Source organism: Scardinius erythrophthalmus (assembly GCF_964197995.2).
Source record: "Scardinius erythrophthalmus genome assembly, chromosome: 23".
Lineage (NCBI taxonomy): Eukaryota > Metazoa > Chordata > Actinopteri > Cypriniformes > Leuciscidae > Scardinius > Scardinius erythrophthalmus.
This window is the reverse complement of record NC_138243.1, coordinates 17,744,979-17,884,938: the sequence shown is the minus strand read 5'-3', so window position 1 is coordinate 17,884,938 and position 139,960 is coordinate 17,744,979. Positions and strand designations below refer to the sequence as shown.

General features: G+C 37.6%; 5 protein-coding genes across 6 annotated transcripts in view; 2 read left to right on the top strand and 3 right to left on the bottom strand.

Annotated features, from left to right (window-relative positions):
• Positions 1 to 5,598, top strand: part of auts2a (activator of transcription and developmental regulator AUTS2 a) — a 44,958-nt gene extending 39,360 nt beyond the window's left edge. The window contains exons 11-14 of the mRNA XM_081353895.1: positions 53 to 133; positions 603 to 686; positions 2,559 to 2,808; positions 3,035 to 5,598. Coding sequence (XP_081210021.1) covers positions 53 to 133; positions 603 to 686; positions 2,559 to 2,808; positions 3,035 to 4,253 — 1,634 coding nt within the window. The 3' untranslated portion in view covers positions 4,254 to 5,598. The remainder of the gene's footprint in view (positions 1 to 52; positions 134 to 602; positions 687 to 2,558; positions 2,809 to 3,034) is intronic.
• A 24,268-nt stretch (positions 5,599 to 29,866) lies between these two features.
• Positions 29,867 to 86,119, bottom strand: cxadr (CXADR Ig-like cell adhesion molecule). Its single transcript, XM_081354163.1, has 7 exons — positions 85,852 to 86,119; positions 44,822 to 44,991; positions 36,394 to 36,598; positions 32,423 to 32,578; positions 32,181 to 32,303; positions 31,836 to 31,974; positions 29,867 to 30,378 (listed from the first exon to the last, which is right to left on the bottom strand). The coding sequence occupies exons 1-7, from the start codon at positions 85,901 to 85,903 to the stop codon at positions 30,105 to 30,107; spliced, it is 1,119 nt and encodes a 372-aa protein (XP_081210289.1). The 5' UTR covers positions 85,904 to 86,119; the 3' UTR covers positions 29,867 to 30,104.
• Positions 86,120 to 87,806: 1,687 nt separating this feature from the next.
• ehd1b (EH-domain containing 1b) lies at positions 87,807 to 107,937 on the bottom strand. The gene is made up of 5 exons (XM_081354661.1): positions 107,152 to 107,937; positions 102,998 to 103,095; positions 91,015 to 91,427; positions 89,430 to 89,594; positions 87,807 to 89,216 (listed from the first exon to the last, which is right to left on the bottom strand). The coding sequence occupies exons 1-5, from the start codon at positions 107,550 to 107,552 to the stop codon at positions 88,695 to 88,697; spliced, it is 1,599 nt and encodes a 532-aa protein (XP_081210787.1). The 5' UTR covers positions 107,553 to 107,937; the 3' UTR covers positions 87,807 to 88,694.
• Positions 107,938 to 113,413: 5,476 nt separating this feature from the next.
• Positions 113,414 to 120,606, bottom strand: wdr74 (WD repeat domain 74). 2 transcript variants are annotated; one of them, XR_014029246.1, is made up of 11 exons: positions 120,388 to 120,606; positions 120,115 to 120,221; positions 119,902 to 120,026; positions 119,722 to 119,785; positions 118,352 to 118,495; positions 118,152 to 118,253; positions 116,499 to 116,655; positions 116,118 to 116,260; positions 115,852 to 115,905; positions 115,317 to 115,713; positions 114,003 to 115,234 (listed from the first exon to the last, which is right to left on the bottom strand). XR_014029246.1 is itself a non-coding variant. In XM_081353734.1 (10 exons), the coding sequence occupies exons 1-10, from the start codon at positions 120,446 to 120,448 to the stop codon at positions 115,531 to 115,533; spliced, it is 1,140 nt and encodes a 379-aa protein (XP_081209860.1). In that variant the 5' UTR covers positions 120,449 to 120,606; the 3' UTR covers positions 113,414 to 115,530. The 2 variants fall into 2 exon arrangements, 1 of the variants encoding a protein (XP_081209860.1); XM_081353734.1 differs by having other exon boundaries at positions 113,414 to 115,713.
• Positions 120,607 to 123,475: 2,869 nt separating this feature from the next.
• cnih2 (cornichon family AMPA receptor auxiliary protein 2) lies at positions 123,476 to 133,111 on the top strand. The gene is made up of 8 exons (XM_081353516.1): positions 123,476 to 123,624; positions 123,949 to 124,103; positions 124,801 to 125,476; positions 127,430 to 127,498; positions 127,703 to 127,750; positions 128,479 to 128,591; positions 128,670 to 128,813; positions 131,208 to 133,111. The coding sequence occupies exons 3-8, from the start codon at positions 125,396 to 125,398 to the stop codon at positions 131,233 to 131,235; spliced, it is 483 nt and encodes a 160-aa protein (XP_081209642.1). The 5' UTR covers positions 123,476 to 123,624; positions 123,949 to 124,103; positions 124,801 to 125,395; the 3' UTR covers positions 131,236 to 133,111.
• Positions 133,112 to 139,960: the final 6,849 nt, after the last annotated feature.

Sequence of the window (139,960 nt, the reverse complement as noted above, 5' to 3'; positions counted from 1 at the left end):
TTGCTTTAAGAGTGGAATAAATTTCATTGTTGTCTGTCTGTCTTTGTTTCAGGGTCCACGCATCCCTCAGCTGCACCTTTCGGACACCATCCACATCATCCTAGCAACTTTCTTACCCCAGCACCCCACTTAGGTAAGCTAACAAGAGTACACATGCACGTTCACACTCCTCCACTAGGTGTCACTGTGCAGTCAATTACGGACTGAAATGTGTATATTCTAAGGCAGGGGTGTCCAGTCCTGCTCCTGGAGGGCCAAAGTCCTGCAGAGTTTAGCTCCAACATGCCTCAACACTTGCCTGAAAGCTTCTAATTATCCTGAAGACCTTGATAAGTTGGTTCAGGTGTGTTTTATTAGGATTGGAGCTAAACTCTACAGGATTGGACAACCCTGGACTAAGGGTTGCTGAACACTTCTTTGAAAGTCAGTGCATAGTGCTAAAACGTGTTGATATATCTGTTCATTTGTGAACTAAGGACTCGGTTAAAAGCTGGTTCATTGTGAAAAGTTAACATTCTATAGTGAAACAAGCTGTAGTTCATTGGTAAATCACACAATCATTTGTTCATTGATTGATTCTTTATTCCTGTTTTGATTGTCAGAGCCCTTCAGCAGACCGCCTTCATTTGGAGGTCTGGCCTCATTAAGCACTGCAGCTTTTGGTGGGCTGGGAAACCCAGCACTCAGTGAGTGTCAATTAGTCAAATTGTTGTTTATTAGAAATTTCATCTTCAGTCAACTTTTTATCATCTCATTATTACACGGCTCTGTGGAATACTTGATTCTGATTGGTCAATCGCGCCATCAAGCAGTATGTTATCCCCCAATAACAACCGGAAAACACTGATAACACAGGCTCATCCGGGTAACTGAAGTCAGCATTTTATGCTCGTTAGGAACTATTTTTCCTCGTTGAAGTTATGCATTTGGAGAGCTAATAAAATATTAAAACTCAAATCCATATTTTGCGTACAGTTATTTAATTGTCATCTGGTATCGCAGACTCACTCTCTCTTGTTTCATCCAAATGCAGCTGCTGCTGTTTTGCTAAGATTGTTTTGTACACTGTAATGGTTTATAAGATAACAAACAGGTACGATTTTAACACTAGAACCGCCAAGGGTCGTTGTATCCCTAAAACCACGAGCGGGTCAAATTTACCCATGCCACATGACTTCTGTTTTGATATGGCTAAAAAATATATTATGTGACTGTATTATGCCACTGTCTTTACAAAGTAATGTCTAAAGTCATTAAATTATTGTTTTTTTGTCATCAATTATCTTTTTGTCCTGTGGTTTTATGTTCAAGGCTATTTTAAGCAGTCTACACTAATCACTTTTCTTAACGGTGAATATAGGCTAAACCAGCCTGCAGTGACAACGAGAATTAGAAGGAAATAAATACATATTTGGGTGTCGTAATATTATAATAAAATGTCATTAATCACATATTAAGATAACCCATCTTATTTAAATGACTAAAATACCCTAGACAAAAATTAGCAATAATAATTCACCGCACTGCTGTCAATTACATCAACTACAAATTCAAGCACACAGTTTCAACTAATTAATTATTAATTTGTTTAGTTATATCATTTATAATTTAAACAGAACAACACCAATAAACTTTGGGTAATCATAAAAATATCATCATAGATCGGAATTTTTTTTCAGGAAATGGGCAGACTTCAACACAGTAGCGAACAATACACAATAAAAATTGCAAAACAAAAATGTATAAATACTCCAAAGTTTGAACATTTATGAGTAGGCTAAAACATCTTCATTTGAACATGTGTTGTGTGACTGTTTACAGTGTAAACTGTAAACACAGCGTGAAAATAAAGGCATTATATAGGTAAATTTGACCTGCTGGCGGTTTTAGGTATAAATGCCCCGTTTTTAATCCGGTTTTATCATTTACAATCCCCTGTTGTTAAAAATTGTTTAAACAATTTTATTAAAAGTTAATGACTGGGAGACTTGGATATTTTATTGAAAATCTACATTTGAAAAACAGCCATGGGTAAATTTTACCCCGTGGCGGCTGTAGTGTTAAAACCCCTTCATCTCAAATCAATATCTCTTGTCCCCATAAATATTTATGTGGTGAAATACCGTGTAATAAGTGGTATGACTGTATTGTATCCCTAAAATGTCCATCTAGTTTGAACTTTCCGCTTGCTAGCAGCTGCTTTCTCCGTGGAAGCTTTTCGTTTGCGTTTAAAGAGCTAATAAAATATTTCGACTCGGATCAATATTTCATGTCTAATTATTTACTTATGTGGCAAGTAGCCATGTAATAAAGTAGGATTATGTGCATCCAGCCGGCTGTTATCACAGAGTAAACCCCTTCCTGATCACCCTGCCTGGGTTTATTCTGCAATAACAACCGGCTGGATGTACATTATCCCTTACTTAACACAACTAATTGTAGGTTAAAAGGTCATTACAACTGTAATTATCTGATATCAAAGATTCAAAGATTACTATTTGCATGAAATAGAGATCAAAATAAATAAAATTTCACCATGTTGTTTTTCCATCTCCCAGCACCCAACTCTGTATTTGGTCACAAAGATGCACCCAGTGCACAACAGCACTTCAGCGGACCCCACGAGCCATGGAACAGACTCCACCGCACTCCGCCGTCCTTCCCCACCCCACCTCCCTGGCTCAAACCAGGAGACTCAGAACGCAGCGCATCAGTCAGCTCACATGAGAGAGAACGAGAAAGGGACAGGGAAAGAGAACGTGACCTGGACAAGAGGGATTCATCAGTCAATAAGGATGATAAAGAACGGTGTGTAGAGCTGTGTGAATGATATTAACACAAGAATCATGTAATATTATTTGTCAAAGCTAGGAAGAGTTTTTCTTCAAGTATGTTTTACAACCAGCTGGTCATTATTGCAGAATAAACAGGAGGTGAGCGGAGGTCTTGTGTCACCCTGAAGAGAGGTTTATTGTACATTAATGAACAGCAGACTGTTGATTATCCAAACAATAATGGTCCATTTCACCTCTAGGGAACCTGCTGAGAAGAGGCACCAGAATCACCAATCCCCGATTCCTGTTAACCCTCTCACTCTGTTGGGTCACACTCGGTCATCTGAGCCCTCCCGGAACCACATCTCTTCCAGCGAGTCTCGGGACAAGGACAAGCCCAAAGATCGCGAGAGAGAACGAGAGCACTCAGACTGGAAAGACTCCAACACAGATGAGCACAAGGGGAAGGAGAATCACCACAGTGACAAGGACATTTCCGTCATCCACGATGGCCGAGTTTCTGAAGACAAGCTGGCCAATCGGGTTACAGCGTCACCCTACATGCGGCCAGGCGGCGCAGATCGGGTGAACGGCGGGTTGACTCGAGATGTTCTGGAGAAGAAGGCTGAGATCACCTATGAGAAGAAAAACAGTGAGGTGAAGGTGAAAGAAGAGAGGAAAGAGGAACAGGACGGTCCCACGGAAAGAACACCAGAGCAAAGATCCACGCCACAAGCACCTCATCCTCCCGCTGCTCTCCACCCTCCATCTTCAATGCCGTTACCCATGGGCATGGCCAGCATGCATCCCATAAACAGTATCAGTAGTCTGGAGAGGACTCGTATGGTGGCCCCCTTTATGGGTATCAGTCCCATCCCAGGGGCGGAGAGGTTTCCCTATCCCACCTTTCATTGGGATCCCATGAGGGACCCTTACCGGGGACTCGACATCCACCGGAGGGATCCATTAGCTCGGGATCTGCTACTACGGAATGACCCTCTGCACCGGTTAGCAGCGCCGCGGCTGTATGATGCAGAGCGCTCATACCGAGACCGTGAGCCTCATGACTTTAACCGAGACCACCCTCACGGACTGACCTTGGAACAGCGGCGGGAACAAGAGCGGGCACACCTAGAAGAGAGGGAACGTCTGCACATGCTCCGAGAGGACTATGAGCAGGGACGTCTGCACCCCATGCATCACCCCGCTTTAGATGGGCATCTCCCTCACCCTGGTCTCATGGCCCCCGGACTTCCCAGCATGCACTACCCCCGTGTTAGCCCCTCCTCTGCTGTGGCTGCTGCCGCCCAGAATGGAATCCTCAACAAACCCCCCCCCACCGCATCACTCAGTGCCCCGCCCCCTCTTATCCCAACGCTGGGAGCACGTTCCACGTCTCCCAGACGGACTACCCCACTTGGCACTGACATTAGAGACAGACCCCCTTCACACACACACAAAGACATCGAGGCACGGTGAGACCCCCTGATGAACTATAATGGAACTCAGAAGCAAGCACTTGAGGCTGTATTATATCGGTGTATAGATTGTGCATTACTGATTTTTGTGTGTGTTGCGTTTTTGTTTTTGTACAAAAGACTGAGATTTTTTCATGCTCTTTTATCCTGTTCGCTCCTGCGTTGGTGTGTATTCTTAAACATATACAGTACACTGATCGTTGAGCAAGTGGACAAATGGTAGATCTCCATCATGGAAAAGATGATTTTGGAATGTACAGGTACCTCAATACATTGACAAAAGGCAAAACTATGTAGATATGTGCAAAGTCTGTGTTTTCTCCCCTTGAGGGAAAACAATGTAAGGTACAAATATGCAAATGGGTGTTATGAAAGCTTTACTTTGAAATGCTGTACATAGTGGGCAGTGATCAAAAGGAGAGTGAGTGCACAGGCTCTGGTTTTAGTTTAATGCTGCATATTAATGGTTTTGAAGGATCATATTGTCCAAGAGACCACATCCCTTCTTTCAACTATGCAACTCATGCGTGGGCTCTCTCTGTATCACGTTTTCTCTCTCCTAGAGGACTACCAGTCTCTACTGAACCCTCACATTCTCCTTTCAAAGCAACAGTACATGCTTACACATGACTTACAAGATTGTTCTTAGATGGGGATTTCAGCAATGAGTATTACTCACACTGAAGCTCAATCTGACAAGCATATTCCCTAACTCTTGATCCAAAAACAAGCTTTTGTTCGTCAAGATAGAAAGAAAAATAAATAATAATAAAAATCTGTGTTGACAATCCTTACAAATACACAAATGTTTCAGGAACCTAACAAAACCTAAATTCGCTGAATTACCTCAAAATCAGAAGACTGTGCAAACATGACAACACAACCCTTCATGTCACCAGATGTTTGAGTACAGAAAGCAGGACAATTCCCTATTGGTCTAACTGTGTATTAAAATATTATGTATCTACACAATGATAAAGTGAGTTGTAAGCTATGGAAGTTTGTTTTTAATGAGCAGAGATCTATTTTAGTAGTCCATGGGAGGGATAGTTGTGCGCTTTTAAACTCTGTGGAATTCAGATGTTGTGCAGTGCTTTTTTTTTTTTTCTTTTTTTTTTTTTTTCTCTACTTTTTTGTTTTCTTAAAATCAAACAATAAAATGTCCACTGAAGCAGTAGTGGGTAGTCAATACGTATTGCAAAGAGATTGTAAGAAATTTTTGCTGTTTATCATGTACGTAAAAAAATGAAGTCCTTTCTAGATCATGTACAAAAAAAGGGTGAGGCGACAGCATGCTCCTCAGTTAAACTTGTGTTATGTAAATTGTGCCATGTTATTAAAAAATGTGAACTAATTTTGTCCTAAAGTTTATGTTTCTCAATACTTCCCATCATAAAAACTGCACATACATGAAAGGTTGAGATTTAAGAACTGTTATACTTATAATCAATACACCTAAGCCAAATCTGATAGCAGAATTTAGAGCAAGCACTAGTTATTACTGTTGCTTTATGTTTAGGATTATAAGCACTTTTACTTTTCTGAACCAATTGATTGGCTGCTCAAGAAGCTACTTTTGCCTGAAGAAAAATATATATAGGCCTACATGTTTTCGTTCCTTTGTGTGCATTTGGCTACCTACCAACACAAGGAAACTGTAAAAAGCATTTTATACACAGCACAAGGAACGAGCATGAGAGCGTTTCTGCACTGAACCATAGGCGTAATTTGCGGGTGGGACGGGTGGGACATGTCCCCACCACTTTTTGCTAAGGTCGATATTTTCCCCACCACTTTTGAAACATCTCGCGGCACGAATGTACCAATACAAATAAATAAAACATCTCCAGTTAACTAGCAGAGCATTCATTTAGTTCGTTTGTAAGAGGCGATCTACCGCTGAAATGTGTTGTTTTTGAAATCAAGTGGTCAAAGACAGTGCTCGTTGCCGCTGCGATCAGTGGCGCGGATACTGTGTTCTCTTGTGGCTCGCGCACAGTCTTCACTCGGACGCGCGCTTCAATCCGTTGTGGAGATCTCTATTCGTTCCGGTGAAATTACCAAACAAAATGCATACAAACGTATGCTTGCCTGATATACAACCACTGATAAACATAATCGGTTTTAATGAGAAGAGAAAAAAAAAACCTATACGAGTGTGGATTAGAACCCACAACCTCTGACACGCTTGGCAAAAATTCTACCACTGGACCATTTCAATATACACATTTATATTATGGATTTACTCACACCAACATATCAAACCTCATTAAACGACAAATTAAACCCATGCACTATTTCAATCGATTGCTGGACATCGTAATGTTATTGTACATACATCGATTTATGATTCAGCATTCATAACCCCCCCGTTAAAAAAAAAATAAACCGTCCCACCCACTTTTTAAAACAAAGTTACGCCACTGCTGACTGAACACTGCGATGAGTTTAACAACACTTGCAGCGCTGATTACAGTTTATTGGCCAGATTTACTAACAGCTTGAGCCAGTGCAAACCCTCTTTTGATGTAAAACAAAAAACTATTGTCAGGATTTACTGTAGACACGCAGTGAAAATTTAGAAAAGGCGTGGACAGTTATTTTTGTGGCTGACCTTGTTGTAACATGCATTTGTAGGAGTTTTCCTTTCAGAGGCTAAATTTATGGGAGGAGACTATTTAAATAAATCACGCATGGTGATTTAAGGCTTTCTTAAGGCTGATTAAAGGATTGCGCTTATCAATTCACTGGTGTTTGCGCCATTATTTATCGCCCATAAAAAACGTCTTAAATCAGACGCTAATTTGCGCTGCTCTTGGTAGATTGCGTTGGTCATTATGGAAATGATCCGGCTGCATCTGTGTTCTTTAATTTGCGTGTCGGGAGTAGATCACGCGCAGAACTTTACACTCCCATCAGTGCTTTTTTGGAATAATTTGCCCTGTTCAGTAAATCTGGCCCTATCTATATCTAGACCTGAGTGAGCGTACGTGTTTCAGGTTTTTATGGACATATTTCATTTACTCTTTAACATCTGTAAATGATGAAATTAAAACGTAAACATGTTAAAGTTGTAGCCTACTATAAAATAAAATATTTTTTATTGAATAGGCCTACTCAATTTCTGTCTCAGGAAAGTCTCAAAAACACACACACACACACAAATCCAAGGCGATTCACACGTGAATGACGATTTGCACATTCACATTCAAGGATAAACTCATACATTTTAAACATTTAATGGTTTTTGTGCACAGTTGTATATCTACAAATTGTGTTTTGCATTTGTGAAATGTATTTTATGAATATAGAATTTTATTTTGCGCATGTGAATTGCTTTTTGTGAATATCTTTTTTTTTCACGCACGTGAAATTTTTGTGTGTGTAGCCTACGTGAATTAGGTTTCATGCATGTGAAATTGTCTACGCATATGTAAATCATGTTTTTTGGTGAATTATAATTAAGACAAATCCGCTTCCATATTAAGGCTGCTAAGTCTAAATATCTATCTGAGGTCATTGGTGCGCTCTAAAAAAAAAAACCACTGGGTTAAAAATAATGCAATGGCTGGGCTGATGACAGAACAACCCATGACAGAACAACCCAATGACAGAACACATGTTGGGTTAATTTTACCCAGCAAATTGGGTTAATTTAACCCAGAATAATTTATTTGTTTATTCATTATCTACTATAGTACTAGCATTTATTTTTACTTCATATATGAATTAATGTTTACGAATTAACTTAAATCCTCTAAACTTTAAAAAAAATATATACTCCACAAAACCACTGGTTTGCATAATTCCTTTATTTTAAATTATATTTTACATACTTTTAATACACTGCCTACATTTAAGCTCGTTTAACAAATATTAGAAGTAAAAAAAAAATAACATAGAAGTAATTCAAGTGTAATTGATCAGTCTCTGTTGTCCCGTTTCCACCGTAACTGCGCTGGATCTCGAGCCGGAGCTTGTGTCATGTTCAGTGATGGGAATAACGGCGTTATAAATAAACGGCGTTACTAACAGCGCTATTTTTTTTCAGTAACGAGTAATCAAACGAATTACTGTTTTCCCCGTTACTGACATTAAAATGTGGCGTTATAATTGAGTAGCCTGGATGCCAGCCGAACTTAGCCCCGCCCACAACATTTTTAGGTCGGAAAGTTCGGTCTGGACTTGATCCGTTGTGGAGCTATTATGCCCGAACCAGAGCTGTTCGGACCAATCAAATTGTCAGGGCGTAATCATTCACGTCACCAACGAGAGCTTGGGTTGAATTTGTTACAACAAAGATGACTGCGCTGGAAAAATGAAATTTCACACTTACAAATAAGTCAAGTCAAGTATAGCCTATTTGTATAGCGCTTTTCACAATACAGATTGTATCAAAGCAGCTTCACAGTATTAAATCAAAATAACACAACAAGGTTTGTTTCTAGTGGAAAAAACGTCCACGTTTGGTAAGGCTGATCAATAGTATTATTGATTGATTGATTCAATTAAATTAAATATCCCCAACTGAGCAAGCCAAAGGCAACAGTGGCAAGGAACCGAAAAACTCCATCAAGTGACCTAATGGTGACCTAAAACTCCATCAAGTGACCTAATGGTGACCTAAAACCAGTGGTGTAGTCTAGTTTTTGTAGTGAGTATACTGTAATTTTAATTTTATTTTGGTGGGTTGTAGGCATTTGAGTTTCTGTGTGTTTTAATAAACTATTATTATTATTATTATTATTATTATTATTATTATTATTATTATTAGGCCTGAAGTATACTTTACTGTGCAATAGTAATATATTTCTGTTATAATTTCTTCAAGTTATACCGAACTATTATTTGGACAGGTTGTCGTAAAGACATAATGTTTCTGTGTGTATCTTTTTAGCGCAATTTTCCAACGGACAAAATTGCGATTGTTAACTCATGATTTCTGTTCTGTCTGTGCGCACCAATCTTGCACTTCTATCTCCTCCTCAACCAGACCACCTAGAGACTTCGGGTTTTCGGCATTATGTTAAGGAAGGTCTAATCTCAGGAACGCACACAAAAAAACATAAAAAGATTTACTATCTCTTAGTGTTGTGATCCCATGACGTCAGAAAATTGCGCTAAAACACTCACTGAGTTTTTATTACTTGTTTTACAGTCTATGGTATGAAACGAATGAATGACGATAGTTTTATCAAATGAAATGGTGAAATTCTCATCAAGTTACTCTAATAGCAGCTCTGCGATGAAATGCACATGTGTAGCCTACATCATGTCTCAATACAGTGAAACGCTGAAAACACCACGAGCGTGAGTCACGTGTGCTTCTGTGTGTGTGTGTGTGTGTGTGTGTGTGTGTGTGTGTGTGTGTGTAACAGTTAGTGGAGCACACATTGAGCACTCATTCCCAGAGACGCGTAGAACAATTGCAGTCTCTTTTAGCTTTAATATTCATAGACACTAGTCCATATCGAGATTTGATTCATTGTACAGCCCTACTTTTGATTTATTCATTCAAAAATAGCCAAATTCCATGACGTTTCGTGACTGGATTCCACGATTCGATCCGTCGCTTCGCAAACACAGACAGGGTGAATTTATGAATGAAAGTGTGAAAGTTCTGACACAAAACGAAGTTGATACGTATCCTCGCGCTTTTTTTAAGTGGGTATACGCAAATCCTTGGCCGTTTCTAGTGGGTATACGGCGTAAACCTGCGTATCACGTAGACTACACCACTGCCTAAAACTCCATCAGGTGACCTAATGGAGAAAAAAAAAACCTTGGGAGAACCCAGGCTCAGTCGGGGGCCAGTTCTCCTCTGGTGTTTATGAACTAGAGGCCGGATTTAACTGTAAGATTAAAAATATTATATGAATGCCTGGCTGAAGAGATGCGTCTTTAATCTAGTTTTAAACTGGGAGAGCGAGTCTGAGCAACGAACAGTATCAGGAAGGCTATTCCAGAGTTTTGGAGCTAAATGTGAAAATGCTCTCCTTCCTTTGGTGGATCTGGATATCCTAGGTATGACCAAAAGCCTAGAATTTAGTGATCTTAAAGAGCACGATGGATTATAGGGCGATAGAAGATTCGTTAAATAGACTGGAGCTAAGCCGTTTAGGGCTTTATAAGTCAGTAGCAATACCTTGTAATTAATACAGAACTTTATAGGTAACCAATGTAGTGACGATAAAATCTGTGTTATATGATCATATTTTCTTGATCTAGTAAGAACTCTAGCGGCGGCATTTTGGACTAACTGTAGCTTGTTTATTGAGGATGCAGGACAACCGGCTAATAAAGCATTACAGTAATCTAGTCTCGAGGTCATGAATGCATGAACTAACTTTTCTGCATCAGAAACTGATAGCATGTTACGTAGCTTAGCAATGTTTCTAAGGTGGAAAAAGGCTGTTTTTGAAACATATGAAATATGATTTTCAAAAGACAGGTTGCAGTCTAGTATAACACCCAGGTCTTTTACTGTAGAGGATAAAGTAACAGGACATCCTACTATGTTAAAGTTGTATTGTGAGAGGTTTTGTGGGCGGTTTTTTGAACCGATAAGTAGTACCTCTGTCTTGTCTGGATTTAATAAAAGAAAATTACGCGTCATCCAATCTTTTTTATCTTTAACACACTCTGTCAATTTGGATAATTTAGCATTTTCATCTGGCCGTGATGAAATATATATTTGAGTGTCATCAGCATAACAATGGAAACTAATTCCATGTTTCCTTATAATATTTCCAAGTGGCAGCATATATATTGAGAATAATAGAGGGCCTAACACAGATCCCTGCGGCACTCCATAGTTTACTGAAGTTATGATCGATTTTTCTCCATTTAAATAGACAAAATGGTAGCGGTCAGATAGGTATGATTTGAACCAGCTTAATGCTTGTCCTTGAACACCAGCATAATTTTGTAGTCGATCTAAGAGTATTGTGTGATCTATAGTATCGAACGCAGCACTAAGATCAAGTAAAACTAGTATTGAGATACAGCCTTGGTCAGAAGCTAAAAGTAAATCATTTGTGATTTTAACGAGCGCAGTTTCAGTGCTATGGTGCGGCCTGAATCCAGACTGAAACTTTTCATAGATGTCATTTTCTTGTAAGAAAGAGCCTAGTTGAGCGGACACCACTTTTTCTAATATTTTAGACATAAATTTGGAAGATTTGAAATGGGTCTATAGTAGAGCCCGACCGATATATCGGCAGGCCGATATTATCGGCCGATATTAGGCATTTTCAAAACTATCGGTATCGGCATTTATAACGGCCGATAAATTAATATTTCAAAAATAAAATAAAAACAGACGAAACACCCTTCAACCATGTTATGAGTGTTGCCGTTGTATAGTTTGTCCACCAGAGGGCACTCTACACCGTCCCTGTTGGCAACACTCGTGTATAACGTGCCACACATTCAGCAACCTGTTGATCCAGCCAGAGTCGGGCAGAGAGAACCGCGAGTGAGATCAGCGGTGAAGTGTGTTCATGGTGAGTTGGTCACGACTCACGAGACATACATTGCTTGAATAACAATTAACCCTCTGATGGTCCTCGGTCATTTCTGACCGAATAATTTTCTGCTTTGAAATTTAAAAAATCACAGCTTCATCGGAAGGCTATGAAACTTGGTGACTTTTCTGGGATTAGGTATGTGAATACAAAAAAAAATTGAGGTCATGATCCGAGCATGCTAAGTGGTCGTAAAAAAAATAGTCACACTCGTGGTCTTCGGTCAAAAATGACCGACCCATAGGAAATGAATGGGAAATTTACAAAAACACAAAAATTCTCTGAATTTTTGTCTGTACAATCTACAAATCGGACACGATTCTAAAAAAAAGTACACCGCAGTAAAGGGGTGACACTCTACAACATCAAGAGTGCAAAAAATTCACACCCACCCACACACACACACATACAAACACACGTTTATACACATACACACCAATAAATTCAGATTACAAAAATCTGTTTTGAATTTTTAAAAATCACAGCTTCATCAGAATGTTACGAAACTTGGTGACTTTTCTGGCATTAGGTATGTGAACACACAAAAAAATTTAGTTCATGATCCGAGCATGCTAAGTGGTCGTAAAAAAATTAGTTATGATTTTGGTCTTCGGTCAAAATTACCCCCATAGGAAATGAATGGGAAATTGACAAAAACACAAAAATTCTCTAAAAATCAGCCACGATGCAGAAAAAAAATGCTCAGCAATGAAGGGGTGAAGCTCTAAAACATCAAGAGTGAAAAACATAACATAATTAATAATTATAATTAATATATGTATATATAATTAATATAATAATTATTAAAATTATTAAAATAATAATTAATAAAATGTTATAAACCTTGGCAAAAAGTATTATTTGAGAATTTCTAAAAAAATACATTCAATCCACATCTTAAAAGTAAGTAATTTGGTCCAAAAACAACTAGAATTCACAAACATCTCCATTTAGAGCTATACAGGCATCTAGTGGTAAACCCATGCAATAACATGTTTTATTTAATTTTATGATTAATAAATTGATGATTTTTTTTTTATTTTATTTTTTTTCTGAAAGCCTAGTCTCTATTTTACCCGAAAATACTGCATAGAATTTTTTTTTTTTTTTTTTTTTTTTTTTTTTAAAAACATTATTTTCAATGGCAAAAAATGGACTATAAATATTGCATAAATATTAATAAGTTCAATCAAATTGTCTCAAAATTCTAAATTAAAAAGAATAAATATTATAGAACAAAAATAAATTGCATTGGTTTTTACTGGGATGGAGGAAGTTTCATTTTTAGGTGTCCGGTCATTTATGACCGGGAAGGCCCCCAGTGTGACTGCTAAACGAAGACCATCAGAGGGTTAAAAGAACATTCCTATCAGTTCTCTTAACTCAAATAAGGATGACAAATTTCGTGACTCATGTCCAGTTTTGCTGCGGTTAAATAAGCCGAGAGTGAAGCGTAACAACGCGACGTAGGCTATATTCACATAAAATGTTAACACTGCAGTTCACAAAAGTTCATAAAGTGCATGTGCTTTAATGCTTTGTCGGTTAAACATTTAATTTTAAATGCTGATGCGCTGTTCTAACGTGTGCGTTTCTCAGCGCGTACATGTGAAGCTCACATGCACTAAAAGCCTTTCTACCAGCGCCTGGATACTGGACTAAGTTATCTTTCGAGTATTATTGTGCTAATACTGTTAAATACACACAAGATTTACATAAACAATGTCGGTTGTCCGCTTGTCAAATGCGTGTACATTAGACGTGTCGTGCTCAGCTCTTAAACAGACAGTAGCAATTGTAAACACATTGCCGCTTGTCCTTAAATGGATAGTTCACCCAATAATAAAAATGATCTCATTATTTACAGGCACTCTAATGTTGTTCCAACTGTATTAATTTCCTTCTAATATTTTTCTAATATTAATAGTTTGAAGAATGTGGGTAACCAAACAGTAGCTGGTCCCCATTGACTTCCAAAGGAGAAAAATATACTATGGAAGTCATTGGGGTACATCAACTGTTTGGTTACCCACATTCATCCAAATAACTTATTTTCAACAGAAGAAAATTTGAATTTGAATTTGTTGTCAATTTGAATGTGAAATTGTTGTTTTTGTTCAAAGGACTAAACGTTTAGTCTTAAAAAAAATCTTAAGTTTGTATTTTTATACATTTTATTTATCAGAACTTTAATATATTTTGATGTTCCTCTGTTCTGTTGTGACAATACAAGAAACAAGTTTCTTTTTAAAATGCATTATCATATTATTTTAGTTAAAACTCATAAATAACTACAAATAACTAATGTTAGGGAAATTTGTTAATGTTTTGTTGCGCGTTTCTGAAAAAAAAATATATATATATCGTCCGATATATCGGAATATCGGATTTTAAAACCAACAAATATTTGTACCGGTATCAGCCTTCAAAGTCCTTTATCAGTCGGGCTCTAGTACCCATCAAAAGTTTGTACACACCAATTGTAAAGTGTGTCCAAACTTACTGTACTATAATACACATAAATAATATTGCTACTGTATTATAATATACACATAAATAATATCGGCCGATATATCGGTATCTGGCTTTTTTTTATCGGTATCGGCATCGGCGCCCAAAAATCCATATCGGTCGGGCTCTAGTCTATAGTTTGCTAGATTATGTGGGTCTAATTGTGGTTTCTTAATGAGTGGTTTTATAACTGCCAGTTTAAATGTTCTTGGAACATGACCTAAAGATAAAGATGAGTTAATAATATTGAGGAGAGGCTCTTCCACTATAGGTAACACTTCTTTCAGTAGTTTAGTTGGTATAGGATCTAATAAACATGTTGTTGTTTTAGATGAAGTGATAAGTTTATTTAACTCTTTTTGTTCTATAGTTGTAAAGCACTGTAATTGTTCTTGCGGGGTGATAATTGAGGCTGAATTATAAGGCGCGATTGAAGATTGAACGTTTACAATTGTGGTTCTGATGCTTTCTATTTTCTCAGTGAAGAAGTTTATGAAATCATTACTACTAAACTGTAACGGGATATTTTGTTCAAGTGACGTCTGTTTATTTGTTAGTCTAGCCACGGTGTTAAAAAAAAACCTTGGATTGTTTTGGTTGTTTTCTATTAGTTTGTGGAGGTGCTCAGCCCTGGCCGCTTTTAGGGCCTTTTTATAACGTGACATACTGTCTTTCCATGCGATTCTAAAGACCTCTAAATTAGTTTGTTTCCATTTACGCTCTAAATTACGGGTTTCTCTCTTTAGAACATGCATAGTATTGTTGTACCATGGTGCTTTACTTTTCTCTCTGACCTTTTTTTTAATCTAATGGGTGCAACAATATCCAATGTTCTAGAGAGAATGGTGCTCATAGTGCTAGTTAGTTCCTCTAGTTCATCTGTTTGTTTGGGTTCAGGCAGCAGCTGAGACAGATCAGATAAGCAATTTGAGAAATTATCTATGGTGGACGGAAGGATTGTTCTGCCTGGTCGATAACGGTCAACAAAATGATGCCTGGTCAAGGCATCAGACGTTTCGCATCACGCAAAAAGACCGACGCGACACTCGTTTAGGTGGCTTACATGTTGCTTTGCATAAAATGAAACGATATAGGCTACAGCACAATAAAGAATTATAGATCAAATAAAATGTATACAAACCTGTATTTTACCGAAGACATGCACCAATTTGATGGAGCTGCACTGCTCTCTCCTGAAGAGGTCGCAAAAAACCTGCGATAATTCAAAATAAAATCAACAACAGTGTGAAAATCAACATAGACATAATATCCTTTTCTCTGTCATTGGCTCTGTAATCAATCCCTATGTTAACATCTTTCCTGAAGCTTCAGTTTCTCTATGTGAACAATTCACCACATTTTTTAGAAAATTGTTTATTTAAGATCAAAGCTGACCTGTTAGACTGTGCTCAACCAGAGAGCTTAAGATGTCCAGTTCTGTGGTGTGAATTTTGAGCCCATTTTATTTCAAACTTGTAAAGGTATTACTGAACATCTGAGACCATCGTCCTGTCCTCAAGATATTGTTCCATCTAGATTCCTAAAAACAAATCTTTGACAATTTTGGCCCTGCCCTTTTATCTATCATAAATAATAGTCTTAGTACCGGAATAGTCCCTAACTTAATAAAACTTTCTTCACTGCTAACGAGGTCCAATGTTGATTCTACTAACTTTACTAATTTTAGACCCATATCTAATCTGCCATTTAAAAAAAAAATTCTTGAAAAAGTTGTGCTAACCCAGCTACAGTCTCATCTGAAGTCAAACAGTATTTTTGAAAAGTTTTAAATCTCACCACAGCACTGAATCTGCTCTTTTAAAAGTCTTAAATTACATTTTATTGGAAACAGATGAAAGGAATACTGTTGCTTTGGTGCTTTTAGATTTAAGCTCCGCTTTTGATGTGGTTGACCACAATATTCTTATTTCCAGGTTGGGCAGTTGTGTTGGACTGTTTTTAAATAGTTTTGTTCTTTTTTTTTTTTTTTTTTGGCAAACAAAAAAGTTCAATGTTTCTATTGGCCAATATAGGCTACTCCCCATGTCCTCTTGCATGTGGTGTAGGCTACCCCATGGATCAATTCTTGCTCCGATTCTATTTTCATTATATATGTTACCTATGGTGAAAATACAATTACAGATATCAAGAATTATAGTTTTTACTAGTTGAAATTCAATTGCTGATGTTAAGAATGAGCATTTTAACTAGTGAAAATAGTATTACAGATATCTAGAAATGTAATTTTTACAGGTAAGAATAGCTATGGTAATGAGTTTATGAATATTAATGAGAACTGGATTTCCCATACTCCTCTTTTAGCGCCAATATAGGGCAAAAATGGAGGAAGAACATCCAGTCAGAGAAACGCCTCCTTTATTTATTTATTTATTAGTTTGTTTGTTTTTGTTTTGTCAGTTTCCACAAATCCCTTCACTTGACTGGGATGTTCTCTTTTATTCTGGATGGCAAGGGCAGTGACTGTAACATCGAGCGTAGTTTGCAGTATTAAACACGTATTTATACCGATTTCATCAGGCTCCAAAAATTCTTCAAAAAGAACACAAACAGACGGACGGACACCACCGTCTCTGGCACGGACACCACAGTCTCCGGAACGGACACCAAAGTCTCTAGCACGGACACCATCGTCTCCGGCATGGACATCGGCACGGACACCACCGTCTCTGGCACGGACACCACAGTCTCCGGAACGGACACCAAAGTCTCCAGCACGGACACCATCGTCTCCGGCATGGACATCGGCACGGACACCACCGTCTCTGGCACGGACACCACCATCTCCGGCACGGACACCACAGTCTCCGGAACGGACACCAAAGTCTCCAGCACAGACACCATCGTCTCCGGCACGGACACTACTATCTCCGGAAAGGACACTACCATCTCTGGCACTGACACCAATGCCTCCGGCACTGACACCACCGTCTCCGGCACGGACACCAATGTCTCCAGAAAGGACACCAATGGCTCTGGCAAGGATACCACCGTCTCCAGCATGGACAAGTGCATGGACACCACCGTCTCCGGCACGGACAACACCGTCTCCGGAAGGGCACCACCGTCTCCGGCACGGACACCAAAGTCTCCGGAACATACACAAACGTCTCCGGCACGGACACCACTGTCTCTGGCATGGACACCACCGTCTCCGGAAAGGACATCAACGTCTCCGGCACATCTCTGCCGTCTCCGGCACGGACACCAAAATCTCCGGAACAGACACAAACGTCTCCGGCACGGACACCACTGTCTCCGGAACAGATATAAACGTCTCCGGCACGGACACCAACGTCTCCAAAACGGAAACCTTCGTTTCCGGCAAAGACACCACCATCTCCAGCACAGACACCAAAGTCTCCGGAACATTGATCTTGGCAATCTCTCTTCTTATATTACTTGCGGAAAAAAACAAAAAACTTGTTGTTCATTTTGAGCGCGAGCGCTCATCAGCAGCAGAGCTTTGCTTATAAGAAAATATTTCTATAGTGATTACTAATTTTAAATTGTAATTTTGACATATTTCTGAAATGTGTCTTACTACTGACAGTACCTGCGTAGTAGAAGATTAGGACCCCCAAATAACTAAATTCACCACTCCTAGTGACGTTACAGTCCCTCTTCATATCTCAATAAGAAAAGAAAAAAAAAGGCAAAAAAGAACAATTTTAATGATATAGTTTATATATACAGTTAAATAACACTTTTTTATATAAAAAAACAACAACTAAATTTTATTACAGATTGCAAAAATAATCAATTTTCCACACCATGTCTTTACCCAGATACACTTTGATAAACAACATAGGCCTAATAATGATTTATATTTTAGAGCATACGTCCTTCGACCGTGCATGTCATTATGTCATTCCATAAACAGAAAGGTAAAGATTGAATTAATTAATTTGAAAGCATTTAAAGCGACCCTAGAGATAGCTTTTTATTACTCAATGAGTAAGATATTTTATTGAACTGACGGATAGCCATGCCACCTGCTCAGGTGACATTTCTATATTTCAGTGTGAGCACACGTGCCTCGAACTACATTCACCCACGCAGTGGCAGAACCTAAGCACAACCAAGCAACTCGCAAGACGCATGCATTTTTATTTTTTTAACCGCTAGAGGGCCAAATTGTGTTTTAGGTTTTAATAGTATGGCTTTCAAAAACTACTACTGCTTCTACTACTCATACTCCGCTTATTTTTCACCCAAAAATAACAATTCTATCATCATTTACTCACCCTCAAGTTGTTCCTACCTGTATGAATATCTGTCTTCTGCTGAACACAAAGGAAGATATTTGAAAGATTATGGGTAATCAAACAGTTGATGGACCCCAATGATTTTTTTTGGATATACTATGCATACTATGGAAGTCGATGAGGCCCGTGATCAACTGTTTGGTTACCGACATTCTTCAAAATTTCTGTAGCCTATTATGTTCAGCAAAAGAAACGCTTTTTTTCCCAATCCGCTTTGAGCACCTGTCACCACTAGATGGCAGCAACGCTCCTTCGTTAAATCTGAACACGTCATTGATAGTTCTGGCAACATAACCAGCTAGAGCAGGTATATAGAGGAACAGGTGCAGCGGAGGGAGAGAAAAAAGAAAAGAAAAAAAAGGTGCAACGGAAGGCGTGGTACACACACAGCTCTTACATCGACTCATCGTGCTCGCTCTGTCATCTGAGAAGGTTCATGAGCCGGTCAGTCTGGTTAATGAGTCACCCACAGTCATGCAAACAATGAATGCCGTCAAACAGGAAAAACCCTTAAAGACCAAAACACGAGAGAGACAGTGAGGAGGAAATATTAATCTCTGTGAATTCGAACGAAACAGACCAAACACTGTGATCCTGATTCATACTACATCCGTGTTCCACCACAAATTGCGTAACATCTTATTTGCATTAATTTCAGTAATTTATAGGGTTACAATTCTAATCCATGAGATGCAGCAGCAAATAAAACTGCATTTCAAGCACTGAGTGACACATGAAAGAACCATCAATCAAGCACTGAATAACATCTTCAGTTCCTCCGGCTGCACTGCAAATCTAAAACATCCTCTGTTAAGATGCTAAAAAATCTCCGGAGTGCATTAATGCAACCATGAAGAGGATTAGTTACAAATAATCTCATATGCATCCAAAACACATTCATGCACTCAAAATCCTTGTCTATTTCTGGTTACACATAGGCTACTTCTCATTGTTCAATATTCCAGTTAAATCTATTGTGTAAGGATGAATGAAAGAGACAAAGAAATATAATCTTAAAAATGTACTGCCTCCAAACCCCTTTTGCAAGAACATTTATATTAAAATTATTAAGGTAATTGAACACCTACAGAATAACATTCCTATAGGAAAGAAAGAGTTCCTCAAAGGAATTGAAGCTTTGTTCTGTGCACCAGCCACATGTCCTTGATTCCTGTGAACAGACTGAAATAAGCCAGAGATTCTTCTGTGGTACACACAGCACTGATAAGACAAAAACAGCTGCTTTAGCTCCAAACAAGCAAGATTCTACAATTCAACAGTATAAATAACATGTTCACAGTGCGATGTCATATTTATGACATGCACTGAAATACCACATTTGAACTGTTTTAAACTCATGCTATGGATTCTGTTATCAAAGAGAGCGTGACCTTCTCTTCAGTCTGACTGCATTAATATTAATGCATGTTGAGCTTATCAGAGTGAAACTCATCTATTCGAAACATACCAGAACTGCATGATGTGTCAAGATAAGGGAATTTATTTCTTTTTCTTTTTTCAAAAGTCAATTTCTGATGCATTTCATGGATCAGTCTGGGGTGTGATTATACTTGAAAAAGCTCAAACATGACTAAATGCGAAAGAGTAAAAGAAAGAGCTCGTCTTCACTGCAGGGGCATCACATTTCAGGTTCAGTCCGCAGCGCCATCGTCAGAAATAGATGACATGGGGTTTGCATTTGTTGATAGATTGTTATGGTATCTGCATGCAGTTCTTTGTCTTAAATGCAGTATTATAATGTGATGTGGGAGCAATACAAGACGGTCTCCCATTCACAGTAAAGTTTTCACCCCTCATCACATATGAACACCCATGAAGACATACGTTTGAAAATGAAATTTTTTAATTAAAATGTGTGTTATTGTGGATGTGGTATTAGATTAGCATTCTGCACAAAAATAGTTCAAGACCTAATCACACTGTAAATGATTGGTTGGTTTAACTTAAAGTAAGTAGCCTAACCTTTCTGTAAAGCTGCTTTAAAAACGATAATATTGTGAAAAGCGCTATACAACTATACAAAATAGAAAACAAAAAGGGAATGGTTTAATATAGAGGGCAGATTATTGCCAATCTAGACAATTACAGTAATGTAAGGTTTGTCTATATTCTAAATGAATTAATTTGATCGGGTTAAAATGGTTTGAAATAAAATCAATATTCAGGGGTTGACTTGATAGGCAGTGTAGAGTGATAAAGTTGAAATCTTTTTTAAAGTCCCTAGTGAACTAACATTTATACAAATGTATTGTATACAAATTTATACAAAAGGTGAAATAATCTGCTATTTTAATAGACTTATTGGCCTTGATGTAGTTAATGAGTGTCTGCAGGGGTCCACTGACATATTCCTGTTCCTGTTTTTTTTTTTTTTTTTTACAATAAAAGGATTGTGCCAAACAACTTAATACATTTTCTCCTGATGAATTGAATCCTTAATAAATCCTGTCAAATAAGCATCACATCAATTCAAATATTTACAGCACACTTTCTTTGTACAACCATCGGTGGTATATTTGATAGCATCATGTTCTGAAGACCCTCAAACCATCCAAGCTAGACCACATCAACCGAACCGTTCTACCAATTATCAGCCCGTCTCTTACCGTCTGACCCCTGGATTGTCTCTCAGAGCCGTTATACCCACATAGAGGCACAAGCCCGATCAGACCGCAGTTATCTCCCATCACACAGACTCTTTGAGCCCTGGAGGCCCACTTACACAGGACATGATGTGTGGGCCCTCGGGGAAGACTCAATCTCTGTTAGAGACAGAGACACTAATTGCCTAACTGGATTTAGCCTCCGGTGTGAAATGTCTCCAGAGGGGAATTGGAGAAGGATAGAGACATAAAGAGGGATGGAGAAACAAAAGAGCAAGAGGTGAGAAATGGCTCTACACAGCTAATTCAGTGGTCCTGACCTCTGCTCTCCTCTGGGAGATCTCATACCACACATATATCCCAGATACACAGCAGACACGGCAGCGGTAATGGAGATGACCCCAATATGGCCACAAGAGAGGAAAAAGTACAACCCTCTAACACCCACAACGAAACATTACCTGCTTGTTGAAGCCTCTGCTAAACGTCTATGTGTGCTGATTGCTTGTAATGGAATCCAGCGGTGCTTCAGACACATGGCAAAATTCATTGCATCTAAAGCTCAGGGTTAAAAAAAACACCAATTGTGAGTAAATATTGGCGCCTGGTGAGTAAATAAAACATTCTAGCCTTGAACTGTATTAAGAGCTGCAGAATAATACATGGTTTAAAGGGATACTTCACCTCTGGGAAGATGAATGTGTATTTAAAATAGGTAATTTAAGTAGAAGAAATGTGAAGAAATTTTTGAATTTGGAGCTTTCTAGACTGAGAAAAGCCAGAAAATGTATTTTTGGCTTATGTGGATGAAAGACAACAACTCCCAGAATGCACTTGCTTCGCTGCCTTAGGGGGCCACGCCTACCGGTAAGAGTGCGCAGTTGTAAACAACAAAGCTAGCCTACGTGATGAGTTTGCGAGGGATTTAGAGATCGTCCAAAATGTCCGGGATTCGGCTTTTGCGTTCTACAGTCGCCATTCATTCATCATGTTTACTGTGGCGAGCAGGACGAGGCTGACGGCCGCGGGAGAACAGCGCGAGGCCGGTGGCGTCATTACTGAGACGCGCCGGGTCTCGCATCTCTCACGGAGGAGCGGGAATTTTTCTTAGCAATGGTAAAACGCACATCAACCGATCACTTGTTTAGCGTTCATGTAAACACTACATTCAAATTCACCAATCGGAATGAATTCAGTTAGATTGAAAGGTGTGCATGTAAACAATGAATGGCGACCGCAGAAAGCAAAAGCTGAATCCCGGACATTTTGAACGATCTCGCCCGCCGGACAAGTCCGGGAAAAGGAGGATGGTTACTTACTCAGCTTTCTCCTACTATTCAGCTTTCTCCACAGAACAAGAGCATGCTAGCTTAGCTTCCAAAGAAAGACGGCTGACACTGTGTACATTCTGAGTGAGATCCCACCCTGTATGGGCAGGTTGAAAACATGCGGGACAGCCCCTACTACTGGCTGTAGTCTTTGGCCTCTGGCCAGAAAATCCTCCGATGACGCAAAATGACGATTTTTGCGTCATCGGAGGATTTTTTCCAGACAAAAAATACGAAAAATAAAACATTTCTTTTACGAAAAATATTTGTTGACAACCTTTTTCCCCATGACTAAGACGAAATGAAGATATTTAATTTCTGACATTTCAAACACTGTGGCTATGGGGCTGTTTACACGACACCATTTTCAACTAAAAGCGTAAAACCTTGTATGCATCTTGGCCGTTCAGTAACACGACAACGGAGTTTGGGTGCCTAAAGCTAAAAACGCAAACTTTTGAAAACAGGTTTTGAAGTGCAAGTTTTTGAAAACGGTCTCCGTGTAAAAAACAAAAACGAATCCATGAAAACGATGACGTCATGCACATGCGTATTACATGTTCATCGCATCTAATGGCCTGGCAGCAGAATGCAGCGTTTTTTTGTCGTTTTCAAGGATCCGTGTGAATGTGGATCGTTTTGACAATGGTAAGTTAACGTCTGTACGTGCAAAACTTAAATGAAAAACTTCTCCGTTGCTGTGTAATCGTACCCAATACATACATGAAATAATGTTGACGAAAAAAGATGAGAGTAAAATAAAGACTGAAAAATAAAAATGTTTTTAGCCTCTATGAGCTTTTAATGCTTGGGGTTGAGACTCGAAGGCTAACTAAATGGAAAGTAAAATTGAGGACACGGACAACTGATTTGACATTAAAAGACACACATTAGAAGTCTTCCCTATGGTCACGTAATTTTGTATCCATGTATATGGTCTGTATTTTGTCGAGTGCCAGCCATTAACTCCAATTACAGTTTGAGCTTTCACAGTTTTCTGACATACAAAGCCAGAATCATTACAGATGTCTTTGGACTAGACTGCAGTCAGACTCAAACTTGGTCACACCTATAAGGCAACAGAAGCCATACACTTTTGTTGAATTGTTGACCAATAGGCCTACATTCAACAATTATTTACAAAAGATATATTTCTAAAATGGATAGTTCTAATTGGATGATGAGCCACATTTGAGGCTTTAACGTCCACCTAGCAGTGTTGTATTCCTGCTGTATTAATGACCTAATGATGCATTCACGGCATGTTGTAACCACCATAATTATGAGATGACAACATGTGATGTTCTACTTAGAGCTGTCCACGTCCTCCTCGGACTCGGAATTATGCGTTTCTATGGCAACACTATCAACAGTTCAATGAACTGCAGCCGTCACGTGGTACAGGGATCACATGGTACAAGTGGGGGCTGTAAGTTGTAATTCCAAGTTCTACAAGGACGGTAACGCTTTTTATAACTCGTAATCTCATTATTAAGGTAATTCCGACATGGTGTGATTACACTTTATGCTCTAACTTCTGAAGTTGTGATGATTACGAGCTTGTCGGGTTCATGTGCTTTGTTGATGGAATAAGAATCATAGAGAACACCAGGTTCATATTTGCCTATTTCTTGGGAAAATCTTATTAAAGCCAAATGTATTGAAGAAATTAAATTTTGAATGAAAATGTAGCGTCCCATTCATTGACAACCATATAAACATTCACAGCGCTATTATAGATAGTCAGCTTGCTGACGATTCTGGAATTTTGGTCAAATACAGGATATTTTCACTGTGTATAAAACACCCTTGGAAAATTATGGACTAATACAGAGTTTCAGTATTAAATATCAATTGAGAAGGCGTTCATGTCCAATTTCCAACTAGGAAACTAGTATTTACCTTAATTCTGATTGCACGTGATTCCATCATAAGTGGGTCCCGTTGCTTGGGACCCATAAACAGCCTACAGTTGGGGGCCATTCACACAGAATTCACTTTTGCTTTTAAAACAAGATGCAGGACAAAAAACAAAAAAAAACAAAAAAATAATTTAACTTGAGGGCTGCATCATGCCATGCAATAGATGGGTCAAATGCAGCACAATGGTCAGAATGATGTATGGATAATCAAGTAAATATAAGTTGCTTCAAGTATTATATTATTATATAATCATACGTTATTCTTATGTTTACTTTATAAAAATCAGAACAGATTTCACAGCAAAAAGACTAGCAACCATTTCTCCTTTTTTTTTTTTTTTACTCGACTATCTCCTTAAGAATGTCCGAGCTCAAGAATGTAGGTCTAGATTGCACAAAACAGGTAGGAATTTTACACTTACCCTTGAGAGCATGTATGTGTCTGTATCCGAAGTCTTAAAAACCCTCTGGTACAAGAGCCCTATAAATGGCCTAGAATGTTTTCTTGAAATGCCAATCAGTAATGATTAGTTATTAATTCTAGAAGACTGCTTGGATGACTGTACAGTACTTGCTGTGAATGCAGTGTTCTGTGAGTTTAATAAATTTGATTAAAACCATATGGACAGGTTGCCCAACTGACTCCACATTCCTTTGTGTGAAGATGTAGAGTAAGCAAACAGAAGCCCAGTATCTGTGTTATCTGCTTCCCAAACATGATGCATTCCAGACAGTGCTATGTGGCCTTGTAGTGGGTCATTTACAGAACCCAGGCCAAATTTATTTAAAATCTAACACAGGCCTAGAATATACCTTCCTATAACATTTTATTTTCTTCAGGATCAGTGAATTTTTGATCCTTTAGTCAGAGTACTGTCAGTTAAGTCAAAGACTAGAAATGAACTCCAAGAAGACCATAATGTTTTTACCACAGTATAAAACAATTTATGAAATGGGTGAAGCAGAGCTTGAGCATGCCGTTTTAGAGGCTTCTGTTGTTAGGGCTCAGAGCATTACGCTTGCAAGATAAATCCTCCCCTCTCACATGCTTCCTCTCTCTGTGTACAACCAGATAACGTTACCGTGGAAACATGCAGCATCCAACCAATCAGCAATCAACATCGTCCCTCCAACCTGCTCCCCATGTGATATGCAAACAATTAATACATTCAGCAAGAAAAATAAGAGTATGTGTATATATGCGAGGTGGGACGTTTACATGTCCTCATCTCACTGACTGCAGGTTCAGCCCAAGGACAAGAGGAAGAGGGGTCTATAAGAAGGATGTTCCTATTGTGTGGGATTAATGCCATGTGTAGATTCAAATCCCATACACAAAAGCAGAGGTGGACATTGAAAATATTCAACGGCACACATAACTGACTCCGGGAGTTAAAATCGGCTTGGGGGGGAACGATTTTCGCTTACATTAACACAATTACTCTTTAATGTGCTTTTGATGGTTTGAGCATGCCGTGTCTGAAATTACCACATATTCACAGTGCAATTATTCTACCCAGAATTGCCTTATTGAAAAATATACTGAGATTCAGCAATTAATGAATTGCTCTGCAGTTAAGTCGTGGCTTTTTGGGGTCTGTGATTGGTTACAAATGCCCTTCGATCGATAAATATAACTGCAAGCCATTATGATCATTCAGTAATTGCTATAGACATTGGCGTTGTAACTAATCATGCTATTGACCACCATTCAAAGCCTGAGAAATTAAAAAGATATTAAAGGTAGCTTGAAGGCCTTCATTATATTAGGGCAAAAAACAAACAATAAAAACATTGAAATTAAAAGGATATTAAAGGTAGCTTGAAGACCTTCACTGCGTGATGGTAAAAAACAAACAATAAAACATTAAAACAATAGTTAACTTGCGTTCAGCCTCATACATAATATAGAATAACTGTATTGTCCTGAGCACCCAACTCAATAACATTACACTGGATGAAATGTACAAGAGACCTGAAGAAGAAATACTCAATATACAATAGATTTGCGTTACAAAAAGGATGAAATTTAAACGTTATGTCATGTCACACAGTGCATCATTGGTTCTTGTGTTAACATCAAATGTAATGTGACATACTTGAATTTAATAGAGCACTGCAGGGATGAGGAATTTTGGTAGGCCAAAACCACTGATCTATATAGAATGACATAAACATAACATGTCATTATATAGATCAGTGGCCAAAACCCAGAAATGAGTTGGCATTTTAACACTTCCGTTTCATCATCCTCAAGTCAATGGGTTTTAGGTTGTCTGGAATAAGGTCTGTGGTGAATACAGGTATGTTCAAGTTTTCTTCTACAACATTAAAAATAAAACCACAAGTGGGGTAATTACTGATGTATTTTAAGATTTTACTTGTCTTGAAATGGGAAAGTGGCTAAATGAGACTACAGAGATTAAGATTAAACATCACACAGAACAGGTAAACTCATCTACTCATTAATCCACTTTTACTGGCTCTCTGTTTATAATCACACTCTTGAAAACTATTTTAACTCAAACTTTCAGGGAAAATGTATTAATGAAGACTGAATACTATTGTTTTTTTTTTTTTTGTCAAGGGAATTAAAGTGATGCTAAATTCTGATTTGGCCTTGCAACAATTTCCCATTGCAGTGCTCTATTAGATTTCAGATTTGCATTTCATTTTAGGGGGGGGATCTAACTAACCCTTTAAGAATGATGCTTCGTTACAAAACGGAAAGCACTTTAATTGAACTATAACGAAGGGTATTATTCACTTGTTGACTTGATTGAATCCGCACACGTGTTATTTAAATCTTTAAATTTAAATCAAAAATGATTTGACCCTAGCCTAATCAAAGCAATTCATCACCCATTGCTACACTTTGATTCCCCTCTCTTAAACTGGCACAATGGCTGAGCTTGCGGTACAAATTAGTTATTTGCAATGACTTGGCTGACTGATTCAGGCAGCGCGTTTTATGAAGCACCCTCAAGGGCATCACTGCACATGCACTGAGCTGCAGGAGCTTTTCACTTGCACAAACAGCCATCGCTTCAGGTTCTGTTGCTCTTGGTCAGCGAAGCCGCCGGTGCTTTTGTGAGTCATTGATTAATTGTGGTCATTAGGCGGCGAGAGAATGGCCTCACCTGGAGTTAGAGGTGGAAATCAACGGGAGATTAAAATTAATCACTCTGAAAAGCGACAGCATCGCCGGTAGCCTGTAGAGAGCAGGATGCAGAGGAGGGAATGAGTGAATATCTCAGAGAACGTGTGTAGAATAATAGCTTTCATTTTTATTAAAAAAAAAACATCACAAAAAGCACACAAAAATCAAATGAGGTTTTTACATGATGTGCAACCCAAACAAAGAGAAAGAGAAAAAAAGTTTTGTAATATTAGTACACAGTATTTAAAAAAAAAAAAAAACTACAGTTAATATCATTGGTTTTCTCTTATTAGTAAGGAGAGTTCACTATCTCTTTAAATGGCACTGTACAGAGAACCGGCCTAACCTCTACTTTTATGAAATACCAAATGGGCCCAATCCAAACAGAAAACAGATCATTCGGTTCCAAGAAGCTGATTTGCACAGCTAGCAAGTAATTGTTTGCTGATCAAGGATCAGATTTCTGTGTTTACACTGGCATTAGTCTCCACGTTTAAACAAGCTGAACTGATCCTGTAACAGCACCCCTATTCTTAGAGGCTTAATAAATAAAAGCCCAGGGAAATCACAAGTGTGCGTGCTTTCGGATAATGACAACATATGTATAATAAATGTTAATAATACCTTATCCAGATGGTGGATGATTAGCCTGATCATCCTCATGTCCTTCATCACATTTGCAGCCTACCCAAGCGGCAACAAAGTACAGACGTAAAGACAAACGCAATCAATCGCACCCAACATTTACAGTAAATATATTTACACATTCAACAGGAACCCTCGCTAAAAGACAAGCAGATTGTGAAAAGGCTGCTTCTGTATACAACAGACAGACACAGACAAGCATATAGTTGTCAGCATACACAATACTCTCCCATGAGACCAAAACCAGCATTTCCGAGAAAAAGTTCATTATATCAATATATCGAGTAATATTTGTTGCGCAGAGACTGGCAACAAATCATATAATGTTAAATTGTGCATTTACAACTCACCACAATCAATATGTACTTCAACTGATGAGTTTTGCAATTGTTCATGTATTATTTACCTTACACTGGTGATGTGGACCCACTCATTGTGTGATACACCGGTTCATTACACCCAAAGTTAAAAAAGGCACAGAGTGAACATTAGTGTGACCCTGCGGGATAAAATGTACAGTAAACCACACCATGAGAAGGACTGTAACGTTTCTTCATGACTGGTAAATATTATAGTAAATGCGGTGACTTAAGAGTGTTAAGAAATAATATTCATACTAAACCTAATCAATGCACTATTAATAAAAAAATAATCTATTATAAATCTATGGATGATCATCTGTTTAAATTTACATTATTTAATTGGTTTAAAGTGATGTAAAACAAATCCTTCAGTAAGATGTCCTTCATCTAATAAAACTACACACCAACACGTCAAACTGACAATTAGCTTTAAAGCGGGATGTGTTGACGGCCAAGCCAAATGCAGGTTTAGGATTAGTATCGCTTGTTAAAGTCTGCGCATTATGCAGCTCTTTAATCAGAGACATCTGTGATCAGCTTTTCTGGCCTGGCTGGAGCAGAGAAGTGGTGGTGGCAGTTAGTCTTTAAACTTACCAAAGTCTGATTGCTCAATGAACCGTATTTTACCACCGAGCATAAGCATCTTTTGAAATAAACCCTTTAATCTTACTCTGACGACTAACACTATGCTGCAGTGTAGGGGGAGGTGGAGGTTTGTGGGTCACAAGCCAATCTGACCAGTCAGAGGTTTGTGCACTAATCCCTCTGACATGTACCAATTGGGGTTTAAAACTACCAAATGCTCCATTAAAAAAAGGTCACAGTATTAGCTCATTTTAAGATAAATCAATTTCATATTGTTATATACAAATCGCATGTAAATAATCTTTAATCCAAACAAATGCTGTTATCTTTTTTTAAAACAATCTCATCCAGAAACCAAAGCCAACCCACATATTTCCCGTAGAGTAAATCTTTGCCAGTCTTTTGTAGCATAAAGAGGAAATAATTGTCATAGATAAATGGTTTAAGTTGCCTTAAAATGTTTCAAACTGATTAAAAAAAGAATAACAAAACAGCTTCTAAAACAGCAAACTATGGGTTGTACCACATACATTTAATTTAGTTTGATTTCGGGTTAATTTTATCTATGGAGAACACTTAATAGGCAAACAAGTCAAGTGCATTACATTAGACAGGTCCTTCTATTAAAAAAAAAAAAAAAAAAAAAAAAAAAAAAAAAAAACATCATGCACTGCATTATTTACAAAACAGGAGCAGGCATACCAAATCACCTTTCCGCAACCCGTTGAATAAAGTTTTTTGTGAATGTTTGTTAAAGTTCTGGAAGTCAAATTTGATTTCATCAGATTTCAGCTCACTTTGATCTCTCTGCAGAGACCTTCATTTGCTCCTTCACAAATTCCGGTAGAACAATGAATAGAATAGTGACAGTCAAAATGTGCAGAGACTGATCCCAGTTCAGCTTTACACAATAGACCCATCCCTGTTCTGGGCAGGGATCATGACGGGGATGGCCCCCATGCGGCTGAGGTTGGGACCGGCCATTCTGCTGGGTGGGGCAATAGGGGCATGGCTAGGGGGCCTCTCGTACTCTTCAGAGGGTATTTTGTCGTACTGAGGCTTGGTGTACTCATGCAGGTTGGAAGGAGACATGGAGCCCAGAGAGGAGCGTTGGCTGCCCACACTGGTGAAACTGCGTGCGGTAGAAACACGACTCTTTGGAGGAGGGACATCCTCTCTGTGGGAAGGAGAGAAAAAAAAAAAAGTGTTCAATCAAAACCTGTCAGGGAGATTTCTTAAACAAGGTTGAAAGAACTAATCTTACCTTAATAAAAATAAGTAATAATAATTAATAATAATAAAAGCCAAAGGGTCAAATTTAACTGACAACAAATAACCTGACACGAGTTCCCTCTGTGATATAATTTCCTGTTTTCATCTTTTTGTTTGTTTCTGCATGTCAGTTAGATCACATGACTTTGTTGGTTGAGTTTGATTTTGCAGACAGAAGTGTTTTTAAACATGATTTATGTATATTAATCACAATAAGTGATTATGCACAAAATTTGGGGTCAGTAATATTTTATGCTCACCAAGGATGCATCTATCTATCTATCTATCTATCTATCTATCTATCTATCTATCTATCTATCTATCTATCTATCTATCTATCTATCTATCTATCTATCTATCTATCTATCTATCTATCTATCTATCTATCTATCTATCTATCTATCTAAAGTTAAATCCTGGTGAAAAAGGTTGGAAGGAACATTGTGGACAGGTCAAGTCAAACAAAACATCTCCTTCTGCGGTAGAATCAAACTTTGACAGAGGCAGGAATGGGGCACAATGAGGCTAGAATAGCAGCCGAGTCAAGAATTGTTTTGCTGCTTTGTCACTCTGGCCTCAGATTGGCTGAATAAAACTATGGAGGGATTTCCAACGTAGCCCATCAGGCCCTGCTCTTCCACCATCCTCCAAATTAACAAGTAATCAGCAGCAATAATCCATTACAGCACAGAACACAGCAAAAGATACAGACAGCGGGGTCTCCTCTAAGAGAAACTGGCTTATTTGGATAATCCTCTTTTGTCATGGCCTAAGTGAGGCAGCGCAAGTCTCCCAGACAGAGCGTCCAGCGGGGTCCAAGGGGGGCCTAATAAAGGGCCTGACCCACAGCCTGCCCCTTCACAGTGAGGAATGCCATTTCAATAGGCCGGGGGAGCGAGAGAGGGACAGAGAGGTGAGGCATTGACAGAACAGGAATCGACTGAACAAACAAACGCACAGAACTGATTACACCAGCCTTTCGTTTGAAGAGAAAAGGGGTGAGAGGGGAAGGGTGATCGCACCGCTAGCCAGTTTCACTGGCCATCAGCTTTGTTTGGTCATCAGTAAATGCGGGGGAGGCCTGCGATTGAATAGAGGCTGAGAGAATCAAACAGACATAGGGACAGTGACACGTACCAAATGGCAACTGGGTCAAGAGCTCCCTTTCTCTACCATTCTTGTTCCTTTCGTTATTAGATTGAAGAATGATGGCTCCAGACATGTTAGTTTGGAAAAACAGGTGTTTTTTAATGGAGTTTGTTTCTGGGGTCTTGTGGGAAAAGGTTCACATACACACGTCTAAACCCACGTCAGGAGGTAACAGACTGTTTAGAACATTATTGCCAAGAGTGTGTGTAGTACCTGATCTCATAGGCGATCTCCTTCTCGTACTTCTTCTTTTGGCGGGCACGGCAGCAGCAAAAGACGATGAGGGCGAGGAGAATGAGAAGCAGCAGAACACAGATTACTGCAGCTGCGATGACGCCAGCTGTGTTAGGGGCTGCAAAGGGAAAGATAGATTTTTATTTAGATGCACAGGTTTAGAGTATAGGACACAACCCATAAGCCCATTCACAACATTACAGTAATCAGATAAATAAGGGAAAGACAAGAAGCACCTTAGATGCAGTTTGAAACTCAGCTATTTTGCTATTTACTCAGCTACTTTGCTACTTGAATGTTTAAAGCAGATTTTTGAAGACCTACGCTGTGTGACATTGACCACCACCATACACTCTTCCGTTCCAACACGATTTTTAGCAAGGCATCGGTATGTTCCTGAAGCTGCCTCAGTGGCGTTCCTCAGACTCATGGTGCCCCCGACTGGATCTGTGCGCAGCAGGAGACAGATTCTTCATTTTAACTGTGGCACCTGACAGTTATGATGCTTTTTCAAAACTCTAAAAAAAAAAAAATTCTTTCAGGGTACACGAGTAAAGGGAACTTACCGAGGACTGCCAGGGGTGGCAGTAGTTTATTGCCTGTGGTTCTCTCCCAGCTGTACTGCAGCGGCTGTGTGCCCTCCACAGAGCTACACCTCAACATCATGTCTTTCCCCACCTGAGTTTGACCCTCTGCATAACATCTGGGTTTAGAGGGACGCACTGAGGGAAAGGAAATAGGAAGGAAAGAAAGTTAGAAAACTAAAACAAAACTATATATCTCATATATAAAGGTTACATTGCAAATTTTCCACATGACAATATGCAGACTTGACAGGCAGCAATATAAATTACTTCAAACACATTATGAATAATAACATAATATTATGAATAATAATACAACAACTTATTATTAATTATATATTAACAATAATAATAAATGTAAAAAATACTATATCATTTATTTTTATTTTTGCAAATTAAATTAATTGAAAAACCTTTTAATTAATGCATGAAACATTCAAAGACATAAAAGATCATTTAATGGTAACAAGATCTCATGCTAAATAAGATTTATAAACATACAGAACTCAAAGTGTGTGCAGTCTTATGCACAGAATTACACAGTATGTATGAGCTATTAGTATAGCAGTTTTATGCATGAGACTGCATGTGTAGGCAATTTTCTCAAAAAGGAAAATATTATCATTCCACTCTGACCAGCTAAAGGCTGAATTATCACCCTCTGCTTCATATATGGTGCATCACGAATGTGAAGGACAAGTCCCTGAGGCAATTCTCTCGCACTCCACCCATATTCATTCTCACTGCATCATAACTAATCAAAGCATAGGAACTGGAAGCCATGATCAGGATAATGGATACAGCTGCTGCTATTACAGGTGCTGCCAATCAACTTAATTAAAATCAGAGCGCAGTGGGAGTCAACATTCTTTGAGATAAAAGAGCGAACAAAAACAGAAGAGGCTGCCTGGCTGGCAGAGACAGCATGTGTTTTCTAAAGAGATATGCATTAAAAACAGCAGGCTTAAGGGAAAAAAGTGGGTGAAATCTATGCATTTAAGGGAGGGAGTGATAGAAAGAGATGTGGAAAGATAGTGAAAGATTGGATGGGGGAAGGGGTGGAGAACATAGGGAGCTCTGTGTAGAAACCAAAGCCTGCACAAACAGACCCCCTCCTCGCTTGGCAGGAGATGACATAAGAATTCAAAGGCAAACAAAACTCCAAATTAAAACCAGGAGGAGACAGATACAGAGCCCCATGTAAGGAGGACAAACAGACAACGAAAGAGAGAGTTAGAGGGCAAGACAGACAGAAGAATGTCAATGGTTGCTCTTTGTGATTCCTCCCAACCTTGGGCAGGGCGCTGGCATTTGAGCATTGACATCATCGTTTGATAATAGAAGCTGTAAAAACAGATCTCTGGGGCTGCTGGGACAGAGGCTTAGAGACCTGAGGATTAACAGCAGGCAGGACTGAACAGCAATTTAATAGGATGATGGGTCAGAGCACAGCAGCTTCCTCTGACGGAGAATTTAAATGTGTGGTGATGGACAGGTGGGCGGAAGAAATGAAGGAGTAGATTGATAGTCTAATGCAGTTGCTTAAACCAACAGACACACAGCTATACTAATGACCTGTATCTGCTTCTTTGAGAAAGACAATTTATTATTAGACATTACTTTCAATAAGGTGAAATTGTTTTATAGCTTAGCAGTGAGATCAAGGCAAGCGTGTCAGTATTCTGAGGTGATCACACTCGACTGGTCAAAAAGGCGAGAAGAAAAACAAGAATGAAAAAGTCAAACTGCCTGATGACACTCCAGACGCATAAAGGCATGAAAAGAAAAAGGTCAAGCATTTCTATTTTTTGCTGTCTGGGAAGGGATAGATTTTACAATTTCCACCTTGAACACTAGAAAGTTCCCTTTGGAATTTCCCAACTTGAAGTGTTGATGGCATCAACAAAATGATTATTAATCTTGGATTGATCTGCACTGTTGTTTCAATATGTGAAATAATTTAATTTAGCATTTTAAAACATTCCAATGAGCAAATACAACACACACCAAACCCATAAAGAACTTTCTATTGTGATAAGCAACCACTTAATGATTGTTTGCAATAGAAGTTCAGAGAAATGTAAGAGAAACCCAGGACAGTGGTGATGTTAAATGAACATTATTATTTGTGTAATAAACAAGTGAGCAGCAGTGTTGTTATTGTTAACTATAACTATTAAAAACAACTTTCATTAATTGAAATAAAGCTGAAATAATATAAAATATAAATATTTCACACGAAAAACAAACTTGAAATTTTAAAATGTTGCCTTGGCAACTAACTGAAATAAAACACTAAAAGTACTAAAAGTGATAAATATTTAATATATAAACTGATAAACTAAATATAAAGTTAAATGAAAATAAAAACAATAATGACAAAAGCACATCAAATTACTAAAATTAAAACGTAAACTTAAAACATAAAAATAAAAGCCAATTCAAAATAACAAATAATATATTAGTATATAAATAACACAGGGCAGATGTCTTCAAACCTTGTAAACTACATGCTCAACACCAAACAACAAATATTCATCATAAACCCATATAAAGTTGCCTTGTGTCTGCATCCCTTGAGCAGAGCCGTGCCTCTCTGAGGTGGCATATAGCACATATACAGCCCCTTCAAGTGGATGCCCTTGGAATGCTATCTCTGACGGAGACACGTTTAGTAAGGAACACACGCACGCAGCCAGACAGCATCTGCTCTGAATGCAGGTACAGAGTCCCCGCGGTCATCAGCGATAGGATGAGGGTGGACAATGAAGGGAGCGGGCGAAGAAAGAACAGCTGCATTCATCAACTGCTGAAAGCACAACCAATCTGTGTCCTTCCATCTGTCATACTATGATCCACCTCCAATCGCCAGGTCGGCTCTTGCCAAACAGTCCTTGACACTCATGTCAAACAAACGCTACCCTTTCGCTAATTTATGCCCTTTCACATCTTTTTAACACTTGTTTGTTAATACCAATACTGTTGAATAATTCTGGATAACAATCTTGATGCTATAGCAAAAAGAAATCCAACTGATCAGTCCTTTATTTAAAACGGTAAATAAAAAAATATATGATACTGTTCAAAAGTTTGGTAAACATTTTTTATTTGTTTTGAGAGAACATAAAATAACCTGTTTTGGACATTTAAAATTTTAAAACAGTTTATTTATTTTATGTGATGTCAAAGCTGCCATGTGTCGTGACAACACGATACTTCATAAATAATTCTGATTTGGTCCTTAAGAAACATTTCTTATTATCAGTGTTGTATTGCTTAATATTTCTGAGAAATCCTAATATTGTATGTGTATATACAGAAGCATTTATTTGAAATAGATCAAGTGAATGCATCCTTGCTGAATATATTTTCTTTTATAAATATACCCAAAACTTTTGAAAAAAATAAGACACCAGACAATTCACTAAAAGAATGGTCATTTTAAGGATTTCAGTATTCAGATTTCAGTATAAACTCTAATTTTTCCTGTTTCTTTTTTATCTTACAGCTACTGCCATTCATGCATCTGTAATGCAAATACACATCTCGGTCATGTGGTTATTGAGTTTCGGGAAGTGACGCCATTTTCGTCATATTGTTTGGGGAGTTGCTTCTGATGGCCTTGTTTGGCAAGAATGTGTTTGCCTAGGGCGTTTCTGTCTCTGCACTAGTCAACACAAGGAACAGGTGATTTTTCACACACGAAGTAGCACTGATGTCACATTTGCTGTTGACAGCGATCAATGCAGACCTTGAAACAAGGCATGTCAGAAGGCCCGTGAAATCAAACTTTGTGCGTTTATGGTGCAGATCAATACTTTGTCACTCAGGACTTTCCCTTATGTTTTATAGCTCACCTTCCAGAAGAATGCCAAATAAAACCTCCAATGCCAAATAGGTCACATATTTTAGAGATTGGTTATTTTATTTACAAGCTTGTATTTTTTACTCACCCATGACGGTTAGTAGGAACTTCCTGCTGCCTATGCCAGGAACCTTCTTCACCTTGCACTGATATGTGCCCGTATCTGTGGCTTTCAGGCCCATGATGTTCATGGAGGCATCACCGGTTTTAGGATCAGGGGAGTTGAAGTGGACTCTCCCTTTAAGAGGATCATAATAGTGTTCAAAGGCCCTGTCACCAGAGTACACAATCACCTGTGGGAAGGAATTAGAAATGAAAAAGAGAATCATGTTTTAGTAAGTGAACCTCATATATTGGTAAATATTTTGCTCAACATTTTAATTTAAACACATTGGGTGGGAAACAGTGTATGTGTCAGTGAAAGGCCAAGCCAATGTTCAGATTCAGACTACAAACAAATTTTTCTGCTTTTGAAAGTCAGTTAGTCAAACACAGTGCTACTCCTTATCTCAAAAACATCCTTCAGCATAAGTGAAATATTTGCCCTTGCAATGCTACAACTTGATGATGCTACAACTTGATGATGCTACATGAACACCTTCTGTCATAAGTAGGGGTGTGACGAGATCTCGTGAGATTAAAATGTGACAAGTTTTCTCATCGAGGTGAAAAATATCTCACGATATTGCCATGATGGAGAAGTTAGGATAGAATATGCCACCACTATGTTTATATTACGCTTCCACTGTCATTTTGCTTTTCATTGAAATAAAAACCAGTTAATTCAGTTGGATAACGGTCGCTTCAATTCCATCCAGCTCATCCAACACGAGCTGCAGAGTCACACGTATTGCAGCAGGAATCAGAGTTCACTGATCACGTGATGAGGGTAAGTGACGAGATGACTGACAAGATCATGGCGGAGGATTCATTGCACAACAAATGTCTTATCTTGTAGAATGCACGCTCAGCACCACCGCTCCCTATTCACAGAGTACATGCAATCACGAAAGCGAAAGTAAAATGGGAGTGCGCATTCAAACGCGATTTCAGTACCCCGCATTTTGAAAGTTTTTGGCAGTCCCTGGCAGTCCATTTTCAAATACCTCCCAATATAAAAGCTATCTAAGGCTGGGCAGTTGTAACCATCTCTTAGCTCTGTATCATGTTTGAAGAAAAATGTGGCACTTTATTAGCACTTTGAATATTAAGAGAGTACTTTGATTATGGTTGCACTTATTGTTTGCACTAGGGCTACACAATATAATCGAAATGATTGAAATATTGCAAATGTATATATCGCGATATGCATATCGCAACAGCTTGCAATAACTGGGGTCATGCACAAAAGACAGAGAAAAATCACTCACTGCTCTTGGCTGAATAACTTTTGTAGTTTTAATAAGAATCAGTATAATTCATACAGTGAAAACTAAGCAGAGTTTTATTTTTACATTTGATTATTTATTTTCTGTTGTTAAATAATCCTAATGTAGGCCAACCTGAAACCCTAAACCCCATGGTTTACACTGATGTTAAAATAACACTTCTTATGCTACAGTAAAACACTGCTGTTCACTTTCAGAAGTTGTAGGGATGTTTTATTGTCACAAAAAGAAACACATATGTAGGTTATATCATTTTAAATATATTTTTAAGATAATTTAAGTTTATTTTACACACTTTAAGCATTATCGTATTGCATATCAAATATCGCATTATATAATGAGTTGTCGCATATCACATTTTTCTTCAATATCGTGCAGTCCTAGTTTGCACTTAAGAAAAAACGGTGTTTTTAACTTCAAACTGTTTTTATTTCTATGATCAATTTGTGGAAAGGAGTTTAGTTAGGAGGTCAAAAGTTGTAGAAGCTCATAAATCATACACAGTAAAGTCTGAAGAGACTCAAAATCATACAAGAGAGAAGCCAGTCAGTTGAGTTTGTGGCTAAACCTTTTACAGTGCTTGAGTATTGTTGTTTTTACGGTTACGGCATATGATAATTCTCTTCTAATACTCCAAAAGTATAACTGAAATGACATACATTACAATATGATTGGTTAAAACATTGCAGACTATTTTGTAGTTATGCATTTCATCAGTAAGGATTTATTAAAAATACTGTGTAAAAATCTTGTCTCGTTCTTGTGAGCCAATCATCAAAATATGCTTTTGTCTTAAAAAGCTACATTAGAAAAGACAGCACCAGTCTGTTTCTGGCTAAAAGACACACATAGTACAAACACAGATGCACAGAGTCTTGTCCCTCGTGGAGGGAAAATATGGGATCCATTCAATAGTCCCCATCCCCACCACTTCATTTCCATGACGATGGAGAGGCGATGGCCTCCCATAGAGTCTTGCGTCAAGCTCAGCTGTCCTGAGAATGCACCTCAGGGCAATGGAACAAGAGCTCGGAGACATTCAGAATCCTAATGAATGTATCAGTCAATATTCAGCACATGGGCGAGGAGGAGAGAAGGAAAAAATGTATGTGTGTGTGTGTGTGTGTGGGGGGGGGGTTAGAACCTCTTCTTCATTCTTCCTTTCGCATTCAAACATCTGCAGAATCTAGAGCATCTTGTCCAAATTATCACTTAGTAAGCAGGCCTAATACATGCCACATGGAGTCTGCCCACAGGACTTTAAGGAAACATCCAACAACGTCTGTAAAACACTCCATGTCTAATAACTAAAATGTAATAAAAAAGGGATAAGGAAAACTGCCTGGAGTAACATACAGGTACTATATAACATACTTAAATTCAATAAGCCAAACAATGTCTGCTCAAGGCAGAGACCAAAAGATACAAAATAGCAATCAGGGACAAGATTTTTCTCCTCATGACTAAGAAAAGTCAGTCTTTACTATGTGGGGGTCAGTGTGCAATTTCACCGCTATTTATGAGTCAAGTCTTCAAGGACAGTGTGACTTGTTAAAACAAAGTGTGCATATGCTCACTTGTGTATCTGTTTACACTTGAGTGTGTGTGTGTGTATGCCTTTAGGTATATGCACTTCCTCTAGGGCCACATCAGGCTTGTTTGAAATGCAAAGCAGCACTGAGTCACCTGTGTTGGAGATCACTCTGCTTTATAACCCGGGCAGTTTCTGTAGGCCTGCCTGTCTACATCAGTGTCTACACTTCACTACACAACCACAGATTCTGCTCTGACCTGCAGTATATGCTACCTGGAACTAGTGCATGCACCAACTATCACAGCCCTTACATTTGGGAAACACGGATAGAGATAGATTGAGAATCAGACAGTACAATAAAATACCCCATTTAAGACCTTATTTGAATTACTCTATTTTTAACTAACTCTAACTTCCTTAAATGCACATTCCTTGTTTAAAGAAAATTTGTTTGTCTTTGCAAACTGTACAATGAAGTGACTTGCTGTTCCCCTGAAACAGGACTTGCAGGACATAACTAACATCAGGATCATGGTTTCCACAAAAATATTAAGCAGCAAAACTGTTTTCAGAATTGATGAGAAATGTTTCTTGAGCATCAAATCTGTATACCACTATGATTTCGGAAAGATCATGTGACACTGAAGACTGGAGTAATGGAGGCTGAAAATTCTGCTTTTCCATCACATAAATTATTCTAAAATGTATTACATTTATTAGTATTAAAACAGAAAAGTTATTTTAATTTGTGAAATATTATTACAATACTACTGTTTTTTATGTATTTTTCATTAAAAAAAAATGCAGCCTTGGTGAGCATATTTAAAAAAAACTTACTGACCCCAAACTTTTGAATGGTAGTGCATGTCATTATTCAAACTACTCAAGTGACAATACATGCTGATTTAAAAACCGTTCGAATTAACTAGAAACTTTCTCTGACTCACACATACAGTTATGAAAATACAAAATTTTCAAAGAATACAAAAACAGCAGCTGGGGTAATTTAAAACAATCTCCTTTTATATGTAAAAATTTAATGATAAAATCAATGCTTGTTTACTTCTATTTTCTAAACAATCCTTTTGTTTTGCATTTCCTATTGTCACTCTCAGGCTCAATCACAGCAGGACTATTGTGCAATTGCAGGTGCCGCGTAAGAGATTATGGAACTACAGTGTATGTACCGTGAGTGTCACCCCCATTTCCCATCCATTCTTCACTATAATGCTAACGCTAATGACCAATGCAGTTTTGTATGGATTTCGTCAACTCGTCAGCAGCGTCCCGCAAACAAGAGAATCATTCACACTTCACTGTGTCCCAAAGACCTTCACAATGAATGCAATCATTGGAAATTGGGTTCTGCATTCAAGGTTAATTCATTGTTTTAGTTCTGGCACAAAAAAAAAAAAAATTGAAACTGTTGTTTTGAAAGATGTTTTCTCCTGTATTCATTTTCCTTGTGTGTTTGTGTAGTGTCAAGCCCTCTTATTTTATCTTGGATCAAAAGTGAGAGATGAAAAAGAAGGGAAATGTCTAAGATGGACCACAACACTGGGCAATCAGTTGGTCTTTATCTGTACGAAAATGTGATCTGTCAAATCATTGGACGTAACAGATAGATAGACGTGTGTCATATCTTGTTGAAAAAGTCCCCATTAGCAAAATACAGCAGTTAGAGACCAAATAATTTCAAACAATTTTTGTGAAAATGTGCAGCCGACGCACATGATGCTTTTGAGCCACGTTTTTGTTTGTACCGCAAGACATTAGTAAACCATTGTATCTCTTTTTTTTTTTTTAGAGCAGGTGGTCTTGAACGAGCCTAAATACAACAGAAGACAATCCGTAGATCACAGTGTGACATAACATGCTGCTTGGCTAAAGCTATTTTGCGCTGCGATCATGACGCAGTGTTTTCCAATGTCTTTTGAAAGTTCAACCAGTGGAAAGTGTAACTTGGGTGTAGTGGGTGAGTATATTGGGTAGGGATTAGGAATGGGTACCGATATTACCGGTTTTGCTGTCGGTACTTGAGAAATTAAGAAAATACACATAACATTTATTATTGCCATAGACACGTCATCTTGCAAAATCTATTTAGCCAGCCATTTTTTCTATATGTGATAATATTAAACCACTAGTCTGTGATGCATTTTTACATTTACATTTCAGAAGAGAGAGATCTCGCTCACGTGGAGCAACAGCACACACAACACAAAAGCCTCTGCTTAATTAGTGACGATGGCCGAAAAAACTAAACAAAGTATGGTTACATTTCAGGCTTTTGAAATTAATCAAATTTTATTTTTGATTTCAGCTTACAAGGATTATAAAAAGGTACAACTATTAAAAACGTGTTGAATTTAATAAAGACACGGAACTCTCATCACGGTAAAACACAAAGAATGTGAAAGATTTTTACTTGCCCAACTGGACAAATGGCCCGATTAAAACGCGAGGATGATTCTGATTTTGTTTAATTTAATGTAAGTGGTGATTGATAGCCTAGTTTATAATAATACCTAATGTACTGATGGTAGCAAAGTTGCGCTGTTGAGGCGAGCGCATTTATTTATAACATATTATACAGTTAAGAAACACTTTTTCCTGAGTGCTGATTTCCTGAATACCATCATAACTGATTAAACAGTTAAACAGCAGAACCACTGTGCACAGGAATCGCAGGAACCGTGTTTCATTACTGAATGATTCCGCGCTTTGAACGAATTGGTTAGTTTCAAAGTATCATTCTTTTCAACATTCCTTTTCATTTTCAATGTAAATTATTTAATTTGATTGGTAGCCCTATACTGTCTTATTATTCTAATTGAATGTATTGATCAAATTTAAAATTTGAAATGAAAGATGGAGCATACATTTAATAAAATTAGGGAAAAAATGCCCTTTATAAAGCCAAAGGTAAAAAAATTATTCTAATTAGAGTGTTTTCCAACAGTAATGTAATGAAAGTCATAATTTAAAGCGGGGCTCAGTAGTTTCGGGATTTCTTCGCTGTATTCTAGCTTTTTGCTCGCAGGTTTCTCTCTAGAGCTCCCCCCACAGCTTTCGGAATAGTTATTTGACAACACTGTTGTAAAAACTCGTTGGCGATTCTCAGATACCAGAGGCTAGTAGATCAACGACATCAATGCAGATGAGACATTCTTTAAAACGTCTTCTTCATTCGGGTTCGAACAGCGTGAGGGAGCGCAATAATGACAGCATTTTAGCAGATTTCTTTTGGCCGTAAAGCAATTGTTTACATCGTGAGACCTGATATCACGCGATACTTCCTGACGCGGCGGCCGGCGGCCCGCCGGCTCAAAGTTGCAAGTGCGAATTTTCTGCTCACAGGCACCAGGGGGGTGCGAAACGACCACCATTCAACTCGAAATAAGTAATATAACCATTCCAATGACTCCGAAGCTGTTCAGTTAAGGTAAAAAGTTACTTAGAGCACCTTTAAGTTTGAAGGGAGTAAAGCCTCTGTTTAGGATATTAATTCATGTTTAAAATTGAAGAAAAAAATATTTCAGAGAGACATCAGTAGTTGTAATAATATCAGTGATACTAGGATGGCCAGGATGCCGGGGTTACACCCCTACTCTTTTTCGAAGGACATCCTGGGATTTTTAATGACCACAGAGAGTCAGGACCTCGGTTCAACGTCTCATCCGAAGGACGGAAGCTGTTTTAGCCTTAAAGTCTTAATGATACTCATCGATACATAGTAGGGATGATGTGTAGAACCATATCGAACATGGTTTTAAAGCTGGAGCATGCTTGGATTGGTTCGATCACTCAGATTAACAGGTCTTTATTTACCATGCGCCATAGAATAAGAGCGCACAGCTAAAACAGCTCTGGAAGATCATCACTCATCAACCAGGATATTATTTGTTTATTCTATGTACTTTGATTATCGTTTACACAAGTAGATCTTCTGTTTAGTAAAATCATTTGTTTGGAGGGTTTTGGGACCCTTGGTTAATTATGTTTCGAAAAATAAATACGTAACTATGGTGCGCTCACTAACAATACTAACATATACAGGTCATATTTGCCATTCCAAGCACAATATAGCTATATAAATGATCTGTAAAAGTGTGAATATGTAGATACTTTAAATAATAGCTTCCAAAGTAAGAGTAAAGCATTGCAAAGCACTGGACAAAGTGGGGCACAATAACTGTTAGAAATTTCTCCAAAAATACAAAAAACATGGACCTAGCCCGCGTTCAACCTTCAACTTCTAATAAACCATTAAAAACGATGAAGTGGGTCAAAGACAAATCTCAAGTCCTGGGGCAAAGCCTGGCAGAACAGAGGGGGAAGAGTGCAGGTCTATACCCATGAGGACGACCCAGCAAACAGCAAACTGAGCAATTGAGGGGAACAGAAGTGTGAGGGGAAAGGAGAACGATAAAAATAGAATGAAATATTAGGTGTAAAACGACAGAAGAAATGAAGGAGCTTTGAGAAGAAAAAAGATGGAGTAGAGAGAGCATGTGAGAGAGGAAGATAGGTGCAAGAATACCAAAGGGAGATCGACCATCGAGGGCTCCTGACCCAATTCTGTCCCCAGCTAAATGCATAATCTCTGGAGAGAAAGAGTATGAGGTAATCTCTGTATGAAGGGGCTGCAGCAGACAAGCAGTATATCTGGCTGCTTACTCTACCTGCAAACCCAATGTTAAGGCATAATCAGCCTTTTGTAAAGAAGTGAGGGACGGTTTAATTATGGTCTATATTACAAAGATAGCATTTGTGTGGATCAAGAAAAAAAGCAGCGCCTCTGCGGACTACAATTCACAGTGAAGTGAACCTATAATAACTTAGATACAAACATAAAAAACATCAATACATAACATCAACTAAGAGCTGCCAAAACCAATAAAACTCTAAAGCACATTCATCAGACCCTTTATGTGGAGCCACACATATCCATCCAGGGAACAACTTTAAAGAGCACTAAAACAACAGGACGTGTTCATAAAACACCCAATGTGGTGTGCAGCATTTCCCTTACTGACAGATGTGATACTCACAAACCAGCACCTGCTTGATGCAGATTAAAAGATCAAATATAGAATAAAAGGTCAACCTTTAAGGACGATACCACCCAAATATCTCCATATCTAATAGCAAATTGTGATGTATAAGAAAAAGCTCCATGTTTGCAATGCTTGTTTATAAGGCTGCACAATTTGGCCAAAAATGTTGTGAATATATATTAATATGATTAGAAAATATAATAATTATTTGTATGATGCTGATGATAGTTAGTAACTGGTCCTTGGGTGGGACACTAAAAACATTAGATCATGAGCTGCTCATGTTAATGAACACATAACTTAAAAGGAATGTTACTGTTCTGCTTTATTCAACAGAGGCAGTCAAACTAGTTTTGTGAGCTTGTTTTTTCTGAAAACAAGAACTTGTGACAGGAAAAGCGGCAATGGAGAACAAGGGACAAAGTCAAACCTAAACCTCCCAGAGGCTTTTGAATAATGAGACATCAAATATGCTTTCCTCTAGAGAGACATTCTCTCTCACATACTTTAATGTGATTGTTATGAGATACTCACCACTTTCTCTTCTTTCTGGTTGTCAGAGGGCTGTAGGCTCCACTCAATGTCCAGAGGCCCAGAATCCTCCGTAGCAAGAGTAAACTGACAGTCCAGCTTCACAGTCTCTCCACTGGCTTTCTCAATGGTTGTAGGACCAGTAGATGTGATCTGTAGTCCACAGGCTGAGCCTGAGAAGAACAAAAAAAATGATGCTTTTTAACAACGAGGATGCAGCTTTTTTCCAAAACCAATCATTTGCATCACCCTTGCATCTATAAATATGAGGAAGGATGTTTTTTTTTCCATATCATTGCATAGTTTTGACATCAGTGTAGGGATTATCACTCAAAGCCCGTGCAATGCAGTATCCTTTAAACAATGAGTGCGTTTAATAAACTGACAATGCATGTGATCATGGAAATGCGTTAACCCGTTTTCCTTTATCGGAGTAAGGTCATAAACGGCTTAAGCATAAACCGATCGTCATAGCTACATTTTTGCCCCTAACACTGATTTCGCCCAGCATGTAAACACATCAACCTGCTTTCTGTGAGCTTATTGAAGTGCACATGGATGATATGTGACAGGAACGCATCATTACTATGAATTTAAGCGCATCCAAACAGAGAGAGTATTTTGCAGTACGGAGGAAATATATTACAAACTTGATCACACTCTTTTCTTGAAATCTCATGCAGCAGCAGAAGTGGTACAGTCAAAATTCTGCATCTGTAACTGCACGAGAGGATAATATATGAGCTGTAAATTCCCCGCTGACATGTTGCTATACTCTTCTTGGGTTTGTAATGCTTTGACATAAATGAAACACTCAATACGCAATGATATGCAAATTATTACATTTTGACATCACTACCAGGAAATAAACTGATTTATTAATAAAGTCTTGCAAACACGGTTTACTTGCATTGTCGGGTTATTGGTTTGCATGTAAACCCAGACAACAGGTTATTTCAATAAGCTTCAATAAGAGTTATCAGCGTACTGGTGTGCATGTAAATGTGCTCAATGACTGATTTCTTTGGTATGAGAAGATATGTATGTTGCATGACCTCATTAGGGCTCAAGATGAATACATCAGAGATCATCTATTCTTGGAATGAACATCATTTAGTAAATGACAACTAACAGAGCAGATAACAGTGGGGTTCTTTACAGGCGTGGGCTCAAGAGTCAGACAAACCTCAAAAATAAAGCATCTGCCTGTAGGAATGCCTTTTTCTTTTCTTTTTTTAAACAAATCCAGACTGGCCAACAGTTTTTAAGCTCCTCTTACAAACTTGATGCTGCATAGTAAACGTCATTTCTTTGTTAGTCAAGAATGACCAGAAATGAAGTGACATGAACTTACATAAAGTCTACATTCAGTTGTCACCTTCAGCTAAGGATGTGGTGTTGCTATTACCATTACATGGGTAAACAGCTAAATGTGTGTTCAAATTTATACTAATAAATACTAATAATAAACATAAGTAAAAAGGAATAAACAAATATTGAACTAATATATAAAAATAATAAATATATAAAAAGTAATAAATAAATAAAACTTGATGAATGCTGAAAAAAAGACCAAAAGTTACTGTAAAGTGCTGAGTACATGTGGGATGTTTCTGAAGTTTCAGTTGACTCAGCCCTTAGACATTCACAGTGATACAGAGCTGAAACTTTAGAACAAGAAAGTCCAGTTTTTTTTTTTTATAAGGGCCACAATGTCTTTAAATGCGGCCCGCTGGACCACTCGGATGATCAATTTTAAAACAATATTTTTAAAAAGTAAGTGGAAAGATTGCGTTCATATTACTAAATCAAAAGGTCGCTATTTTTCCACACGATCCCCGTACTAATTACAGCGTAGGATGTGCGCGCTAATGTGAAAGTTAAAGGAGAACTCCGGTCAATTTTAACATTGAGCTAATTTTTTTGTACATTTGGAGTGCTGTCAATACAGAGAACAACGACAAAAATCGGTGTTGCCTACACCGAGTTATTCTATTTTTAAAATTTGCACCCTGTTGACTTCAATGGGGCAAGTAGTAAGCCTGCTTTTTAGCCTCTTAACATCCTTTAAGTGTCATTACGAGTGCACAGAAAATGTGAGTGATTCCTTCCGAGTGAACACGGGTGAATCTGACTGCAGTAGATGTTAGAGATATTAATAAAAATGAAGTTAATTCAGCCAGCGCTCATACCTCTGTTTACATCCTGTTTTCGGTGGAAGGCCATAGTAATCGATTGTCGAGTTCACGCGCGTGATCATAGGCACTAAACCTATGCGCGTGAACTCGACAATCGATTACTATGGCCTTCCACCGAAAACAGGATGTAAACAGAGGTATGAGCGCTGGCTGAATTAACTTCATTTTTATTAATATCTCTAACATCTACTGCAGTCAGATTCACCCGTGTTCACTCGGAAGGAATCACTCACATTTTCTGTGCACTCGTAATGACACTTAAAGGATGTTAAGAGGCTAAAAAGCAGGCTTACTACTTGCCCCATTGAAGTCAATAGGGTGCAAATTTTAAAAATAGAATAACTCGGTGTAGGCAACACCGATTTTTGTCGTTGTTCTCTGTATTGACAGCACTCCAAATGTACAAAAAAATGAGCTCAATGTTAAAATTGACCGGAGTTCTCCTTTAACTAAAGCGAAAAAAAAAGAAAAAAAAGAAAAAAATGACATTAAAAATTATGTTTTCCAGTCAAGATTTGAACGGTTTATCTCTTTACCAAGTTCAAGGAGTTACCCATATGTTTAGTTTGTTTGGAAACGAAATCTGTAATGAAAGATTTTAATGTAAATTGCCATTACACATTAAATAATTACATGCACAAATAATAACATTACATGCACTGCTGCTTTTCCACCGTCTGGTCGAACGGTTCTAAGAATGGTAAGGATTGGTTCTTCCAGTATTTTCACTTAAACCTGGAACGGCACGGCACGATTACAAACCGCTTTCGGCCCAGAATTAACCAACCGTGCCGAACAGAGCTGCTAGAGTGCGTGTAGTGACGTCGCCACTCGCCACTCAGGAACGGTTACTTGTCTGTTGCCTGGCTACCGGTTTCTCCGTAGCTTGTTAAACGTGCTATTTGAGAAATGTGAACAAATTAATAATACAATTATAATAAATATCTGATCATCCTCCATAATGCAATAGCTATTTACATCGCATATCGAGCCCATATGCATTACCAAGAAAACGACTGACTCATTTGTATTACATTCCAAAGAGCTCCATTATCAGACCCTCAGTGGAAAACAAAACCATATCCGTACCGGCCGGCTCGGATCGGCACGGAATGGAACGGTTAAGCAAAGAGAATGGTTAACGAGAAGTATAAAAGATAAACCGGTGACACTTGAGTTGCACTTGTCTTAGATTTCAAAGGTAAAATGCATTCAACAAAAACCTTTTTACCAAATGCATGACAGAAATGTATGCACTTAATTATGTTTTTATACATTTAATTTTTTTTTTTTCATGCTTATATGTGGATTATGGTAATACCAATACTATTTTTTGAATAAGCACTTTTTAACTTTGAGGTTGATTTGAGAAAGTTCTCTAGGCTTGTAATAAAAAAATAAGACATCTATACATTTGCTTGTTGCAAATTTACAGACAATGCAATTGAGATGTTTTCATTTGCTTGTTGGGGTAGGCTAATATTGCTTGTCAACTGACAAAGTTTCCCATCCATTTTAGCATAATTTCACAAGTTTTATAGTTAATTAAATCTTTAAAACTAATTACATTAATTATAAATTGATTTCCCTTAATAAAAAGTAAATTGAGTAAAGGCCCTTGCACACTGAGTCCGAAATTCGCATCCGAAATTTTCGCACGTTAAAAAATAAATACGACCTCATGTTATGTCAATCACACTTGTACACTGCCTCCGAAACTTTCGTCCGTTCAAAAAAAATCGAATCGGGTTCGATTTTCTGCGTTTTTCGCATCTGTAACAAGGGTTTGAATGGTGTTTTGACAGTTTAGAGCCACAGAATGATGGATACGATAAAACGCATGCGAAAATTTCGGATTCAGTGTGCAAAGACCTTACGACTGTGTAAAAGTTGTGAGTGTGGATTAGTAATTTGGAATTAGTAACTTGGTATGAAAGAAATAAATAATGTTGGCCCTCATCACTATCGAAGTTGCCCATCCCTGTTAAAGAGGTTGCCTCGAGCTATTAACCTGAGATCAGTCCCATGAAGTTCTTCTCTTTAGACACAAACAGTGGACTGGTTGTAAATCAGCTTTTAAAACGACATTTCACACAATATAAAAAGTTGAATGAAGCTAAAGGGTGTGTTACACAGCATTATATAAGAGAGGATTGTTTAGATGTCACACCTATAACAGAGTGTGAATTTCCCTATGGGCATCACCAACGCTTTGATTTGTGGGATTGAAAAATATTACAAATGTGTAGGCTATAGCACAAGGAATAATAATAATTCAAATGAAAAGCGGCACTGAAGTCAACAAATTAATATTGCTGGCATGGGCCATTCAGAAATCCCCCATTAGCAGTAATATATGCTCGTTTTCCAGTGATCAAAGTAATTCTTTAAACGAATGGATCCTTTGGTGACCCTGGCTGAAGGCTGCATTTCATTTGAATTTTAATTAATATAGCCAGCTCTCAAGCACAGATCAGGGCTGCGTGGAGGACATGACTTCATTCAATCACCTAGGCCTACTCTCTCCATCTGGAGCCATAAATCTGGTAAAGCCTGTAGTGTTGAGCTCCACTACCACGCTAATCACATTCACAACTACTGCTGATTTTTTTATTCTTACATCTATAAAATTCTATTACTAAAGTATGTACAACTTTCTTACCAAAAATGACAAAACAGTCTAAACCAGCTTTGCTACAAATAAAATCCCCCCTTTCCAACCGCACCGTTTTTCTCTCAACTCTAATCATGCAAATGGAATAGTAGTACATAGCCTAACAGTTTTCTTATCTGATGGAAGTCAGTAATCAATATCAGCCGTTAGCAGAGCAAGAATACAGATCAAGAATGATGACCTGAATATCAACTAAGTATGGCTACAAACAAAAAAAGTGATTTTCATTGCATAAGTAATGTACACATGCATAACAACGTGTTTAACAGAGCCAACAGATGTATAATCGTTCTAAATATCATAACCATTCATTCAACATCTGATCTTCAATCACCTTAAACGGCACATTAATCATGCATACAAAAATCATGTAAAGACCACGTGAGCATCAGCAGTGACATTTCACAAATGGTTCATTGCCAGCAAGGAAAATGTGATTGAATGGGCCTCATTTCAGTGTGCTGTGCTACTAGATTATCTCCACTGGGTAAAAGAGTGAGTGAAACCAATACTCAATTAAAATGCAAGCTGAAGGTTTGCTAACATCAACATCCTCGCATCAAAATAAATGAATTAGCCTACACGTGACGTACCACAATTCATTTTTCATTTTCACATTATTGGGCACCATTTTGACTGCCACAAAACAAGAACAAAGTGTCACCACCAAATAAAATAACTATTCTGAAAATTCTTTAATATTAAAATTACACTGACATTTAAACATAAAATATGAAGCAGAAAAAAATGCTGCCCATTTTAAAAAGAGACAAAATCAAGACTTGCTACATTGCGGGGATCATGTAATCACTGTAGAAATGGAAAAAGAATAGTACAAGCCTGCATGAAAAAAATCTTAAGATTAAGGAAATGAGAGGAGATATTAATCAAGAACAGACTCAGGATCTGCTGCCTGGGCAGAAACATATGTAATACTACTCCACATAAACAGATACGGTAAAGCTGATGCAACTAAAACTACATGGGATATCACAGAATCTCAAGTTCAAAATACACTTGTAGTCACATGAGCAAGTACTGCACAGGTACAGAGTTGTATTTCAAGTGTAAGGGACGCCAAGCGCGGGGGTCTGGAGTAAGAGGGCCTTAAATTCTAAGAATATCCATCTCTGCCTGGCTGCTCTTGACCTCCACCAGCTGAGCATGACAACAAATCCTATGAGGTTTAAAAGAAAGCAATTAGACCAACTAGAATGAGGCCACAAGCCCACCACAACACTCTCCACTCTGTCCCCCATTTATTTTTATCTCCCGCTCTCCCATTCCCCTCCAAACTCTCCCTCTCACGCCGGTCTCGTGAGCCCCAGCACTGGTGATTGCAGACCCCCTTTGTGCACTCATAATAGGTAGAGAATCCTGTCTCCTGGCAACACATCGTTCTGAGAATGCCTGAGAGGGGATGAGAGAAAAGGGGGGAAGGTAATGCAGATAAAGAAAGAAGGAGTGAGCAATACAAACAAAAAAAGTGGGGGAGGCTGAGTGAGAGGAGAGTAATGACTTGGTGTGGACAGACAGAGTGACAGTAAACAAAAGACTAACAGCTATGGGGTAATCAGTTTCAAACTGCAGACAACAATTACAGTCAGCTGCAGATCAGAAAAACAAAGTAATAAAGTTAATCATACACTGTAAAAACTAAAGGAGCCTCAAGTATCCTGTCGGATACTCAAGGAACTTCAAAATGTAATTTTGGTGCCTCAAAGCTCTTTTTCCTATAGTAGGGTTACTGGAGGAGCATTGACAATCTTTGAGGTTCTTGCTGGAACTTATGGGATCCTTTAAGCACTTTGTATTTACTTCAGAGGTTCTGGAGTCACCTTTTCATTACCATGAGACCTCGAAGTGCTTTAGGGGAAAATAGAGGAACTTAAATGCGATAAAAGGGTTATTGGAAGATCTTTTAACATTTAAGTGGTTCCTGGAAGATCTCTAATGTTAAAGCCAGCATCTGGAGGAACCCAATGGTTCAGTGAGGCCCGAATTAGATTATTATTCTATTATTATTATTATTATTATCCTATTATTATTATTATTATAGGCTACTTAAGTTTGATTCAGTATACATACCCAGGTGAAAAAGACGTACTATTAAATGTATTAAAAATGTACTTGAGTGTGTTTTTAGTAGACCTACAATACAAATATAGCCTACTTTAATGCATTTTTATTATTATTATTATTATTATTATAGGCAAGTTTGATTCAGTATACATACCCAGGTGAAAAAGATGTACTATTAAATGTATTAAAAATGTACTTTTTCACTTGGGTAGCTTACATATATTTAGTATAGGCCTATTTTATTAAGTCATTTAAACCTTAAACAACAACACTAAATAATAATAATATTATATGAAGAAGAAGAAGCAGGAGGAGAAAAGTGTTTATTCTGTCACAAAACTGCTGCTATTCCTCTGCTGTCGTCGCTTCAGTGATGCTCGCGGCCTCGCGCTGCTCGCGCGCAACAGAGCTCAGCTGATCGTCATCAGGAAAGTAACGGCTCCTTTCATCAAAGCTTCCGCCGTTTATTCGGCTCTCCATTACAAGGTTTGTAAACTCGCCAAATAAATATAAATACAGAGTCTACTCACTATATATTTAAACACACATATATATAAACTAAATTTATTATACATTACTACGTTTTTACAGTGTTTACCACTCGTTTATTGCACAGTAGGCTATCTGGTATGAAGGTTTTAGCCGCGATGCTAACTACGTTGATCTAATGAACAAATGGAAATGATTGACTTATTGTCTTAGATTGATTTAGTCATTCAATTCAACATATTTTGTACAACTGTGTCTTCAAATTGCTGATATAGCCTAACTAATTTAGAAAATTCTCTGATTCTTGGCGTTTGTTATGAATAACAAAAACAGGTTATAGTTTGCTCTGTTTTTGTTTAGCCTAACTTTACTACAGGTGCCCTCATTCTCTCAAATACCATTTTAAAGCCATTTACTGGTCAATAAATATTATGTTGTGAATAATCATCTTTGTTCTTTTGTTTCCCCAGAACAACCATTACATTTCTAAAATAATCTGAACATTTCAGTGGCAACATTGAATTAGCCTACAGTAAGTTACCTGCACCACATGCTGTACTTTATTACTATGAACTTTCTCTGTGTGAAATTGTATTGTTTGACTGTGTACTTGTGTTTTTTAATCAGTTACTCTCTGGAAATCTTTTCTCATGATCTCAAATCTCATTCATGTTACTCAGAAAAATAATATCACAGGTTTGATTCACAAAAAATGCTATAGACATTTTAACTCTGAATTATAACTTCAAGTTTAGTCTTTTTCGGCAAAAAAATAAATAAATAGGAAAAAGCAATTAGGCTTCAGAAGACTTGCAACACAACCCATAACACATGAGTTGTGAACTCATTGATTATTTTTAGGATCTTTTCTGGGACATTTTTGGAGCTTAACCATTTTTACATAAATTGTTGCATTGAATTGAACTAGACAAGTGTACACAAGAATGGTTTCATGAATGATTTACACATTTTTTTTCTGCTTGTGTTTCATGCAGTGAAACTGAATGGTGACTGGGGTTGCATTATGCCTGAGATCTGCTTTTGGGTTCCACAGACAGAAAGTCAAACAGGTTTGGAACGTCACAAGGCTGAGGAAATTATTTAAATTTCACAACTATCACTTTAATAACATTACTAACAGTAAATTTTGTACTTTGCAGGGATCTCGGTAAGCTGAAATACAAGTTTGACCAAGAATAAAAATCCTCCTGTAGACCTGAAAATCATCGAAGTGCCTGGACCATCCACCAGAAAAGAGGAAAAACAAACGGAAAACGATGCTGTACCTTTTCACTTTTCCAACTCTTTAAGTACCTCACACCAACTTGGTCCCATAGTGACTTTTTTGACCACAAACGAAATTGCTGATCGTGTGAATTCATATTGAAATGACTGAATTCACCAGTGAACATTCACAGAACAACAGATCATTTTACTGCACCTTAATACTGTTTCGGGTCGAAGCCTCTACTTCCTCTATCTTGTTTCATGAGAATACTCAACAACCATTTATGAACACTGTTGATTCAAGTCACACATTTAAGCTTTTCAAAAGCCATAGTGTACATTACAGTCTCCAGTCTAACGGCATCCCAGACTTAAACATTTTATGATTCAAAATAGCTGAATAACTAACCATCAGAGATTTCGGTATAGAGATAAAGGTTACAGCACAATTAGTGTATATTAGCACTGTTGTTTGTTTTTGGCATCTGATAGAGCTTTTGGACTTGGAAACAGTGATGTCAGACTAACCATCGGACTGAAACACAAATGTTTTAAAGTTAAGTATGATGGACATTTTTAATTAGTTCAAATGTAATTTTTTTACATTGATTTATTTAGTGGAACATATGTGTTTCCATGCATTTTGTTAAGATGTCTTTTCTTGTTTATCTATTGTATATACATGGTTGATTATTCATGTTGCTTATGTATTACACTATTTTTTTGTGTAGTCATTGATATTAATCTGTAGTTAGCTTTTTTCCCCATGTGCATGGAAGTGTATGTATAAAAATGAATATCAAATATGTAGTAAACAATTCTTATTTTGTATTTGGTTCAATTTGTTTATTATAATAGATGTCAAAGGTAACCATAGTAACAACATGAAATTAAATATTTAAAAAAAATGAAATTTGGTTCCTGGAGGCACCCAAAGTGGTTCCACACAGTGCCTAATATTAGAGTTCCTCAGGAAACCTGTGTGGTTCCTCAGAGAACCGGCCCTTTTTAAAGGGTGCCTAGAGGATCTACAGACGGTTCCGCCGGTGTGGCAAAGTGAAGAACCCCAAAAAGGTTCCTCCAGGCACCTTTTATTTTTACAGTGTAGGTAACAGAAAAACCTGGGCCCACAAACAGAATGCACAGCCATAAACAAAACTAGAAAGATAGAGAAACAGGAAGTGATTTAAAAAAAGAAAAGTAGATTTATTGAAGATTTATGGATATTCATACAGAAATGAGCACACCAACATAAACAGACCCACAATAAATGCCGCCCTGCCTGTTGCTAGGTCGCAATTTTAGCCTATTTTAACAGATTAAAGAAAAATATAGCAATACTACTGCTACTTATATTTATGTTTTTCTAGACACTTTCAATGCAACATTAAACTGAAGGTGTGTTGTGGAACACTGAGAAAATGTATTAAAGATGTGTGCTATGGTGTGAAGAGCAACACTGTTCATTTACATGTGTGCAGTTCATGATACAGTTGAGCATCTCAGAGCAGCTCCCTTCATTTGCTGTGTTCCACATGTCACTCTGAAATCTAAAATGAAACCTTGTTGGTTTAACCTTTACAAGAATAAATTAAGATGTAAAAATTAGGATTAGCATGGTAATTTAAAAGTTTTAATATGAAATTATTTTATTTTTATTAAATACTCTTTATTTGACAGTATAACAGCATTATAACAACATTTCTCAGTTTGTTGAATTTTTTTTTTAATCACAATAATCATAATAATTATCATTATTTTATAGCCATATTAAATGGGTCAAAAACTGTGGGAATGCAGTATCTGCTAAAGTGTAACAAGTTTTTTTATTAATGTTGACTTTATGGTTACTTAAGGTTTGAGTTGGTTTCTGTAAACAGTTTATCCAACACCCTAATTATCTTTTTTTGTTGAACACCCCAATTGTCAGTTTTGCGATGTTAGTTTTTTCAATATCATGCATCCCTATTTAAAAGAATTACACTATAAATGTGTGCAGGCATGTCTGAATACTGTAATAAGTGCAAGGAGGTAAGAGTGAGTGTGCTTGTGTCAATAAGATTGCTGGCAAGTGAAGGACATTCATCAATTATAAAAACCACGCTGAAAACTAGGGCTGCACGATTAATCGAAAAAAAAAATCACTATCTCGATTCAAACATAAATGCAATCTCATTTCTTAATGATGGTGATTCACTTCCGTGTATTTCCCTGCATTCAGATCATGTTGCATTCATGCGTTATTGGTCACACTCACACAATAACAAAACACTATTAATTCACCAATCAATCATAAATCTCAATCACTACTCTCCTCTACCTCATTGGCCACGTTCTGCTGTTACTGATGTGTAACAAGGCGGCAGACTTAAACGGAGTCAGTTTACTTGATGGATTTGTAGCGGTAAGAGGTAAAAATGAACCCCAGTGTGGAAAATCCTGGTGGCGACGGTGAGAGTGAGGATGTAACAGCTAGAGCCCGACCAATATGGATTTTTGGGCGCCGATGCCGATACCGATAAAAAAAAGCCAGATACCGATATATCGGCCGATATTATTTATGTGTATATTATAATACAGTAGCAATATTATTTATGTGTATTATATTACAGTAAGTTTGGACACACTTTACAATTGGTGTGTACAAACTTTTGATGGGTACTAGAGCCCGACTGATAAAGGATTTTGAAGGCTGATACCGGTACAAATATTTGTTGGTTTTAAAATCCGATATTCGATATATCGGACGATATTTTTTATTTTTTTTTTCAGAAACGCGCAACAAAACATTAACAAATTTCCCTAACATTAGTTTATTTGTAGTTATTTATGAGTTTTAACTAAAATAATATGATAATGCATTTTAAAAAGAAACTTGTTTCTTGTATTGTCACAACAGAACAGAGGAACATCAAAATATATTAAAGTTCTGATAAATAAAATGTATAAAAATACAAACTTAAGATTTTTTTTAAGACTAAACGTTTAGTCCTTTGAACAAAAACAACAATTTTACATTCAAATTGACAACAAATTCAAATTGTCATAATTTACTCTCTCAAGTTGTTTTTTTCTTCTGTTGAAAATAAGTTATTTGGATGAATGTGGGTAACCAAACAGTTGATGTACCCCAGTGACTTCCATAGTATATTTTTCTCCTTTGGAAGTCAATGGGGACCAGCTACTGTTTGGTTACCCACATTCTTCAAACTATTAATATTAGAAAAATATTAGAAGGAAATTAATACAGTTGGAACAACATTAGAGTGCCTGTAAATAATGAGATCATTTTTATTATTGGGTGAACTATCCCTTTAAGGACAAGCGGCAACTGTTTACAATTGCTACTGTCTGTTTAAGAGCTGAGCATGACACGTCTAATGTACACGCATTTGACAAGCGGACAACCGACATTGTTTATGTAAATATTGTGTGTATTTAACAGTATTAGCACAATAATACTCGAAAGATAACTTAGTCCAGTATCCAGGCGCTGGTACTAGAAAGGCTTTTAGTGCATGTGAGCTTCACATGTACGCGCTGAGAAACGCACACGTTAGAACAGCGCATCAGTATTTAAAATTAAATGTTTAACCGACAAAGCATTAAAGCACATGCACATTATGAACTTTTGTGAACTGCAGTGTTAACATTTTATGTGAATATAGCTTACGTCGCGTTGTTCCGCTTCACTCTCGGCTTATTTAACCGCAGCAAAACTGGACATGAGTCACGAATTTTGTCATCCTTATTTGAGTTAAGAGAACTGATAGGGATGTTCTTTTAATTGTTATTCAAGCAATGTATGTCTCGTGAGTCGTTACCAACTCACCATGAACACAATTCACCGCTGATCTCACTCGCGGTTCTCTCTGCCCGACTCGGGCTGGATCAGCAGGTTGCTGAATGTGTGGCGCGTTATACACGAGTGTTGCCAACAGGGACGGTGTAGAGTGCCCTCTGGTGGACAAACTATACAACGGCAACACTCATAACATGGTTGAAGGGTGTTTCGTCCGTTTTTATTTTATTTTTGAAATATTAATTTATCGGCCGTTATAAATGCCGATACCGATAGTTTTGAAAATGCCTAATATCGGCCGATAATATCGGCCTGCCGATATATCGGTCGGGCTCTAGTAACAGCACTGGTACAGAAAAAAGGAGCACATTCCACCCTGTGGAACTTTTTTGGGTTTAAACTGAAGACGATGCGCAAAGAGTCATAATTTGCAAGCAGTGCTTTTGCATCGTCGCAGTACCGCAAGGTAACACCACTAATCTCTACAATCACCTCAAACGTCACCACAAAATACAGTACGAGTTAGCCATGAAAGACAAGGGAGCCACACCTCAAAACCCTTTAAGGTTCTGTGCCAATTGGAGCAAAAAGCACAGGTTCTATTTAGTTATTTTTATTTATTATTGTATGTGTTAATGTTCTCTTGTGTTCAACAACATAAAGCTTTAAAATTATTCACTTTAAGGGGTCTAAAATAAAGAAAAGAGACAATTTTTTGTTACTCCTGCACTTTATTATACTGAATGTCCTGTTTTTTTTTGTTGTTGTTTTTTTTTGTACTTGAGTGCAATAAATTTTGGTTGAAAAAATGAGAATCATGATCTCAATTCCCATGGAGAAAAATCGTGATTCACATTTTAGCAAGAATCGTGCAGCCCTACTGAAAACCACACTAAAATCATGTATGACACATTTCCATTTTCCAAAGTCAATTCAGCGATATCTGAGCCACACTGAGGAAAGGTCACCCCCCGCATATATGATATGCAACAGGAGGGAGATTTGGAAGAATCTTTTCACAGCTGGGAAGACATCTTAGTCCATCCCTCTAGTGTACAGACAAACAGAACACAGTTAATGCATTTCAAAACTAACAAGATTGTTCTACATATCAGCATGTGTGGCTGTTTTGCATACAGTACAGCACAACTTGAATTGTAATTAGGTTGTCATACGAGGATGGCTGGAGTACAAACTGAGCTCTCTCTCTCTTGCTCACATAAACTCTCATTTTAGAAGCAGCAGTGAAGTGGAAGTTATTTTGGGGTTCAGGCAGTAGAAGAAAAATGACAAAGCAGAGTGTGACAGCTCTAGAGAGGATCGTGGCATGCGTGGCATATTTTCCAGGATGGAGAAGGAAGGATTACTACTTGCAGATAATTCCCATTTAAAAAACACTGCAGACGCCAGCTAGTTTAAAATTACTCGCTCTCTCTGAGCAGGAAGCAAAAGGCCTAAATATGCAAGAATTCATTTGAATATATATATATATATATATATATATATATATATATATATATATATATATATATATATATATATATATATTTTTTTTTTTTTTTTTTTTTTTTTTTTTTTAAACAAAACAACATCTCCCTACAGCCAACATCTGGATTGAGTCAAATGTTTGGCTTTAAGAGTTAAACAAAGATAATCATGTTAAGTAGTCTAAGCACAAAGAAACAAGAGCAGAAAATGAGCACATTAATATTGTGCCAATTCAACAATTATTTAAAGGTGCAGTAGGACATCTTGGAAAATGCTAACTTTAGCCTGATAGCACTAAAAGCGTACGTCCCACCCTCCCTGCAAATCGCCGTCCAAAGCCACGCCTCCTGAAAGCATGAACGCGCACAGCCGGGAAGACCGAAGACAGTGTTACTGCAATACATCATGTGTCATTCACCAGTGAGAAAACTTTATAGTAGTACAGTTAATAACAGTACTACATACAAAACGTAAACAAATTCTTAAAAACGGAATTAGATGCAACAAGTTTTCGGTTTGTTTAGCTAGCAAAACGTATCAGTGTATATAGGCTAGTAATATTTCTTGCATGCCAGGGGTTCCACGATGAGAGTCTGGTTGTTGTTGCTGCTTGCCTGCCATTCTCACTCTGTGCACAGCGTATGTGAACACACAGACTTATATCTGCGTGAACAGCCTGCGCAGTGGTATGCAAACACACATTGACCGACAGGGAACACATGCCATTAAGCCCTTAATTAATTTGTAATTTAGCATTTGTACTATTCTACTTTTCTGCAGTAGTGCTAATATTGTTGACTCCAGCATGATAAATTCCTCATGCTTTTTCTCATTTGTAAGTCACTTTGGATAAAAGCATCTGCTAAATCATTACATGTAAATGTATTCTTGCCTTTTCTGCAAATACGCCTCCTAATAACATTTCACTACCATTCCTGTTAATAAATAATCTGAAGAGGAAATTACCTGAACAGAAATAAGAAAAAGTCAGTGGCTGGCAGTGTAAAGCACCGTTAGCGGATCTCTTATCAGTGATGAGAATCTTTCACTCTCTTGTCCTCAAAGAATAAGAGGCTGTTTATTTTATAAGGTGCCTGAGCCAATGGGCCATTGCTCTCATTTCCCCTAGCATCTGCTTAGCATCAACTCCCTCCTCCACTCCTTTTTTTGCCCTTCAGACAAAGAACTAGTGACCTTTCCTCTCCCCTCTGCTCTCTAACTCTGAGACAAACACAGTAATGAATGCAAAACCATTTACATTTTCCCTGCCCACCTCTAGGTCACTCAAACACCCCTCCCCCGCCACAAATAATGCAACACTTTCCCATAGTAGGAATCTTCTTTGTCTATGGTTAAGAGTAAGACTCCCACACTTTATAATGGAAATACATGATTTTGTTTTCTGTTGTATTGGGATTAGGGCTACAAAATTATTCGAAATTAAACCATTTATGCATAGCTTGTCAGTGAAGCACAGCTCTGTGATCAGTAAATGCTGCCCCATCTGAAAGCCAGAGGTCGCTCTCCCGCAGAAACTTCAAATATGCCCCGCAGGAGTAAGATAATGCACGGCGTTCCAGGATATCCTTATGGGCATCATACTATCTGTAGCTGAATAAACAGAAAATTTAAATACTTTAATTGATTAAACATGATTAATAAACACACGATTACAACAATATATGATTTATCTGAGCCTTCTCTGTATTTTCATGATAATAAAATATATTTATATACTTCAATGCTAATCGACATAGCCTTTATCACTGTATAGAATACTATGAAATAATATGTTGTGTGCCTTATTCTGTGTAAGAAGCCACATCACAAGGATGCTCAACTGTCAACTGAAGTGAGTTGAGTAAAAACATGTTCATAAATGCTTCTCATGATTAGAAAGAGGTTTGATGCGTGTTGCTTTTTCAAATGCATGTGATGGAGCAGCATTTACTACTGATCACAGAGCAGTGCATCACTGACAAGTTGTACATATAAAAAAAAAAAAAACAACAACCGCAAAAGTGCTTCATACTTTATAAATGAAAAATTGTGGCAGAAATATCCAAAGCAGAATCTGGTATACAATAAACAGAAATAAAAGTCCCGAAATCCTGATGGGACTAATTTGGACTAAAGGCCCTTTCACACCGGATGCGTAACGAAAAAGCGAATAGTTCGTGTGCGAATAGTTCACATCAAAACCATTCACATCAGCCGCGACGCGAATTTGCGACGTCTGTGACGTTCAGAGAGCTTCAACATTCCAAAACTTTTGCGCGAATCGCGCCGACAGCTGAGAAAACATGGACACTCCATCATCATCATCATCCAGTCAGTCATAGCATCCAATGAAGACGAGCTTTTCATTTTATTTTAAAGACAGAAAAGCAGGTTTTGGGTGCACCCAATCTTACAGAACAGAGTCTGAAGGGAAGTATGCTAATGTGCTCAGGTTTTTTTGCGTCTTCAACTAAACACAGTGCGTTTTGTAATGTCACTACACAATACATGTAACACACGAAGTAAGTAAGTTAATATCATTCGACTACAAACTGTAGATATCACACAAAGAATGTATACTAAAAGCAGCCCTAAATAGTCTCACAACATTTTTTTACGTGTTCAAAGTAAACACGGTCTCTGTCTCTATCTTTGACGATAATAGTGTTAGCTTTCTATCCCAAATGTAATTTGGCCTGCTAGCCTACACAGCACAGGACTATACAACGACTAAAACTATCACACAACATACTCACAGTCAAGATAACCGAGTTGGTTGGCAATGCTACGCCACACATTGTCTTTCAAATCGTTGTCCTTGTAGTATTTGATTGGCTGAAGCCTATTCTGTCGCCGCAAAAGTAAAAAAAAAAAAAAATCGACATCGAAGCGAAAAAAAAAAAGTTGTTTTTTCTCCGCAGCACATTCGCGTTCGGTGTGGAAGCACTCATTACACAGACAGCTGATCAAAAAATAAACCCATCGCGCGAATTATTCGTGCGTCAAAATCGCGTCCAGTGTGAAAGGGCCTTTACTGTACATTTTAAATGTTTTGAATTATTATTAATTTAATTATCAATTTGTTTGGTCTCAGAATTACAGATTTTGATTAGCTTATCTTGACCAACCCCTTTTGTTTACTTTTTTTTGCATTCGATTTTGGATTAGTTCTTGTGATCACAAAATCCTGGAAGGACAGAACAACTTGTAGTGTTTTGCAAATAATAACTGTAAAAAGATCTGTTTGAGGTATTTCGAGGCCTACTTGGAATATTTTTGCTTTTTCTGTGCGGAATGGATTTAAACATTGTAAAATTTGTAATACAGAGCAGAAAGCACTACATACCTCTTGGTAGCAGAAAGCAATCAATTTAGCCCAAATATTTACAAACACACACAGGTTGAAGGAATGTGTAAAACAATAACAGGCGTTCCAATTCTGTGGAATTTTTCTATGGGCACAAATTTCATGTTAGCTTAGTCACAACACATTCCAAGTAACTCGACATTAACTGGAAAAATTTAAATCTGTGGAACTGAAACAAATCACAAGATTAGAATTTTACTAGTTTAAAAAAGAAGAAATATAGAAAGTCTTACAAGTTTGGAATCACACAAGTCTGTGTAAATGGGGGGAACCATTTTTGGGGGAACCATCTATTTAAGATATGATCATGGTCTCACTCTCAAACACAAATAGAAATCAAGAAAGTAGACTAACAGGAGCAAACCCTTCATGTAAAGACAGGAGGATCATGTGCCCAGTCAGTGCTTGCTGAGAGGCCAGTCCAGGAGAAAGACCCCAGGTGAAGAGAGACTGTTGATTCCATAAATCTCTCCTGACTACTGGGACCTACACTAATCTAGAAACGCAGATATTTCCACACAGTCTGTCTCTCTTTTTCAATCAGTGTCAAACAAACTCACATATACAACTTGAGCCATCAGACGACACACCCAATCGGAACTAAATCCACCGGTTCAGTGACCTCTTCCATCTGCCTTACATATCAAAACTATTCCCACAACAACTAAAATCACAAAGCAGCTTAAAAAAATAAACACTGCTCTGTGTCTGGAAAAAAATTTGTTGCACTTTTTCTTGTTTATGACAAGAGGCATGTTTGGAGCGTGAATAAATTGTAATACTGTATTACAAAACAGAGTGACAACAACATTGAAGTTACAGGAAGAAAATGTGTGTGGTATCCCTGGTGAACAATGTTATTTGAGAAGCTGTGAAGTATAAAGCTCACAGTGAGAAGTATAAAGCTTACAGTACAAGTAAGACGGGTGGGAAAAATGCCATGGATGAGACAGGAATGAAGATGTAAATTGATAAATCTGCTCTTCCAGGGGGCAGAAGAGAAGTAGCCAATCAGTATAGTTTTATTTAATGCCATGCCAGCATCTGTGGCTATCTTCGTGGCAAAGTTACACGTATACAATAACAATAAAAACCAAGCAAACAGAAAAAAAACGTAATTAATATTATACAAGATTTTTAACATTAACATATGATAAAAATTCTAAAACCTTTTCTGGTAAAATCTTACTAAACAAGTCCTTAAGTGAGCTTACTTCATAAACATGTTTTCTGCATTAAAAGCGGAACAGTCCAATAAAATATGTTTAATTGGTCTTGCAGAACATACATACAGGTGGGCAGAAGAGAAGTTAAATGTGGATACATCTAATTTTTGTGTATTTCTAATCTGGCAAAACCAGACTACTAACAGTCTTTGATCAGTAACTCAGGGCTGGTCTTCTTTACAGAGCAGAACAGACACTACACACAAAACCTTGAGCACCCATTAAATTAACTGTTTAATTGAGAGCTACAACACCAATCATATGTAAAACCGGCACACATAATCCCACACTCACGTACACACAACGGCTTGAAGTTCTCACGCATGTCTTTAATGATTTCGGAGGGACCAAGAGAGCGGAGGGCTCAGACTGACAGAGCGTGAATATCATTCTAGAACATTACTCTGAACCGCAGTGCTCAATTAAGGATTAAAGACCCAAACTAGTTTGGCAGTAACGAGGCCTCTTCTCAGAGTTATTAGCAATGGCTGCTTATGAAAGAGAGGGCTGGCCTTAAACCGTCATTGCGGCTGGCTTCTCTGCAGCTTAACATATAGAACACCTGCCAAATTTTGACCACAGCAGGAATGCTTGAAAAGTATGTTAGAGCGACAGAGTGCAGTTTTAGAGCAAAATACAGAGTACCAATTTATTCTGACAGCACGACTTCACAAATCCCTTATGTAGTTGGTGCTCTCGTCACCAATCCAGGGAATCCTTGATAGTTTAAGTTTTGTTTCCTAGAAAGGTTACAGGCACGTCCCAGAACTGATTATATCTCCACCAAACGCAACCACTCAGAAACAAATATATTAAATGAACATCAATCTGTGTGTGCAGTTTAATTTGTTTAACAAAATAAGAAAAAGGCCAAATTTGAACAGTCCAATGAAATTAGCCAAGCATGCACTCAGAAAAATCACTGAAAATAGACAGACATTGCAATTACTGAAAAACTAATTAGCTTTAACATATGCATACAAGCACATACACAGCTTGCTCATATTCTGAAATACAAACTACTGGACTGTAATGTCAACAGAATGCAGATAAGCCAGCAGATACACTCACAGGGATACATTCTGTAAGTATATAGCATGTAATAGATTAAAATCCTCCCTGATGTAAGGGAAAGGCATCGCTCAAATCTCTTATACAGGTCAGCCTGCTGCTATGAGATCAGCAGGAAAAAACATTGCAGCACTTACTGTGAAATCTGTCTGAAACATCTGTGGATCCACCTAAAAGTTCAACTCCAACATATCTTCAAAGTGACTAAATTAAAAAAATTATCAAAAGTGACAGTAAAGACATTTATAATGTCACAAAAGATTTCCATGTCTCTTGACCTTTCTATTCAAAGAATCCTGAAAAAAATTAATCTCTGTTTCCACAATAATAATAAAGCAGCACAACAGTTTTCAACACTGATAATAATGAGAACTGTTTCTAAAGAACCAAATCAGTGGAATGATTTCTGAAGGATCATGTGAGACTGAAGAATGTAGTAATGGCTGCTTAAAATTCAGCTTTTCAATTACAGAATTAAAAAATGATATTATAATAAAGTATATTAAAATAAAAAAACTATATTACTATATGACACAATATTACTGTTTTTATTGTATTTTTGATCAAATAAATGAAGCATAAGACTTTATGCTTATCGACCCCGAACTTTTGAACTTTTGTCTTATCGTGACTCCTAGAGAGTATATAGCGGGGTCGTGAGGTTTGGGCAGACTGGAAGAAGGAAGAAGGAGATGAGTCTGTGTTATGCAGTTCTACATATCGTTTTCCCTACAGAACCAGCCAGTAGTCCCCAAGATAATGGCAACTAGTTCACACACACACCCAAAACCTTTAACAAGACTGGGAAAATAATCGCTTAACATATGGTGGAAAATGTGGAAGTAATTTTTCCATGGACAAAGAGTTTAGTTTAGTTTAGTTTAGTTTAGGATTAAAACTGTGGGTGTTTTCCAGACACAGCATCTGCCCCGGGCTGCAACAGCATTTTATTTTCATCTACAGAATATTGTATTTCCAATGATGGCTCCACTGGGAGCTTGGCAAGCTGTGAATTTGATAAAATGTGTGCCTGTGTAAATCAATAGCACTTGACAAAAGATAAGTGACATTGTCTGAATGGGCACAATGCCATTACCAGCACTGCACTGAAACTCGACAGATCATCACAGATCCAGAACATGTTCTAGAATTCATACCCATTTGAACTTGGCATTTTTTAAGGAGCCAGGAATCAAACCAACCAGCTACAATGAGTATAATATAACATTACTAACTTTGATTTAAATCAAAAAAGCATTTGAAAATCAGACAAAAAGACAAAAAGGTAATCTACTAATCTTAATCTATTTACTGTATGCTGGGTACACCAAAAGATTTTTTACATCTTATAAGATTTTCAAAATGTGATAGACCACAAACATGAGGACAAAAAAATCCTAGATTTAACCGTTTTGCTCCTATAGTGTGTGGTGTGCCATGGTGTGACAAAGACAGCACACCACACACAAACAGAATTTCAACATGTTTTGACTGTGAACACTAGCCTGGGTGCCAGCCCGAACCCCGCCCACAACATTTTTGGTCGGGAAGTTCGGTCTGGACTCGATCCGTTGAGGAGTAATTATGCTCGGCTCCCAGAAGGCCAATTAAATTGCCAGGGCGGGCTTTAATGGATGATGGACAGATGATCTGCGGTTAAGTAATCACCCACGTCATCAAATAGCACTTGGGTTGAATTGGTTTTCAACAAAAGATGACTGCAGATGGAGAATTAAGATTCCACTATCGCGTCTGTTATAAAAGAAAACGACAGCGCATTAATTTAAACAGATCGAGGCTTCGTGAAACAATGAAACAGTTGAAGCAAATGTGCCGTATTGTGTCGAGGCTTCTAAACAATCCGACACCCATCTCAACGGGCGACACTTGCAGGTGCTGATTTGAAACAACCTTGACGAGCCATTAAAATGTGTTTTTTTTTTTTTTAATATGTGAAGCTTGTAACCTGTAGGCTCCTCACTGTGCATAATGTTATTTTGGTCATGAAAAATGAATATTAATAAAAGAAATCAAGCCACAATGTCTCACTTTTTTATAGATTTTTATTAAAAAAAATATTAATTTCTCTGCTGTGGAAGGACTTTTTTTTTTTTAAAGATAATTTCTCCAGCCTTTGACAAACTCCTCTCACAAAAACCCACGAGGTCAAGATGCGTTGACTTCACTTTTATACAGATGTGCGAGTGTATGGTCTGTTCCCGACCCTGTTATATAAACTTTGATACATCCTTTTATTGAAACGGGTGCTTTTCTGTGCTTTTACTTTCACTTTTGCCGCAGAGACCCTTTCATGTCCTATAAATGTGTCGTATTTTTGATAATCCGCGCAGATTTCAGCTGCTGATTCTGTTTAAAGTTATTAATAACAAATCATGAATGAAAGAGAACTTACTGCGTCGCTTTGATTGGTTGTAGGTCTATCCAATTGAGTGCAGAGTTTTTTTTTTTTCTGGTTCGGTTAAGACACGCCTCATAATCAAAGCTCTATGGAGCAGTATCAGACTCACATTCTGCCTAGAATATGAGTATGACGAAGTTCACATAGCCACATATGGCTATGTGAACACAGGAAATCTCGCAAAATCTCGCGAGACTTCAGAATAAGCTTGCCGAACGATATGCAGGAAAAAAATTGCGATGATAGTGTTTGGAATGATTATTGCTGTATCCGCAATATGTATTATTGCTGTATCCGTTGGAACAACAATACTTGTTTGAATGATCAACAAGCTGATCCTCCATTTCTGCTGTCCACACCAATTTCACTTTGTGCTGCGCCATGACTGCGTTTGTTATGCGTCCGTCTTCCATCATCTCGCTTTCTAATTGGATATTGTTTTGTTTCACGTGACAATCTCCAGAACGTGCGTGCATTTGTCCTCGGAGTTCCCCCCACACATCAGGATTTCTGATCGTAAATATTAAACATGTTGAATATTTACGATTCACGATCGGGGCGGCTCCGACGTTCTTCCGAGCAGGTTCGGACACTCGTAACACACCTCACACCAAGGGAAAATCTGATAAGATAATCTGTAGAACCATCAAGATAATCGGGATTGCTAGGATTGTCGGAAGGGAGGAAATCGGCCCAAAATCAGCCCCATTATCTTTTGGTGTGTACCCAGCATTAACCGCTTTAATAATGAGGGAAAGAATTACAATCCCATGAAGCACTGCAAATGACAATGGAATCAAAAACCAATGAAAAACACAAAACTATTGATTTTTAAAAACTAGTGTTGTCAAAAGTACCGACTTCGGTAATTAAATTGTTCAAATATGATGCTTTGTATGCTGTTGAGCGGAATCGTAAACACCTCTGATTGCCCATTGTGTTCACACGCTCAGGTCTGTGATTGGCTACAATGATCAGTGCTTCAAAAACATCTTGTAAATATACATCAATGACGAAGTCAGTACTTTTGACAACACTAGAAACATTTTTATATTTCACAATATACCCTATAAAAAAATGATGTAGCCTAGATATATACAAATGAAGTATTGAGATCACAGCGAGAATGATATACGTCATTTACAGTAGCCTACTTCATGGAAGTGGGCAGTCAACGAGAGCTCTTTTGGCACAATTTGCTTGACACAGTTTTCTACAAAATTTCTTCATTGTAAAAACGCAATGAGTGAGAAAACATTTAGGTGAGATAAATGTAATAAAAAAAATTGTCTAAAAATGACGACCTCCCCCCATGCAGGTTTTAGCTGGTGTTCTTTTTGAAAGTCACAGCAGGACAGTAAAGATAGGACTTTAGTCACTAGGTGATAGCACTATCAGATCACACCCAGCCCTGCTGACGATAACACACACTAAGTCAACTCCACACAGGCCAATCTGTATGGACCACAGCAGTGAACATGGTCTCAATATGATGAGCGATCTCATGCATTACACACAAGCAAGAAAAACAAACCAGCAGGTGTGTTGAGCGCACCTCTGTGTGCGTTGCTCCCTCAGGCTCAGCAAATCTGTCAGGGTCTATTACTGAGGAAGAGGAAGAAAGAGACTCTCTGAATGTCAAACATTAAAGCAAATGCCATTTCCACACAACAACTCTGTATAGAAAAGAAAAAAAAAACTTATAGAAGATAAAAAAGATAGAAAGGAAGATGGACATTCTTTGACACTATCAGCAGAATGATGGGAGAGTGAAGTATCTGGACAGTATAGATAATAGTGTAAACTGGATGTGTATGTGATATAGCAGCAAGGTCTGCATCAAAAAGAACTGAATATGCATCACAAGCCTGCTGTGGGGCACAGCACATTGTGTGGCACCATACACGCATGCAATATGCAATCCATGTTTCTCTCAACATTCAACAGGGAATGGACCAATCGGTGCATGAAATTCACTTTGCCTTTGCTTTGAATTAAAGATATTCTCCTAACCATTCAAAGAGTAAGTAACATTACAGACATGCAAGAACAAACTCTGTTTAGAGAAAAAAACTTCACCTGGTGATAAAAAAGATAGAAAGGAAGATCGACATTCTGTGGGTTGTCACAAAATGGCACTATTATCAGCAGAATGAGGAGAGAGTGGAGCATCATCTTGACTGTAGATAAAATGTAAAACTGCACTAACAGTGGCACTGGATGTGTATGAAAGTGATATAGCAGCAAGGTCTCGGTGCATGAAATACACTTTGCCTTTCTTTTTTTTCACACAAATTCTGTGTTGTTTTTTCAGGTAATCAAATGAAGACATAAAACATTAAATTTCTTTTAAACATATGAAATTAAACTTTTGTCAAACAAAGTGCTGCACAATGCGCTTTAAAAAAAATAAAGTTTTGATCATAATTTATTTGTATTAGTGTTAGTATTATTATATCAATTCTACTGTACAACAGTAATATATTTCTGTCAAGTTAAACCGTGGTTGCTGTGAAGACCTTTGAGTTTCTGTGTTTATGACATGACGATAGTTTTTCTCAAATGAAGCAGTTAAATGCTCATGAAGTGACTTTCAGAGATAACACACTATCGCGATTTGATTTCAAGTGTACTGAACTGATATATTGCAAAAATCATAGCTGCTAAAATTACTACATGGAGCTCACGCGTCCATTTTTTTTCGGGGGGGGGGGTTCATTCTTTCAAGGGGGCAGGGTGGTAGTTTTGACTTTAATTGTGTCATTATTTAAATGCAGCACCATTCCAGCAATACGCTATAAAATTACTTCATCTAAGAATATCTGGCAGAATGACTATTTTTGGGCTAGAGAATCTTGTAGTCTATAAAGCTTTTGTAGGAAAGCATAATTTCCAAATACTTAAACAACCTTCAGATCTAACATACTCATCTCGATCCAAGTAGTTTCAATACTTGCTAACAAACAAACAAAAAACATCTATTTTGCTGTTAAGTAGCCTAGGCCTAAAAACACCATATTTGATTTTGTTGATGTTTGGAGGGCAATATGAGGACAGTGAAGCAGTGAAAGCCTTCTGGGTAGATTATGGCTCGCATCAGTATCCAGCTCACACCTAGACATATTTGTTTAACAAAGCCACATTCACCAGACCAGAAAACACACAGATGACCTTTTCACAATCAAATATTAGGCTACATTCTTAAAATAGATTATAGACTCTCTACAGAACTAAAATGAAACATTTAGGCTATATAAAAGTTAAACCTGCATATTTGACAATTCCAATGAAAGAAGAACATTAATTCATCAAATAAGTCACTTATTGATGAAATCTGATAATATTCCTACAAAAGTCACTTGCTTCTCAAGCTCAACTGCCCATGTGCTTTGAAAGCCAATAAGCCCACACAACATGCACTCATTTGCACATGCACACGGTGATACTAGAAGCTTCTTGGTCTTGAATCCAAAGAGGTTAATTCCGGAGTGGTCAAACAGACAGACAGCTGTCTCTCAGCTTATACATCAGTCAGGGTCAGACAGGCAGCTCAGCCCAGTAATCTCAATGAAAGTGTCTGATCTCAGCTAACAGGCTTTCACTCTCAGCAAGAAACCTCAATCAAAGAATCAGAAAGAGCTTGTGTTCAGAGCCAAAAGTTGTGCAAGAACAATGAAGTGCTCATACGCTAACTTCTCATTTGACAAAGGCTAAAATGAAAACCTAAAATGCATCAAATGCTGTATTTTTACTCAAATCTCCATTAACATGGAACCTTTTTAAACCACAATAGGTAGGATATATATATATGAGAGAGAAAAAGACCCAGTATTAATCTTCATTTAAATCATCTTGCAAAACACATTGAATAAATAAGTCAAGCAGAACAACGGAATGGCTTTGCAAAAAATGACACGCCATAAACCTATATGGTGACAAATGTATCTGATGCATTCAATTTTACAGAAATCAAACCTGACATTTCATTTGAATTATCTTATTTCGTTCTGCAAGTGAGGATCTTTCTATGATGCTGAAGGAATACATATTCTCACCAGTAAAGAAAGTGGTACAGATAAGTAGGGCTAGAATACGCAATACGCTAATATTCTTAGGGAAGCTTTGTTTATTAAGGATGCGCAAGAGAAAAAGTAATCATTAACCTTCTACAAACAGTTAAACTTAAGTTCTCCAATGTGTCAGTATAGGCTCTAGAGCAGGGGTCACCAAACTAAGGCCCGCGGGCCGACTCAGGCCCGCCACCCCCCTTTGACTGGCCCCCCAGCCCCTCTGCCCCCCACTACTTGAACCGGCCCTATGAGGCAATCCCCATAAGTCGTCATGGACGGTACGTCATGGTACGGGCGTCACAGTTTGGTGCATACATTTACACGGAGAATACACGGTATAAAAATAAATAAAACTTGCGTGCAATTTAATTAATATAATGCGGAACTACTGTTAGATACGCGGATTCTTAGGGACACCTAATCTGTAGCTCCGCCTTAGCTCTGAAGCAGGCTGCGGTGTAAAGATTGCTATGCTGGAATATGTCGAGAGAGGTGTGTGGGCGCGATCGGAAAGTCGTAAAGTGTTTACTTATATTTGTGTGTGTGTGTGTGTGTGTGTGTGTGTGTGTGTGTGTGTGGCGCGGCCGAGATCGAACAGTGGAAACATAAAAACATACTCCGTCATTTAGTTTATGCAGGACATCATTCAAACTGCAAAGTGTTTAAGTTACTGTTAATTACATTTTTAAGGAAAACAAATATATTAATCTGAAATGTAGCAGATTTATTTTCAATTAATTCAGGTAGGCTACAATTACCAACCATATCAAGGTATTTTTATTAATTGAATTAATGAACTAATTATATAAAACTATTGTCAGTGCACTACAAATAAACTGGTTCTATGCCTTTACTTTATTAATAAAACTTATTTTTAAAAAAATACAAGGCTTAAGACATTTATTTTTCTTTTGGTGGTCTAGCCTGAGACATGCACAAGCCTTCTGCATTTTTGTTTTGCTTTTCCCTTCATTGTACCCAACCGTGATGTCTGAACCGAGGAATGAACCGAACCGTGACTTCTGTGTACCGTTCCACCCCTAAAAGAGAGTGCAGAATTTTCAAAGAACAGTGGACCAACGATTATTTGTGAAGAATAACTTTAAATAAAACAAAGTGTGAAGACTCGATTACAACTTTTGCAAACCACTAGTATTGATATAGTAGTGTGGATATAGTAGTGGGGATGGCTGTGCCAGGCTAGTAATCTCTACTACACAATGAGGCCTGCTGGTGGTCATTTTGGTCTGGGTCACAATTCTGTTATATAGCTGACCCGGCCCCGGCCCCCCATCACAGTCAGGAACGATAATGTGGCCCCCAGAGAAAAAAGTTTGGTGACCCCTGCTCTAGAGAGTCTTCTAATGTGCGAAGGTAAATGTCAAATCATTGTAAACACTATAAAGAATGAAGCAAAATGTCAAAGTTCTGATTTTAAAAAGGTGGAACGTGCCTCTGGCTGAACAAAGGACATTTTAAATGTGTTGTATTTGTGTCAGATGAGAGCACACCAGAGAAAAACAGTAAATCTGAGGATTACAGAACACCTAGTGCTGCCTAAATACATCACTTTATACAGAATGAAAAGGGAGGGGAAAGAGAGAAAAAAGAGAGAATACTCTGAAAGTACTGAGATGGCAAAAAAAAAACAATTCCTTCTGATTCTCGCGCACAGGATGGAAAGGGATGAGAGAATGACACCGAGAAGAGATGTGCCTTGTGATGTGGCCATGAATTAAACATGAATCCATTAAGACACTTAACAGCTGGCTGCTATAAAGCATTTTTTCAGAGGAACATCTACAGTAGCAAAAGCCATTATACACACACATTACACTGGTGTCACAAACACACACAGTTATACTGTATATGCAAAATGCTCACTTAAAACAGAAAGATTTCAGCATAAATAATTCAAAAACTAGGTTAAACTTCATAACTACCACTGCATGGGTAAAATAGGTTTTATTTGTTCACAACAGAACAAATTTTACTTCCAACGTTACTGTTTGCCAAGTACCATGAAAACACGGCTTATTATATCCAGAGGCAGTCTCCAGGGAAACAATGCGTTCTGCAGTCAATTACACACTTTTTTGCTCTATAGGCTATCTCTTGACTTTCTCTCTGCTAAACTAAATCTCAATATTTCTGTCTCCTTCATTTAAGCTGTTTTTAATGTGCACTTGCTTTGAGGCAAAATGCTGTTGCAAATACAGCCCTTATAGACCTTCAAGCACACACACTATAAATTAATGAATCACTATTTGCAATTTACACTGATGCTGTCCAGGGGCCGGATTCACAAAACTTTCTTAACAATAAATTCTTATTAAGTGCTATTTTCTTATTTTCTAAATTTAGAATATTTTGCATTCCCAAAAACATTTCTTAACCATGTTCTTTTTCTCTTTACTTAAAGTGATAGTTCATCCAAAAATTTTAATTGTCACCAATTACTCACCCTCATGTTGTTCCATCCAAACCCGTAAGACATTCGTTCATCTTAGGAACATAAAGTTCTTTTTGATGAAATCTGAGAGCTTTCTGCCCCTCCATTGACAGCTACGCAATTACCAATTTGACGTTTCAAAAAGTTCATAAAGAGATCGTAAAACTAATCCATGTGAATTGAGCGGTTTAGTCCAAATTTTATGAAGAGAAGCGATCGCTTTATATGATGAACAGATTTAATTTAGGCTTTTATTCACATTTAAAAATTGATTAGCGGAAACAAACAGAAGCTCATCCGAACCTGCTTGACGCGCGGGAACAAACCTCATTGGTTCTTGCGGAAGCTCAAAAGTGCAGCATAACAACAATGAATCTCATTGGTTCTCGCACGTCAAGCGAACATGCTTAATCTTCTGTTTACCACAACTGATATGCGAGTTGATGATTGTTTATATGTGAATAAATCACTAAATTTAATCTATTTATCATGTAGAGCGATTGTCTCTCTTCAGAAAATTTGGACTAAAACGCTCAATTGATGGATTAGTTTTACGATTTTAGTTTTTAAGCTTTTTGAAGCATCAAAAAGGTAGTTGCGTACCTGTCTATGGAGAGTACAGAAAGCTCTCAGATTTCATCAAAAAGGTCCTCATTTGTGTTCTTCATTTCTGAATGAAATTCTTACATGTTTGGAATGACATGAGGGTGAGTAATTAATGACAATTTTCATTTTTGGGTGGACTATCCCTTTAAGATTGTTCAAAGGACAAAACTTAAGAATTTAAGTTGAATTTCTGACAAGAATGTTCTTAAAAAAACATTGTATATATTCTGTTAAAGTTGGGATAAATTTCAATAGCAGTCTCTAACTTTCAATTTCAAAATTTTCAAGAAGTTTTTAAGAATTGCACTTAAGAACATTCTTACAAATTTATCTTATCTATCCAAATAATAATAATAAAGAGTTACAAATGTCAAATCACAATTGTGAACATTTATGGGGAGTCTAATGTGGTACTCTAGACCCTTAATCACCAAATCCCTGAGGATGTTAACACCTAAATCCAAAACTTAATGCAATGACAAGGTCATGCCATTCACACACACAGAGACAAGCTGTTGACACTCATGTTCAAGGTTATACTCGGCAGGTGGGCCTTGCAGATGCTTTTTAGCTTTTGTTTCCTAACATCACATGAAAAACTCAAATATTTGCGCTGAAATGGACTGTAAACTTCCTTCTTCCCCCTTTACAACATATAAACTCAACTCACATCCATGCATGATCACTGTCTAATCATAGCCCCAGAAGAAGAATGTAGGAAATTATCATGAAGGCTGTAATTAAACAGTTTGTTTGGGCAAAGATGAGAGATAGATTGGTTTATTGGAACTGGGCCAAAGCGCAAAATGTTATTTATAAAATATTACAAAATAGGTTGCGTATGAGCACCACGGGCTAAATGTAAAGATTTTGACATGAATCCTCCCCTCATGCTGAGAAAATAGCACATAAAAAAATGTGCATACTAATGATTATCTAGGGAAAACAAATCACTTTTTCCCGCACGCTAGGGTAATTTACATATGTAGGAACAGATTACAATTTGCCTTAACATTAGAGTGGTGTTGACTTGAATGCTAATGCTGAGGCAGGACGTGTGTGTAAGTGTGTGTGTGTTGAGGTGGTTGATATGAGACAAGAGCATAGCATTTTTTTTTTTTAAGTCTTTGCAAAATTTGCTTTTTCTCTTACACGCTGGCAGTCAATAATGTGTAATGTTTCTCAATGAGATAAAAAGCCTAAAATTGGTTTCTACACAGCTGATTTACTTCTAGCTTCCTTACTTCTGGAGGAATTAAATCTCTTTGATAACGCACAACATAGCGACAAAGGTCTTCTACACATGATTACATTTCCCCAATCTAGATTATCATCTAATTGTAGAGAGCTGGAACGGGCTTCTTGCTTCTGTCTGAAAGTGAAGTGCAGCTTTAAAACCATCTCTGAATTTGGCAATGTTTAACTGTTTAAATGTTTGGCTAATGCTGGACCAGGGATAAGGTAGTTTTAAAGGGCTAATCTTAGTAATATGTAGTAAAGGCTGATTTATACTTTTGCTACGTTGTAAGCTGTGTGTAGCATGCGTAACCTATGGTGTAGCCTGGCGTGCACCTCACCAAAACTGTAACAATGCTACGTTGTGATTGGTCTACTAGAACCCCTCCCTGCATGTGTAATTGCACATTAACACCCGTGTAGCCTACGCCGTAGATCCGACACAGAAGTATAAATCAGCCTTAAGTGTCAATATTTGACTTTATGCTCCAGCTGATTCATTCTTAAGCCGACTGATAACAAACTTTATTTTTCCAGTTAATGTTTGTGTGAGGGAGATGGAAAGAGACAACAGTGCTGGAACATAAAGCTTCTGAGTAGAAGACCTGCTAAAGTAAATCCCTGTAGACATGATTCCAGCATAGTGAAAACTCACACACACACACACACACACACACACACACACACACACACACACACACACACAGTGACTGCACCAAGACTTATGTGTACACCTTCACACAGACATACCAATGTCAAGCTGGCAGGCATACACGCACATGCACGCGCACGCACACACACACACAGTCTCTAAGGCAAATATAATCTCACACTGGAGCCTGACCACTCTCTCCCACACAAAACGCATAAGACCATGCATTAGAAGCCACATACTTTTAGAGAATATGTTGCCTCCTACCAATTTGGATTAAAGAACAACTGCTGCATGACTGACTACTTTTCATACTACATTTAATAAATGCTGAAATATGCTGATTATCTAAGATAAAATTTGTGAGCTAAGTGCACCACACATAAACACTGTCCTCGGAGGACCGGGAGGACACAAAGGAAGGATCATGTTAACCCAACCTAGCAGTCTCTAAACAGGGACGACACGATCTACATTCTGAGTAATTCTGACAGATGTCAACGGTGTGTTTATGACAGGACACAATGGAGTCAGTTAAGTAATACACATTAGTTACTCAATCATTGATTGGCTTGCTTAGTTTAAACTCCATACAGAGATCACCAGAAAGTGTAATACTTTACCATTCAATGGTTTAGGGGTGGCAAGATTTTTAATATTTTTGAAAGAAGTTTTTAATGTTCACCAAGGTTGAATTTATTTAATAAAAACAAAATACAGTAAAAAATCAATTTAAAACAATTTATATATAAAAAAATGTTTAAAAAGTAATTTATTTCAGTGATAGCAAAACTGAATTTTCAGCAGTCATTACGGTCTTAAGCGTCACATGATCCTTCAAAAATCATTCTAATGTGATGATTTGTTGCAATAATGTTACAAAATGTTACATTTTGTAACATTATAAATGTCTTTAATTCATACTTTTATTCAGCAAGGATGACAGTACTTTAACTCTTAACCTTCAACAAGACCAAAAGGAAGAGAAAGCAAATGATTCTCATCACTAGTTGTGTCAGCCGATTCCTCATTAAATCAGCTAAAATCCACAACTCATTGTTCCATCAACACTGTTACAGATGGATCAAAATAATTTCTCAGTTCTGTCAACCTTTATGCATAATATTGTTCTATTTTTTTACTAATAGCTGAATGAATCATGAATTAACATGATTTACTAATTCTTATTTTGCTTTAAGACACATAAAAGATGATATTGTGAAAAAAGTCTCTTTTTTCCCATCTATTCAGTTAAAGTCAGTTGACTGACTTCCGGTGTATCAATGAAAGTGGTTGAAACTTTTTTCTCCACAGTAAAAACAAAAAGTCATACAGGTTTGGAACAACATGAGGGTGAGAAAATGCTAACAGAATTTTTATTTTTGGGTGAACCACCCTTTTAAGTTGGCTTTATATCTTTTGAAGTCCACTTCACAGGGGACTATTAAGGGACTGGAACGTACCCCTGAACTGTTTTTGAATTTCTGTCTGAATCACAAACGGGAGTTTATTAGTCATGTGTCATGTTTATTAGTCAAGACTCATTATGGGATATAAGCATTACTGAGGGGTGAACCGAGGGACACAATGATGGATGCACTACATGACCTCTTATCAGAAAAAGAGGTTTCATGACCTTGTGTTTTTGGAAGGTTTATCAGAACAGTGGGATGGGAGAAGTGTAAATCCCAGCCCAAGTCTGCTTGGCTATGATCTGAGCTTCACAATGATTCACACATCCCTGAAAAAAAAAAAAAAACTCCTACCAGCCTTTACATACTTAACCCTCAACCCTGCCAAATCCCTCTGAAATTCGATTCCATTCTCTTCCATTATCCCTTTTGATTCCTTGTTTCATTCGTCTCTGCGTCTCACATGATATACTTACAATGATCACACTTTCTTCCCTCCATCCTCTTCTAAACTCCCACTCATACACTCATCCATGACTTTAACCTCTGCTCCCATCTTTCCTTTCTGTTTGAATCGCTTTCCTACCGTCTCTTTCTACTCCCCTTTGTTCCCGGGTTGCCTATTTCAGCATGTGTGAGTGATGATCCATGCAAGTCTCCAATTGAAACTAGAGTGACCAGAAAAAAAAACACCATACAACCTTGGTTATTTATCATTATCACTAGGTCTAATGGAACGTGATCAGCCCGCCGTAATGGCCCACTTACTCTCCAAATTGAAAAAGAGGGCAATGAAAAAAGGCGAGAGAGAGAGCGAGCGAGGGCTTGGCACACTGGATCAGAGGGTTGTAACGTAACAGGAGTAGGTGTTGTCTGCGTCTCAAGTACGAGTCTTGCATCCTAAAATATTTATGAAGCAGAGGCCTGAATATTCATACGGGTAGTGTGTCCTCTCTTAGATGGAGGGCATACAGCACATACACAAACACAGGTGCTCAGAGTGTGATTCTACTGAAGCTCAGTCCCTTATTCAGGAGGACAGCACCAGGGGGAACGTTGTGTTGAGAGGAGGAGTAAGAGACTACAGAGGGAGCAAAACACAGGGCTTTGAGTCGCAGGTGAAGTTGATATCAACATTTAGTTTTGAGAGGCTTTGCTGGTTGGATTAGACAACACTGCTGCAAAACAGAATAAAGACTGTGGCCTGAGGCCATAACTCAGCAGCTCGTCTCTCCTTAGATTACACAAAGACAAATCTTGGAGTATCTTAAATAAATATCTTTTTGCCTCACAGCATGCCCTCCAGCTCTACCTTCTCAACATCTTTTCCTCTCTGTGGGTGCCTATGTCGAACAGTTTTTGTTTATTCTAAAAGTAAGCTAATTAGAAAGAAACTATATTTCTTAAGAACAGTAACTGCAATGTGATTATGAAAAAAGAAGTGCCTTACATAAACCCTTTAAACCTGAAGTGTACCGCCGACATCCATTGAAATGTGATAATTATTTAATTAGATGGTAAGAAATCTGCCTGGTAATTTTTTTCATTTTTTATTTCAAACCCTGTTTCTAAATTTTAGCTTGTCATTGTCATTATGTTGAAGTCCTCATTTACTAATAAACCATTGTCGTGGAGTGTAACATTAACCATGTTCTGCTGAAACCTGACTGACTCTTACTGTAGAAACCCCTTCTCTAATTTTTGAGACCTCAGAGCACTACTTGTCTGGAAAAATGTTTTAAATGTTTTTAAAACATTTAAATTTGAAATTTAAAACATCGTTTACTATTTTAGTAAATTTAAAAAAAATAACTTATTCCTGTGATGGCACAGCAGTTTTCAAAAGCCATTACTCCAGTCTTCATTGTCATTTATATTTTTGTGGAAACAGTGATAAAAAAATTTTCAAGAATAAAAAGGTTAAAAGAACACAAACTCTTTTGTAACATTTTAAATGCCTTTACTGTCACTTTCGATAAATGTAATGCACACTTGCTGAATAAAAGTATGAATTATTTTCAAAATAAAAACATCTTACAGACCACAATCTTTTGAACGATAGTGTGCATAATATGCCATTATAAATGTACAAAGCTCAAAAACAGACTAACCCAAGATTTAATTGTTCAATGGGTTCCACCTCCATTAGCTGGATGACTATGTTTGGAAAAAAAAGCAATCAGGAAACCACTCAATAACAGTGAACAAAAAGAAGTGATTCTCTACAATCACTTTCCAAGGACCCGTGTTGCTGTGTGCTACAGGTCTCCTAGCAACGGTCTCCAGGCAGGGTCTCCAGAGTTGGTAGGTTTATCAGGTAACTACATCACAGGTCTACTCAAGGTTGAGGAGGTTTCCGGAGCAGTACACGGACTTTAAACGGGGTTAAAACAAGAGACTACACTCAGTCGTTTATTAATGGGAAGGTCATGTAGGGTTCTTAATGGCTTTTGAAGACAAGTGTGACTCAAACTTTAGAAAGGAGAAGCAGATAGCATTGAGGACTTGAGTGCATACTACAACATGGGCCGGACATGAATGAGCGATCTTGCACTCATACACGACCGCAGGGGCAAAATAAAAGTGCTGACTGACCAGGGATGTCTGACAGCATCTGGCTAGTATCTAAGTGAAGGGACAGGCCTGTCAGAGCCTGTGGAAGGTATATTTGGGAATATATCTTTAATGGACACTAGGGATTATAGGACAGAACAGGGAAGACTACAGGACTGGACAGTGAAGACAGAGTGTTGTCTCAAACCTTAGAAAAGCCTGCATGCTCTCTTTGATTTTTATTTTTAATAAAATATACACATAAAAAAATTACTTAGTATTTGAACAGTGAATACGAAATGGCTTAGAGTTGACGGGAGAAATGTTCTGTGTTGACAATTCCTATTAAAACCAGAAGTCTTTAAAAAGAAGCCAATCAGCTTTAGTTACGTCACAGCCACAAACCCTGATTTGGTGCTTGGTATTATGGTAGTTATTAGAGAACATTTGATTGGACAAAAATATGTGTAGCGAGTCATCAATATTTTTGTCAATTTTCACAGAAGAGAAAGATTGTAATTGCATATCATCTCCTAAAAGTTCATTTGGTTAAAATGGATTTAAAAAAAACACGGATAAATATAAGACTATTGATCGAAAAAATTTGCTATACATGTAGAAACATTATAGTTTTATAATATTTAGGCTATAATATATATAAGGCATTAATGAGTGGATGGTTTTTTGGTGCGAATTGCTTGTTGTGATTTTCTGATTGGTAGGGTTGGGTACCTCCAAAACGGACGTAAGAACCATCATCACTGCACGTGATCACTAGTTAACCCTTTGAGGCATACGATCGTTCACACCATTGTGATTAGTACGTTCAGTGCCTCGAGTGATCATCAACTGCTAAATTTAAATCTGCATTCGCGCATTGGCTGGTACTGAGGCAGACGCGCTCAGTGCTGTCACATATCACAACTATTCAGTGTTTTCAAACACATACAGTTTATTTTAGGTTTCGGACATTTAAATACACACAGGTAATAGCAAAACAATAAATTTATAGTTTGTTTATAAATTTATAGTTATAGCAACCAATCAGTTTGTTTTGTTCTGCATCATGTTCAGTGTGAAAATGTAAAGTCGATGTCCCTACAATAACAGACCAGCGTACATCTAATAAATTATTCATTCAAGAGCGTTGTGCAAGTTTACTGTAACAATAGAGGCACAAACTTCATATACTTTAGAAAATCCAGCATTCAGTTGATCCTGATGAGCGCTCATTGTCACAGTTGTAAACAGCGTTCTTCTTCCACGAGGGGTTTCGCGTCACGGCATTTAAATCTACAATATGTAAAAAAAATTGCAGCTAGGAGTCGCTAACCTCTTACAATAACAAAGGCGTAGATTGATGACGCAGTGAATAAGTGGAATCATGGAACTTGCTGTCATGCTGATGGATCTAATAATGTTTATGGATGAGTGAAAACATTCATGTTTTTTAACATGACAGTGGTATGAAGGAGGGCGCGATTGCTAATGAGAGACAGATATCAGCGCCACACGAGAGTCCCGCGGATATAAAGGAATGAGGACATTTCATTCTACCGATCTACCTGCAAGTGCTGAATAATACTCACACAGGTCAGTTTATTAGATGAATGAAACTTGTGAGGTAACGCAGCACTGTTTCACTTGGTCTAACGTTACACTATCATACTACAGAGCATTTGAGTGTGTTGAAAGTTATAATGTTATTCTTTTGTGTTAGTTTGTTGGCTATATGAGACTGTCAGTAAGCTAGATCAACATACTGATCATATTCATTTCATCATGTTGAGCTATATAACATTGATTTGTTTTATGTACATTTGCTCATCTGTCTAATAAAGTACATGCAAGAGCGGCGTCTCTGTCTAGTCGTGAAGCTCTGTCAAGTCGAAGTTTGCCGCGAAGCTCTCGCCATCTTGAAAACGCCACGACGATATTGATCCTCATTTTAGTTCTCCTTTTGTCCCAAAGTCTGCTTGCCATGATCCATGTTTGAACGAAACAACAACAGCATGGCGCTAAACATTACGTAGTTGTCCACATGTCACCATGGTTACTATGGCAGTACAAGCGGAAACCAGGGATAACGCCGATATTACGTCATTGACAGGTGAGAAGTCACAAGGGATGGGCACTATTTAAAATTGTGAATTTCACTGAATTTACTAATTCTTGGAAACATTTAGGATTATGTTGTACACAATTGAAAGAAATAGGCTATATAACACAGTGCAAGTGGTTTTTGGATATTTTGATACAAAGTTCTTACATGTCGTACCTTTAAGGTCACCTTGTGCAGGACATGCAATAAGTCAGGAGAGGTATCATATTTTGCCAGAGAAGGCAAATGTGGTCTCTTATTTCTGCAAAAGAATTGCTGAAATTTAAAGCTGGTTTGTAAAACACCAAGAATACAGACTACTTTGCTGTAATTAGTACTGTGTAACTGTTATTTAGTGTTAAATTACTGTAGGTGAGTGAGGAGGCTTAGGTTTTATTGTGAATTTGTTTTATAAATTTGTTGTGTTTGCGTATTTACTTATATGTATACATTTAAGTATACTTTAAAGTTTTAATATATTGTTCTATTGTAAGTCAATAAAAAAGCCGTACTTTAATGTCATTCACCATCGTTTTGTGGCTCTTTTTTTTTTAAGTATCTTTGCAGAATCATGGATGTAGTGTAGTTTTTTTACCATAAAGTCCATTGTTAAACATGATTATGTTAAAATAATGCAGACTGACAACTTTAACAAAAGTAGGCTATGTAGATAGCACTGATTAACAACCTTGTAGCTCACAGTAGGTTTTCAAGTTATTGTTAAAAATAAATTCCTCTACAGGAAAAACAAAAAACAAAAAAACAACAATAACTTCCAAAATCCGACTTTTGCACTCTATATAACGAAAAATTGGTCTACACCAACACATTTCTGCTTACTAATATTAGGCTACTTCGATAAAACAAAACATCAAACAGGTTAAACCACTGGCGTACTACATTGTTTACAGTCATGAGTCTCCTAACTTTGCGGAGTATCGCCATGTCAGCCACTCCAAATTCAGGAGAGACTCCTGCATTCCGTACACACAGAGCAATAATTTAGAACTTTGCAGTGTTTATGTGGAATATGTATATATATATATATATATATATATATATATATATATATATATATATATATATATATATATATATATATATATAAAAGCAAAAATCGCTCAGGGATGGTGAAAATTGAAATAACTGGCCAATCCACACTGTTAGACATTACAGTCTTGTACAGTTATGTACTACTAATATATCACCCAGAATAATACTGCAAATTATCTTTACAGTAAATAACTGATTCTTTTTCTTACTGGGTTGCCAGTAAGTTACTGTAAAAACCCTTTGAAATGTCTAACAGTGCACATAATATTCATGAAAGATCATTGACAGAAGTCTCATATCTATATATTTAATTATAACAAAAGACATATGAATATTACACCGGTGAAAAGGCCATGTCTTCACATACCTTTATTCACTTTATTAATAATCAGTATTGTGACAGAAGGATAACACAAATGAGAAATATCCTTGTATCCAGCACCTAAACCAATATCCCTGTCAGCTGAGAAGGATACAGAGCACACAAATGCCAGACTCAAAATTCTGTAGTGACGGTAGTGAGTTTGACAAGTTAAAACCACGGAGGAATAAACGTCATCCACAAGGCAAGCCTACAAAAACATACCTGAGTGTATCCCACAGTAATGGAAAATAGCTCAGATAAACACCACAAGCAAGCTTGCACACATTCCACATATGCATTAAACCAAAAGCAGTGTGTGCGTTATTGTTAGATTCTAGTAACCAGTGGCCCGGAAAGTCATCGCCCTACCCATGCCATTCTTTCTCACTTTATTTTTTCCTTGTGCTGGTCTGTATGCTATGCAACCTGAATCTCTATCTAAAGAACACAGACAGGGCTGCCAACTTTTGAGTTTAGCTTTTTTTGGGGGGTTGGTATGTAAAAACAAATATTGCATCACAATAAGTGTAATTGTGATTGTCAAAACATTTGGTAACTAAATAGAATTTTATGAACTTTAGTGACAACATGTTACAATGTTTGTACAATGACTGGTAGGATACAGTTTTTATTATTGCTTGACAAAAATTTCAAGATTTCAATTCCATTCTTGTGATTTGATTCCGATTTTGATTCAATATTGACTAATTTGGATACATGTTTATTTTAAATTTTATTTAAAAAAAAATAATCTCACCTAATGCTGTAAACATAGAGGGCCCAATCTGGTATTATTAAAGGTTAAAAATAACAAATTAAATTAAATATAATGCAGTTTTTGTTATAATAACAATTATTTAATGGCATAAGTAAATATAATATCTCTAGCTATTTTTTCTATTCAATTAACATGCTATGGTCATTAAATGGCTTTCGTGAGGTAAATGTAACGTTATGTCGCATTGTAAACAATAACGTTATCCACAACGTTATTGTTCTCCTGCTGTTATATTGACCTCTTTCCGTGGTTGAAAAACACTAATTGGTCGATATTATGTATACTTTTGGTAAGTTGTACTGCATCTTTAAATAAAAAAGTAACAGATGATCGGTTCACGTGCACTTGAACTGAGGCGCTCAGCGATCTGTCACGTCACATTTACAAGCGCCAAACGTATTTTTGTCTGAATTTCGTAATAAAATTGACGGAATCTAAGAGCTTAAAATATAAAGAGTTTAATATTAAACAAAAGAATTTGTTTAATATTAAAAGTACCTCTTTGCTCCGCAATTTTTCTGTGCGTGAGAAAATGGATGTGTGGCGTGAGAGCGTGTGAAAAGTGTCAACTGCGTGAGAGTTGGCAGCCCTGCACAGATAACTTCTACCACAACGCCACAAGCAGTTTCAGATGTTACTCAAAAAAGAAATAAGCAGAAGAGTGGCTAGAAGTGCCCAATACTAGACAGCATGTGCAACTCACAGAAAATCAATGTTAACTCTAGACAAGTCCACTGCCAAACCTAGTGTGACTGCATTCTAAGCCAAGGGATCAATCAATATCAGGTCTTGTATGTAGACTGGATAATAAGCAACCTCAGTTTCAGACATCTCGAGGAGTCTTCCTGAAAAGGGGGGTAACACGTGGAGCTTAGCAGATGGCAGTCTGAAAGAAGCCCCTCTTGATGGCTTTAAGACGGTTAAGCCTATTGTGTAAACTGCTAACTAACAACAATATTCAAGAAATGAATTCTGGAAAATGTATAATTCCACCTAAGCTTGAAAACAAATGGAAATTACGCAAATCTGCTTCAGCAGCAGCATAGATAAGACTTCATACAGATAATGGATATAAACCGCTAAATAAACAGCATTGCGCGGACTGGGATTGTTGGTATCAAGGCGTCGATAAATTGACGATGAAAATAAAAACAAACTTAACTCCCCAAATGTACACGTAACGTTACAGCATAACACGTATTACCCGTTACTTCAATTCTGGACGTGTATAAGCTTTTAACAGGATTATATTTAATTTAGGAAATAAAATGTGTTTTCCTATTGTCCCTTATACACGTTACATGTATTATTTCATTAATTATTGTAAAATAATTAAAAATTAATTTCATTTATTAATAACAAATTTTCTCTATCAGCTGGGAATATATACAATATGTGTCTAAATATCGCCGTGGTCCGATTTAAAAAAAAAAAACTGCCATTAGACTTTGAAACTAACGTTAGTGACCGTTTTTTATTCCACTGAACACCTTTAACTTCGCTTACGCTGGTCAGTACTATTACATTAACCAATTTGGTTTACAGCTGAAACTTACACAGAAACGCTAACAATATAAAAATCCGATATAACAAAAAACTAAAAGGTGTAAGAAAACGAAATAAAGTATTAAAAAAAACTTTTGAGGGAAGGTAGCGCGCGAGCTAACTAGTCCGCAGCCTTCCGGACAAAATAAAAAATAAAATAAAACTTACCTGCTAGAAGAATTCCATAGATTAAACAGAGGCAGGTCGTGTTCAGATCCATTCTTCTGCTTTTAAGTCACAATTTAGTAATATGCGTAAGTATAAAAACAACTTTTCTCCCCGATTTGAACTGTTTCGCGTTCACTCTTCTTTCGCCAGTCTCGCGCAGCATCAATAGTCCACTAGCTCAGCTCGCTCGCGCAGGTGGATTGTGGCTGGAATCTGCACACGTGATTTCCGGAGGTATCGGCCGGAGAGTTTTCACGCCCTCTTGCGTACACATGCTCCAAAATCGACTGAATTTCTCCACACATCGGAGCATATTGAATACATAATATTCCCATATACCACCAAGTGAATTCGCAGCCTTGTTTGGTGCAATTTCTTCTATAATATGTTGTTCTAACAGCAAAAAAAATATTAGATTACCAGCAACTCCCACTCCTCTCACCAAATCACTCCCTTGTTGGTAAAATATGTTTCTCCTGTCGTTGTAATAATTATAATAGATCATTCTAGCCCTTTTCCAGAAGGATGCTGTTTCGAAACCAAATGTAATTGCATATTGGAGTCAGTTTGTAAGTGATGCGTTAACTGGAAAAAAAGTCTGGCTTTTTCAAGCAGAAGCCAGAGACAGCTGTTCATTCATTTTGTCGCTGCCCTTGTCATTTCTTTTGTCAAAATGTAGGCTACTTGATTTTGTTGGAAATGTTGATGAAAATTTTACCTTACAGTGGAAATACGTTATTTTAGGTTTTAACTCCAAAGATAAACCAACCAGCACTATTTTAACTAACAAATGTACATTTTCTGAGGAAAAGAACATGTTTTATAGTAATTAAAATTGAAGTGGATCATTTTATTGAGTCAACATTGCCCCTCGAAGAAACAAAAAGCTTTTCAAATGTTACAAGCCGTTTCTTATTATATTGTTTATACCGCCCCCTAGCATTTGAAATTTTGAACTGTTTGTTTTGATATTTTCTTCAATAAAAAAAGATTGAAACAATACTGAATAAATCATTTACATGTACTGATCACTTTAATGCTAAATCTAACCTCAACCCCTCATTTCCCCCAGTTGACTTTACAAACTCTTGTGAGTTTTTCATCACTATTTATTCTAGCACTCATTTTTAAACAGTCTTTTGAGAATCACATAAATTGTGATACACACAAAAAATGTGTCTTTGGAGCAACTACTTTGATACTTTTCAGCTAAAAACATTAGCTTCCTCCTTCATAGGCCCAGACCTGACACAGCCCCAGTTTAGCTTTTCATAGTGGCATTTGGGGCCACCAAGAGTTCTCCTATATAGCAGTAAAAGTTCTAAGGTAAGACTTTCCTCTTAAAAACTATTCACAAAGCTGCTGAGACCAACTTTTACTAAGGAATAGATAAGCTAAGAGTAAAGGCAGGGTTGACCACATTGCTATGGATGATGTTAACACACTTACTAACCATGCACACAGTGATTGGCTGATGGGGAGGGGTCTCTGTCACTGATTTAATCATAGAAGTAGAACGAGGTATCATGTTGCCATATTCAAGATTTTAAAATAAAAATGGTGCCATATTCATATAAAGGTTTTAAAATAAAAATGTTTCACAGATTTAGGAGCTGGCTTTAGCACTAAAATGCTTTGTGAAATACTCCAAGAGAAATAAATTAGGACTGACACGGCCATTATTTTTTAGAGTTTCTCCCAAATCTGCAAGTTAAGACTTACTTTAAGCCTTAAGATGTTTGTGAATACGGCCCCTGGTATCATAATCATTCACACACTCGGTATAAGCACGAGTATATAAAGACAGTGTACTAGTAGGCTATTCAGGACATATATTGCTCATTGTTTTAAAATTTATCTCAATTTACAATCCTTTTATGAGGACTTTTATTTATTTAAAAAAAATATCCTCCTCAAATACTCTGTATAGAAAAATAAGAGAAGACAGGCAGGCTTGTGGTAGAATTTTATTATTGCAAACTAGACAATTTTTTTACATATGAACAGTATTTATAGTGTATAAAAGCTTTTGATATTGTAGCAGGGTGAGGCACTCAAGAACATATAGAGACCAATGCAACGGTGCTGCTACTTGTATCACTGACACAGATCATACAGTAGAAGTCTCTGTCTGTTGAACGTCTTGTCACAGACAATCTGTTTTGAACCATCACGATTGATTATGCAACACCAGTTAACATACAATACAAAAATGCAGCACTGTTTTTTGCGGTGTTTTATAGTGCTAAAAAATTGTCAAATTGGCGAGTCCAAATTGTAAAACCAAAACTGGACAAAACTACAAAATTGTTTAACTGAAAGTTTCAAAGGATAAATCTGAATAGCCTGAAACCATCAGCGAAGTTAATGGAGTGTAAGAATGAAAAAGAACCATTTCTCCTTGCAAGTATGAAGCAGCATCATTGTAAAGATCAGGAACAAGTAAATGCCTCTAAAAGATTTCTAATATTAGCCTATATTTTGGTCACACTGGACTCCTCTCCCTGCCGTTGTACATGCTTAAATAGAATTTAGCTACATCTAGCATTTGAGAAATACGATAACAGGATGCTATCTAATTTATTTATATTTTTAAACTTTTGATTAGGTTCCTAACTACCGGTCTATCAAGAACAAAGAAGATAATATTAGTGAGAATGACAAACTGTAGTGATAGATAAGTTAAAAGCTATTTTGGCTCTTTTTCCGCAGCTAATGCATTCTGTATAATTAGATCATAAATTCTGTTTATATATTTTCATATTTATAGACCCACCCTTCCACCCATATCCATAACCTCTACAAAGTTTGGCTCAAAGATAACATTTATTTTCCCAAATTGTTTACAGTCCTCGTTTAGAAGGGGGCACAAGGTGATCAGGAAGATCAGCAGGTAACTCGTGACCTTCCAGTTTAACCTTGATGAGGTGGTTAGCTAGGGCAAACTCCTCATCATCCAGGTACCCATCCTTATCCACATCAGCGAGCTTCCAGATTTTTCCAAGAACGTTGTTGGGCAGTTTGGATTTGACCATCTCTTTCTTGGCCATGGCACCAGAGACCTTCCCGTTGACAGGTGACAGGGTGTAGAAGATCTCGTCGTAAGTTGGCTTGTCTTTCGCCACTATCCACTCCAGCTCATCAATGCCTTCACTAGCACCCTCTCCATAGCCATGCCCGAAGGGTCCATTCATGGTGCCCTCAAAGGCACCACCCTGGACAGACTGGCTGGGCATGGCAGCCTCCTCCTGCCGAACGAGGGTCATGAGTTTGGCAATGTCGTTGGCCAGCATGTCCTCTACTGCTTCCAGCAACTTGGGCTTCAATCCCTGAAACTTAGTGAAGTCCTGACCAGCAAGGACTTCCTAATGACGAGGACAACAAATACGCAAAAAAAAAAGAAGCATATTCTACACTTAGAGGATGAGATAATATTTTTGGGATTTTTTAATCTAGTAACTAAAATAAAACAAGGAGGTAAATTGTTACAAAATAATTTTTATTACTCTTAAAATCTTTGGGCAAAAAATATCATATATATATTCAAAATATTGGGACAGATGGGACCATTTCCATACCTGCATTTTACTGAGTTTAGGGAAATCACCAGGGGAGATCTGATGTTCTTTTTCAATCTTTGTGTAGATTTCACCCAGGTTAGCGATGAGTTCCTTTTTCTTATTCTCTTTCCCAAAAACATTTGGCATTTCTTTCTTCAAAGAACTGATGATGTAGGCTTGAACCTGGAGAGAAAACATTGTCATAACATATAATATTTCAAATAAATCTGTGTTATATTGATATTTGAGCAATTTATATACGAGCAATTTGTCAATTTGAGAGAGACTTGAATGATATAAGAAAATGTATGATAATAATGTATACATACATACCAAGGCTGCATTTATTTGATCAAATACAGTAAAAACAGTAATATTGTGATATAGGCTATTAAAATAGAAAACAATTTTTCAATTGTAATATATGTTAAATTTATATTGCATTGTTGGTAAAAACTGAAATTTTCAGCATCATTACTCCAGTCTTCAGTGTCACCTGATCTTTCAGAAATCATTATGCTGATTTGGGGCTCAAAAAAAAGAAAAGAAACTTGCGCTGCTTAATATTTTTGTGGAAACTATTAATCCATTTTTAATATGTTTTGATGAAAAGAACGTTCAAAAGAATAGCATTTATTTTAAAATAGAAATATTGTGTAACATTATAAATGTATTTTAGTGTAATTTTTAATCATTTTAATGTGTCCTTGAATGGTAATGGATCATGGTTTCCACACAAAAAAAACAGCAAAAAAACGGGTTTGAACATTTAGAATAATGAGAAATGTTTCTTTATTACCAAATCAGCATATACATATGGTACTGAAGACTGGACTAATGGCTGCTGAAAATTCAGCTGTGACACAGGAATATATTACAGTATTATATATAAAAAAATACTTAAAAAGAAAACTGGTTTTTTTTTTCACATTTTAAATTATTGCAGTGCAACTCTTCCCAGTCTGTCTGAAACACTGTTATGTTCCTGTCTCTATGAAGCTCCTCTTTCCGAAGAGCACATTGTGCTCTGGTTGGTCACCTTGACCAGTGTGTTGTGATTGGTCAACCGCTTCCTGAGTGTTTCGGAAATGTCACTCCCCTTACCATAACAGCAAGTTTCAAAACATTACTCAACTTAACCAGGCCTCGCCACCCTTTATTGTGTATACCTTAGGTGGGAATTATTTAAGTGAGGAATATTGTGATGTATACGTTCCCAGAAGAAAACTTAAGACTGCAATGGAGGCGTTTCTGGGAATTCAGAAACAGTGCTTACTGATATAGAAATTAAATCTCTTTAGAGAGGACTTGGTGCTTTGTAACTTTCAGCAACATTACACACTAAAGAGAGTTAAAATTGTATAAAAGCAAAATAGGACCCCTTTAAAAAAAAATGTGTTACACGTAAAAGGAAGACTTATAAAACTTCCTAGACAATAAACTTGGATCACATCTTAGGTGGACAATTTATAAAGTGATCATATGAGGGCACCACACACCAGGTTACTAATCCAAACAAAAAAATTCAAAGAACTTTAAATCTAAAATGTGTCAAAAAGACACCTCTACATTATAACTAACTATAAAAGGTTTAATTTCTTACTTTGGCAAGACGTGCCCGTTTGATAAGGTCGTTCAGCTTGCGCAATGCTGCATTGCGTGGAAGTCCCTGGATGTCACGGAAAAGGTCTTGTTCCTCTGCCTCAAACAGTTTCCTGTTATCAGCAACCAGGAGAGGCTGAGCCCAGAAAGAACCAATGTACACTCGGATGACCTCTGGGGTGTTGACGATTTTACCGAGAGACCACATGAGGGCGCCATAGACCCTCATGAGCTGCTGGGTTCCGATCTGATCAGCTTTGTTGAGCACCACCCGCATCTTGTCCTCATGGTTTTTCAGAGCTCGGATCACCTCAGAGAACTCGTCGGAGATATCTAACTTGTGTGCGTCAAAGAGAAGAATGATGCGGTCCACACGTTCAGCAAACCATTCGAGCACAGCAGCAAAGTCATAACCTGAAACAGAGATAAGGATATGACATTTTTAATACAAGACGAGGCTTTAACAAACAAAAAAGTTAATCCACTTAATAAATAGTCATTCAGTTTATTTAATGCAAAGGGAACTTGTTTGTGTATGTGAGCTTTCTTTTCTTTGAGCTTTCTCTTTCCATCCAGATAAAGGACAGTACATCAGTCAGCAGATATTTGATCCAAGAACTTCCTGATCTTGCCCATATCACTCAACAACACCACCACAAACAAGCAGAAATTCATTAACAGGTAAACTCACACAATACAAAATGTGTGAGTTTTGCTGTCAAAGGAAAGTCTTTACGTAATAGAACCCATTTCCTTTTATCCAGTCCTTTAATCTTGCACTACACCGCTACTGGCTCATTAGGGTGGAGTACAGCTGCCCTTAAACATGAGGGGGAAAAAACAGATGAAGAGACGTCTGGTCAACTGCAGCGAACAGACATCACGTCCACTCACGCTGGCAAACAGGAAAGAGAATAAATTGTCCCACAGAAACTCCTTCCTCTCCTCATGTTTGGTTATTTTCTTGTATGGTTAAAAGGATCACAGGGAACAATGGAAATCGGAGTAAAATATTTTGACAGTAGCCAAGGAGATGACGAAGTGTCAAAACTAAATTTAAGATGCTGGGATATGAAACGAATGTGTGGTAATGGGAAAAGTCTGCGTACTCCAAAATACCTAAGAGGAAATGTCTACATTTTTTTAAGTCTTTTTTGCATTCACATTTTTCAACAAGGGTCAGCATTAATATCGCTAGACTTGACAAATTCAGCGGTCTTTCCAAAAAGCTAGGCTACTTATGAGATCTTGAGGGTTTAATCTTCAGAGATTTCTCTATATGCCACAATACACATGCTAAAGCTAAAGAATTTCCAACCCAACTCTCCTGCTTACTGAGACAGAAGTTACCAATTTATATTTGGATTGTGTAGAGTGTGTGGAAGACAGGAAAGACTGTGTCCCTGCTCACAACAGTTGTGTCAACGTCAGCAGGATGTGAAATCTGGATCTGAATCCAACATGGGCGTGACTTCACGGATACACTACTCTGCTTTATTGACAGTTATCCATCACAATATTCTTAGCAATACTAATGAAACAAGCCGTTATGATATACAATGCAATGCAATAAAATGCAAAGACAATAATAAAAAAAGCAAATGCACAATGCAAAAAAAAAAGACCTTAAGACCTTAATTGAATTTGTGTGTGTACCAGAAATGCAGTAATTTGGTACACACTTAGTAAATAATGTGATACATTTTTTTTAAAAAATAACTATTGTTCTTTTTGCCAGCAGTTATGAATTTACTGTGGGTAGATTAGCCATACAAGAAGGCTTAAAGGCTTTTTTTATGCATCTAAATCAGCATTCTTTATGAATAGGATCCATTTTCTTCACGAGTTTCTTTAGTCTACATTCAGAGCAGATAACTGAATGAACTAAACTGAAACTGAACTAACACTGATAAGCTGGTTGTGTATACAGTTACACATTAATATGGCTGGTAAAGACTGTGACAGCAGAGGTAGCTCATATGGATGGAATTTTTACTCTGTTTTTCCCTAATGGTATGGCTTTTTCCAATTCTTTGCTTACTTTCCTTCTAATACTTTCCAAAAGCATATCCTTGTGTAAACTATGGGATATCCTTGTTTATGTAAGAATGCCATAGTAACAGTGTTTGTTCCTGCACTAAAATATGTACAAGTGGGCACACAAAAGCTGCACTTAATAAAATAAATTGAAATTTCAAAATTGCAAATAGCAAGACAGTTTTATCTAGACTAATTTAATTCTCCTCTTGCTGGTGCAGTTGCGGTTACAAACATACTTTGCATCATTAAATGATTCATTCAATTCATGAACAAACAAAAGCAAATTAATGAATGAACAACAAATGCACAGACAAATGAATGACGACAGACTAAATGAATGACCGAGGAAACTATGCAGATAAGCAAATATAAAAAATAAATTACACCAGCTATCTATAAAGATGATGGTTTTGTACATATGTACAGTGAATACAGGGCTGGGACTTAAAGTTTACAACCAACACAAAGATCCAACCACCATAAATAGGCATTTGGTTCATGCTGGTCTGAAGGTTGGACTAAATGTCCGTAAAGGAAAAAAAGAGAGAAAAAAAGAAAGACATTTGGCTCAGTATAGATGGCTGTCATTTAGATTTTAGTATTGCCTCCACCCTGCTAAAATCTAATCCAGACATTGACCCATTATCTCTCTGCCTGAACAAAAAAAAAAAACATTACAAGAACACTCGAGATATGAAAGCATGCATAGTAGGGGTGTAAGAAAAAATCGATACACTTGAGTATCGCGATATTTTATTTTGCAATACTGTATCGATTTTCAAAAACGCAATATCGATTTTTTTTTTTTTTTTTTTTTTTTTACGTCCAAAAATATTCATGGTAAGACCGTAAGACAGTGGTTCACGTTTATGTTGTTTAAATCCCTACCACTAGATAGCTATGCTGAGACGCACCACTAGTGTCCTCGCCAGGCTCGCCTATAACGGTGCGTGTCCACTGGACATTTTAGGATTGACAGCGGACCGGAGAAAGCGTTGAGAGCGACCGAGAGCGTCAAAAAGTTGGGCAGTTCCTTTATACAAATATCAAGCGAAAAAACGCAGTCGGCAGCCAATTGCTGTGAGGTTCGGGATGTGACGTCTACCTTGAGAGTTTAAACATATGCAAATTGTGCCGGAGTTTATGCTGGATTTAGTGCGTAAATCATTTTGTTTACAAATTAGACGTTGTGCAGTTGTTATATAGCCTATATGTTAAATATTTCATTTTGGATGTGTTTATTGTGATTATATTGGCTGGTTTTATAAAAGTTTATACAACTGAAAGGATATCTTTGCTTGGTGCATTTGGAAACAAAGCTTGTCTATTTCTAAATGTAATCGCGTGCATCGTTCACACCAAACGCGCGAATAGAGCATCTGGCGCGAGTGATTGCAATGTTAAGTCAATGCAAAGACGCGTTTACGCGCGTCTGGGGGTCCTGCGGCACGAGGCGTTTAGTGCGGCGCGGTTCGCCTCATTCGCGCGTCCAGTTCTTTTAAAATCTTTTATCACATAAAACTTGATTTCAATATGACACATTTATTTTGTTCACTTTCATCCACTTTCATTCATTTTCGTCCAGTTCACGTTGTTGTTTTGTATTGTGACAGGGGCTATGTACCTATTTTCTTTTATTATGGCCTACTTGAGCATATAAACATTTGCTCACTAAGAACCTGTAAACCACAAGCCCAAACTGGCAGTTTGATTTTCTGTGTACTGATTTGTTTACCTAAAGTAAACTTCTTTGACTTTTATGCACATCATGTCTTTTTTTTAAATATTTTTAATATATTTTACTTTTAAAAAATCCCAATATATCGCCTTATGCACAGTATCGAAATATATTGCAATATATTGAATCGTGACTCATGTATCGTGATACGTATCGTATCGCCAGATTCTTGCCAATACACAGCCCTAATGCATAGATGTCATTTAACAAGCACTCAGTAAAGGTTAACCCCTGGTTTTTGTACCATGAGACCCTAGAAACAATATATAATATCTAACGCGAATGTCAATAAATAACTGGGAGGTTTTAGTGTTTAGTAATGGGAGCCCTTGTCTTGCAGCATCTCTGCAATAAGGTTTGCTCATAACATATTAAGCAGCAGCTGTTTCTGAAACAGTTGTGAATGTTGCTTAACAGGTGTCGACTGGAACACTGATTCAGACCAGATGAATAGCTACAAACTATTAAATGTTTAGGATTGTGGTGGCTATGTTGCTTTTGTCTTTCAGCTCTGACATGGACATTTTCTATAGTTTAATCTTAACTTTAAATAATAATAAATAAAAAACAGCCCTCAAAATTCTCTCTTTGTAATACCGTCATACATTTGACAGTAGTGCCATAATATCAGAGGGGAGAAATGTTGGAGAATACATTCAAGGTCAGTAAGATTGTTTTAATGTTTTTGAAAGAAGTCTCATGTTCACCAAGGCTGCATTTGATCAAAAATACAGTAAAACAATAATATTGTGAAATATATTAAAACAGATAACAAACATCCTTTTTTTTAAATTGTAATAATATTTTAAAATATAATTTATTTCTGTGATGGCAAAGCGGCATTTTTAGCATCATTACTCTAGTCAACTATCAACTATCAATCCAACAGACATCTTGTATTTGACAGATAAAATGTCTTTGAACCCACTGATTAACCATGTTACATACCATTCAGTCCTTGAAAACTGAATTAAACAATTTATTTCATAATAATATGCTATTATATTATATCAGCAGCATGCATGTGAGAATTATGGGAGGGGGCCTGAAAAGGTTGTGAGCATTCATCTGTACATGGAAGGAAATTATCCTTTTCCAGTACCAGCACATGTAAATGTGGCACCTCCACAAATTCCTGGAAAGCACAGGGAGAGGAAGAATGGAGAAATCTGCTGTAATGATCTACATAAACAATAGCACATTCTCAGGGGATCAGTTTATCCAAGCTTTAAATAAGTCATTAGAAATATAATTTATGTACACTCTTCATAATAAAAGGCACTGATTTACACAGAAGATGGCAACATGGACTTGTGATAAAAGGCATAATGCATAAAACTAGCCCATTGACATAAGATGTTCATCAGTCTCAACAGATGTGATTTCAGAAGAGAATAAAAGAGTGCTTTAATAAGTATATTAAGTAAAGCATTATGGGATGCTATCAGTGACACGCAGCAAAGCCTCCTAAACATTGTAGAATTAATGTGGGCACTGTGTACAGTAAACAGGAGAGGTACTAGAGCAGAGCCCTGTGGAACACTATACAGTTTAAGACAAGGACACAGAGCAACATTTAGGAAATAAAACAAAAGAATAAAGTGCACACATAAAGGGATCACAATGGAATTTGATTCTATATTCACGGAATTTCAAATAAAAAAGCTAAAAATTAAAATGTATATTTTGACTTATTTGAAATATAAATCGCAATCTTATATGAATAAGAATTCTGTTTTCCACAATCACAAACACTAATTGATATAATTAGGGCTGCACAATGTTTAGTTTTAGCATCGATATCACGATGTGCACATCTGCAATAGTCACATCGCAGGATGTGCAATGTAGTATAGGGTCCGTAGTTGATACGTGATCCATACGGGCCAGCTGCCCCCGGTTTTAATTGCAAAGTTTACCCATCATAGAGTGAGTTTATCATTTGCATGTGTTTCTAAGTCCTGTCAGTTTAAACATCAAGAGCGCTATTTTGTGTGCACACACAGAGCCATGCACACAGCACATGAAGTTCATGAACAACGAATTCCCTTCCCTTTCTTATCGATTTGTGCTTGAACGGAAATGTGCATGGAAAATTAAGTCAAAATGCCCGTCTCAACGAGCTTCCCCGTAAACGCAGTCGGTAATGGTCATTACCGGTATCGGATATGTGCATTTGTCTTAAAGTGACAGCAGCCCAATATACCCGCAACCGTTTGTCACACCAAATTAATCAAACAACAAAAGAGAAAGAGAAAATCCCTTATGTAGCTTTAACAAAGATAAGCTGTATTAATTATATATATATTTAATTTATACAGTGAAGACTATACAGTGTTATTTTACATTTGATTATTCAATGTCTGTACTGTTTATTTCCCTGAAAAACAAAAGCACTGCTTATGTCTTTGTTCTATTTTATTCATATATGCTTGTTATTTGTTTATTATTTTCTACCAATTTACCCCAATCATCCTAGAATAATTAATTCTTCACAAATAGAACTATTCAAATCATCAGGTGAAATTGATTTCATATTGCAATATATATCACAGAAAAACTAATTATCGCAATGTCAGTTTTTTCCAATATCTTGCAGCCCTATTTATAATACCAAAACCATCTCTTGTTAAGATATAGCATCTGAAAATTAGGCAAGGAAAAAATATTTGGTTGGGAATAGTGGTTTGGGAATAGCCCAGTATGAAGCTTGAAACAGTATGCATTCTGATTATAAATATATATATATATATAAATATATAATTTTGAAGTGCCTTGTCGTTTACTGCTTGCAAAGTCTAACTGCAGTCAGGGGAAGGGGGATGGATGTGAAGTCAGCAGATTTCAGAAGATTATTAACTGACCTTAAAAGGTCTACGAATGAGCAGGACATTTTTAGGGTTTAAGGTTGAAAGTTAAAACATGGCATGCTATCAAAACTATTATAAGCAGTCCTCACTGATCTATTCTTCTATAAAGTCAGCGCAGGAGTTCAGAACCACAATATGGAGACCACATTGCTGTGAAGAATGAAGTGGGAGGAGATAAGAATTTTTATTTTAGTTTTTTCATTAAATGCGGAGAGAGAAAAGGACTGCATTAAAATAGCAAGCACACTCATCCTCTTCCAAAGAACAGCATGACTGTGGCTTGATCTCCAAATAGTTGTCATTCCTGAATATCCATGTTTTTCAGATCAGTTACAAAACTGATCATCCCATTATTCTCAGACAGGCCCAGATTTCCTCCTAAACTTATTGCTGTTAGGATATTGTATTCACACATGACATCCACTTGACCTCAGACTGTAACTGGCTACAAGCCACATTATGATCTACGACAAGGAAATGACTAACACTTTATGTGTGAATTATTGTCCGTTTTGTTGTAAATTCTTCCTATGTAGGACTTGAAATAAGAGCCAAATACTAACATTTTCCATGTTTAGATAATGACACTACCAGGGCTTTCCTTATACATTTCCCTCCACTAGCATTCAATTACTGTAACATCAGTAAAGAGGAAGCTTTGAACACAATAGAGACAGAATCTTTAAATAAATGCATTTTGTGAAGAGACGGACTTTCCATACGCATCACAAGCTTTGTGAATAGCTTTCAGGGGAAAATAAACAATTGTTATAATGTTAGTTATAACGGTTATAAGTAGGCTACATTAAAGTATATATATAGTAACATTATAAAAATAAATGTCCAAAACACGTTGGCCACAATTACTGGCAACCCTAGAATTTTTTATGAGTAAAACATCCCTGAAATATATTAAATATATTATATATATATATATATATATATATATATATATATATATATATATATATATATATATATAGCACAACAGGGTGACTAGAACATGAAATTGCCACTATAACAACTTGTTTTACAGGAGCAAAAATATGAGGAAACACAATAGCCAAATTCCCTTAATCATTTATCACAATGAGTTAAAAGCCAAAGAATATAGTTCTGATGTGCAGAAAAAGATTGTTGAGCTTCACAAAACAGAAAGTGGCTGTAAGAAAATAGCTAAAGCATAAGCATTGAAAAGTTCCCATTTCCACTATCAGGACAATAGTTAAGAAGTTCCAATCAACTAAAGATGTTACGAATTTGCCTGGAAGAGAAAATGTGTCTATAACGTCCTAAAGTACGGTGAGGAGGAACGACTGAGTGGCCAAAGACTCTCCAAGGATCACAGCTGGAAAATGCACAGATTACTTGAGTCTTGGGGTCAGAAAGCCTTTTTTTTTTTTTTTTTTTTTTTTTTATCAAACAGCACCTACATCACCACAAGTTGTTTGGGAGATTTTCAAGAAAACTCCAGCATAAACAGTCGTCAGACACAACTGGAACTTCAAAAGGGACCAGATTCAATTGTGGGCCAATTTCTTACAGAATTTTGGACATTTTGTTAAGATACATGGTATCATGGATTCTAGCAAATACCAACAGATAAAAAAAAATCAAAACCTGACGGCCTCTGCTAGAAATCTTATAATGGGCAGTGGTTGGATCTTCCATCAGGACAACAATCCAAAACAAACATCAAAATCAACACAAATGTGCATGTCACTGAGAACAAAATGAAGCTGCTGCCATGACCATCCCAGTCCCCAGACCTGAACCCTATAGAAAATGAGTGGGTTGAACTGAAGAAAAGCATCACCAACATGGATCTGGGAATCTGAAGAGATTCTGTATGGAGGAATGGTCTCTGATCTCTAGTCAGGCGTTCTCCAAACTCATCAGGCATTTTAAGAGAAAACTCAGAGCTGTTATCTTGGCAAAAGGAGGTTGCAGAAAGTACTTAATAAAAGGGTGCCAATAATTATAGCCAACGTGTTTTGGAGAAAATCATTTATTTCATAATGTGATTTACCCCCCACTAAAAGGATAAACAATGCAGATTTATTTTTACAGCCATCTTTAATCATATTTACCAGAGGTGCCAATAATTCTGACCACAACAATTTATATACATATGTGTATACAGTAAACATACATATTATGTATTATCCTGCCTGAAAGAGGCCACAGCCACCAGGGAATACCATTTCCATGAAAGGGTGAACATGGCCTGCAACAATGCTTAGGTACTAGGTGGTACGTGTCAAAGTAACATCCACATAGATGGCAGGACCCAAGGTTTCCAAGCAGAACATTGCTCAAAGCATCACATTGCCTCAGCCGGCTTGCCTTCTTCCCATAGTGCATCCTGGTGCCATCTGTTCCCCAGTTAAGCAACGTACACACACCTGGCCATCCACGTGATGTAAAAGAAAACGTGATTCATCAGACCAGGCAACCTTCTTTCATTGCTCTGTGGTCCAGGTCTGACGCTCACGTGCCCCACTGTTGCCGCTTTCGGCGATGGACAGGGGTCAGCATGGGCACCCTGACTGGTCTGCAGCTATGCAGCCCCATACGCAACAAACTGTGATGCACTGTCTATTCTGACACCTTTTTATCAGAACCAGCAATAACTTCTTCAATCTGACCTATAGTAGCCTGTCTGTTGGATCGGACCACATGGGCCAGCGGGCCTTCGTTCCCCACGTGCCTCAATGAGCCTTGGCCGCCCATGACCCTGTTGCTGGTTCACCACTGTTCCTTCCATCACAATTTGGTCCTTGTCAAACTAGCTCAAATCCTTACACTTGCCCATTTTTCATCAACTTTGAGGACAAAATGTCCACTTGCTGCCTAATATATTTTAAAATATAATTTTTTTGTAACATTCATAACCAAACAATTTCAATAATTATTGATTTCAATTGCTAAAATGTTTCAAAGACGTAATTTCACATATCAAGCATTAGCACTAATGCACATCTCAAAATCCTTCATTTTATTCAAAATCTCCTCATTTCTTGGCAATCTAATACAATAGAATCTTTGTGGTGACTATCAGGTGAGCCTTCGCTGTGTCCTGTCTCTAGAGTCTGAATTCTCTCAGTCGTCACGCCTTCACCATCATCACTATCAATCTTTATGGCTCTCATTCTGCCTCATAGAGAGAAAGAGCAAAGGACAGCAAAGAGAAAGTAACCCTGGCCTCTGGTGGAGAGCTGTTACCTCTCTTGCTCTTTTTAACGAGTCCAAGACCTTGTGACTAAAACCATGTGTGAAAATCACTGAGGTAAGTTCAGAGTGCAGTACATGGGATGCATACTATGATCTCACACAAACTTATACAACTATGTATCAGCCTGGAAATACTTTTCCCATTCACTAATGATGTTTTTACATCCGCCCAGGCACTGCCAAGCTCTGGGGGGGGGGGGGGTGCTTATCAGAGACAATAGGGTGCGGCCCATTTGAAAGTAATCCTAAATAATGTGAGATAAAGATGTACGGTGTGGAATGCAAGAGTGTTCATGAACACCTGGTTATTGTCATCCACTTATGTCTGTACTCTCTCATGGAGCTCACAGGCAATTCTCCTATGTATACCACCACCAGATCAGATCACCCCCTTATACAAAAACTTATACTTGTGTGTCTACCATTGTAAAATGATCCATACCATGGTAGTAAATGATTATCATTATCATGTACCATGGTATTTAATATGGTACACCAAGATACTCAAAGAATACCATGGTACACCTGTCCAAAAAACATGATATTACCATGATTTTGTGGTATCTTAAAATCTTTAAAAAAAAAGTAGCAGAACCATAAAACAGTATTATTTCAGTATTATTTATATCCAAACATGATGTTAGCATGGTTTCATTTTAAACACAACAAAACATAGAAGTGCCATGGTATAAAAAAATAGCAATCTGTAGTAGGGATGTGCCCGAAGCTATATCTTATTCGGAGAGGCATGGATAATGAATAACGTATTCTACAGAGCCCTAAAGGGACATGGTGATGAAAAAAAATATGATACGGGAGGAGAAATTATAGTTTAATGCTTTTGCGCCAAACATTTGCGTTCCCCTAAAAAGCTTTTGCGAGCTTTTTTTCCCTCTCATCTCCTGTATTTTTTTTCATCACCATGTCCCTTTAGGGGTGCCGTAGAATGAGTTATTCATTATCAGTTTCTTTCCGAATAATTCAGAAATTCGGCTTTTGGTATTCGGCTTCAGGCACATCCTTAGTCTGTAGGTATACGTTAAAAAAACCTTGGTACCATTTTACCATGCCCACAAAATATGTTATTACTATAAACATATCCAATTTTTTGTGAGTGTACTCTTGTCTGTCTTGTGCCGACAGCAGGAAAGCCATCCCGACGTACATTATACATGCTCAATAACACATAACTGAATCTTTGAACGTGGATGCATTCGTGCAGCCCGCTCATTTGTACGTCCTTACCACACCCTCTCTGTTCCGCGGTAATGTCTGTTTCCTGGCCTGAGCTGTCGCCCCTCTTTGTCAGACTGTTATCTGTAGATGCCACTCACCCTCTGATCACATTTACATGGTCTTCAGGGAAAGCCAAGGAGAGGCCCGCACGCACGCACACACACACACACACGCGCCACAGCAGATAGACAAGCACAGGAAGAGTCTTAACGTGACACCGGTTACCACACACACAATGCTCTCTTAGAGTTTTCTTGAATAAACAACATACCAACATGCTCCATTGTCATTTCTGAGCCTGTAACAGGTCCAGACTAGTCAATTATACTTCTAGGGAAGCAAAAATCCTGTACCTTATCTCCTGTGCTGCTTAAGGGCAATTAACCATCAAACACACTGCCTAAGGGCTATTTGAACATTTTAGACATTTTTGCACCATTTTTGTTTTCAGTGAGGGCTTAGAAAATCCATTGTTCTTGCCAAATCATAGTATTTGATGGGAAAGGACAGTCCGCATTGTCATTATAGAATAATTAGTTTTTCAACTTCCCTTCCTTCCTACAGGAAAAAAACCTTTGGAAGAAGAGTGGGTTTGTTGTGCTGTAATGTAAACAGGAGAACTAAAAATACTTCCCTCTTAACACTCCCATAATGCAGAAGCTAACTAAATTAACCTCACTTCCTTTGCCTGGGACATATGTTACACACTCACAGCTGTCTATGCAAATGGCACTTGTATTAATAGGACAAAGAGTATGAAGTTGTGGTAACTCTGGGAAGGAAAGTCAGGGGATGATAAAAGAAATGAAGACGGCAATTATAGAAAGAGGAAATTAAAAAAAAAAACAAAAAAAAAAAACACATACCTCTGCTGATCCGCTGTTTCTCTCCGGACAGAATTCCAGGAGTGTCTATGATGCTGATGCTGTCCAGCACTGCATTTGGCATCTGAGCACATACAAACCTGAGAGAAGAGGATCAAACATTAAAAAAAAAGGATAGATCCTTGAAACAATCAGACATTTCACCATTGGGCCTAGTGATCTTGCAGTAATGTTTTTAGTGCAACATGACTGATTGGAAGGAATTCCCTCCTTGTTCTCTCTCGCCAAATCTTATCATTCCAACACTTATCTCAGCTTTTCCATTACCATATGTTTGCAGCTTATCTTTCTGTGCGTTCTTCATTTATGTGCCAACCCATATGCTTTTATTTCCATGTCGTTAACATACCAGCACATTTTAGTCATACAAAAACAACCTTCAACCTCAAACCCCCTCCTTCTGTGTTCCCCGTTATGTATTTTACTCATTCCCACCCCTTTATTTTTCCAGAAAGAGTGCCATCACTTATTCTCTACATGCGGGTACCTTCACTCCTGCAAATCACATCCCATAATTCCGTTCTGCATACATTTCACTCATTACAGGACTTGCTGCCAGTTGACAAAGACAGTTTGTGTCATGATGGCTGATGTAAATCAAAGTAAGCAGGGCCAGAACAGAGACATGTTTCCTTCCATATCCAGAAATCCAACATGTTTATTTTCGAGAATTGAGCAATACATATTTTAGAGTTAACTGATCACATCTAAACACTACTAGCCTGTTTTTGAAGTCAAGCTTCAGAGGTTCAGCAAACATCCTGCAGAAGTTAAAATTCATTTTCTGCATGATGCATATACTACCATTCAAAAGTTTGGGGTCAGTAAGATTTGTTTTTAAAGAGCTTAACACTTATTATTATTCAGCAACAATGCAAAAGTAACCATACAGACATTTATGTTTTCTATTTCAAATAAATCTTTATATTAGTCAAAGAATACTGAAAAAAGTATCACAGTAAGTTTGGTTTAGACTCAGTTTAGACTAAGGCTCGTTCCGCTGCCAGATGGCTATTTTAAAGCTAACACAAGGAGACGGTGCAAGCTGACAACAGAATATACAGACTTAGCCTAAGCCACGGACACACTAAGCTGACAATCGGCCATCGGGCAACGTCAAGCCATTTTAGTCGGCCGAATTAGTTTTTTTGGTGTGTTCTGCACCATTGGCTCTAGTCGGACGCCGTCTGTTTTTTTTGGCCCGATTCAGCATGTAGAATTGGCGTCGGGCCGTCGGTGAGAGAGAGAACTATGATTGACTTTTCAGCTTAGTGAATGCATAAGCATAAAGCAAAGTCGTCAAAATGGTACAGATGTTCTAATTTTATGTCATTTTACATAGTGTTCCTGGGCGAATATTTTAATATTAACATGACCAGAGTGGAATAAAGAAAGTGATCAGCAGGACTGATATTCAAAACGGTAAGCAAGCGCTGCTTTGTTTACGGTATGTGTATCTGCAGCGTCAGTTTCCCTTTTTAAATGACGAATATAGATTAATATTTCTGCAGAATTAGACCGTTGTCTCATTTACACGCAGGCGCAGAGCATGCTAGTTGACAGTTGGCTGTAGTTCTCGCAGTGTGTACAAGTGCAGCTTTTTTGCCCCGACGCAGGCGAATCGAGGCAACAGCACAGTCGGCTTTCATCAGCGCTAGTTCTTTGGTGTCGGTTTAGTGTGTCCCGAATCCCTCCCTTACTGTAAGAGTAAAACTCGGTCTATACACTTCTAGTAAGTAAGTATGGACTGCATATGAACAAACTAATTAGCCTGTGTTGTTAAATATTCAGGGAAAGTAATGCCTCAGCCTCATTTCCCCGTGTGTAGTTTAATCAAGAAAAATGTAAAATTCCAGCTGCTTCCAGGACTTCTTAATGTCCCAAAAACACCACTAAAAATAAATCATTGTATTGCTTTTTTTGATTCAATGACTCCTTGGTGTGCAAAAATTTCAGGAACCAAGCTGACAAAGACACAAATCAAAATGCCTACACAGAGATGCATATCAGAAGAAAAACCTGTTTAGTAAGATAGACAGTTACAGAGCATGTTTCAATGCATAACACCAAAGAGTAAACGGCAACCAACTACGGAAATAACTGTAAATTAACTTAATCTTCACCCTAGTAGAGGTTAAAACACCATATAGGGCTTAGACGTGCACACATTTGCTCTTGGGAAAACTGTTTGACAAACACTACAGTGGTGAGAATCTGCAGTCAGCTATATGGTTCAATACAGGCCAGAGCCTAAGGAAAATGATGAATGCAGCTGCACATGAGGGGAAAGTGCATGCATACTCAAGTTACACATGAGTAGTAGGGAGAGTGGGGACAACAGCACAAAGGCGGAGCATCCATGTTTAACTGAACTACTGGAACAAGGTTAATATGTACTAAAAATCTAGTCACAAGGCATGCACACACCCTTGATACCTCGCCAGTGACCTTCAAGCTACCTTTGAACCTCTCCAACAAGGTCAGAGTGCAAAATACTGGGAGAGAAAATTCAATATGCTTGATAAGCAATAATCAGCATAATATAAAGGAAGCTGGGGTCATATATTTGCAAACGGGGGACACTTTTGTGAGTGAACACTGAAATTGCTGAGTCAGTTCCTCAGATTATCTGTGCAGTGCCTTAGCCGAGTCAGTTCTTTTTAACCTCTTGCCTACCTATTTAAAAAAATAAATATATTCACACAAACAAGTGTCAAAACACTAAAATCTCGGATTTAACATATAGGGCAGCACCCACAGGAAAGTCTCTGATCAATTCATGACTACACTGAACTTCTCAAGAAAATCTGATTTGACCTTAAAACAACACACACGGTCAAGGAGAGGGCTGAAATCTTTAACTATTCCCCTCCCATTCATGATTGACTAATCAACCTACTTATTGCACAAACTGAAAGCATTCCAAGATTTTCTTTAAAAGGACATTTTCGTAGAATAAAACGTATTTTGCCTGCCCAGGCCTGTTGGGGTGTAAATATGATCCATGCATAATATGATCCCTCTAATTCAAGCATTGACCAGCATGGGGTTGTGGCAAGTCCTCATATCTGAAACAAGCACAAGTCAAAGGAAAAGTGTAGTACTAGCCTAGTCCCTAAGAGAAGACACACCCATCTCTGCTCATGTCACATATGTAACATGTTGGAAAGACAACTGTGAGTTGAACTGATACACCATTACAAATGTCAACTCATTTCTTTTCATGTCATTCCTTATGGAGGGCCCCATTCCCCAAGAGCTTGTTAAAAAGACCTTTAAAGGCCTCTGCAGCTGTCAAAACCAGGGTCAGCTGACGTTCCTCTCCGAAGAGGGAACCAAAGACTAACGAGCAAGAAGTTTTATGCACACATAATGTGTATTAATATCTTCAATAATTATTGAAACACAAAGAAAAAGGGAAAGTTTTGCTGGTATACAGGCTTAAAGTTGAGTTCAGGTAAAGCTCTAATGTCAGGTTCAAAAGCTTGAAGACTTTTTCTCCGGGCGTGACAACTATATCTAAAAAGTAACAAAGGCTTGTGAGGATTACAATGAAGCAAATCATATCAGTCTTCAAAAACTGACAGACATAGGCTACATGTTTGCAGGCCAGAGAACATGTGATTCGATGTTGGCTGTCAAAGTGTGTGTTAAACGACATACAAATGACTGTATTACAATAGTGTGAGTGGTAAAAAGCAGGAAAAAGTATGTAATGTACTTAATCAGATCTTCATCAATGATATAAAACACCGGTAGTGAACCAGTTAAGAATTCAGCTTTACTACTGTTAAAGCTCCACCCTTGCAACACAGCTGGCGACTTCAGCATGCAGAAGTATGCTGGGAAAAAAAGGGCAGGAGATTCCATTTTCAGTACAACATGAACACCTTCTTCACCCTTTTTAATGTCCAGAAGGCTCCTATCATCATTACATTTCATAAAAGTAAAGCGGACTAACTTTGTATGAAATACAAAACTTGACAACCTCTTGACAGACAACACCCTGAAAAGCTGCAATCCTCAGCAAAGAAAACCTGAGATAAAAACAACTGCAAAAAACACTGTACTTTGTCAGAATGTGTTTATTTTTAAAAAAGAAGGTTGTTGGAAAGTGTAATGAATGAAGATCTCACCTGTTCAGAAAGGCGTTTCCAAAGGCGTTGAGTTTTCTGAAGGGTTTCTTGGGGTCAACCACTAAAGCATTGCCCGGGATCAGACCCTCTTGTTCCCCGTACATCACCGCTATGAATGAATCGGTGGTCGGTTCGGGGCCTATGCGCATCCCGGGGAAATCCTGCTCCATGAGATGACGAATAAAAGTGGTTTTCCCTGTGGAGTACTGGCCCACTAAAAGTACCATGGGCTTGTTATCGAAATCAGCATCTTCTAGAGCCGGAGAGTGGAAGTCGTGAAAGCGATACGTGTCTTCTAATGGAAATAATTTCGTCCGGTAGAGTCGCTTCAACCCGTCAGAAACAGTCTGAAACAGTTCGGGGTCCTTTTTCTTCCCGTCCTTGTTCGCCCAGCTGAACATATTGCAAAATGTGAAAAATAAACTTGTGTAAAATAAACTACAAGTTCTTTGCTGGTTTCTAGGCAGTTTAATCCAGCGGTTCGAATGAATTACGTTAACGGTCCAATGTCAGATACAGCGGACTGCCAGCGTGGTGGGTTGGTCCTGTCAGCTGTTCAACCAACTGTTGTCTTTTTATGCATTCATTTATATTTTGCTAACTTTGAGTTTTTTAGTAAATCAGACTTAAGTTAGTTTACTCCCTTCAGTTGCGACCTGGCTTGCAGGAGATCGTTTTCTTTTATAGCCGCTTGAGTTGCTCCCAGCCTCCCACAGTCCGAGCACTCTGCGCGTGACAGTGTGAGCTCGCACCCCCAACAACATTTATAATACATTACTATGGACCGGAACTCAAGGGAACTTCCAAAATAAAAGCCCCTCCCTCCATCACCACCTCCCCAAATTGGGGTTTTGTGAAACACAGCTGACGTTCTTTTTTTCTAACAAATAAAGTTTATATTGATTGTAATAACCTTAACTTTTAATTGTTTGAATGAATGTATGAATGAATGTATGTATGAATGAATGAATGAATGAATGAATGAATGAATGAATGAATGAATGAATGAATGAATGAATGAATAATTTAGAGGCCATAAATTACTGCATAGAAATTTATTTCACAACATACAATATAATATAATATAATATAATATAATATAATATAATATAATATAATATAATATAATATAATATAATATAATATAATATAATATAATATAATATAATATGATATAATATGACATGACATGACATGACAAATAACAAAACATAACAAAATATAATATAATATAATATAATAATGTAACAATATAATAAAATATAATATAATATGACATGACATGACAAATAACAAAACATAACAAAATATAATATAATATAATATAATATAGTAATGTAATGTAATGTAATAATATAATATAATATAATATAATATAATATAATATAATATAATATAATATAATATAATATAATATAATATAATATAATATAATATAATATAATATAATATAATAAAGCCAATTTAACAGGTTAAATCAATGCCATCTGTTCATGCCAAAAATATTATATGAATGAACCTCAAATGAAAAACTTGGGAAGGACAGTGATATTCCTGTTTTGGGGGATGGGATGGGGGTTTTCTTTTGAGCATGTAACTGGCTGACTGCTATATTTGTCCTGGAATAGAGAGACAGTTGCTGCTCTGAGTCTGTTCCAGGTTTGACACTGTCATAAGGGGGTCCTAGAAATTGACACTCCTCACCCACTATGTCAAATGAAGACTCTGTAATGTTCTTTTAATCTGAAACTTTAGATATGAAAATGATTTAGAAGTGCTTAGGCCTTACAAATAACAAAAGTAAAACAACCAAGAAAAGCAAAAGATGCGTCTTTATAAAGAGGCCTCTTGTGAGTTGGCTCATGTGGCTCAGCTATTGTATCAGAGAGTGAAAATGAAAGAATTATTTTAGAGTTCTCATGTAGTTTGCAGGAATTCCCCGGAGCTTTATGTTCTTCCAGTGTCAGAATGGGATGCAGACAAACAAACCCATTGTTTATTTATTTAATTTATTTATTTAATTATTTATATTTAAATCAATAATCAATTAATATTGTTTCATCTGCCATGTTTGTTCAGTCTAGAGGCAATTTACTGGCTGTAAGCTTATTCTAGTCTTAGAGCTATTCCTATATCTAATGACCTTTCAGGGGGGGAACTCTGGGCAAAACAAAACTGAAAGTGAAAGAAGTCTGACATTTACAGGAAATTGGCTTTGGATTCAGAGTGGAATATTTTGTCAGTGATTAAGCTTTCTTTTCAATGGCTTATGTGTGACTAAAGGGCCGTTGACACCAAGGATAATAACTAATGAGAACGATAACTGAAAAGTTTTAATAATCGTTCTAATTCTATAAAAAAGGGAAAGTTCACACCACAACTAAAATGATAACGACACACTTTCAGAATGATTTTTTTTAGCCAGTAGCTATCCAGCTTGATTATTTAAAACGGCAGACGACAAAAACTGCAGCTTGCACTTATAATAAACTCAGGGTGCATCTCAATCAGCTCCCTATTAATAGTCAGGGCACTGAACAGGGAGTCAGCCATTTTAAGGGTGGTCACAAATTCAATCGCAAAATCCTTCCAACATTCGCTCCCTAAATAGTCTCACAATGCATCGTGAAAACCAGGGAACGGAAGTTCTAAAGCATGAAGCATAATCACGTGAGCCAACTCACTACACATAATGACATGCGATAGATGTTTTTTAAAATACAAACGATTATTTAAGTATGTTTTAGCATAAACATACATCGCTAGACAGGACATAATCTAGCAAACATGTATAATTTATTTGGCTGAAATGTTGCACACTTACGCAAAGTGTTTATCATAATGTAGCCTACTTTAAATAATGTTAAAACATAATGTCAGAAAGATACCATTCTGCTGTTGTTCATATAGTAGTGATGTTGTACAATTATGACGTTGTCAGGTCGGCGGAAATAGTCATCAGTGTCCCAATGTAGTGAACAAAGGTTCTTACTGTCCGACCAAGGGAAGGTAGGGAGCTGATTGAGACGCACCCGAATGTTATCATGCATTGGTACGGATGTTAATGTAGTTATCGTTATAATTATCTTTATTGTTATAAGTCATGAAACGTTGATTTTGGAAAACTTCGTAAAAAATGTTAAATGAAATGTATGCAAAGAATGTGACCAAAAACACATCAGAAATAAGTACTGTATATGTTGAAAACAGTCTGAAAACCTGTAAAAGATAAATTTATTTAAAGTTAAAAATAATTTTATTTTAAATATTCAAATGAAATTAAATACAGTTGAATAACTCAAATAAATATATAAATACAAATCATGTTGTATTGCTAGTTAGCAACATCATAAATAAATACATAAATGCATTTTTACAAAAAAATACATTTCCAAATGAACAATTACATGAAGGTTTTAAATGTATTCAGCCCAACAATTATGCATAACATTTATACAGTGCCCTGCATTCTCTGTGCAAACCAGTGTGTGTTTAGTAGGATAAACAGGACAGTGGCCTACAGAACTGACAGGCAGCTGGACTGCAAACACTGGCTGTCAATTCATAGGTCATCACCCTGTGTCCTAGACCCTGGGTTAGACATGCTTTCTTCTAGTATAGATGTACATTCACAGCCAAGTATTAGGCACTACATTAAATAAGAATAAAAACATTATGACTTTATATTCATTGTTCACTTCAAAGGAGCAGTAATGTAGAAATAAGGCGGTTAAAGGTGACTATCTGCACGCAACAGCAGCTCCACTGGAAGAAACAAACCTTCCACATGGAGTTGCTGTTACAACCAGTCAGCACCGAATCTTTGGAGTGCGCCCCTTTTGGACAGCGGAAGGAAGTGCACTTATTCCTTATTCTCACCATACAGGGTTGTTTTCTATAATAGGCCTATATATAGATAGTAGAAGAAGAAAGTGTGGTTCCACCTGAAATGAAAGCATAGAAGACAGAGTTAGATCAGGATTCAGACAAAGGCTAATGACTGCCATTAAGAACATGTGAGAGTTCCTCTGTTGGCTCATGACTTTGACCTCTTGTTTCTTTCTCATCTTTATGACATGCCATAGACTCCATTATTGGCCAACAGCATGTCCAAAGTGCTAAGACTGATCTTGATAACAGCAATTTTATGACAGCAGTCAACATAAGGGTACTCGGCAGAATGTGTGTGTGATCTGAGAGAAATAAGGGTGTGTCGCTCAATAATCTATGTGCCTTTATGTCTTAATTTTGTACATATCACTTCCTTTTAGTCATGAGTTACCCATCCCACATTCTCTATCATGTTCTTTCTCTCTTCTGGGTTTCTTGGTTTATGTCATATTTTAGACTTTGCCTTGCTGTAAAGCTCCCTGCTCTTTGCTACCTTTGGAAAAACAGCATAATAAAGTAATTAAAGGGGGCATACATCGCATGAGTCAGTCTGTGTTATCTGCCCCTGTTATCATCTTGTGAATCCACCATTTTTTCCTCATCCCTGAGCCGTATCCAACATTTGTGTTGGGTGAGAGAAAATCAATGGCATGAACTCATGAAGGTGGTTCATTTTTATCACAATTGCCGTACTTGATATTGGAGTAAGTCACATGTGTTTCATCAAATCTACTTTGTGGAAAAGAAAATAATTGTGGAAAAGATGTGACATAGAATATTAGATTGTTGTATAAAAATTGAATACAAAACCTAAAACTGCCATTTATTTGCATCTGAACATCAGTACCAGGCAGTTTGCTTCATGTATTGAAGATCATTTAAAAGAAACTTATTATATACTCTTTTTGATTTATAAGATCCTGTTCTTGGAAAATAATGTTTCAAATGCTTGAGGGCCGAGCGAAGGCCTTTTGCATTCTTTTCTTATCCCCTTTTCTTATCCTTATTACCTGTACTTTGTTAGACAATGCAGGTATATTTGCATTAGTAAAATTAATCTAGCCTTTCACAAACAGTCAGACATTAACATTACATTTTCCTACGTGAATCAGCGTAATTGCAGAGGCGAGGCAAAGGTGAGAAGAGTTTTGCACTGGATGTTCTTTTTTTTTTTTAAACATATTTATTTAACAAAATTACAATTTAAACCACTTAAAAAATCCATGTTCCTCACATATGTACCCACAACTTAATTTCCATTAAAGAGTTACTTACCTTCACAGTTCTTCCTCATGGGAGTCCAGGACGCATCAGAAAAAAAGAATGAATGCAAACAAAAGAACAAAAGAAAAGCTTATATAAATATAGAGTTTAAAGAATTTACAGAAGCAAAGTAAAAATACGTCTACAAAAATTTGAAAAGGAACTGAAAACAATAAAGATAGTGACAGCACAACGAGAGAGTCAACTAGTGAGAACGGTGCGTCGGTCAGCAGTGCTATGTCAGGCCAGAGAGACAGGCCAGTTTAAAAGTGATTTGGAGTTGAAGCTTAGTTAATAATTACACTCCTCGTCAATATTTAACATCTTTTTGGCCCTGCCCCTCATATTCAACATCCTGGACTCTTATGGACTTACACACAGGCTACCTCAGGACCCTATTTTGTAACGTTTTAGGTACATTGATATTTTTTAAAACAGTTCAGAGCAACACATTTTATTAAAATTGTCTAAACAAATGTTGTTGGCCAGACAGACAACCAAATCAGAAGTCTTGCCAGTTTACTTTAAACGCAATAAACCACTAGAGGGCGTCACGGTTTAACTAGATTTTTTAGTTATATTATTTACGTAGATGTAGAGAACAGAATCAGAACATTGTTTGTTGCACATCACAAGTCTTATTTCTTGCAACATATAGCTGTTTTCACCCACTGTGAGTTGCTAAGGCTTGATTTATAATGTAACACAGCAAATGAGTAATGTAGGTCAATGTCTTAATTACTGGTCCAGCACAGCGTGAGGTAACGTTGCATGATTAGAATAGATAAAGTAGACTATGGACTCTAAACATTGATCAGAGAATGAAAAAAAAATGCTTTATAACAGGATAATAAAATACTCATGATGAGAGAGGGTTAATTATTGTCATCGTTGGGTTAAAGAGCACAGAAGTGCACACTGTGTGAAGGAATTTCGATTGTCAAACACAAGAATGGCGTGTAAATTAATGTACCACGACAAAATACTCCATCTAATCACATAATATTGTACCTTAAGCAGGTGAAGTTCTGGGACTAGAGGACGAAATTTGCTTTGTGTTTGTTGTGATAAGAGGTTTGCAACTGGACCAGAAGAGGACGACTGTGGTCACAATCTAAAATTTTAATCAAGACGTTGAAAAAATGCAAAAATAATGATAGGCCTATATGATAAATATATTTCAGGAAGTGGAATATAATGTGGTGATTGTGTTTTGGGAGTTAGGTCAGCTATTTCCCTCACTCTAAAGGAGGAAATCATGAGGAAATGAAATCTTTCCAGTGGTTACGACCTTGGTACTGCACACAGGGTCAAACCACAAACATGCAATAGTTTATGGGTTTCATAATTTACAAGAATCATACAGGAAATTCTGAGGCTGTTGTCCAGTGTATAAAGCCACGCTTCAGGTTTTAAAATCGCAAGTCAGCAGTCAGGAATACTGCCTTCACCACCCTGCAAGGTCTCAGAGTTCAATTCATGTTGTCATACTTCATCATTCCCTCTATATTTTATGCCCTTTGCCCCTCGGCTCCTTGAAAATGTTTCCATGTTTAATTATCTGTCACGTCGAAAGTGTCACTTATTAGATGCACTAAACACCCTAAAGATTGTACATATGGAAACTACATCATCCCTTGAACATGATCATATCTATAAATACATTTGATTTCAGAAGCTTGGACAGAATGTTTGTTAAAGAAAATGTATTATTTGATTTGGTTCTTTGGTTACACCACTGTAATGTCAAATGTTACATTTTTGAGACATACAGATTTATCCTCTACTTGTGCTCAAAATAAATCAGTTATTAGCTAATGATTCTCTCATTTACAAAGTTGACGGTTTCAGTGCTAACCAAGATGTCCCTTATCTTATCAGAGGCTAGTATAAGGTGTGTTTAAGTGTGCATAACGCAATGCGTAATACACACCCACACAAACCGTGGTCATTCACGGTCAAGTCAAGGTCTTTAGACCAGCACAGATTCATGATTCTCTTTTTACTTCAGTAAAATGTACCTCAAATTAATTTTTGAAAGGGATACTGTACACAGGCCTTGGGAAAGAATGTAAACTTCACATAAAGTAGCATTGTAAACCACATAACAGATTTTTGTAGAAGTGCACACTTTCTTCAAGTTTGTGTGACAGTTTCACTGCAAAAAATGCTTTCTTACTTAGTATTTTTGTCTTGTTTCCATTCCAAATATCTAAAAAATCTTAAATCAAGAAGCATTTACTAGAGAAGTAAAATGATATAAGAAATTATATCTTGTTTTCTGATAAAAAATGTTTTAATTAAGTGAGTTTTTACTTAAAACAAGCTAAATTATCTGCCAATAAAGTAAGAAAAAAAAAAACTTTATTCAAATGGAAAACAAGATTATTTTTCTTACCCCCATTGGCAAAAATTCAAAAAAATGTTAAAAAAAAAAAAAGATCAGAAAACAAGAGAGGATTTCTTATGTAATTTTACTTCTCTAGTAAATGCTTCTTGATGTAAGAATTTTTAGATATTTGGACTGGAAACAAGACAGAAAAACAAATACACACAAAGCTCTGCTACAGACTTGTCCTTCAATTCTGTTTAATTTAGAATTAGAGTGATAGAAGGGACAAGTTGTTTTCGTTTGTACATAACAGGTCCATTTGCTCGTACATAACAGGTCCATTTGTTCCAGTTCAAAAGAATTGTAAAATTTTCACGTATTAAAAAGGTAATCTGAATATCAAATTTCAGATCATTTAATTTTCAAATCCACTTCAAAATGATGACCTGTACACTATATATATATATATATACACACACACACACACACACACGTATGTAATAAAGGGATTGTTCACCCAAAAATGGAAATTCTGTCACCTGTATGAATTTCTTTCTTCTGCTGAACACAAACGAATATATTTTGAAGAATACCAAACTGTTGACGGGCCCCATTGACTTCCTTAATATGGAGGGGGGGGGGGGGGGGAGTCAATGGGGCCCGTCAACAGTTTGGTTACCGACAGTCTTCAAAATATATTTTTTTTATGTTCAGCAGAACAAAGAAATGCATACAGGTTTGGAACAACTTGAGGGTGAGTAAATAATTACAGAATTTTCATTTTTGGGTGAACTATCCTCCATCAGGTTGAAGTTTCTTTCTGGCCACTTCTGATACAGTTTTAGTCATGACATGACATCAACAGTGTATAAAATGATAATGTCCTTTATAAATCACTTTACATTAGTTTTTACAAGTTTTCTTTTCTTTTTTCCATCTACCCCATTAACAGCTGTTTCGCCTTTTTGGGCAGCCCTCTTTTTTGTCTTCTCTGTCACTGTTTCCATGGTATCCCAAACCTCATCCTCCTCTGCTTTCACCTCCTCTACATCTCCAGAAACATCAGGACTTGATGACTGAAAGAGAAGAGCACATAAGATTAACAAAGTCATTAGGATGCAGTATAAAGTCATCAGCGAGAAAGCAACTTCCATTGTTGCTACTGTTGATAGGCAGTTACATAAAGTGAATTATCAAAATGATGCACCGCTTACCTCCAGTTCTCTGCTAGAAAGTAGCACACAATTGAGTCGTGACTTCAGATATACCTGCAAAGAGAAAATATGTTCATAAAATTACCATTTACTCAAACACGACACTGAGTGGGAGGCACTTATGATTATATGGTGTATGCAACCAGATGGAAATAAGAGTGGGGCAATGCAGAAATGAAAGGATATGGAAACAACAGCAGAGAGAAAGAGACAGATGAAGTGCAGAGAAAATGGATAAAGAAACCTGGTTTCTTGTGTATTCATACCTTGTGTTGTAAGGAACGGTCCTCCAGGCTGTGTACTCTCAGAAAACGATCTAAACCACAAGAGGCCACCAATGGGAGGGAAGGATGGCACTGCAACCCCCGCACTGCCCCCGCCAGACCCTTAAGACACCCACGCACAAGCCCTGCAGGCAGATAGAGAAGAAAATAGGGTCAGACAACACAACACTCTCAGGAGTACAATAATATAACAGTGCATTTACTGAGAACGGCCGGCCAAATACATCTTTTATACTTGGAACACACACAGATCCAGGACAAGAAACAAAGCAATGGACTTTTAGTTCAAAACAACTGCTTTTGTGCTTTTGATCCAAGCCTGCCTAAGAGAAAAAATAAACAGAGCATCCACCTACTGCTTACCTTTTCTGAGGTCAAGAATGGCGATCTCGCCGTGAGTGTTGCCCACGACCACTGTGTCCTGGCTGGCAGGAAGAGAGAGTGCTGTGAGCGGGTACTCTCCAAACTGAGCCTCCATCACCGGCCTCCTCTGAGACGTCGAGGGGTCGTACACACGCACCTGTCGGAGGAGGAGCAGAACGAACAGGGCAAGATATTTTGAGTCATGTTTGATCACAGATATTTACCTTAAGACACAAAGGAAGACATGAATAAAGCAAAGGGTACAAGACAGGAAGAAAAACATGGTTGGCTCACGGAAAATTGTCAAATATATTTTGAAAAAGCTGTTAAATCTAAATAACAAGATAAACATTTTTGGTAACACCTATAATGCATGTTGAAGTGGCGACCAATCAGTTACAAGCTGAAGGTTGAGGCTGTGACACCAAACAAAGGGTCAGCTATCTGCGGATATAGTCAGCTCAGTTTTTGCGGAGTGTTCCGCACCGTCGGCACAAGTCGGACACCATTGGTGGCTTTAAGGCTGATTGAGCATGTTGAATCGGCATCAGTCGCCATCAGTGATCAATGAGAGAACTCTGATTGGCTGAGAACAGCTTTATAATGCACAAGACTGAAAACAAATGCGATTTTTTTTGGCATAGACACACGCGACAAGCCATAAACACAGTGAGCTTTCATTGCTGCTAGTTCTTTGATGTCGTTTTGGTGTCTCTACGCTTTACACAAGCAAAACAAAGTAACAAATTCATTGGTGTGAATACTGAATTTATATAGATTATTTTACGTGATTGACAACTGTATAGTCAAGTCAAGTCATCTTCATTTATATAGCACTTTTAACAATGTAGATTGTTTCAAAGCGGCTTTACAGTAACAAACGGATAATTTAAGGTAACAGATATTGTTTTGGCTTTATAGCGGTTCTTGAATAAAGATATTTTCCAGCTTAAGTTAGTTTTGATTGATTCACTTCCGTTCGCAAGGATCATTAGTTATTAAATTAGGGGCCGCTAAGACAACATCATTCTCTCTACACAGACTTTAAACGCGAACCTGTGAGAAACACTGATGGCGCTCACGTGCGCGTCAAGAATTAATTCTACAGTTATGCGCATTTGAATATATGTGCGCAGGTTTGTAATTCCCAACAAACATAGGGTTCAAACTAAAAGATTACTTTGAATTGATAAATAAAAAAGCTGTGCATGCCCGTTTTTGATGAAACAGCCTGAATTCATTTAAATACACTACCGTTCAAAAATTTGGGGTCAATACGATTTTTTAATTAATACTTTTAGTAAGCAGGGATGAAGTCACATCAAAAGTGACTGTAAAAACAATGTTTCAAATGATAAGATTTCAGATAAATACTGTTCATTTGAACTTTCCATTCATCAAATAATCCAGCAAAAATGTATCATTTATGTGTATATATATATATACAGGGCTGTCCTTAGGGTGGTGCAACCGCACCGGGCCCTGCAACCAACGCGAACGGACCGAGGGGGACCACCCGGAAGACGATTGTGAACGGCCCAAACAAAAATGAACACATGACCTTTCTAAGTAAATAATTTTACAGTGTAAGAAACAACGGTAGAAAAGCATGAATGGATAAAGCCAGAGAAAAGGGTTAATGGCTTAACAAACCTGATGGTGTCCAGTGCATGTGACTATTTTATCTGAATCTGGAATAAAGCCGATGTCTTTCACCCACACGGGCACTCGCATATCCAACCAATCATGGGCTACCTGATGGAAAAAAAGAAAAAAAAAGAACAGCTTGTAACAGTACTCACAAACTACTGGGAGCAGAAAAGTTCATAGTTATTTTTTCTCTTCTGCCTTACATTTTTGGCTGTGAATATTGGCTTATCTGGTCTCTCCAGATCCCAGACTTTCAGCGGGTTCTCTTTACCCCCTGTAGCCACACGATGGCGTTGTGACGGGTTCTGTTGCATTCTACAAATTCCATTTCCAACATTTACCTCAACCTAAGAACAAAAATGGATGAGGTTGGTTGAGGATCTGATTTACTAAGTCCACATAAGATTCAACAAAATTATCATAGAGATGAAATGATCATCATACATTATTCAAACCTAATCTACAATTCAAACAACAGAAGCAGGGCCCACGTGTTCCAAAAGTTTAATCTGGATAAGAATGGTCCTGATTTGGAAAGCCTATGTTTTGCTATCCATGGTGCTATTCATTTAACTTTTTTGCTGGTTTTTCAGAGCAACACTGGATTGAAGTTAGAATAGTCAGTCAATGTGACCCACAACAAATAAATAAAAATGAACAAATTGACATGCAATAAGGACTTTTGACTGGTTAATCTCTGAAGATTGCGACATCATAATTAGCAAATGCCTCTAAAAATTAAATATATTGTTTTTGTTCGATAGTGACAAAAGTTTGGGGTAATAATATGGGGACATTTTTTAGCTTAAAACTTAATAGCCAACCTAATGTCTACTTTACCACTGTAATAGTTAAAACAAATCAAAAACTAAACATGTAAACTACATGATACAAATGGTGCATTATTTTACCAATTTTTAAAGTTATTACATTTAGTTTCTGAAATCGACCCTAAAAAAATAATACTGATTTAATGATCCGGCATTCTGACGTAGAACCTGAAGCACTGTTTACTACGTGATCAGCATGGCAGACTGACATGGAGGAGAAGAGATTGTTAAATAAAGTCGTTCATTTTGCGGGGTTTTGTGCACAAAAAGTTCTCTCGTCGCTTCATAACATTAAGGTTAAACCACTGTAGTCACATGGACTATTTTAACGATGTACAACATAAGGATGAGTAATTAATGACAGAATTTTTGGGTGAACTAACCATTTAATGTATAAGGGAATATTCATATTTGAAGATGCTGATGCTGTCCATTTCATTTATTTTTTTCCACAATTTTTTTACATTTAATTTTGAGTAAATCCTCATGCAGTCCAAATGACCTAGTCCAGCTCCACCTCTGTGTATCCATTGGGTGGATGAATAGAGTTATGGGTAGGGTTAGGGAGTGGTCGGACCTTCTAGCTCCACCCATTATGACCAGAGAGGGGGAGCTGGACTTCACACTCCACCCATGGCTCTGCAGTGAGCAGCCACTCAAAGAAGAATTTGATTTTTGTTTTTAAAGCTTTAATTGAAATTGAAGTGAAGACACTGCAGGACATTGAAATCACACTGACTTACTGTGTCTGTACAGCCTTCCTTCCACACCTTCAGCAGTCCTGACTCCACACACGTGATCAAAGAACTGGAAAAGGGGGAAGAAAGTACATCATTCCTCCAGTACATTAATGCAAACTAACAAAGCATCCACTAATTCATCAGCCACTGCAGAGACAATCATAACATGATATTGGCAACAACCTGTCAGTGACAGACAGTCCTGTGAATCTGCCCTGTGAAGGATCCCCACACTCTCTGGTCGCAGTAAAGATCCCCTTATCCGTGCTGAAAGTTTTCACAGTGCCGTTCACACTGCCCACTAACACCTGCAAAGACACACACACATAGACAACGTCTGTCAGACACTAAATCATGATGATGAGGTCTGTTACTCCGGTTTTCTCTCTTTCTCACCTCTGATTCGTGTGAGTCTCCCCATGCCATCACGCAAACCTCCTGATCCCGACTCAAGCAGCTCATCTCACAGAAGTTAAACGCCTGTTTTTTGCTGAGACTAACCCCTTGAGATGAAATATGGATACGAAGTCATTAGTTAAGTGGCCCTCAAGAAAATTAAATGGCAGGTCTGTGGTGCCAACTCACGTGTCCCATACATGGCTAACTAGATAGTCAGAAAAGTGGACAATGTGTCGACAAAGAGACGAGAAACCCCCAACAACACCTTACCTTTTAATATTCCAGTTTCGGATCCAAGCCATATTGAGCATATTTGGCTTTTAGCAGCCATTTAAAAGGAAATGGGTGATTTTGGATTTACTGATAAAAATACAGACGTCCACGCTACTGTCGCACACAACTCCGTCCGGGTGTAACGCGCAAGCCGAGTTCTTTTAGTTCCGCTCCTCACTGAAAGTGGAGACGAAGACGATACAAATCAGTGCGAGTTTCATCATGTTGTCAAGCGATTATATTTAATACCATTGGATAAAAGCATTATAAACTATATCTATATGGATTTTCCCTCATATCATTTTCAATTTTTTTCAAAAACACACACAAAAAAGAAGATATTAGGCAGAATGTTAGGGACTGACAGTATCAGTCACTTTGCATCTTTTCGTGCAATGCACAGAGAATGTAATTCAACCGAACATCTCCGCCGATTTGCACGGCACAACATGAGAGTGAGTAAACCTTGAATAGCCTACATCATATCTTCATTTTTGGGTGAAGTCTTCATTTAATGTAGTGGTTCTCTCAACCTTTTTGACTCCGAGGTATTTCTGATACTTCTGCTATAATTACATAGCTGCTCATTTTCACACCTTTTATTTACAAAAACTAAGTGACCATATATTAAAAGAATGTATACTAGGTACTTTACTTCGATAGTCCACTTTAGACATTCTACTATGGAACTACGTGTGTCATCTACCAGTCATTATAATATTAGTAGACTTAATATCTGCTTAATGTCTGATAAATATCTGCTAACACTTTATTCACACCTCAACAGACATTCTACTGACTATTAGTAACTTTGCAAGTACTTGTCAAATTATTCTACTAACCCTAGCCTAACAGTCTTCTAATACTCTAATGAGAGTTATGTAGGCTAGTTGCAAATCGAGTTAGTTGACAAGTTAGTTAGTCAGTAGAATGTAGTTAATAGAATGCCTATAGTGGAATGTCGAAATAAAGTGTAAGTAAAGAATGAAATCAAATAATATAGACAAAATAATTTAAATAATTACATTCGATAATCCCAATAACTGAATGTTCTTCAAGGTTTACACTTTTTATTATTAATTAATTTACGGGTTTAAAAGGTTTTTATATGCTAATTTCCATTAGTTTTTTAGGTCTAGAAATCACACTTTATAAAATTCCCTCTTACACTATATCTATTTTGTCTAAAATCATGAGAATTCTTAAATAAAAATGGAAGTTGTTAAAGGAAGGGATTAATCTAAATTGAGTTGCGGTATAGCCTTAAAATGGATTAAAATGGCATTTCCTCAGGATAGAGGAGAGAGTGAAAGGAGAGAGTGCAGAAGAATCCACCAGATGGTACTATTGGACTCCATTAGAAGAGCAAACACATGGCATACTGGAAATATCTGTCAAATGTGACATATGAGCTTCAGGATATTTCCAAGCACCCCTAAATTTTTCTCTTAATCCTTGAGTCAAACCCTACAAAATCCATGCCATTCTTGTCTATAAAATGTTCAATATTCAGTTTCTGAAAAACCAACTTTTTCATACTCCTGGGCTGTTTATCCAATCTTCACCAAACTATGTATAAAGCTGCTATAGACTATGCTGGCAAAAAGTTGTCAAAAGAATTGTGAAACACACTGTAGAAGTGTTGCGAAGATATTAGCAACAGGACATTCTGAGGACACAAGCCAAGTTGCATCAAATTCTACCCATAGGGGGCACAACAAAAAAACTTCAAATTGCATATTATTCCGATAAATAATCAAACATGGCCGCCAGCCACCAATACAACTTCAGCAGCTTATAACATTAAATTTGAATGGCCAATCTTTACGAAATTTAACAGACACTTAGAAGGTGTTTCAATTAAGTTGTGTATTGAATTTGGTGGGAATCAGCCTTAAGGTGACGCTATAACACATTGTTGCCTATAACTCTAAAGTCATCATATAGTTAAGATAAAAAAATGTATTCCTTCAGTATCCTCAAATTAGTTGATCATATGCGTATCCAGTTTTTGAAAAACCTACTTTTTTGAACTTATTCTATCCCATTTTTTTCAATTCGCACAGAATTGGGTATCCACCATCTCGAAACACTCCTGACAAAAAGCTGTCAAAAGAATTTTGATTTGTTTTATTGTTGGGGATATAGGCTGACATTTTTGTGGGTGTAGCCCATAATGACTAATTGGCCTATATCTTGTGAACGCAATGCCCACAGTTCACTAAACTTGACATAAAAAAGAGACACTTAGAGACATTGTATCATCATATGTCTACATACCGTTGATGCTTGGACCCCAATAATTGCCACTTGCGGCTATATTTGTCAGTGTTCCTGGAAAACAGAGAACGCCGTATATATTGCTGTGGTAATGTAAGCAATAAAAGCAAATTAGAAGCCTTAATACTGGAATGATTCAGTCTCATCTCCCTGGGGAGTAAATGAGGTGGCAGGGAACCGTTCAAAGGGGTACATTACTATGAACCTTTTTTATATGTATGTTTTCTACAATTATATAAATGCTGGAAATAATATTAATATTATTATTTCATGGAACTTTTTTAATGGTTTTAAAATGTCCAAGCCTGGAAAAGTTAATAAAATAAATCTTAAAAATCACATTTTTGAAGTAATGAATACATTTTTTAAGTTACATTCTACTCAAGCTGTTACATTTGTCTTACTGGAGATATTTGTACAAACATATCATTTAATATAATAATAATACTAATAATAATAGGCCTAATCTATTTATTCCCATAACTGTATGTGATGTAGAAATAACAAAAAAACACACCATAACTATAAAACAATTTTAAAAACCATAATAGTTGTCGTGAACGACTGGAAATAGAAAAAAATCATGGAATTTGTGCAAACCCTGTGAAAAGGGAAAAAAGATTGTGAGTGAAATAAAATAACTCTTCTACTCTTGATCTCTGAAAATATGACTGCATATTTGACTAAAAAGAATCAAACCTTACTTCATCTCTCTTGCAGTGACAGAGATGCACTTTCATGAAGAAAGTACTGGTAACATTGTGTGAGAGAGAGACGGTAAGAGAATGAAAGGGGGAGGGAGAGAGAGAGTGAGAGACAAACAAGGGAAGCCAAAAAAGCTCCGGAGCTCCCTCTGCCCCCTCATATCTCTCCAGGGAATGAGAGAGTAGGGCAGAAAATACAAGGACGGAGGAAGAGAAGACTGTTGAATGTAGTTGAACGGCGCATTCAGAGGTAATAACATCACATTTTTATTATAATCAAATAGATGGGGGCGAGAGAGAAGGGCTGTTCCATTGCTTCTGCTTTTGAGATTAAATACCAGCGGGGAATGCTTGAATTCATAAAAAAACGGAGAGAGGCAGAGAAGGAATGAGAGCGAGAGAAAGCGAAAGGGAAATGGGGAAGGCAGATGGAGGGGGGGGGGAGAAAACGCTTAATTAAGTGTCAGACTTCAGAAAGCTGTGCGGGATCAAAAGCATAAGATAAAACAGAAAAATACGGCCAGCACATTCATACATGTTTCGCTTCTTTCTGCTGTTTCATACCTGGTCGCAGCAGCCAATGAAAGACTGTGATGGGACCGACACTGACATACAGAGCAAAGCAGACCAGAGATTTCTGACATGGTGTCGACCCAGATTGATGGGAGGAAAATGAGGGGAGAGAGGACAGATGTAGACAGACTTGCGCCGCTGCTTCAGAAAACACAGGTAAATGCTCATGTTCTTACATCCTGGCATGCAACTTAGTTAACCATTCTTCACCGTCATGTTGAATGCTTTGTTTATTCATGTTTACACTGTTTAGAAGGACTGAACACCATTATGGCTTTGTTATGGATTCATGCACAAAAATTGGCAATGAATCAAAGGATTCATTGCATCAGCCAAATCCAGTAGTAAATATTTGAAAGAAATGCAGTGGTATCTTAGAAATACAAATGTCTACAAAGATTACTTAGGATAATAAGTTCAATATATAACTGTAAAAACATGTTTTTGTTGCAAATCCACATTAAGCGAGCTACTCAAATTATCTAACAAAGATTTATTTGTAAAAAATAATGTTTTATGTTACACTTACAGCCTCAATGACTCATTTTAAAGTCATATGTTGCACTAATTGTGTCTATAAAAGTATGTCATTTTTGGCTTTGCTTTTGTCATTAATTTGTTCATATATTCCTATTAAATCCACAATAAATCCACCTTTCATTCTAAGAGAGGATATGAATCATTGTAAAACCTGTCGATTAGCTCATTTGTGTGCTGTTATTTGACTGAAATGACAACACGATAGCAGTTAAAATACGTCTAATTGTAATTACTGCTCAGCAATTCATCAAGCTGGGGTGAACACATTCATCCATTCTTTACTTTGTAACTCGAATCAATGTCTCTTTTTCAGATCGTATACCGAGGACATTCATCTTCTGATATGCCCGCAAGTTATTTTTTAAGGTGTTCTGCTGTAAATATGGTGTGTGGACCCCGTGTACAGCACTAATCTTAGAGACGGGGGAGGGGAGTGATTCTCCACATACATACAAACACCCCTCTGCCAATCAGAGAAAAAGACCGAGAGGGAGAAGGAGAGCAAGTGGAGGAGCAGAGGATACAGCAGAGAGAGTGAAAAGAGGAAACAGCTCTAGCAGTTATCTTAGGTGAACAGAGAGGAAGAATTACACACAAACACACACGGTCCAGCCACAAGTTACAAGGCGCTTCAGCCAGCGGAGGCGGATAACCAGCCAGACACCTCATATCTGCAGCTCCAGACCAAGAAGATTCCTCTCTAATTCTCATCCTAAGCTGGACCGCAAGCTTTAAGACGAGGGATAGAGACAGACAGAAGAAGAGGAAAGTGCTTTGCAACTTCTTTGACGAGGGCGAGAGTAAGGGCACCGCGGTGAAGAGAGAGTCAAGAGTGAGAGAGAGAGCAGGGGAAGATTCCCCCTCGCCCTCTCTCGACCCGGATCACCGTCAGGCTGGCTGGAACAGACATGGCCTTCACCTTTGCGGCCTTTTGCTACATGTTAACACTCGTGTTATGCGCTGCCCTCATCTTCTTCGTCATCTGGCAGGTACGTTTCGAGCCGTCTGTAGTTTTACATCTTACTATGTAAATGTGTACGAATTCCTTTTACCTGTTACACTGTGACACTTCCATTCCAATTGGCATCGGAATCCATGTCAGCATGTCTCCGACTGCGTGAGTGTGAATATGTGTGTCTCCGTGCCAGTTTTTTGAGAGCAGAGACAGGTGTGTGTCTGTCCAAGCTGTCTCCCCTGCCCTTAACAAGAGGCCTTATCCATGAGGTGAATACAAATCGCGGCAGTTATTATTAGAGCAGACATTATGAGTCATGGATGATTAATGATTTACAGAACAAGTAGACGGATACAAAAGAAAAAAAACGGAGGAAGGTGGGAGTCTACCTGTGCGGATATGGACTCAAACGTAGACACATACAGTCAAGAATGTAAACGTAAATCTCACAAAACTTTAAGAATGGTTATTTTTCACCTGAAAAATTTAAAGAAATAAACAAGAAATTATATTTTGCCTAAAGAAATTGCAATGTACTTTTAGGACTATTAAGACATTTTATTTGAGTTATCCCCCTAATTCTCCATACTGTTGTAAAAATAGTCAAATAAATATAAAAGTAAAAGTAAAAATAAAATTTAATTCTCATAACTGCAATGCAAAAAAAAATATAAATAAATATCTGCATACGCACACACACACACACACACACGATAGATGTGCAAATACCCTACAGGGTAATTACAAAATAATTATATATTAGTAATATTATTATAAAATAATAGCAACATCTGGATGCTTTTCGGCAATGAATATTTTAGGGGAAAATGTCATGATATGTTACAATAATATTGATATATTATATAGAAAATTCTAAAATAATGTATATTTCAAAAAGACATTCTCCAAAGTGCTTATCCCCTGCAGGGTTGTGGGTTCAAAAATAATATGTTAATATTGTAAACATTTTAATTTTCAAAATAGGTGACCATTTTAACCAAAATGTAAATACTTATTCTTTTGATATTGGGGTGTAATGTGACTTAGACATGTTTTGGTGAGATTTACCGCTGCCACATAAAAACACACAGAACAAGAAGAGGTCAACAGCCAATTTGAACTCCGGCTGTTCTGTTCCAGCCCACTGTCTGTAGAATCACAAATGAAATTTGCACAGTCGCCACCAGAGACCTCAACATCATTTGTATTCTTCATATTAGATACAGCATTCTCACAAAAGGCAACAGCAGACAAACACAATGGCCCTGAACTGTTAAAATCTGTCTGAAACACTAAAACACCAGAGATCTGCTGGAGCAGAGGTTTCAACACCTAAAACACAAGCCCTGAATGCCAAACGAGAAGTCAAGGATATTTTCAGATTGGCATTAAACTGCAGACCTTACGTGTAATACGTTCAAAGGGCCATTAAGAAGCAGACTTGAAATGACTGAGAATTGACTAATGACAGGAGTGGGAGAGATTCTAAACATGAGTCATTTGGTGTGAGTGTGTGTGTGTAAATGTATGTGAGAGAAGGAGACAGAGAGTGGGGGAGGCTGAGAGTCTGTGTATGAGTGCATGACGGCGAGAAACCATGTTATTGAGAATGCTTATCAAACTGTAATTTCGTTCTGACACCCCATTCTCCTTTCCTCTCCTTCTCCCCCCATCTTTGTATGGCTCTCAGCCAATAAGAATGGAACTCACTTCTATAGTAACCATGACGCCCGCTTAGGGGCTCATTCGGTCACCATGGCAACTGCATCTGTTTACGGAGAACGAAGTGAGGGGATGGCAGGAGAAATGGATCTATAAGGGGGAAAAGAAGGAGGGGAGAGCATAGCTCGAAGCTGTAGGAATGGCTTGAGAAATGTGGAAAGTTAAAGATAAAAAGGGACTCCTACATCCTCTCTAACTTCCAAAATGTCCAGTGGTTTTGTGGAAAATGCTCATGTAACACAAATTCTGTTTGTCTCTCCTCAAGATTATTGCGTTTGATGAGCTGCGCACAGACTTCAAAAACCCCATCGATCAGAGCAACCCCACAAGAGCGGTAAGGCTTTTCTTAGATCACGATTCCTTTCACACAGCATCAACCACTCAGCATCCCAACTGTGAACTGTGGGTTTCAGAGAAACTCTCTGGCATACATGCATATATGTGAACACACACAGCAACATGCATCCCTGCTGCACAGTTACAAAACAGTTGGAGCGTGCTGCTAGAAATATTAATGCGTTCTTCTGTGTTTCCTCAGAGGGAAAGAATATTGAACATCGAGAGAATCTGCAACCTCCTCCGAAGGGTGAGTGAAACTGTGGCAGAAGTGTAAACATTGAGATTTTGAGATTTTATAAAGAATACATTTACCGTGTTATTTACCGTAAATTATAAGTGCTGTTAAAGATTAACTATAAGTGAGCAGATAACAGCATGAACAATTAAATATCCAATACTGGTCGATAATGATAAATGATAAAAATCTAATAATAAATGTTTCTATTCAATATCAGCGTATTAGAATGATTTCTGAAGGATCATGTGACACTGAAGACTGGAGGAATGATGCTGAAAATTCAGCTTTGTCATCACAGGAATAAATTACATTTTAAAATATATTAAAAATAGAACATTTTGAAATATTTAAATTCACAGTATTGCTTTTTAATGTATTTTTGGTCAAACAAATGCAGTCTTGGTGAGCATAAGAGACTTCTTTCAAAAAACATTAAAAAATCAGTATTGTAGTATACTTTTCAACAGTATTGTATCATGCATCCATACTTTAATATTTAAGAAATGCCATGAAAATGCAGTTTTAAATCCCTTCTCATAGACCCCCACCTAGAGTATCTTCAGAGCCTTGAGTATATTCTACCTCTTTTCTTTTTTCTTCTCCAATGGTACTTGGAGGCACACTCATTTGTTACTTTGTCACTTTTTTTTGCATGCACATAAAGAATCAGAACTGAATGTGTGCACAATGAGACAGTTATGATATACATTTATATGAAACTACCCTTTGTCTTCCAGCTGGTGGTACCAGAGTATTCCATCCACGGGCTGTTCTGTCTGATGTTCATGTGTGCAGGGGAATGGGTAACTCTGGGCCTTAACATCCCCTTGCTTCTCTATCACCTCTGGAGGTACAAACTGTTCCTCACTTAACTGAAATTCCAAAATGGTTCCCCTGTAGTAATTCCCTCTCTCATTTTCTCCCTCAGGTTTTTCCACCGTCCTGCAGATGGGTCTGAGGTTATGTATGATCCAGTGAGTGTGATGAATGCAGACATTCTGAATTATTGCCAAAAAGAGTCCTGGTGCAAACTAGGCTTCTACCTTCTCTCCTTTTTCTACTATCTGTACAGGTAAACCCTCCTCATTTATTCACCTTTTACCCATTTAAATATGATTTTATGTTTGGATTTTATTTACGGCATTGCTATTATTAGGGCTCATACATAGGGTTATGTATCTCAATTTGTACTTCACATGACATAATTTGAAAGAATCATGTGAGTTTTTGTGGAAAGGTATGTTTTCTAAGAGTCCAAGTTTTTCTTATAATATTCGCTTGATAAGAAAACCAAGCAGTGTCTACAGAACAGAACATCATATAATTGGGGTATTTTGGATTGTATCACTATGGAACCACCCAGAACACCCTAGTAATAACCACCTAGAATACCCTACCAAATAACAATCACTCAAAAACACCTTAGAAATTGCATAATAACACCCTAGTGATCCCTAGTGACCCAAAGAAAAAGAAGAGCGTTTATACAACAACGGTGTGCTAAAAACTGAAAAGTTTTTTCTTTGTACAGATGACAACGTCATCAAAACGATCCCCGTTCACACGGACCTGTGAAAACGACTAATAACATACACAAATTACATGATATATCATTTGTATATCCGATTTTCATTCTAAGGATGTTAATCTCGATAATACTGTATTATTACTTTGTCTTCTGGGTAAATTTCATCTTCACAAAGCCAGAACCATTCACTGTAATCCCAATTTTAAAATCATCTCCTCTGATATAAAGTCCCTTTTTAATTCCTTTAAGAAAATGTCAAAACCTTTGAACATGAAGGCTTCGAAAACACATATCATCCTTGAGTGTGTTGTAAGGACATTTGTCAGGCCAACAAAACGCTGTTATCGTGTAAATGAACCGCCAAAACACATATAAAGTCTTCAGTTTTTAGTTGAAAATGGTGTTGTGTAAACAGCCCGATACACAGGCTAAATGAAGACACAGACACCCAAACAACATAGAACATAACCATTACATATAGAATCATGGCTATTATCTGGTTAATATAAATAAAATAATGTACATACCTTTACTTCTACTGTTGAAAAGTTTGGGGTCAGTAAGATGTTTCACCAAGCATGCATTAAATTAAAGTCTTATAAATATCTTGGTGTCCATTAAACTGGAAGAAGAACAGTGAGGTTGTGTTCAAGAAGGCAAAATCAAGATTGATTATTCTTTTTAAGATAGCTAAGTATTAGTGGGAAGTATTAGCTTCTTTATGACTTCTATCAGGGAATCCTGGCCAGTGTCTTGTTTTATGCAGTGCATTGTTGGGGAGGTAGTATAACTGTGGATGACAAAAATAGGATTATTAAAATGATTAGGAAGGCTGGTTCGGTTATTGGTTTCACTCCAGATTCACTTGAGGTCATGGTGGAAAAGAGAACAAGGGCAAAATTAAGAATGATTTTGACTTATGAACACTGTAAAAAGTGAACAGTTGGATCAACTTAAAAAAATTACTTCAATTGGTAATACCTAAAGAAATTAAGTTTTCTCAACTTAAATTATCACGTTTTATCGTGAACAATGTGATAATTTAAGTTGAGAAAACTTAATTTCTTTAGGTGTTACCAATTGAAGTAATTTTTTTAAGTTGATCCAACTGTTCACTTTTTACAGTGAAGGTCATCCACTATAGTATTTTTAGTGTACTTAAAAGTTCATTATTGAGAGATTAGTGATGCCTCAGTGTTCTACTGTGAGATTTAGTAGTTCTTTTATCCCTGTTTTTTTAATGAAGCTGTGTAATTATTGTATAGATTGACAGCGCTGTAACGTTTAATTGTTTGTGTTGGTTGTGATGTGTATAACGGTGGCAAATGAGTTTTAATAAAGATTTCTAATCGAATTTAATCGGCAATATTAAGACAATTAATGTTACAAAACATTTCTACTTCAAATAAATACATTCAGAATTTTCTTCATCAAAGAATCATAAAAAATGTATCAGTTTCCACAGCTGTTTTCAACATTGATAATAATAAGAAATGTTTCTTCAGCACCAAATCAGCATATTAGAATGATTTCTGAAGGATCGTGTGACACTGAAGACTCGAGTAATGATGCTGAAAATTCTGCTTTGTCATCATTAGAATAAACTAAATTAAAACACATTCAAATAGACACATTAATAATATTTCATAATATTATTGTTTTTAATGTATTTTGATCAAATAAATGCAGACTTGGTGATCTTAAGAAAATCTTACTAACCTTTTGAACAGGAATGTAAATTCATATCTGATTAAATAATTTGAGGAATAAACCATTTTTAAATCATTCTCTACATACTGTATTCTTTGTAAGGGATATACATATTTGAGATATGACCAGCAAGTGTTTGCCACAGAATGTCTTGCTTAATTCAAAGTGCTTAATTAAAGTTTTTTTTTATTAAATATCTCTTAATTTCTCTCTGTGTCTCTTTTGTAGTATGGTGTATGCTTTGGTCAGCTTCTAAGTGATCAAATGAAGGAAAGAGGACTATGAAAGGAAGGAGAGAAACGACAAAGCAAAGGCCGACTGTGTCGTGCTCACCTCTCCCTCATCCACAGACCTTGTTCAGCTCCTCCTCAGATCTCCTGGGTGGGGATGGACGATGGACAGATGTAGAAAAAGCTCAAGACAAGGAGGCATTTAAAGCCGTCAATGTAAAGCTGCCTGAATCACTGCAATTAAAAAGAAGAAAAAAAAAACGAGTGCAATAGAGAGAGAGATATGTGGTGAACAAAAGACTCAGGCAGTGTAGATGTTTTGTAACACCATTTCATTTCTCAAGGGCTGCTGAAAATTTCCGCTGCTCATAGCAACAACTGATCGGTTCTTAATGTCTACAAAGAGACACACAATGTGCTACCAAGACCATTCCAGAATGTGTTACCTTGATTTTTAAATCAATAGACCGTGGACTTTATGTTGCGACGTCTTTTTCTTCAGATAACAACCGCATTTTTTTGTGGAAAAACTTGTTATGTCAAAGTATTTCATAACTGCTAAGTATTTGCTATTTCAGTATTTGTGGTAGATACCTATAAATGTACCCTGTATGTAGAGGTACAATATAATAAATTATGAATATATGGCTCAGTTGTTGCAGGGTAGTTCTATCAGTGTCCTTAAACCACACAAGAAGTATTTTTTACGCGAAATCAGATGGTGAAGTTTACACAAACATTTCAAAGCAAATCAACCAATGAGATAAATATTACAAGCCGGAGAAACTGTTTGAGCAACATCACATCTGAGGACTGACACCCGATGTTTTGGGTTCATTCATCGTGGGCTGCGGTGAGGACGAGCGGTCGAGCAGAACGGCAGACTCTTAATTGAGACGGGCATGCGGGACGGGCCGTACCGGAGGGAAGAGAGATCTGACCCCAACCTCTGCCGGAGTTCAAATACTCGATAGACTGTGACAAATCATAAAAGCACTTTTGGATTGCCAACAGATGAACTGTAGCAAACAACAGAGGAAGACTCATTTGCGTCGAGTGGGCTGATGTGCATGAGACAGACGAACACAGCAGGCCGTGATGTAGATGATGGAGACACTGGTGTCGGTAACGTCCGCTCATGATGCTTTTGACAACAGACTGATAGTGTTGTCATGACCACGATGATGATGAATACAAACTTTTCAGGCAATCTTCTGTGTTGTTAGACTATACACAACATTTAACGCCACTTTGTTCTGTGTATTATAGGGCCTCTCGATTCGCCTCACCTGGAGTTCCAGTGTTGTGCTGTGTCCATCAGTCTGCTAAACAAGTAGAATAATGATTATTTAACTAAGCTGTGTGTAGTTCTGGCTTTGTAGATGAATAGACTGGCCGAGCGTATCACTCCTGAGCCAATGCACTAGATAGAATGGCTTCATTATTACACGTACACACTCACACACTTCAAATTTCAGTACGATAAGCGCGTAATTTAATGACGACACAGTCTGAGTGCTTTTTAGCAACACTGCCTATCTGGTTCAAACTCCTGGGTCCTCTTTCCATCTTGGCTTTGACTTGATGTACCATGTACCCTCAAAAATGTGAAAATATACCCTAGACAATCGCTATTAGCACAGGAATGTGGGCCGAGAGACAACTGACTAGGGTCTTCATTATAGACGTCATCACTGAATGTTTTTTTGTGATTAATATAGTTCACATGCAGTATCTACATTTAAGAATACCTGCATGATAATGTCTTTTATACATGATTCATTAATGTACGCTACAGCACCTTTGGTAACTTTACGGTCTGTATTCAGTTGAATACAACCGAATATCTTATATACTACAAAAGCAATTCCAGATGTTCTAATAAAACAATGTCTCCGACAGAAAAAAAAAAGTGTTGTTGATTTGCATCTTGGGGTGGGAGGTAAATATACGCTACCGGTCAAAAGTTTAGGGTCAGGAATTTTTTTTTTTATTCAGCTAGGATGCATTAAACTTTCTATTCATCAACACTGATAATAATAAGAGATCTTTCATGAGCATCAAATCACCATATTAATGATTTCTGAAGGATCATGTGACACTGAAGACTGGACTAATGATGCTGATTTTTTTTATTATTATTATTTGCTATCATAGGAATAAATTATATTCTAAAATAGATATTTTAAATTGTAATAATATTTCACAATATTGCAGCCTTGGTGAGCATTAGAGACTTTCAAAAACATAAAAACCTTTGAACAGTAGTGTATATCTGATCAATATTTTCACTGGAACTGAATGAGCCCTAAAGTTGGTTTACAAATCACAGAAAAATAACTTTAGCATTACGTTAAGCCACAACGATATTTAATCAAATGCAGTATGCAATATATTTTATATCCAGTAAAATCAAATTTCACATTATTAATGTTTTTACTGTTTTTTGAGTAAATAAATGTAGTCTTGGTGAGCATAATAGACATCTTTCAAAAACATAAAAATCTTACCAACACCAAACTTTTGAATAGTAGTGTAACTTGGTCGATTGTCTGTAAATTCACACGTTGAAATCTTTTAAAATGGGGAGGGAAATGAGAAATGAGATGGTCTGCAAAAGGAGGAAATTGAATTCAACAAAAAGAAGAAAGAAAGAAAGAAAGAAAGAAAGAATAAAAACAATAAATTGTTGATAAGTAAAGAACTGTGATAAGAGAAAAAAGATCAAGGTAAACGATGAAGGCCAAGAGATAACGTTTTTTTGCAAGTCTCAAGCAAATGGAAATGTGAAAGAGTGATAATGAAAGGGAGAGAAGCAGAGAAAGTGCGAGTGCATTGGAGTCAATAAGAGGCTAACACAGTTTGGTTGCCATGGAGACACAAAAGGAATGAAATGCATTTTATGTTAGGTTCTCTCTCTCTCTCTCTCTCTCTCTCTCTCTCTCTCTCTCTCTCTCTCTCTCTCTCTCTCTCTCTCTTTCTCTCTCTCTCTCTCTCTCTCTCTCTCTCTCTCTGTACTGTATCTCTCTTCTCTCTCTCTCTCTCTCTCTCTCTCTCTCTCTCTCTCTCTCTCTCTCTCTCTCTCTCTCTCTCTCTCTCTCTCTCTCTCGCATGCTGAAAATCAAAACCAAAAGGTCTGTCCAAAATAGGTTTTCTGTGCATGGCCACACAGCTGAAACATTTGCCAAAGCTTTGAAAAGCTATTTGATATGAAAATGGAGCAGGGAAATGGAACAGAGTATAGATAAATAAATAACATAATAATGTCAGAAAAAAAAAAAAATTGCTGTTTTTTTTTAAACATGCAGTTTTATCACAGAGCACCAGAGTGCTGTTTATCTGCAGCGCATGCAGAATACACGCATGTAATCACATACACTCCATTGCCAAAGTCTGTCTCTCTTTCCGCTATTTCTCTCCATCTCTCTTCAACTCTTGAGAGATGTTGCTATGGAAACTGGTTACAATTGATAAGTTTGAAACATGAGTGAGCCACAGACACGCACTCACACACACACACACACACACACACACATACACACAGACAGACTGAGACAGCTACACTTGTATGGAAATGGTTCTCTTTTTGAAAAGCTGCTTTTTAGCACCAAGATTTTCCATCCAAAGGAAATGAAATGTAGTAGAATCAGCCATTTAACCCTTTCTTTATACAGCTTAAGATGCCTTTTGTCAATGATGAATCAACAGCAAACGATATAATTCGGTCTGATGTCTAGAAAACCTCTCGGTGCTGTTGAATGCATGAGAACATCTCCCTAAAATTGGAAGAGTCATTTCAACAATATGATGAAAAGACTGACAGAACATTAAGAAGGACAGAGGGAGACATGAATTATGCATCGGTGCAAATCTCAGTACAGTGAACCTTATCAGAATTAAGATGAAGTTTAAAGTTAGGGGAGAAGAACATTAAACTAGAACAGTGGAGTGAGAACTAAATTAGAATGATAAATGAGTTGAGAGAACAAAGATCGGCCTTTGGACATCAGACAAAATGTCACCTGAGATTTTATCAGCACAAATAAGACTGGGTGAACTGGTAAAAAACCTTCTATCTAATAAATGCAAAGGTTTAATTAATAGGATTAATAACATTAATGAGTGCATAAAAACATATGTGTTCACAGCCCTTATTTTTCTAAATGAATTATTATGTGAAAAGTGGGAGTGCGGAATGATATGAGAGACATGAAACGTTTATGTTATTAATGTAACCCCTCGTTCCCTGAAGGAGGGAATGGAGATGTTACGTCAGTGGCCGACATATTGGGATCTCGCCTGAGAGCCCAATCACCTTCAAGTGGTTACAGAACAAGCCAGTGGACATTGGCGAGTGAGATTTGCATCGCGAACCACTCATGCGCTGTGGGTATATAAGGAAGTGTGCGGGACTCACTTATTAAGTTTTCACTGAAGAGCTGAGCCAGTGCCAGGTCGCTCAGCAGTGGACACAGGGATTGTGGTGATAGGACGTAACGTCTCCATTCCCTCCTTTAGGGAACGGGGATTACATTAGTAACCTAGACATTCCCTATCAGTCAGTCATGTTCGACGTTACGTCAGTGACTGACGTATTGGGATCCCTAAGAAAAAAGCCACAATCCACCCTTTCCAGCTCCCCGCTGTCAATCACTGCTGTTCCTACTTACCAATACAGTGAGACAATTGGATAACACTGGGAAAGCGTACCTATTCCAATGGAAAGGGATGCCACGGAGGCCACTTCCTGCCCGTTGGGGATGGTAGCATGTGGAGTTACATATATAGACTGACCAAAGGGGCAGTGTTACATACGGAAGGTCTCTGTGGTAGATCCTGCCTAATAGGGTGGAGTCAATACAGGGGCGTCGCTAGACACCTTTTACTGGGGCACGTGCCCCAGTATAAATCTGCTGTGCCCCAGTAAATCTGAAGTTTGAGTTTAACAATTTATTGTATTCGTCAGTGTATTTAATATGAATTATATTGTAGGGTAATAGAAATTCTCTATTTGCAACGCAGTAATAAAACAATCAACGCTTGTAAAAGCGACGCAGTTTAACCGAAAACAGAAACTGAACCGCGCGACAGAAATCCATGTCCGCGAGCGTCTGTTTCCAAGCAACTGCAGTGCAGCGCGCACATATTTGAACACACTGAAGTCCGGTCAGGTGTTGGCACGCTATTATAGGCTATGAAAACATTACGAAACAAAAGTTTGTAGATAATACAAATAATCTTATTTTTATTCATTATTGGCTTCTGTAGATGGACATCAGACTTTTTTTTTTTTGTACGAAGCAGGGACAGGGAAGCAGAAAGGAGAGATGATTAGTTTGAGGTAAGACTTGATAAACAATTTACATCATCAGACATCAGATGCAAAAGCATCAAGCCTCAGAAAAACCCATATGAAAAACCTCTGCCAAGAAATGGAATTGCACTTTACTATAGGCAAAAAAAACTTTTATACAGAAAAAGAGTGCACTAGTCTCGCATTAGCCTACAATGAATGAGAGAAGTGCAACGTGCATTATGGCGGAATAAGTCCCGTATTTTGTTCCGATCAGACTGTAAAAGAAGACGGACGACGCCGTAGCCTACTCTCTCTTCCATTGAAGAAAAGTGACGCCTAAGTCTTTGAGTCTGCGCAGTAGTGAGCGTGAAGTGAGAAACTTAGTTTTGAGAAAGAAAGAAATCATTTTTACCCCCTTGAATTTCTGTTTATATGCATTCTGTTTACATGCATACACACACACACACACACACACACACACACACACACACACACACACAGAGACAGTGCTTTAGAAATAGAGTTGAGTTTCTGACTTGCCATTTTTGCATATTCAGTGTGTGTGTGTGTGTGTAGATCCGTATACATATATGAGCTACAATATATTGTTTCAGAGCAGCTTCACAATAGTAACAAATTAAAAAATCGCCTGAAAAGCAGCTTGGCCAACAAGCCAATAGTGTCAATATTCAGTTAATAGTCACTTCAGTGTTGATTCAGTTCAGTTCAATAACTGTATCAAACATCCTGTATAATATATAGTGTTTTTGGGCACATACATGTACATGTGACAAACTCCCATACACTTCCACTGCACACTGAACAAGCATCATCCTCATTCATTGGATCATTCATTGCAACATTTATCCTTTGTTTAAGAATCTATTATCTGCTTGATAAATAATTTATGCTATGCTGCCCACTAACATTCTTTTAAAGCTATTGTTATCAAATTTTTTGCCTTTCAAACACCTTAAAATACACATATGTAGGTCTGAGAAATCCAAATTTTCTCGGGGGAGCATGCCCCCGAACCCCCCTAGGTTAGCCAACTACCCAGCCTGGTGTTTTTTTTAAAACAAAACACCCCTGCCTGCAGCAATGTATAGCACAGAAAATACACTCAATGTTGTGTTCTGTACTACTGTCTTTGATTGTTTGTGATAACAATGAATCATTCTTTCGGATATCGGTATGCCACGGCCTCCTTAGTTACTTTTGCTATCTCAGACAAAAATGGGGGACCTGTGCCCCAGTAGAGCTTTATGTCTAGCAACGCCCCTGAGTCAATACCAAGCAGAGACGGCAGAGTGGGTTCTGCCAAGGGAAAGACACAGGCTCACCGAAAGGGAAGCCGCACTGTGAAAGAATACACATATGATCAAAGGCTCAAAGGAAGCTCTCTGTAAAGACCAAAGAGAGGTCCCAAGTGGTGATGAGGTGAAGTCAAGGAGGAACCTGATGACCAGGTCATGCTTTCCCACAGACTTACCTTCTACTGCACTGGGATGTCCGGCATATACTTTTAGGGTGGAGGGAGACAGCCTTCGCTCCAGCCCTTCTTGCAGGAAGGAAAGGACGACTCTAATCAGGCATTTACAGGGGTCTTCTCGGTGAGAAGGACACCAACCAATGAAGGCTGTGGCTGTGGGATGTGTCAGGAGAGGCAAACAGGTCTACCTATGCAGCTCCAAAGCGCCTCCAAATCAGATGTACCTCTCCTGGGAATGTAAGGTGTCATGAGGGTGCATCGGCTGCACAATTCAGCTCGCCCGGAATGTGGCTGGCACGAAGCAACCTTAGTCACTTCTGACTCCAGAGGAGGAGATGGTAGGCGAGTTGCAGCATGTGACGGGAGCATAGACCACCATGATGGTTGATGTACGCAGCGAGCGACATGTTGTCCGTCTGGACTGGCAAGGAATACTGCTAGCAACTCAAGGCAATTGATATGTCACAGCAGTCGAGATCCTGTCCAGGAGCCTGAGGCAGCATGCCAGTTGCACATGGCACCCTAGCCAGTGGGGGAGGTATCTGCTGAGACAACAACATGCCTGGACACTTGTTCTAGGGGAACTCCTGCCCGGAAGTTTGTGAAGGGCCCGATTCAAACCATGCAGATCCAAGATCGGACGTAACCCATCTCATTTCTTGGGTACAATGAAGTAGGGGCTGTAAAACCCTGACCTCATGATGGCTGGAGGGACTGGCTCTATTGCATCCTTCACCTTGCATCCTTCACCAGTAGTACTGCGATCTGTGCATGCAGGACAGGAACATCCTAGTTCGCCACTGAGGTGAACCGAATGAACCTGGGGAGACACAGGGCGAACTGAATTGCATAGCCGAGTCTGATCGTCCGAATGAGCCAGTATGACGGGCTGGAAAGCGCTAGCAAGGCTCCTAGACAGTGAGCAAGCGGGACCAGTGGGACCACAGGTGTACCCGCAGCGAGGTGGAGGACAGGGACCCAACCCGGAAGGCATAGCGTCCTGGAGTGGGGTCTGAGTGTACGATGCAACACTTACCTGGCTCCACAGTTCCCATGAGGGAATGGCAGGAGACATATGAGAAGGCGTCACGTCCTGGAAGCGCAGACTCCTGTCTACTGGCGATAGAAGAGGGGGCTGAGTGTGGCATAGTGTCACTCACTGTCAACCGTGCCCTCTTGGGACCCAGAGATTGTGGAATCTGCTCTTTTGTTGAAATTGTGCGGAGCAAAAAACAAACTCAACAAAGGATTCTCCACCCTACCCTCCTCTGGGAGAAGGAGCGGTGCACCCACCGTCTCCTGAAGAGTAGCTCCCTCCATTTTTGGGTCGCCCGTTTTAGGAACGCCACTTCGCCTAGCGCTTGGAGGATCTGGCAGGGACTGAAACGGGCTGCATCGCCTCCCTGTGACCAGCTCCATGTTGCGGCCTGGGTGAACACTGCTGCTGGCCCAGCTGGAGAGCCCCCACTGTGACCCTCAGATCACCCTGTGAATAAATCAAGTAGCCCTCTGCTGGGCAGAGGAACTATAGGTGGATAGCAGAGGGGACCCCACCTCTTTCAAGTCACGTCGAATGTGAAAGGCTGATAAGGACCTAGCACTTTCCTTGGCAATTATACAAAATTATTTGACGGTAGATCTGTGATTGACCACCCACAATTAAGTATTCCAGAACTCAGTTTAAAGGAGCGTTCATGCCATGTCATAATTACCGTAATGATTCAGAACTGTAAAATAATCATTCATGTACTTGTAGAACTTGTAATTACAACGAGAGCTACGACTTGTACCACATCGCTGTACCACCTGACCACTGCAGATTTAAGGTGTGTTTGATTTGATGCGGCGCTGTGCAGACCGAAAGTTGTATGACATTAAAATACCATCCGATTCAAAAGCATACAGAGCTTAATTTACGGTAATTACGACATGGCGTGAACGCACTACGCAGCATAACCCCCAT

Bases quoted from the DNA above. Each gene is read 5' to 3' on its own strand.
- cxadr (XM_081354163.1), bottom strand. From the start codon at position 85,903: ATGGATCTGAACACGACCTGCCTCTGTTTAATCTATGGAATTCTTCTA. The intron at 44,992-85,851 runs GTAAGTTTTATT...TGTTCTTCTCAG, and splicing joins CTATGGAATTCTTCTAGCAG to GCTCAGCCTGTGGACTACAG. The intron at 36,599-44,821 runs GTGAGTATCTCA...TCCTTCCCACAG, and splicing joins ACCAGAAAGAAGAGAAAGTG to GTGATTGTGTACTCTGGTGA.
- ehd1b (XM_081354661.1), bottom strand. From the start codon at position 107,552: ATGTTCAGCTGGGCGAACAAGGACGGGAAGAAAAAGGACCCCGAACTG. The intron at 91,428-102,997 runs GTATGTGTTTTT...TCTCTGTTTCAG, and splicing joins GAAACAGCGGATCAGCAGAG to GTTATGACTTTGCTGCTGTG. The intron at 89,217-89,429 runs GTATGGAAATGG...CCTCGTCATTAG, and splicing joins CTAAACTCAGTAAAATGCAG to GAAGTCCTTGCTGGTCAGGA.
- wdr74 (XM_081353734.1), bottom strand. From the start codon at position 120,448: ATGGCTGCTAAAAGCCAAATATGCTCAATATGGCTTGGATCCGAAACT. The intron at 120,222-120,387 runs GTAAGGTGTTGT...TTTCATCTCAAG, and splicing joins CGAAACTGGAATATTAAAAG to GGGTTAGTCTCAGCAAAAAA. The intron at 115,714-115,851 runs GTAAGCGGTGCA...CTTCTCTTTCAG, and splicing joins TTTCTAGCAGAGAACTGGAG to TCATCAAGTCCTGATGTTTC.
- cnih2 (XM_081353516.1), top strand. From the start codon at position 125,396: ATGGCCTTCACCTTTGCGGCCTTTTGCTACATGTTAACACTCGTGTTA. The intron at 125,477-127,429 runs GTACGTTTCGAG...TCTCTCCTCAAG, and splicing joins TCTTCTTCGTCATCTGGCAG to ATTATTGCGTTTGATGAGCT. The intron at 128,592-128,669 runs GTACAAACTGTT...TTTCTCCCTCAG, and splicing joins CTTCTCTATCACCTCTGGAG to GTTTTTCCACCGTCCTGCAG.